The sequence below is a fragment of the Erinaceus europaeus genome, chromosome 4 (genome assembly GCF_950295315.1).
Source record: "Erinaceus europaeus chromosome 4, mEriEur2.1, whole genome shotgun sequence".
NCBI lineage: Eukaryota > Metazoa > Chordata > Mammalia > Eulipotyphla > Erinaceidae > Erinaceus > Erinaceus europaeus.
The window spans coordinates 21605087-21740369 of NC_080165.1; the positions used below are offsets into that span (position 1 = coordinate 21605087).

The 135283-nt window shown below is 51.7% G+C and overlaps 4 protein-coding genes and 1 long non-coding RNA gene across 11 annotated transcripts; 1 reads left to right on the plus strand and 4 right to left on the minus strand.

Annotated features, from left to right (window-relative positions):
* Positions 1-19377: 19377 nt before the first annotated feature.
* On the plus strand, positions 19378-33990 carry PICK1 (protein interacting with PRKCA 1). Of its 3 annotated transcripts, none has more exons than XM_007519326.3 (13): positions 19378-19752; positions 19901-19998; positions 21433-21544; positions 23451-23579; positions 25429-25495; positions 26687-26776; positions 28694-28747; positions 29494-29556; positions 30262-30395; positions 30976-31068; positions 31893-31943; positions 32770-32914; positions 33191-33990. In XM_007519326.3, exons 2-13 carry the CDS (start codon positions 19958-19960, stop codon positions 33460-33462), a joined length of 1251 nt encoding a protein of 416 aa, XP_007519388.1. In that variant the 5' UTR covers positions 19378-19752; positions 19901-19957; the 3' UTR covers positions 33463-33990. The 3 variants fall into 3 exon arrangements, with proteins under 3 accessions (XP_007519388.1, XP_060044932.1, XP_016042021.1); XM_060188949.1 differs by having other exon boundaries at positions 19378-19604; XM_016186535.2 differs by having other exon boundaries at positions 19379-19654.
* LOC132538003 (uncharacterized) lies at positions 22437-26766 on the minus strand. The gene is made up of 2 exons (XR_009549404.1): positions 26629-26766; positions 22437-22689 (listed from the first exon to the last, which is right to left on the minus strand). It is a non-coding gene; the product is annotated as an uncharacterized LOC132538003 (long non-coding RNA).
* A 305-nt stretch (positions 33991-34295) lies between the features above and the next one.
* On the minus strand, positions 34296-40192 carry SLC16A8 (solute carrier family 16 member 8). Of its 3 annotated transcripts, none has more exons than XM_060188955.1 (4): positions 39583-40190; positions 38759-38902; positions 37902-38555; positions 34296-36038 (listed from the first exon to the last, which is right to left on the minus strand). In XM_060188955.1, the coding sequence occupies exons 1-4, from the start codon at positions 39794-39796 to the stop codon at positions 35722-35724; spliced, it is 1329 nt and encodes a 442-aa protein (XP_060044938.1). In that variant the 5' UTR covers positions 39797-40190; the 3' UTR covers positions 34296-35721. The 3 variants fall into 3 exon arrangements, with proteins under 3 accessions (XP_060044938.1, XP_007519457.2, XP_060044939.1); XM_007519395.2 differs by having other exon boundaries at positions 37802-38581; positions 39583-40184; XM_060188956.1 differs by having other exon boundaries at positions 35878-36038; positions 37902-38581; positions 39583-40192.
* Positions 40193-42472: 2280 nt separating this feature from the next.
* On the minus strand, positions 42473-69319 carry BAIAP2L2 (BAR/IMD domain containing adaptor protein 2 like 2). Its single transcript, XM_007519325.3, has 14 exons — positions 68695-69319; positions 67643-67718; positions 66859-66945; positions 66386-66447; positions 54603-54674; positions 54360-54476; positions 52627-52773; positions 47722-47874; positions 47291-47429; positions 46809-47025; positions 43892-44050; positions 43419-43644; positions 43048-43091; positions 42473-42931 (listed from the first exon to the last, which is right to left on the minus strand). The coding sequence occupies exons 1-14, from the start codon at positions 68743-68745 to the stop codon at positions 42856-42858; spliced, it is 1626 nt and encodes a 541-aa protein (XP_007519387.2). The 5' UTR covers positions 68746-69319; the 3' UTR covers positions 42473-42855.
* Positions 69320-70555: 1236 nt separating this feature from the next.
* PLA2G6 (phospholipase A2 group VI) lies at positions 70556-116969 on the minus strand. 3 transcript variants are annotated; one of them, XM_016186532.2, is made up of 17 exons: positions 116835-116969; positions 107931-108256; positions 95473-95688; positions 94749-94932; positions 92414-92604; positions 89109-89205; positions 87115-87297; positions 83312-83420; positions 81892-82056; positions 80250-80328; positions 78308-78471; positions 76835-76985; positions 73989-74125; positions 73165-73319; positions 71842-72009; positions 71371-71444; positions 70556-71263 (listed from the first exon to the last, which is right to left on the minus strand). In XM_016186532.2, exons 2-17 carry the CDS (start codon positions 108137-108139, stop codon positions 71119-71121), a joined length of 2427 nt encoding a protein of 808 aa, XP_016042018.2. In that variant the 5' UTR covers positions 108140-108256; positions 116835-116969; the 3' UTR covers positions 70556-71118. The 3 variants fall into 3 exon arrangements, with proteins under 3 accessions (XP_016042018.2, XP_007519386.2, XP_060044933.1); XM_007519324.3 differs by lacking the exon at positions 81892-82056; XM_060188950.1 differs by lacking the exons at positions 92414-92604; positions 95473-95688; positions 107931-108256; positions 116835-116969 and having other exon boundaries at positions 94749-94867.
* Positions 116970-135283: the final 18314 nt, after the last annotated feature.

Genomic DNA, 135283 nt, shown 5'->3' on the forward strand with positions numbered 1-135283 from the left:
GAGGGCTGGGAGGTCTCCACCTCTCACCCTTGACCTAACGCTTATTCCTCACACAGCAGCTAGTAAGTCCGTGCTGAGACAGGACTCAGGCATACCACACACTGCTCCAAGCACCTGTGGAGCCCCCCACCCCACCCCGCCCTGCCCCCAGCCCCCTCTGACTCCTGTTCCCTCGGCCCCTTTGTCCCCTCTGGCCTCCTGGGTGTCTCTGAACTCCCTCACACATTCCCCCTCAGGGCCTTTGCATGTGCTGCTCCCTTTTGGAATGTTCTCTCCAAGAGTCTTCTTCTTCTTCTTCTTCTTCTTCTTCTTTTTTTAAAAATTTTTTTTCTATTTATTTATGTTCCCTTTTGTTGCCTTTGTTACCAAGAGTCTTCTCTTCGCTCGGATCTCTGTCAGGTATTAAGCCCTGACCATCCCTGACCACTGGGCCTAATGCCGCCCTCTCTCGCCATCACCCTGCTTGACTGTTCATGACTGTGTGTCTCTGTGTCTGTGAGGATGCCAGCTCTGGGCAGTAGGAGCCATCTGCCCTGCCCAGCATCGCAGCCTAAGAGCCAGAACGGGGCTGTATACACGGCCAGCACTGGCTGGCATTTGCGGAAGGGAGATGGCGGGCAGGAAGAATGGGAGATCGGGTGGAAGGACAGAGGGAAGAAGAAAGCAAGAATGGGAGGAGCAGAGGAAACGTGAGCACGCTGCAGGACCAGGAGTGGCTCAGCCAGCAAAATGCACACACATTACCCTGTATGAGGTCCTGGGTTCGAGCCCCTGGGAACACCATGCAAAGGGGAAACTTTATGAGCCATGGAACAGTGTTGTCTATCTCCCCTTCTCTCTCTCCTCCTCCTGTCTTTACCTGGAGGAGAAAAAAGAGTGAGTCTGCCTGCCCGGAGCAGTGGTATCGGGCAGGCATGAAGCCCCTGTGAAGGGCTGGTGGCAAAATAATTGGAGAAACAGAGCAACGGGCTGGATTAGCTTTGTTCCTGGAACACCCTCTCTGATGCGACCCTCTCTGATGCGACCCTCTCTGATGCGACCCTCTCTGATGCAACCCTCTCTGATGTGGGGTTTTGTGAGCCTGAGTCTCAGCGGTGGGCGCTGACTCACACCCTTCGGGCTGGCCCCGAGGTAGATAGTCATTGTGCAGATGGTGTGACGTCCGTCCAGCACAGAGCCTTCTTTTAACATCCTTTGCTTTGTTATCTGATGTGGTCTTCAGGAGGCTGAGAATCAGGGCTGGTGGGCAGCGCGTGGGGTGGTGGGGTGGTGGGAAGCTGGAGTGAGGATGAAAGGGATTAACCACATTTTAGGACACTCTTCCAACAAGCAAATCTGTGCAACACAGGAAGGATTTCCTCCAGAGGAAATACACCGCCTTTCAGCAAATGGAGGACTGTGGAAGCTGGGCATCCCAGGGCAGCCCAGGACCTGTAGCCAGAAGATGAAAGACTTATGTTTTACAAAGATCAAACAGAGACCTGGGAGATAGCACAGTGGTGATGCAGGAGACTTTCATGCCTGAGACTCTGAGGACCAGGTTCAATCCTCAGCACCACCATAAATCAGAGCTGAGAAGTGCTCTGGAAAACAAAAACATAAAACCAAACCAACAAACAAACAAAACAGGAGGTTGAGTGGTGGCATACCCAGTAGAGGGCACATGCTACCATGAGCAAGGCCCTGGGTTAAAGTCTCTGGTCCCTACCTGCAGGGAGGACGCTTTATTAGCAGTGAAGCATTGTTGCAGGGATCTCACTTTCTCCTTCTCTATCTCCTCTTTCCCTCTCAATTTCGGTCTCTCTATTAAAAAAAGAATAAAATAAAATAAAATGGCCTGGGTGTCCAGGTTCTGGGGCTTGGGGCAGGCAGGGCCATAGATACGTGACCAAGCCCCTGGAGGCAGAGCCATGGCTTCAGATCCTGGGTCCACAGGTTGCGAGGTCTTAGTCAAGCGGCCATGTTGGGTGTCTGTTCCAGACAATCACAGACTGGGTCTGGGAGACAGGAAATTTCCCTGCTCAGGGCCAGAAAGGCCCTAAAGTGTGCGCTTCCTCCCTCCTCGCCTCCCATGGTGCCTCGGGCCCTTGCGCCCTGCGCCCATGGGGTTAAATCTCTCCCTGTCTCTCTCTGCTCCAAGTTGTTTTCCAAATGAGGCAGAGAATGGTTCTCTTGTTACCAACATGGCTTCTGGGCATTGGGTAATGCGCTCCCTCTTCTCCCTACCTCGCTCCACAAAGGGACCTTTTGTTCCTCTCCCTGTCCCTCTCTCTGGCTCTTCCCCGGCCCCCCACCCACCCCATTCCCTCCTCCCTGCACCTCCCGCCCCACACTGCACCCCAGGGCTGTGAAGAGTGACCGTGGCCAGGCCTGGCCGTGGCGCCCTCCTCTCTTCCTTGGCCCTGGGAGGAGAAGGGCCTTATGGCCACGGCGGCCATTTTGAGAGCAGCCCTTCCCATCAGCACCCTGGCTGCTGTGAGACCCAGAGGACCAGGGAGGCCATAATGGGTGTGAGTGGGGTACATCTCCCAGCTTTCAGAAACAGGCATGGGGGCCCTTCTCCCTGCTAGTCCCTCCTCAGGCGACCTCCATGCACTGAGACACCTTCCTCTCCACCGTGTTTCTTGATCAGCATAGCAACCTCTGAGGCAGGAGAGAGGGAGTTGGAGACCAACTCTCGGCAGGTAAGTGTCCCAACCAGGTGCCCAGTGAGCAGGTGCTGCATGTGCGCCAAGACCCTCCGAATCTGTCCAGAAAGAACTCGAAAGTGTGCTCTCACCCCTGGAGAACCCCAAGCAGAAAATCCAAGCCAAACGCAACAAAACTGAAGGAGAGAAAGAGAGAGGCAGAAGGTGTCTGAGATCAGTGTCAGGAAGCCAGCGGATACTGAGGTGTCTGCACCACTGCTGCTCCCCAACCTTTCGCTGCACCCATGCAAGTCAGGAGGAGGAAACCAAGACACAGAGAAGACCCCGGCCAGGACCTGGCACTCACCCAGCTGGCTCCAGCAGTGCGTGTCTTTTTCTGAGGCTGCTGCCCAGGGGCCTGGGGCTTGGGGAGGTGGGCTCAGGAAGACCCCAGTGCCTGGTCTGGAGTCACAGAGGCCAGAGCAGGAGGAGGGGTGATCAGGTAGTCAAACAGCACAATCCTCCCGCCCTGCTGTGCCCTGGATTTACAAAAACATAAATGCTCAGGTCTGCTCACTCAACACATCACAGTGCCAGCTGTGTGCGCTCACCTGTGACTGCCGTGCGCATAAGAAAGGGTACAGTCTTAGCAGTGGATGGGGTGAGGGTTAGCAGACACGGGAGATTTGTTAAGCATCAAGTTAGACACAGAGCTGCCCTCAAAGAAACCACGGTTCAAATCACAAAGATCAGTGTGCTGCAAGGCAGGGGACCTGGGAGCTCATTCCCCAGCTGGGAGGAAGAAATGGAGGGCTTCCTGGAGGAGGTGATGATGAGTGGACAGCCAGAAATTCAGAGGGAAGGGGGTGATAGGAAGAGAGACAGAGAAAGAGATACCTGCAGCCCTGCTTCACCATTTGCAAAGCTTTCCCCTTACAGGTGGGGACCAGGGGCTCGATCCTGTGTCCTTGAGCACTGTAACATGTGCACTCAACCAGGTGCGTCACCACCCAGCCCCTCTTTCAATTTTTTTCTATTGCCACCAAGGTTATCACTGGAGCTTAGTGCCGTTACTAGGAATCCACTGTTCCTAGCAGCCATTTTCCACTTTTTCTTTCATTCTTTTTTTTTTAATTTATTTTCCCTTTTGTTGCCCTTGTTGTTTTTCATTGTTGTTGTAGTTATTATTGTTGTTGTCGTTGTTAGATAGGACAGAGAGAAGTGGAGAGAGGAGGGGAAGACAGAGTGGGAGAGAAAGACAGACACCTGCAGACCTGCTTCACCACTTGTGAAGCGACTCCCCTGCAGATGGGGAGCCGGGGTCTTCACGCCATGTGTGCTTAACCCACTGCTCTACCACCTGACACCCTTCTTCCGTTCATTCATTATTATTTTTTTTTCTGTATTTCTTCCTTTCTTTCTTCTTATTAGCTAGGACAGAGAAGATTGAGGGGAGGGAGAGGATAGAAAAGGAGAGAGACGCCTGAAGACCTGTATCGCAGCTTATTATGTGGGCTTGAGTTTGCCACCTCCCCACCTGCCTGCTTGTCTTCCTTTACCTGCTTGCTTATTTATGCTTTTATTTTCACAGAGACAGGCAGAGAGGCAGAGAGAGAGAGAGAGAGAGAGAGTGAAAGAGACCACAGCCCTGAAGCTTCCTTCAATGCAGGGCTAGAGGAGTCCTGCAATAAGCCCCCGGCTTCCCCACTGTAAGGGAGGCTCCCAGGAAAATGCGCACCTGGCTGGGGCACACTGCCCCGCAGTGAGAGCCAAGTAGCAGCGGGGCTGTGAGATCCAGACGGTGGACGTGGTCACAGGGAAAGAGCTTGATGACCCCAGGTTTGGAAATGCGTGTGAACCTAAGGGCTGGACTTCAGAGTCTGTGAACAGATACCAGTGGGTGCTGACAGGAGCAAGCAGGGGTCCTCTCAGAGCTGGGGCTTAAAGCCAGGGAGTGAACAACACAGCAGAGGCGGTGAGGGGCACAGGACAGAGCTGGATGCCGGAAGGAGTTCAGGGAGTCAGGAGGAAGACAACTGACTGAAAAGGCAAGAGGGGCTGGACAGATCTAACAGGGTAGGGGGTAGGAGCTGCAGCCTCCAGTGCATGGTAGGTGTGGCCAAGAGAGGAAGCAGGCAAAGGGGGGTGGAGGTACAGGTGGAGCCAGAGACCAGGAGGGAGGGATCTGGAGCCCAGAAGGGGAGGACTCTGGCCTGAACTGGGATCTGGGAGCATAGAGGAGCTGGTTCAAGCATGTCCCCTCTGGGGGGAGTGGACACTCCTAGCTGGGTTCAGTGGTGGCCAGGGGTGGGGTGGGGGCCTGGCTGGGAGGGTGTTAGAGAGGGAGAGTACTGACACAGGGAGTGACCAGCAAAGCACCCTGGGGGCCATTAGGAGGAGTGGGGTGGGGCATCTTTGGGGTCATCTGTAGAGCAGTGTACCCAAGGGGGTACACTGGGGAACACTGGGAGGGTGCTAGTGTAGACAGCAAGTGCAGACCATTCTTTGGGGGGGGGGGTTGAGGAGCTACAGAGCCAGGGCTGGATGACTGTACCCACAATTCCCTCCACCCACACACCTCACGCGGGCCTGGGGCCGTGTTAGCCTACCTGCTTGTACGCTCTGCTCGAAACCCCAAGCACCCCCATTTATGAGCCCAAACTGCCACCAGCACTCTTATCAAAGGGATGCCTTCTGGGCCTCTTAGGACCCAGTCATTCTTCTAGACACTGTCTGACATCTGGGTGCTTTGAATTTCTGGGTCAGAGCCAAGCAAACCAAGGCAGGTACAGGAGAGGACGGAGGGTACATAAGCAGGAGAAACAGCTGCTCAAACTTGTAACTTTGCTAAATGGATCTATTAAAAAAAATTTACATGGTCTGGGAGGTGGCACAGTGGATAAAGCATTGGACTCTCAAGCATGAGGTCCTGAGTTCAATCCCCAGCAGCATATGTACCAGAGTGATGTCTGGTTCTTTCTCTTGCTCCTTCTATCTTTCTCATAAATAAACAAGATCCTAAAAAAGGGGGCTGGGTGGTGGTGCACCTGGTTGAGTGCACATGTCACTATGAGCAGGGACCAGGTTTGAGCCCCCAGTCCTCACCTGCAGGGGAAAGCTTCACAAGCAGTGAAACAGTGTTGCACCTTTCTCTCTCTCTCTCTCTCTCTCTCTCTCTCTCTCTCTCTATTTCCTCCATCCTCTCAATTTCTGACTGTCTTTATCCAACAAATAAATAAAAATAATAAAAAAATTTAAAATAAAATAAAATCTTTAAAAAATTACTAGTTTAGTGGTCTGGGAGGTGGTACAGTGGATAAAGCATTGAACTCTCAAGCATGAGGTCCTGAGTTCAATCCCTGGCAGCACATGTAGCAAAGTGATGTCTGGTTCTTTCTCTCTGTCCTCCTTTCTTATTAATAAATAATATATATATATATATAAATTTATAAAAAATTACTAGTTTAGACAACTAAAATTCACCACCAGCTATACATTTTTTTTAGATTTTATTTATTTATTAATAGACATCACTCTGGTACATGTGCTGCCAGGGATTGAACTTGGGACCTCATGCTTGAGAATCCATTGCTTTATCCACCGTGCCACCTCCCGGAGTACTACATTTGTTTTTTGGATGACCCAGCAGAGAATGGCCAGTGTGGCTTTACTAGCCACCTCCCTTTCCCTCACCAGGAGGGGTGAGAGGTGTGAAGTATTCTGGTTACAAAGGAAACCCACAGAGAACCCTGGCTGCCCCTGACTTTACTGAGAACATTTGCAGACTGTTTTCAAGGACATGGAGCTGCTCTAGCTGCTTAACCTCCACCTGTGGCTTCACTTTCCCAGGTCTTAGCCACCCAGTCAGCCACTATCCAGAAATATCACCAATCATAAGATATCCTGAGAGTGAAAGAGAGCCCACATCCCTGCAAGTACCATTACACTATGTCACTACAATGGCCTATTTGATGACTCTTACTGTGCTTGCGAGATTAAGCTCTCTCCCAGGTTTGTCTAAAGGAGACACACAGTGTACACAGGATCTGGTGCTCTCTGCCCCTTCAGGAATCCACTGAGGGTCTTGCGATGAACCCCTGGAGGATAAAGGAGAGCACTGTAGAAAGGACACCCTGGTTCTGGGCACTGCCAGGAGGCTGTTTGTGAAAGACCACGATGCCGCCTGGATCAGCTGGTGTTGTGAGGATACGGCTCCAAGAGAGCGCCTGCTTTGCCTGACTGTTAAAGCAAACTGGGTGGAGTGAAGAGGCATTCCCACTGCTGTCTGCTGCAGTGAGCAGTGCGTAAGTGGCCAGCAGCTGGGCCTGGCGAGATGAGTCATAGCAAGTTCCATTGATAAAGGATGACTGGCCACTCAGCGCGATGCTTGAGAAGAGTTTCAATTCAAACTCAGGAAATTCTTTTGTTGTGATCTCAAACAACCAGCATGTAAAATGATACGTATATGTGTTGTCTATATATGTAACTTCAGTAAACAGCAAAACCTCAGAACTATGTGATTGTAAGCCCAAGTTCACCAGGCACCTAACTCTATTAGTCTTAGTTTTGTCTGGGTGGTGGGACTTGGTTGGAGTCATTTTTCACTTCTCATTTTCCTTCATCCCATTTTCTCTCTCTCTTTTTAAATTGCCACCAGGATTATCACTGGTGCGTGGTGGCCATTTATTCCTCTTATGTTTATTATTTAGTGATCTGTATTACATTGTGTTTCAAATTTCTATGATAAACACAAGTGTTAAAAGTTCTTTGAGGGAGTCGGGCTGTAGCGCAGCGGGTTAAGCGCAGGTGGCGTGAAGCACAAGGACCGGCGTAAGGATCCCGGGTTCGAGCCCCCGGCTCCCCACCTGCAGGGAGGTCGCTTCACAGGCGGTGAAGCAGGTCTGCAGGTGTCTGTGTCTGTCTTTCTCTCCCCCTCTCTGTCTTCTCCTCCTCTCTCCATTTCTCTCTGTCCTATCCAACAATGACAACAATAATAACTACAACAATAAAACAACAAGGGCAACAAAGGGAATAAATAAATAAAATAAATATTAAAATAAATAAATAAATTAAAAAAAAGTTCTTTGAAGGGCCAGGCAGTGGCACACACACCTGGTAGAGCGTACACATTACAATGCACAAGGACCCAGGTTCAAGCCCCAGTCTCCACCTGCAGGGGAAAAAGTTTATGACCCGTGAAGCAATGCTGCAGGTGTCTGATCTACCTATCATCTATCTATCTATCTATCTATCTATCTATCTATCTATCTATATCCTCTATCTACCTATCTATCTCACCATTCTTTCTCAATTTATCTCTGTCTTTATCTTAAAGGTGGGGGGGGGGGGAGAAAGGAAAAAATTGTTACCAGGAACAGTAGATTCATTGTGCAGACATCAACCTCCAACAATAACCCTGGTGGCAACAACAAGCACATAAATAAATAAATAAATAAATAAATGTGTGTAAATGTGTGTTATTTGAAATCATGACAAGGAATCTACCCCGTGTTTAGGAGAGAGTCTGTGAAACTACAGGTGTCCGTGTAAGCCGTGGGCATGTGTTGATGTGTCTTGCAGTCTGAGGTGTGGAGGCTCAGGCTCTGAAGAAAGCTTCTGGATTACAAATGGCAGAAAAGCCAATCACTGGGAGAGGGTGGGGGACCAGCCTTGGAAGGAGAGGTCCGGGTTGGGCTGCAGACATTTACTGTGAAACTCCTTCTCTTCCAAGTTTCTTCTATCCCTCCCCCCACCGTGTCCTCTTCCAGCATCCTGGGACTGTTGTCAGCTTATGCACTCAATGCCCATTGTCCTCTGCACCCACACACCTACCCACCCCTGCACCCAGTCCTGTAACGGGAAGGGTCTGACAAGAGATTGTCAGTGAGATGTCTGTGTGCACTCAGTTGTGATCTTCAGACCTCCAGGTAGGGGCTGCTGGTAGGTTCCACTGCTCCTCAGTAAGCTGGGTGAAAGGAGTCTACGTGGATGGATGGAGGCAGGACTGGAAGCCAGGTCTCGGTTCTTGCCCCACTGGAAGGACGAGTGCCAAGTCTAAACCCTGCATGTAGCATGCATGGCCCTGACAACCTACTTAGTCTCCTCTCTGGGCACTGAACTGCTGTGGCTCACACTCTCCCTTTCTCACTTGGCGCCTCTTCCTCTTCCCCCTCCCCCGAGCTCCTATCTCTGTTCCTTTTGGGTTCAGCACAGGCTTCGCCTCCAAGCCTCCCTTCCCTCTTGTCTGGAGTTGGGGCTGCTCTTCTGGCATCCAGCATGTTCCATGCTTCCCGAGTCCCCTCTTCACCTGCACCACAGTCTGGGAACACGCCCTCCCTCCACCCCCCAGAGGAGTGCCTGGGAGTCCTCTCAGCACATGATGACTCCAGCTGGCTGTGTGAGCAGGACCTCCTGCTGCAGCTCCTTCCTGCACCTGAGGAGAAAGTGCCCTGACCCTGTCACACTCCTGTGGGTCCTCCCCAGCTCCTCTCTGGGGTGTGGACTGTTCACAGGGCAGGAGTGGCTTAAGTGGGACAGTCTGTGTCAGGGGCCTGAGACAGCATGGGGCAAGGCCCTCAGCCACATCCCTGTCAAAGACACCTGCATGCCTGGCGGTCAGGGAGGGGGTGATGTGGGACAGAGATGGAGGACTGCCTACTGAGGTCCTGCAGAATTACTGACCTAGCACCCTCACAGCAGGGAGGTGGCCCCCAGTAGTCACCCAAAGCCAGCAGGAACCCCTCCCTCAAACAGTGTTGGGAGGGAGGGGGAGGAGGGCCTCCCTGGGGCTGCTCAGGCTCTGCCACTGTCACTGACAAGCTGGACCATCCGTCAGCCCTGGGCACAATGGGGTCATTAACCCCTGACCCCAGCCTCTTTTACAACCACTTCCTCTGGGGGCATGATTTCTGCTAAGCTTCCCTCTTCAGTGGGGGGCCCAGGGATGATGCCTCTCAGCCTGTTCAGAGCTCTTCTAAAGCTCCAGGCCCCACATACTGCCTCTGCTTTGGGGTCTGGTGGTTCCTCTCAGCCTCGGCCCCCATGGAAGCTCCCCTCAAGTCAAAGATGTGTGTGTGTGGGGGGCTGGGGCTGAGGGAGGGACAGAAAGGGTCCTGAGACCAGAGATGGCCCTTCCACGTGCACAGTCCACTCAAAGGAACCTTGCAAACAAGTTTGACACATGAACACAAGGGCACCAGATTTGAACTAAATGTTGGCAAAATAAATCCAACGGGCTGAGGAGGCAACAGCCACCACTGCAGCACTGGGTTCATCTCAGAAAGGCAGCAGTGGCCCCACCTGCAGGGGAGGCTTCACGAGCGGTGAGGCAGGGCTGCAGGTGTCTTTGTCTCTTTTCCTCTCTATGTCCCCTCCCCTTTCAGTTTCTCTCTGTCTCTATCCAATAAGAAAAATGAATAAAAATATTTTAAAAAGAAGAAAGGCAGCGGTGGTTTTCACATTTAGAAATCTATGAATATCATTTACCAACATCATTAAGGGGGAAAAAGTCATATGATCATCTTGGCTCTGGCCACACATTTCAACATCTCCTTATGGTAAAACAGCTTTAGAGCACTTGCGTAGAAAGGAACTTCCTTGAACTGATAAAGATTATCTGCAAAATCCAGCACAAACATAGCTCTTAAAGGAACCTAACAGGTTCCATAAAGCCAAGGAGGAGTCTTCCCACTTGCTCGTATCTGTTCAGTGCCGTATAAGTGAGTCCTTGACAGGAGCCATGGACGCGGCAAAGGAACATGAAGTATGAGGATTAAAGTGAGGAAGCAGGGCCAGCAAGACAGCTCACCTGGGAGGAGGCCCGTTTTGCACACATCTCAGGTTCTAACCTGTCCCCACCATGCTTGGGGAAGTCTTGGTGCAGTGGTAGCTTCCCTTGTTTCCCTCTGTTTCTTTGCCCCTCTTTATTTCTTTTTTTATTTAATTTTTTATATATAAAAAGGAAACTGACGAAACCATAGGATGAGAGGGATACAACTTTACACAATTCCCACCACCAGAACTCTGTAACCCACCCCCTCCCCTGATAGCTTTCCTATTCTTTAACCCTCTGGGAGCATGGACCCAGGGTCGTTGTGGGTGCAGAAGGTAGAAGGTCTGGCTTCTGTAATTGCTTCCCCGCTGAACATGGGCGTTGACTGGTCGGTCCATACTCCCAGTCTGCCTCTCTCTTTCCCTAGTTTTCTTTTTCTTTTTCCTTTTTTTTTTTTTACATTTATTTATTTTCTCTTTTGTTGCCTTTGTATCTTTATTGTTGTTGTAGTTATTATCATTGTTATTGATGTCGTCGTTGTTGGATAGGACAGAGAGAAATGGAGAGAGGAGGGGAAGACAGAGAGGGGGAGAGAAAGACAGACACCTGAAGACCTGCTTCACTGCCTGTGAAGCGACCCTCCTCCAGGTGGGGAGACAGGGGCTAGAACTGGGATCCTTATGCCGGTCCTTGTGCTTTGCACCACGTGCGCTTAACCCGCTGTGCTACCGCCCGATTCCCTTTCCCTAGTTTTCTATCTGAAAAAAGTCAACATGGAGTGGTTAAGCCCTAGCAATGATGGGGGGGTGTGGGCTGGACATTTGCAGATGACATGATTGCTCACATAGGAACCTCCAAACAATATGCAGGCAAATTAACAGAATCATGAAAAAGTTAGCAGAGATATAGGATATTCCAAAATAAGAATCTAGTTGTGGGTCCAGGTGGTGGCACATCTAGTTAAACACATACATTACAGTGTGCAAGGACCTGGGTTCAAGCCCCTGGTCCCGACCTGTAGGGGGGAAGCTTCATGAGTGGAGAAGCAGCCCTGCAGGTGTCTCTGTCTCTCTCTCCCCCCGTCTTTCCCTTTCCTCTTGATTTCTCTCTGTGTCTATCCAAAATAAACAAATAAAATAACAATATTTAAAAAACCAACTAACTAGGGTGGAGGAGATAGTATGGTTATGCAAAAAGACTCTCAGGCCTGAGGGTCTGAGATCCCAGGTTCAATCCCTCATACACCATAAACCAGAGTTGAGCAGTGGTCTGGTAAATAAATGATTATAATAATAATTACAGCTTAGTGTGAATGAACCTTGAAAACACAAAGTGAGAGATGTGTCACGAAAGGTCAGTATTTCATGGTTCCATTTCTATGAAACCTCTACAATATTTCCAGACAGATCTCTAGAGACAGAAAGTGGATTAATGGTCCCCAGGGCTTGTGGAGGTAGGTGGGGGAAGGGGAGCAGTTATTAATAGATAAAAGTTTCTTTCAGTTGTGATAAAATGTTCTGGAATTACATAGTAATCATGGTAATTTAACCTTGTGTATGAATATACTAAAAACCACTGCTGGGGGAACCCCACTGAACTGACACTTTGAAGTGATGAATTGTATGGTGTGTATTAGCATAATAAAAAGTCGCTGCACTTACAAACATCAAAGCAAATGAAATATATATATATATTTAATTATCTTCATTTATTGGATAGAGACAGCCAGAAATCGAGAGGGAAGAGGGTGATAGAGAGGGAGAGAGACAGAAAGATACCTTCAGCACTGCTTCACCACTCACCCGGGGCTCAAACCTGGGTCCTTGCACACTGTAACATGTGTACTCAGCCGCGTGTGCCACCACCTGGCCCCTCAAAGTATATATTTTTAATTTTATTTATTTATTTATTTATTTATTTATTTATTTATTTATTTTTTTAACCAGAGCACTGCTCAACTCTGGCTTATGGCAGTATGGGGGATTGAACCTGGGACTTGAGAGCCTCAGGCATGAAAGTCTCTTTGCATAACCATTATGCTATACCCCCCACCCATCAAAGTATATATTTTTTAAACTGCTTGTTTTGCAATCATTGCAACAATTAAGAAGTTCCAAAGATAAGCATGACGTCTTACTGAGTTGCTGTCCATTTGGTAGTCTCAAAGTACTAAACACCCTCTAACCATATTTCTGGGCACTCCCTGTAAAAAGACAAAACTCATATGTCTATAAAGATGTACAGATGTGTGAAATGGTAGTTTTTGATAATAGTAAAAAATCGTAAGCAAGCTACATACCCCTCAATGAGTAGGATGCTATGACATAAGAGTAGGGGGACAGCATAATGGTTCTGCAAAAAACTTTCATGCCTGTGGTTCTGAAGTCCCCAGTTCAATCCTCATACCACCATGAGCAAGAAAGAAAGAAATGAAGAGAGAGAAAGAGGAAAAAAAGGAATATTATGACAGAAATATTACATAAGCATATGGAATTACAGAAGGGAACTGACCATCACTGTGAGCAAGGTACTGGATGGAGTATGAGGGAATTGTGTTAAATGAAACCTATCTGGAAGGTTCCAGGCTATGTGGTTCATTGACCTTTTCAGGATGGCAAAGCCACAGAGCGGAAAATAGACGAATGGCTGAAGGGGACGGGGTGAAGACAAGTTTTACTACTTCTCATGAGCGGCACAAGGCCTCTTTAAGGTGGCGGACCAGTTCTGGGCCTTGACTGAATTCACACAGGTGATGAAATTGTGTAAACCAATGTGTACACACACACACACACACACACACACACACACACACACGTAAAACTTACTGAATAAGGACTATGGATGGTCTAAAGGCCAGTCTCCTGGTTTTGGTAAACCACTATGGTTATGAAATAAGTCTCCTTTTCTCTCTTTAAAAAAAACAAACAAACTAGGGTGAAGGAGATAGTATGGTTATGCAAAAAGGCTCTCAGGCCTGAGGCTCTGAGATCCCAGGTTCAATCCCCCACACCACCATAAGCCAGAGCTGAGCAGGGAGGGGACAAAGGGTGCCTGAGCTTCTGCAACTTCCTGTCTCTCTATTAATTATTCAAGAAGTTAAAAGAAACACACACACACACACACCATTGGGACTGATGATGAAATTCAGCAGGAGAGTACAGGGTTCACATGTATGAGGTCCTGGGTTCAGTCTCCAGCACCAGATAAATAAATGAGTAAGAAAGCAAAAAAACTGCTGGGAGGCCTTACAGATCCTGGAGACTTTATGCTGACATCTAGCACACAGGGGCTGGGACAGACATGGCCCAAGATGACATGCCTTGACAGTTAATTGCTGAAGCTTGGTCCTGAGTAGTAAAACAAGCTTTACTATTCTCTTCTAACTTTATATGCCTGAAAATTCCTTTAATTAAAAAGTAAGAGAAATAGGCTTAACGGAATGTGGAGACACAGCCATGAGCTTGCACAGGGAGACTTCAACATGATGGAAATGTCAGTTTTCCCAAATTGATTCTAGATTTAATTTAGTTCCAGTGACTCCCTCGCCACCATCCCCGCCTCCCCCCTGCCCCACACCCTCCTAGGCCAAAAAGAGCACCATATTGAGAAAAAAATTGTACCTCCCTTAAAAAATAAGATTGGGGCATTTGTCTTAACAAGTAGCAAGAGTTCTGATAAAGCAACCAGACCACTGTGAAATTGATTTATTTGTGCAGAGATGGGCAGTGAGACCAATAGGACACGACAGAGAGACGGATGCAGACCAGACGCGGGTATTAACTTGGGGGCGTGGCAGGTCAATGGTGTGTGTGGGGAGAGGCACAGCTTTCCGGGCTCTGGGCACCTCAGACCCCATTTCACACTCAGTGGGGGCTTGGTGGGCAGCAGGGCTCCAGCCTTCTGCCTCTGGCCCTGGACTCTTCAGGGGGCTGGCTTTCCGACTCTGTGTGAACCCTGGCCCCGTAGCTCTGGGGGCATCCTGGTGCCTGTAGTTACCACCGTCTCACTTGAGTTTGAGAAGCCTGACTTAGAGAAAGAGAGAGGGGAGGGGGAGAGAAAGAGAAAGCACTGCCAGGGCTCGGGGAACAATCAGGCACTGTCCCTCTCTTATGCCCCTAGGCTCCCACTGCCTTTCATCACTGACCTAAGCCAGGGAGCAAGACAGGAGGAGGGAGGGTCAGAGGTCAGCCCATTACGTTCTGAGCAGCGCCAGGAATAGAGCCATTTGGAGGGGGTGGGAGTGTTGGGGGACTTGAGGCCCACATCCCACCTCTAGCCAGAAGCAACAGACTGAAGAAGGCATCTGGGAAGAGAAGAGGGTTGCTTTGTGCCCCAAGGGGAAGGCAGTCCAGGACCCCATCAAAGCCAGGGCTTCTGAAAGGGTGCAAATGCCTCTGAGCCATGCTTCTTATTCCTAGGCCTCTGCACTAGCCAAGTGGGAGAGGCTTTCCCCTGCCCTAGAGGAAATCACCTCTGGGGCTCCAGCCACCGCGTGTATCTGGCTGCCTGGTTTCTCCCTTGTGTTATCCAGCCACCCCGACCTGGCCAGACAGAGTCTGGGGTTCTGATTCTTAAAATTGAGGCTTCTGCTACCTCTGGCCACTACCTAGTCCTTGGGCTCCCTGCTTTCATTCATTCAACAGGTATGTATTGGCTATCTTTAAGTGCTGGGCATTGGGTCAGGTGGGGCCCACAGAGGTGTGACCCCAAAAGCCAGGGTTCTGCCCTCTGGGAACCTGTAGTCTCATGGGAATCACACAGGAAGTGGCGTGTCAGAATAGACACCTACCTGCACCATGTGCTCTGATGTGTGTGTGTGTGTGTGTGTGTGTGTGTGTGTGTGTGTGTGTGTGTGTGTTCGAAAAGAAAGTGGCCCAGGGTTGCCCTTTTGCTGGAGCTCATGGAGGGTTTCCTTTTTTGAATATGAGAGCAAGGCCCCAGTGAAGCAGCAAGAGTGAGCACAACTGGAGAAAGAATGTTCCAGACAGAGGGAACTGCAAGTCAAGGCCCTGAGGTGAAACATTCCAGCATGTTCCAGCAACTGCAGGAGACCAGAGGCCCCGAGATGAATGTGAGTGGGGTGCGGATCTTGCGCTGGAGGCGCGGCTGGGCTCAGCGTCTAGGCTGTGGCCTGGAGTGTGCTGAGTGGTGGGACGGCATCACTGAAACACAGGTTTCAACTGAAACTCAACATTGGGTGCTCACAACACACATTTTATCCATGGAGATCAAGGCTCAGAGAGGTCAGGTGACGAGCTTGGGCCACACAGTTGGTGAGGGCAGGCTGCTGCTGCTGCTGAGCCAGTGCTTTACCCAGCCAACCCATAAGCCCACCCTTTCCTGTGAGACCCCTGCTTTGATCTGAGAAGAGGCTCAAGGCTCCGCAGCTGAGACTGAGTTCTGAGAGGCCGCCTGATCAGGGGCCCACAGCCACAAGTTGGAGATACCCCTAGATTTGAACTCAATCCTCTCCCTGATGACCGGGGGGAGGTCATACCTTTCCAAGCTTCCATGTCCTACCTAGAAATGGGGGGTAGTGATGGCACATGGTTTGACCCCTACGACCTCACTGTCAGATTCTGATGCTGCTCCCTCCAGCCCCTGAGGCCTTTCTGCTTCTCCAACGGGTCACCTCACACTTGCCTCTGGAGCTCCACCAGCCAGAGTCCTCAAGTGTGTCTCTGGCCACTTCCTCAGACACCCTTCTCCCCACCTTATCTAGGGTCTTCTTGCTCCACCACCTCTGCCACCCACTTGTTCCCACGACACCTGCACCAAGTTGGAACAAACTAGTGTCTGGTTCTTAGCTTCATAACCTGCCTCTCCCACTCATGTGAGCTCTGTCAAGGTAGGAGAGACCCTGCCTCTCTTGTCTCCCACTGTGTCCTTGTCCCTGGACATAGGAGGGATTCTGCACCTTTCTCGAATGAGTGACTGAATAAATGAATGAGCAAGTGCCACCCCGGGGGGCTGTGGTGTGTGAGAAAATGAATGGAAATTGCTTGACACAGGGCTTGGTCCAGAGCACATGTTCAAGAAGTTCTGGCTACTTGTATTACTATTGTTACTGGTTTGGCTTTCAAACCTGTGCTCTGAGTCTCTAAGCTGTGATGCATTAAGCCAAAACCCACCCATCCTCTGGGCTTTATGATGCCAGTGGTGAGTCAGTGAGGAGTCAGGCTTTGTGCTGAGGGAGGACATGACACAGTCATGGAAACTCATGGCCCATAGCCCTTGATCCAGCACCTCCCAGTCAGCCTTGAGCTGAGTGGGCAGTGACAATGACTAGGGTGGAAAAGTTGGGGCCAAGACAGCTGAGTCTCAGGAGACATTCCTCTTCATGGCCACTGGATGGCAGCATGCCCCCAAGAGTATTGGGTGTATGGTGGGGTACCAGCCAAGTGTCCTTTAGGAAGGTCCTCCCAGCTGTCACTGCTCTCCTGTCTGCTTCCCACATCACACCAGGACTTACTGAGGACCAGGGCTGTGCCTTGTACCCCATTGCCAGTTGTGCCCTCTGCCTCTGACCCCTTGCTCTTTGCCACTTCCTCCAGGAAGCCTTACCAGGACTCAGAGCCCATAGACCCTGCCTGCTGGAGAGGGTCCCAGGGCAGGTCCTGTTGGTGGATCTGAACAGGTGAACCCCAACTATGTACCCTAACACTTGGCGCCTCCAACACAGTGATTCTCACCACAGAGCTTTGTGAGGATACAGCCTCCAGCATCCTTCCTTTCCCAGAGACTCAAATCCACTAGGTCTGAAATGGTCTAGGAATCTACAGGTAAGACACTTGCCAGATTAGTCTGAGCATCCTAGGACCCTCTATGTGCCCTCAACTCTGCCCACTGAAGTAGTTGGGCAAAATAATAATAATGAGGAAAGATAAAAAAAAAAAAAAACAACCCTGATAACTGTACTGAAAAAATCACTCACAAGGTCCTTTTGCCTATTTCTCCTTTTCTTTCTTTTTAAAAAATATATTTTAAAATACCTTATTTATTGGATAGACATAGAACAAGAGACAGAGAGGGAAGGGGGAGATATAGAGAAAGAAAGAGTGACATCTGCAACACCATTTATGAAGCTTCTCCCTCCCCTGCAGGTCGGGACAGAGATTTGAATCTGGGTCCTTGAACACTGTAAGATGTCTGCTGTACCAAGTATACCAGCACCTCGCATTTCTCCTTTTCTTTCTTTCTCTTTTGCATTTCTCCTTTTCATCTTCATTTCTATAGCTACTACCTTGGGAGGGATCATCAGCCCTATTCTACAGATGCCAAGACACAGGGACAAAAATCATTAATTGTCAGATCAGTCCTGTGAGAAAATGCTAAAGGGACTGATGGAGGAAAACCCTGGATGCTCTCATGGGATACATAAAGAAACAAAACAAGGAAACGAGTAAAATCAAGCAAAGACAAACCTTTTTATTAGGACTACAGAACTGAGATTAGCAAAGGGAGCAGGGGTAGGTTGCCGGGGTGGACAGAGTCTAGTGGACTTTGGTGGAGGCACTGGCACTTTGGTGGTGAGTGTGGTGTAGTTACTTTGAATATGTGTGGAATTATACTTCCAAAAATATATAGCCTTGTAAAAACAATGTTACCTCAAAACCAAAATAGGTTGAAAACAAAATTCTTGCCTGAAAATTGGGCTAGGAGGACTCAGTCCTAGCTCTGCTTAATGGCCACCCGTGACACAAGGAGACACAGTATTTGGAGCCTCAGCTTTCTTGCCCAGACAACATGGCTGGCAACACTTGTTCTCCTCTCATGGAGTCACAGTGAAGTCTGAAGTCCCATGAAAGTGATCTGAACTGCAGAGCAGTGGGTATCCAGGAAGTCTGTTGCTACAGTGATATTCTGCACATCTGCTGAGATTCAGATGAGCTCTCTGGGGGTTACTGTTGCTGTTGGAGCTCCCATAGGGCCAGGGGATATGTGAGTGATCATTTTTATGCATCTCTCTTTCCCCTGTAGCCCTTGGGGGCATCAGGGAAGGAAGCTGGACAGCTCTGGGTCTCTGCTACCCAGTTGAGTAGATGCCTGTGGCTTGAGGCTGTAGCAGTACCACCCCTTTCTGAGGAATTCACTTTACATGGTAGCAGTGGCAACAGATATTGGCTGGAAAACAAGACTGAGACTCCTTCGCTGGAAGGCACTAATGGCATTTCCTGGGCCTCAGGTATGTCATCTCAGGTTGTGACCCTCAGTGGGATTCTAGGGAAGCTGTTCCTCAGAACGAAGGGAGGAGAGTAAGATTTAAGAAGCCCTTTGCTAAATACCACAGGAAACATCTGTGTCAATGTTCCTAGTTTATATAGGTGGAAAGGAGGTATGTAAAGAGAAGGTAACATGTCCAATCTGTTGTTAGTAGCCAAATACTGGATACAGGATTAGGTATTAAAAAGGGCAATGGAGGGGGCAGGAGTGTAGCTCAGTAGTAGAGCATATGCTTCAATATATGAGTCCCTACATTAGATTTTGGAAACTCCTGAAAAAGAAGGGGGGGCACACTGGATCAGGTGGCAGGTGTCTCAGGGTCAAAACTGTGTGTGTGGTTCTGGATAAAAACCTTCACCGCCCCCAGCACTTGGTTTCCTGATCTTCAAAACTGGAATGAAACTGGCACTATGAAGGGTCTTTCCAGATGACAGTTATTGTACCTTTTTCCTTTTTGGTGCTGGGGATCAAACCTAGAACCTTGTATATGTGAAGCTTGCACTCCACCACTGAGCTACATACCCAGTCAACATTGTTAGTTTAGTAGAGGGGTCATAGCACCATAGGACGGGGAACTGCAAATGTCAGAAAGGAACGGTCACAGGATTTGTAGTCCACTGAACCTCACTGGCGTTCACCCAGTCCAATGATGCTTTCGTTGCCACGGCAACCTCCCGCAGCGTGGTCCTCGCGTCCCGCTGTGGAAGCTGGGAGGAGCCCGACCTTCTCAAGATGGCGGTAGCCTTGGGGCAAGGGGCGGGGGGAGCCCCCCGGCGGGTCTGCGCCTTTCCTCTGTTTCCGCTTTTCCACGCTAACGGAGAGCTTCCGTCAACACTTACTCTCTTTCCTGGTTTTGGGACTCCCAGGAGGCGGTGGGAAGGAGAGCCTGTCTGCAGGGATTAGGGCAAAGCCTCAGAGGGTGAAGGCGGGACTTCCGCAGGAAGTGACGCGACAGTCGCGGCCGCGGACAGGTGGAACGGCAGGTGGGTTCAGGTGCCAGCCTGGCGTGGACCGGCTGAGGCCGACGCTTCCGGTGAGCGACAGCGGCAGCTCCCAAGGGCCCAGAGACCCTTGGGGTGGGCTCTGGGATCTGAGCTCAGCACCCTGGCCTGGAGGTCCCCCTTTTACTTAGTAAGCACCACCTGCCAGCCCCCCCCCCCCACTCCCCGCACCATCCAGAGGGGAAGCGAAGGGCCCCCTCGGCCACCACCGTGGTTGGCACCAGCCCCTAGGCGCTTTGGGTTCCTAACTCCTACGCACCTTTCTCTCCTGGTTCCAGTGCCCCATCCCCTTGTCGAGCTGGACCATTAGCCCGTCCGCCTCAACTCTCGGAACCATGTTTTCAGACTTGGACTATGACATCGAGGAGGATAAACTGTGAGTATTTTGCTTCTCCAAGTCCTGGGAGTGCGGGAGGGAGCTCCAGGGCGCACAAAGCCCCTGACTCAACAGGCCCACAGCACCCTGGCTTCTCTGCAGCCGACTGGGTGCTGCCCAGCAGCAGAAGCGGACCCTGCTTCTCCAGGAGCTCCCCTTCCGGAGGGGCCTGTGGATGCAAGAAGAGACAGCACAGTTCTGGGCCATCAGGGCGCCGGCGGAGAATGGCCTGGCCTGGCCTCAGGGAGAGGGAAGCATGTGGCGTTGCCTGTGGTCGGCTGTTCCGGGTGGGCTCCACCGAGGGTCTGGCAGTTCGGATTTTTGCAAGTGGAGTAGAGATATCACAAACATATCTTCCTTCTCAGTTGTAGGTTATTAAGCCCCTTTCTCCATTGGAGTATATTCTTCCTAGAGTTAGGACTAGGTCCTGAGCACTCGGTAGATCTTATTTATTTTGGATAGGAAAAGAGAGAAGTTAAGAGAAGAGGAAGATAGGGAGAGAAAGAGAGATACCTGCTTCACAAGTTGTGAAACCTCCCACAGCCCCCACAGGTAGGGACCAGAGGTTCAAGCTGGGGTCCGTATGCATTGGAGCATGTGCTCTCTCTACTAGATGCTTCACCACCTGACCCACTTAGTAGGTCCTGACAGCTGCGGGCCATTAATAAACATGTTTTGGATGAAAAATAAATAAGAATATTTGCCATGAAATGTAAATGCGACTTTTGTCGTGAAACCAGAGGCAACTGATTAGATTAAATGAGTGATAAGTGATGGCTTAGCATAAGGCTCCCCAGAGGAGTGGCCATAGTGGACTCCATGTACCTGAGAAGGTGACAAGACAGTCTGACTAAAACCTTAGAGGTGGGATGAGGGGAAGTGGGGGAGAGGCTGTTTTTAGGTGCCTTGCTGTGGGCTGGCATAAGTGCCTTGCAAGTATTTCTGTAGAAGAACTTTGGTAAACTTCCTGCTTTACCCCCTCCTGTACCTCCTGTACCAGAGCACTCGCCGCTCAGCTCTGGTTTATGCTGGTGCTGAGGATTGGACCTGGGACCTTGAAACTTCAGTCACAAAAGTGTTTTTTGCATAACCACTGTGCTGTCTCTTCCGCTAAAGTTGCTGTTTTTGTCCGTACCATCTTGTGGATGAGGAAACTGCTATGTAGAGAAGGTGACTTACTCACGTCCTGTAGCTAACAAATGACAAAGCTGCAGTTCGAACCCACACCTGTACGGCTGCAGAAGCTGTGCGTGCCCCATCACAAAATCCGGTCTCAGGTTTTAGTTGATTTACTTTATGGGCAGGGGGCAGGATTCAGCGAGAATGTGAAGAGGCATTTGAGGCCTCTAAGGGATTTTGAAGGAGCTGTCCTCTTCCTGCCATTCTACTCGTCCTTCTTCCAGGAGACTCAGCCTCATGTGCTTCTCTTTGCAGTGGAATCCCCACTGTGCCTGGGAAAGTGACCCTGCAGAAGGATGCCCAGAACCTCATCGGGATCAGCATTGGAGGAGGGGCCCAGTACTGCCCTTGCCTCTATATAGTCCAGGTAGGGGGCGCTGTGGTGTGGGTGATGTCCTGGAAGAGGGGAGTCCCTTGGGCAAGAGGAAGGCAGATTTATTTTCTGCTGTGTGGGGTTGACTCCTTCTCAGTCTTGCGGTGTGAGCTCCTTCGACAGGCCTTCCTAATCCCTCACTCTGTTTGTCCTGCCCGTGTCTGTACTACAGCCTATCTTTCCCTTCTCAGCTCTTAACACCGTCTGTACTTGTGGGTTTGTTAGTTACTTGTTCTATCCCTGTCATTCTCATGACCTCTCCCTCCACTGGAAGTTACAGTAGTTCTCCCAAGGTCACAGATATGGGTTGTCCACTATTTCTTTAACTATCTGTCTATATTTACATGTATTTGCCCATTTTTTCCATGGTCCCATCTTCTCTTCCTTCCTAAGTCACACCTACATCTACTGCTGTTTCCAAATGTCGTTGCTTTTTTTCCTCTTCTCTCTCTGGATTCCAATGGAGTTGATGTTCAGAGCCCTCTGTTCACCCCCCCCCCCCCCATCATTTCTCCCCTACTGAGAGTATGGATCAAAATTCTTTTTGGAGTGCAGAAGGTAGGTTTAACTTCGGTAATTGCTGGCCATAGGTGTTGCCAAGTCGATCTGTAGCCCCAGCCTAAATGACACTTTCTTCATTGCAGTGGAGGCTGGGCTTGCACCTGGGTCATGCCCATGGCAAAACAATACACTGTCCAATTAAGCTATTTTGCCAGCCCAGCAAAAATATGTATTGATTGATTGATTTACAGAAAATAGCGTTTAACTCTGGCTTATGGTAGCAAGCAGGATGGAGTCTAAGACTTTGGAGTCTCAGAAATGAAAGTCTTTTTGCATAGCGATTATGCTTTCACCCTTACACTTAGTGATCTTTTGTGTTTTCCTGGTTTGTTTGGTTTGTTTTTCCAGCAGATGTCCACTTCCGGATCTTTTGGCAGTTTCCAACAAAGATGACATCTCTCTCATCAACTCTCTGCAGACTCTTGGGTTCCCACTGCTCCATCTCCCAAAGACAGACATCTCTCATTATTGCAGTCTTTGCCACTTAGTGTGATTCTGGAGGGTAGCAAGAAACAGATACTTCCATTATTTCATCTCTGAAACTGTTCTTTCTTCATGTTCTTTATAGAAAGTGTAAGCTAGAAGTGAAGGGAAAGCAGTATCAGATAATGCCTGCTATGATTCCATGTTGCCATTTGCACGTGATCTTGTATCCCCTGTCCTTCTGCGTGTGCACACCTGCAGCCTACTTGCCGCCCTGGCCCTAAAGATCACTTACATCTGACCTTTGAGGGGCACAGCCAGTGTGGGCTCCCTCTGGCCCTTATTCTTTGGGGATTGTAGTGCAGTGCTGACGAGAGTTGCTTTGGGGTCTGAATCAGCTCAGAGTCACACTGTTGGACAGCTCTGCTTAAGGGGGGCCAGGCAGTAGTGCGCCTGGTTAAGCGCACACACCACAGTGTGCAAGGACCCGGGTTCAAGCCCCACTGGTCCCTACCTGCAGGGGGAAAGCTTCACAAGTGGTGAAGTAGAGTTGCAGGTGTCTCTCTGTCTCTCTTCCTCTGTCTCCCCCTCCCTTCTTGATTTCTGTCTCTATCCAACAATAAATAAATAAGTCTTTTAAAAATGAAATGCCTTTAGAGGAGCAGTGCTCAAGTGGTGTGGAGGGTTGGTGTGTCTGATATGACAGTTAGACTCTCCTTTCTTTCCTCCTTCCTCTCCCCAGTCCCCTGGACTAGGAGCCTTCTTCCTTCTGTCTGTCCCCGTGCTCTCTGCCCTTGCTTTTCTCCAGCACCATCTGAAAGGCAAGAGCTCAGGACAGAGCAGGGTATTGGCTGGGGTGGAGGCCTGATCGTCTCCCTCTAGGTTTCCTCCTCACAAGCCTCTTGTGTGGCCACAGGTATTTGACAACACCCCGGCAGCCCTGGACGGCACGGTGGCAGCTGGCGATGAGATCACCGGCGTCAATGGCAGGTCAATCAAAGGAAAAACGAAGGTGGAGGTGGCTAAGATGATCCAGGAGGTGAAGGTACGGCCTTCTGCGGGAGGCGGCAAAGGCAGCTACACCGCCCGCGAAAAGCTGCCGCCGAGGGCCAGAAAGGGGGTTGGCCCTTACAGCTCCCCTCCTCGGCACATTGGGGCCTGAGTCCCACCGTGGCCCACCTTGGTTCCTTCTGCATTTGTTCCACCAGTACTCGCTGCACTCCAGGACTTGGGCTGGGTGCCCTTGGCAAGCATGCTAGCACCACAGTGGGACGGGTCCTGTTCCTTCAGCTCCTGGGAGCTGGGAGGAGGGGGGAGCTGTATGCTCTATGCAGTAGCCGCAGGGGGGATCCAGGGCACCCCCTAGTCAGGTCAGAAGTGCATCTGGAAGTCCAGTGAACCCACCTTGTCAGTAAACACCCAGTAGAGGTCATCTGGGTCATACTCAGGCCGGGAGGGAAAGCTGAGGGGGAAAGCTGAGCCGTCTTGCCCGCCCGCCCGCACACACAGCTGGGGTCCCAGCTGCTCCAGGCCCTGGCCTACCCGAGGACTCCCCACTCCCTGGGTGGCAGCAGGCAGCCCAGCCTCTCACAGAAGCAGGCACAGAGCCCCTTTGCCACTCAGTTCCCATGCAGAACCACACGCTGATTTAAAGCCTTGGAGACAGGAGTCCTCACTGCACATTGAGCAGGGCCCAGTGTTTCAAGCCCCCTACCCTCGCCCCCACCCTCTGTCTGTCCCGTGTCTCAAGGACCCAGTGCTGATGACCTGCACTCTTCTACTTCCTGACTCAGGGCCAGGGCTTTTCAAAGTGCCTTCCCTTTATTCCTGTTTGTGCTCCTTTACCCTTGAGGAGCATCTAGTCTCCCCTTTTCTCCTGCCCAGCCCATTAGCTAAGAGCCTGAATGCCACTGTCCTGGCTTTCCCTGCGGGGCAGAGGAGCACTTCACAGGGAGCAGGTGGATGGCGTTTCATTCTGCTTCAGAATGGTTGTGAAAGCCTTGTCTCCATCTCTTCCCTCATACCCCTCACTGTCTGCTTCAGAGCCTCCCACCCTACCCCCGTGGCCTGGAGTGTGCCAGCCCGGCATGTGATCTTGAGGGTAGGTTGTGCTCCGCCTGGAACTGCACACAGGCTCCTCCCCAGCTGCTGATGTCATGTCCGGATGTCAGCTGGAATGATTTCCCAGGCCTGGACAGACTTCCCACACAGTGTTGCTCAGCAGCTCTCTCTCTGGAGGCCCCCACACTCTGCGTTACATTCTGGGGAGCCTCTCACATCCAGCCCTGACTGGCTGCACAGGCCACTTGGGTATCCCATCAGTACTTGATTTTGAAATACTGTCTTGTGTTTGAATGAATTTGGATCCACATTCAAGGCTCTGAGGATTGTAAGGGTGAGAGTGGCCTGGTGTGGTCAAGGAGGGCTCCTCTTCCCATCACTCCCGTGTGATTTGTGAGAGTCTCTGCTTCGCATCAGCCTCTTGCTGACGAGGTGGGTCCTGCACTTGCTCCTCGGCCTCCAGCACCAGGTTCAGAGAAGGTGCTTAGACGTGCTTGCTGAGTGAGTGGGCCAGGGTTGGTTTCAAGCACAGAAGATATTCCGTGTGAGAAAATGACAGCAGAGGCTTAGGATGTGTGGTTGAGGCAGACAGGGCCCCTGACCTGTCTGGAACACAGGACATCAGAGACCACTTGGCTGTGAGCTCTGCAAACAGTGACCCTTGTCCCTGTTTCTTCCCCAGAACCTGGCACCAGAAGGTTGAATTAGTGACTCTGCCCCTTTCTGGACCCAGAACTCCCTAGTGATCACAGATTCTGGGGCACACAGGCCTTCTCAGGGGAGGGGCTTGGGGCCAGGTGACTCTGTCTGAGCTCTGCTGGTCTTGCTTCTAGGGGGAGGTGACGATCCACTACAACAAGCTGCAGGCAGACCCCAAGCAGGGCATGTCCCTGGACATTGGTAAGCTGGCTCAGGGCAGTGGTCTCCAGTGACCCCAGCCTGTTCTGCCTCTTTAGGACAAAGTCCAGGTAGTCACATGGCTGTGGCCTCTGACTCCTCTGACCAAACTGGTTTAAAGGGTCTGGGAGGACCGAGGGTGCTTTGCCTTTTCCCTGGTCTCACCACCCCAGGCTGTATACACACATGGAATCACCTCTTTTAGGACCTTGTTGTCTGGGGGCCTCGCTCTTCCATGCCCTGAGATGGGTTGCTCTCTGCCAGAGGGGCTGGGCTTGGTTCTGTAGAAACTGAGAACTAGATAGTAGGTTTGAGGTCCTCTAAAGCAGTTGTGTCTTACAGACCAGGTAGGCAGCAGAAGGGGCGCTGTGTCCCTAGGTGGATGCTCCAGATCTCTGGGCCTTGCAGCCAGGACATGTTCTCACACTCCCGGGCCAGGCCCGCCTCCTGGGCTTTCAGAAATGAGGCAGAGAGTGGACAGAGTCTGCTGGAAGTTCCTCTCAGACTCTTTGGCCCCTTCCCAGCTCCTATTTATTTATTTGTTTGTTTATTGGGTAGGGACGAGGTAAGTCAAGAGGAAAGGGGAGCTAGAGAGGGAGAGAGAATGGGGTACACCTGCAGCCCTGCTTCACTAATGAAGCTTCCCCCAGCAGCTAGGGAGCCAGGGCTTGAGCCTGGATCCTTGCGGATTGTAGTGTGTGCTCTCTACCAGGTGTGCCACCCCCTGGCATCCCTAGCTCCCTTCTAAAGACTCAGCAATCACATCTTAATGCCTGAGTCTGACAGTGATGTGCTTCTGCCCCCACCTGGAACCCCTTAGCCCACATGTGGAACCGAGAAAGGGAGAGGCTCTGGCACACAGCCAGGCAGCCAGTGTGGCGCTGGTCTCTTGGTAACAACCACTGGCTCACATTGTGGGTGGGCCCTTGGCCAGGAACTTTCCATACTGACCCCTGCCCCCAACAAGGCCACCGCGCTCTCCCTGAAGTAGAGGCCAGGGCAGTAGACCCAGCGTCTACCACTGAGACATGCCCCGCTGCATTGGGGCCCCATACCAACCCCCAGTTCAGCCCCTCTGGCCCTGCTGGCTGAGCCCTGCAAGTCCTGATGAGGTTGGGGTAGGGTGGGGTACCTACCCCATGTCCTGGGGGCCCTGCCATGAACGCCACCTCACCAGTTCTTTTCCTGGCCCAGTGCTGAAAAAGGTGAAGCATCGGCTGGTGGAGAACATGAGTTCGGGGACTGCAGACGCCCTGGGCCTGAGCCGGGCCATCCTCTGCAATGGTAAGTGTGGCTGCCTCCCCTGGGCCGAGCCCATGTAGGTCCCTCTGGTCCAGCTCTGGCCTCCTGGGCTTCCCCAGGCTCCCAGTGGGGTGGTGCCTTCGGTGCCTCCCTGAGCCCATGTCCCGGTCCCGTCGCCAGCCAGGCTCAGCCTCAGCCTCGGCCCCATCCTACCCTCCCCTCTCACTGCTTCAGCACCACCCACCTCCCTCCCTGCCTTCCCCCAAGAGGTGGCCCTGGCCCTGGTCCTGTCCCCACAACTCCTCTCAGGGCCGAGGCCACGCAGTCCATGCCCCTATACAGGCGTGTACACACGTGCGTGCTGCCCGGGCACGGGCAGCACTCAGCCTCGCTCCTCTCGGTATAAATAGCAGCAGTGTGGCGAATGTGTGGGGAGATATAAATACCGATGGAAGCTGTGGGCTCAGCTGGGCACACGGGCTGTACTGGCTGGAGCGCGGGGGTGGGGCCTGAGCCCGCTCCAAACCGCACACCAAAGTGGCGGCTGCTATTTCCAGCCACTCGGAGTCTATAAATCCCTGTTACTGTAGTTACCGTGTGTGGAGATGAAATTAGAACTGGCTGTTGTGTTTCTGTCCCCACCCCCAACCTTGTCATTTCCCCAGCCTTAAATAGGGCTGCTAAAATTGAAGCTGTCATGATGTCCCATGACCCAGCTAAAAACAGCAGCATGGCGCTTATGGCTGCTTCCCTGCCAGGCTGGTCAGGTGCCAGGGCATGGGGGGGGGGCAGCTTTCTGAAGACCTTCCTGAAGGGACCCCCTTCCTGCCCCCACAGCCCGAGACACCACCCCCATCTGCTGTCCCCTACATGGGTGACTGCCTTCCCTGCCTGCCAGCCTCTGCTACTCCCTTCTCCTCTCCCACTCCAAAAACCCAGGTTCAGGTCAACACAGGAAACGGGACAGAGAGCACCCTGCATGCTGAAGCATCGCCAGCATGCCTTTGGGTGTGCTGCCATCTCTCCCTGGTCGTCAGTTTGCTCTGTAAACTGAGGGCAGCAGCCTCCGCCCCTGAGGCTCAGGTGGGGCAAGGACCAGGCTGTGGAGAAGCTTGAGCTGTCCTGCAGCCTGGCACAGAGGCTCATTAAGGCTGTGGGAGAAGTAGCATCAAGGGGGCCACACACACAGGCTTGCCACTGCCCTGCAGTTGCTGCTGGTACCTCCGCTGGGAGGGAACTTCATCTCCATGGGCTGGAGCGAGCCCTGCCCTGCCCTGCCCTGCCCTTCACTGGTCTCCCTAGTTCCTGGCCCTATCTACCTCATCCCTGCTAATCCGCTGGCTCCTGTTTTGAGGCTGTGAGATGAGGTCCCTGCCTTGACCAGTTACCTCCAGCCCTTGCCATTACACTGTCAGTCACTTCCTGGCCCTCTGCTCAGATCCCCTCTCCCACACGGCGCCTGTGCATAGTAGGTGCCTACACAGGCTGCTGCACACAGTCCTCAGCAGACCCCCACTGCACAAACACATAAGGTCCCCAGACCCTGTCTGACTGGGCTCTTCCTCAGAGCCGTTGCAGGATTTCTCTTTGTCCTCCATAATTGTTCTTCCTCCTGAGCCTTCCCTGGGGCAGGGCCCACACAGCACTCCTGTCAGAGTGTCCTCTTTACTTGTGGTCTCTCCTGGGCTTGCTTCCTGCTCAGCTGTGGGATTCTTGACAGGAAGGGATTCTTGACAGCTAGGCCTGGCTGAGGAGAGCCATCCTTAGGTTTGGCCTCAGAATCCCTTTGTTTGTTTGTTTGTTTTGAAAAGCAGCCCAGTCGTTTTTCTCTTGGGACTTTCAGAAGCACTTGTGTGACCGTACTCAGCTGTCCCTTGGGCTGCCCCATGCCCCTCCCTGCAGTGCTGTTCAGAGCTGGGGTTTCTGAGACCAGCCTCCCTCTCCTTCTGCTCCCCACAGATGGGCTTGTCAAGAGACTGGAGGAGCTGGAGCGGACTGCGGAGCTGTATAAAGGTGGGCAGGCGCTTCCCTGGCTGCAGCCACGGGCGGGTGGGTGGGGGTGTCCCAGAGCAGGAATGCTCGAGGTAGCACATCAGCACCCCACTCATGATGGTGGCAGTGTGGGGCAGGAGTGCCACATTCCAGGAAGTGTGACCGCTAAGATTCTTAAGTAAAGGATGAAGGAGGTGACACAGTGATAGGATTCCGACACTCAGACATGAGGCCCCAAGTTTGATCCCCTGCATCACATATGCCGGAGTGAAGCTCTTGTGTTCTGTCTGCGCGTCTTCTCCTTCCCTCTCATTTCTTTGTCTCTCTCCAATAAGAGAAGAAGAGAGAGACAGAGACACACCTACGGCCCTGCTTCGTCACTTCATGAAGTTTCCCCCTGCAGGTGGGGACCAGGGGCTTGAACCTGGGTCCTGGTGCATTGTAACATATGCACTCAGACAGGTGTGCCAGCACGGCTGGGGCCCCAAACACTCTTTCTGATTATGAAGGCCTCCAGAAAAACTCAAATAATAGTGTTTGCTAACTGAGCAGAATGCCCCAGCACTGCAGCCCCCCCCCCCCAAGCTGAGGCCCCAGGTGGCCCTGTGCACCTCTGCCTGTGTAATGGGGGTTCCTATGATGGGGAGTGGGGGCGTGAGCCCAGTGAACCCAGGGATAGTGAGGGGTAATGGGTAGGAAGCCCTGTCCTGAGCCCGTGCGGTTCCTGCCACGAGTGCCCACTCCTCTCACTGCGGTCTCTCACCCAGGGATGACTGAGCACACAAAGAACCTCCTCCGGGCTTTTTATGAGCTGTCACAGACACACCGGGGTAAGTGTGCCCTGAGCTGTGTCCCCTTCAGCCCCCATACAGTGAGGGTAAGGGCCCCTCTCACCTGCTCTCAGGAGACACCACCACACTCAGCTGGGCTGGGCATCCTCTAGGGGCTGGGTGTAGTGAGACCTGGGACAGTGGGGAATCTTTCACCTCCCAGTGACTTTTCTGGGGGGCATAGTCAGGTGGCCGTGCACCTGGGCCCCAGCCTGTCTACCTGCTCACACAGTTCCGTCTCTCACAATCCCTTTGACCAGGCAAGGCAGCTATAGCTTAACTCCATTTTACACTGGGAGGACTGAAGCCCATACAGTTTTGTGTAGTCCCCGGGGGCGGGCAGAGCTGGAGTGAGGACCTAGGCGTCCAGGCTCTCAGACCAACCCTCTGCCTTCTGATAATGCCACCCTCTCCAGCCTTGGCCTAGCTGGCGTGTCATTCTGGAGATTGAGGGATCAGGCCCTTGGGTGTAGACCTAGCTCCTTCTACAGAAGGGGGAGGTGTAGTAGCTTCCCCCAGTGTGGACTCAGCCCCTGAAGATACTGACTCGATTTCTGTGGGGTGTGGACCCACCTGTGTAGGGCCCATGCAGACCCTGGCCTCCGGCCTCTCGCACCCCCTACCCTGTTCTTCCTCAACACACCCCGGGCTTCTCCATTTTGGGGTCAAGTGAGGGCAAGCCTTCAGGGCAGACTTGTCATGCAGCCTTTGGGGACGTGTTCTCTGTGATTGGGGTGCGGGAGCCGCAGCCGGCTGCGAGCGAGGCCTTTGTGAAGTTCGCCGATGCCCACCGCAGCATTGAGAAGTTTGGCATCCGGCTGCTGAAAACCATCAAGCCGGTAGGTCGTGTGGAGCACACGTGTGTCAGCGTGTGAGGGCAGAGGGCGGCATGGTGTGCCGGTAGGTCGTGTGGAGCACACGTGTGTCATCGTGTGAGGGCAGAGGGTGGCATGGTGTGCCGGTAGGTCGTGTGGAGCACACGTGTGTCAGCGTGTGAGGGCAGAGGGCGTCATGGTGTGCCGGTAGGTCGTGTGGAGCACACGTGTGTCAGCGTGTGAGGGCAGAGGGCGGCATGGTGTGCAGAGAAGGGCCTGAGCTGCAGTGGGGCCACCAGGTACAGGCCTGGCCCTCACAAGACTGAGCCTGGCTAAGTCACTCCACCTTGGGGCTCCAGCAGTGAACCTCCACCTGCACCAGGCTGGCTTTGACCTCCCCCCACCTCCAGCTGGACATCAGCTTGCCCTTGACCCAGCCTGTCTTCTCGTCCTCCACATGCGCACAGCCGGCAGGGCATGCCCTCTGGCTCTGACGTCTTGAGTCCTCTAGAAGGAGTGACACGTAGTACTGCTGCTTGTCACCCCGGTCAGCCTGTCCCTTCGTCCCTGGGGACCTAAGCAACCCCCCTCGGTCCCCTTCCAGATGCTGACAGACCTGAACACGTACCTCAACAAAGCCATCCCAGACACTCGCCTCACCATCAAGAAGTACCTGGACGTGAAATTTGAGTACCTGGTGAGTGAACACCGGCCTCTGGGAGGTTGGGACTGGCACACAGTTGGCCAAGGGATCAAGTGGGGCCTGGCAATGGGTCAGGCTGCAGCCTGGGCTCTGACGGAGGCTCAGAGGCACCCTTAGTGGGTGGACTGAGGGCCTGACATGGGCACAGCACCTGTCACCTTGCCACTCTGAACCTATGGAGTAAGTTGGTTACCTTTGTTTTTGCTTTAAGTGTTTTATGTTAACGAGAGACATACATAAAGATACCGAACTGGCTTGTGGTGGTGCCCAGGATTGAACCTGGGACCTCAGTTCCTCATTCATGAGAATCTTTTGCAGAACTACTCTGCTCTTTCCCTAGCCTACGTGAGTTAGACCAAGTCAGTGATTATAAAGTGGGCACTGAGAGAGGCCACTGCATTTGTCATGTTTAACTAGTCACTCAGTGGTCAGAGAACAAAAAACTCCAGAGGCGAGCCTTGGCCAGGGCACCCAGCTCCTTCAGGCCCAGTGGTTCAGGGTCTTCGGGACCATGCTGAGAACCCGTGACCGTGACGCCCTTTTCCCCAGAGCAGCTCCAGGACTTGTGTTTGGTCCATGCTGGCGACCTCACAGGCTTCCTTCCCCTCTAGACGAGTGCCTTCTCCTGCCTGTGCCCCCCACCCTGAGCAAGGTGCCCCCTCTCCCAGGGCAGTTTCAGTGTGAGGGGCTTCATGAGGAGGCTTGTGGGTGTCTTCTCTAGGTGGTAGCTCAAGGGTGGTGGTGGCAGGGTGGGGGGACTTCCGGGCATGAGGCTGGGTGGCCACAGCCCTCTGACCACGTGCCTCACTGTCCCACAGTCCTACTGCCTGAAGGTGAAGGAGATGGATGATGAGGAGTACAGCTGCATTGTGAGTATCAGCCACTCTGGGTGCAGACACCTGGCCACCTTACAGAGTCCTGCGAATGTCCTGGGGCTGCCAGGGGTACGGCGGGTGTCAGACCAAGCCTCACAGTGCTAGATGCTTGTTGAGTGAACCATTACCCAATCTCAGACTAGCTGCCCCCATTGGTGAGCCTCGGGAAGAAACCATAGGACTTTCCTCTCTCCCCTAAAAAGGCACTTGACCTTTTATCTACTTACTTACTTTGGCAATTCATTTGTTTCTGTGCCAGACCACTGAATGCTCTGGCATATGGGGGTGTTGCTGGGGGTTGAACTTGGGACCTTGGAGCCTTAGGCATGAGAGTCTGTTTGCATAACCATAGTTATTTCTCCAGCCTGCTACTTGTCAATATTTATTATTTTTTAATATGAGAGACCCCAGAGCACTGCTCAGCTCTGATTTATGATGAATCTGGGACCTTGAGGTCTCAAGCATGAAGGTCTTTTGCAGAACCATTATGCTAGCTCCCCAACCCCAGTATTTATCATTTATTTATTTTACAAGAGAAAGAAACAGCATCACTGTGGCTCCTGCGATGCTGGGGATCAAATTCAGGACGTCATGCTTGACAGTCCGATGCTTTGTCCACCCAGGCTACCTTCCTCATCACTCAGCATCCACTTATTTAATGTGGCGAGGGTTTTTTCTTTTTTCATCACTGTTGTCCTCTTTCTCAGAGAGCTATTACTCTGCTCCTAGCAGTTGTGGGCGCCTCAAGAATGAGGACCCTGGGTAGCTCTGACAAGTGCCATGGGACGCAGGCTCCCTCAAGTGTCCCTCTCCAACCCAGGCTCTCGGGGAGCCCCTCTACCGCGTGAGCACTGGCAACTACGAGTACCGCCTCATCTTGCGCTGCCGCCAGGAGGCTCGCACCCGCTTCTCCCAGATGCGCAAGGACGTGCTGGAGAAGATGGAGCTGCTGGACCAGAAGCATGGTGAGGGGCCCACCCCCGGCCCTGCCCCCGCCTCAAAGCTGGGAACACTGGGCCCAGAGGAGCAAGGGCCTTCCTGCGGCCTCAGCACCAGGCTGACTGGGCTCTAGGTCACAGCTGGGGTGGGAAGCCCGCCCCAGACCCACCCTCTGTGACAGGCCATCTGTGGCCCCAGCCTCATGCTTCCACATGGGGGCCCCACAGGGAGCAGGAAGGGGTGTCCAAGGAGGGGAGGGCCTGGAGGGTCTTCCCTACCACCCACTGGTCCCGCCTCCACAGTCCAGGACATCGTGTTCCAGCTGCAACGCTTCGTGTCCACCATGTCCAAGTACTACAACGACTGCTACGCGGTGCTGCGGGACGCCGACGTCTTCCCCATTGAGGTAGACCTGGCACACACCACGCTGGCCTATGGCCTCAGCCAGGAGGAGTTCACCGACGGGGAGGAGGAGGAAGAGGAGGAGGAGGACACGGCTGCCAGAGAGCCACCCAGGGATGCTCGGGGGGCAGCCGGGCCCCTGGACAAGGGTGGAAGCTGGAGTGATTCCTGAGTGCCCCCGTGGGGTGCGGATCTGGGGGGTAGGGTGCGTGGGAGGAAAGGAGCGCGGGAATGGGGCTGTGGCGCATAAAGGCCTGCTGGCTTGGGGCGCCTGCCTGCCTGCTCCTCTGTCCTAGCACAGCAAACCCGGCTTCTGCCCGAGACAGGCGGTGGCTGTGGCCTGGACCTGGACGCTGACCTCCCACCGCCCTCCCAACCTCCCTGTCAGATGGAGAGCCTGAACTTTGGATCTGCCTTAGGAAGGTGTGAGGGCAGAAAGGAAGAGGGGCTGGAGGCGGCGGGAAATCCAGGGCCTGTTCCTCACCACTTTCCCACTGGCGTAGGGGAGGGCCAGGGACAGACAGCCGAGGCCGGGGCCAGCGTCTCATGTCCATCCTGCCTCGTCCCAGGCCGGCCCCACCCGGCCACATTCCCACCTCTGTGGCCTTTATTTATTTATTTTCCTCTCCTGGCTCAGCCACTTCTGGGGTGAAGGGCTTGGGTGCTGGGCCTGTACTGAATAAACACAAACCTGGATGGAGCCAGGCTCTTTGCGGTGGCCTCAGACCCTCCCCTGCCGAGCCCAGGGCTGGATGGGCTGTGGGGAGGCTTATGGGTGTCCCCTCTGAGCCATGGCTAGCTGAGAGCCGCCGACACTCAGCAAAGAGTTTCCCTCAAGGCCACGCCGTGTACAGGATCGTATGTGGGGTCAGATAGGGAACTGAAGTCAAATCTGTTGAGTCCATGTGGCTTGGCTTCTCCACCTGCCTCCAACACTTGCCACTTTGTAGGGCCTCTTCCCTCCCTCCTCCTCTTCCCTCATATGCAACCTCCAGCACTTGTGGCCACACACAGAAAGAAGCCTTTATTTAGCCATGGACAGGACAGACTCTGGGGCAGGAGGGCCTGAGACCTCAAGGGAGAGCTGCCGCAGCCAGCCAGGGTGGAAGCAATGGCACAGAGTGCTGGGACTCTGCCTCTGCAAGGAGGGCAGCCCGGGACACATGCTCCAGGACAGTGGTTCCCGCCCGGTGTCCCTTCTCACTCAGTGGGTGAATCACGTGCTCATCCTGAGAACAGGAGAGGATGTGAGGAATGCACTGACTGCGGGATTGGGCAGCGGGTTTTTGTGTGAAGATTTAGGTTGGTCCTGGACAAAAACCCCAATTTTTAAAAACCAGAGCACTGCTCAGCTCTGGTTTATGGTGGTGGTAAGGTTTGAACCTGGGACCTGGGAGCCCCAGGCATGGAAGTCTTTTTGCATAATCATGCTGTTTCCCCAACTCCAGACTTTAAGGCAGGACTAGGAGCATAGAGGGAGGCACAGGCGGTCCACAGGAGTCCTCATGGGTTTCCTAGCTGCCAGGCCACACCACCTCTCTGAGGGGCTGCCAGCAAAGGGGCCAAGGGACAGACGGGGACTGACTGCTGGGCCCCAGTCACAGCTGCAGCTGCAGTGACCCTCAGGCTCCCTAAGCAAGGCTGGTAACTGTCCCCCCCTCACTGAGTTGTCGGGACTAGAGATCACACTACAGAGCTTGGAATGGCAGCTACAGGTGTTTGTTAAAATGTAGTTGCTCTTAGTGGGGTCTCCAGGGGATGCAGACAGTACAGTGGGCAGGCACTTGCTACACACTCCCACTTCCTCTGGGGCCCAAAGGGGATGACACGGATGGGGAGGGGGCTGCTCCGTGGGGCCGTCTCCCCCTCTTCTAGCTTTGGGTTTGTAGAAAGTTGACAAAAAAAAAAGTCAAATTTGAAGAAGAGAACGAATACACAGTGGGGATAGATAGCTGGATTTTCCTGGCTGGGTGAGGGTCCTCGCACTTGAATCAGTACAAAGGGGAAGTTTCTCCTGGGGCCCTAGCTGGGGGGCAGAGGGTAGGCTCAGTGGGTGATAATCACGGTGATGTCCCTAGGTACCTACTGTCCAGGTGAGGCCTCAGGATGTTTGTCTGAGGGAGAGAGCTAAGGGAGGAGCCCCAGAGCTGGGCTGGGAGAGGGTCAGGGAGCCTCCGCTGCTGGTGTGCTCTTCCCCGTTGCAGACATTTTCTCTCAGGCTGCAGCGTGAGCAGAGCTGGGACCCCATTCTCTGAGGGGCTGACTCCTTCCTAGACGGCTGGAGCTGAGTCTCAGGAGAATCTCACACAGGCCCAGACCAAAGAGCAGCTTTGTGGAGTGGGCTGGGCCTGGGTGGCCAGCTGGGAGTATGTGTAAGAGGCCCCCAGACACTGGAGGAATCAATCAGCTGGGGCTCTGAGGAGCGCCCGAACTATACAGACTCGGTGGCCGGCCCTGACTCTGCCTCCACGCCAGGCTCCCCGGCCCCGGCCCCCAGGCTCAGCACCTGCAGGGTCTCCAGGCTGCCGTGCTGCCCCACACGGGCGGGCAGGGGCCCGGCTTCCCCTGCTACGTCAGCATTCTCAGTGCCACTGGCTTTGCCCTCTGAGCCCGGGCTGGGTGGGGGGTCCTGAGAGCGGCGCAGGCAGCAGTGGATGGCGACAGCCATGAAGATCCCAGCCAGGGCAACCTCGGAGCCGGCCAGGTAGAAGATGATCTCATAGTTCTTCAGTGAGTCCACCAGGCGGCCTGAGGGTGGGGAGCAGGGAGGTCAGTGCCCACGGGGGAGCCCACTCCACGCTCAGGTGAAGGATGCCACCCGCTCTGGGTAGAGCTCACGGGTGACAGTCTGCCTGTCTAGTTCTCCTTTTACAGGGCCCGCATGACTTCTGCCACTTGAAACTGAAAAATGTCATTTTGCCTTCCTGGACAAGCCCTCTCTCTCTCCCTTCCTTTGACACAGAAATGCAGGGGATTACAGAGAGACACCTGTAACACTGCTTCGTTCATGAAGCTTCCCCCCTGCAGGTGGGGACAGGTCAGGGAAGGGGGTGGTGGTGGCTTGAACCCTGGCCCTTGAGCGTGCACTGTACCAGGTGCACCACCTCCCAGCCCTTGCACCTCACTTTCTTAGGTTAGGCGACACTGTACAAGGACCCTTGTACAGTGGACCCTTGAGCCTGCTTCTGTCCCATGACTTGCTCAGAGAGTGACTTTAGGAACGGGATCCTCACATGCTTGCACCTTCCACTGACCCTGAAGGACAAGGCTCCCTCTCCCATTGCACCTGCAGTCAGTCTCCGGCTCCTCTTGTCCACCTCAGTGCCCCAGACCAAACTGGCAGCAGCACTGCTGGCTGGGAGCAGGACTTGAGACCGATTCCTATTTCCTGCTCTGTTTTCCAAGTTTTCTATTATAGGAATGTATTACTTCTGTACTTGGGCGGGGGGGAAGTCTTCATTGCAAGTATCTCCCCGGCAGAAGGATTCTTTCCTGTCTCTGGAGCACCCTGTGGCTGTCCACACTAGTCTGTGAGCCCTGACCTGTACCTCTAGCCCTGGGCAGCTTCCCTGGTGCCCGAGCCCCTCTGAGCAGTACTCCCCCCACCTTGCCTTCTGGTCCCTGTGCGACCAGTCCTGACCCTGTCCCAACTGCACAAAGCCCTGTGGTGTCTGTTCTCATCCCACAGGCGACAAGAGGGAGGCAGACCCGAGCCACTGGGAGAGCTGTTTTTGTGGTCCTGAGTGGTGGGTTTGGGAGCTGCCCTTCCCTCGGGGTGGCGGGACAAGTGTTGGAGCACCAGGGCCCTGGAGAGATGCCACTCATGCCCCTGCAGCTGCAGCCTGAGGCCCAGCAGAGAGGACTCCCCCTCCCCCAGTTACTGCCCCGCCCAGCGCCAGGCCTCTGCTCTCCTGCTAATGCAAAGACCTAGTGGGCTGTAAGGACAGACCCCAGTGCTCCCACTTATCCTATCCATTCCTGCCTCATCTGCGCAGGAAGTTGTGCCCCAAACACACCCAACTCTGAGCTCTCTCTGTGGGGCCCAACCTGCCTCCACTGCCCCCCCCCCATGGCAGTCCTCCAGTCCATCATGGTGACAGCCTCTGGAGAGATGACTGTGCCCAGCACCTCTCCTTGCTGGGGGACACTAAGCACTCCTCCTCTGCTCCTGGGGGACACCCCCAGAGCCGCCACCTCTACCCCAGCTACCTGCAAGCTGAGGAGACTAGAGCGCGGCTACAGGAGGACACTGGGCAGGGCGCCGCTCTAATTCTAGGAACGCGGCCTCAGTTTCCCCAGGCAGCAGCCAGCGGTGCTGGGGTCTCCTGACACCTTTCCTGGCATTTCTGTCCCCACCCAAAGCGATGGAGCTCCTGGGAGGAGGGGCGAGTGGGAAACTCGCAACCCAGCACCCCGCCCCAGGCCGTCTCCCCACCTCTGGGCCCCGTCCCGTGTGGCTGAGCCGGGGAGGGGCCGCGGGGAGGGAGGGACCCTCCCGCTGTGGGGCGCACCGGCCGTGGGCGGTCCGATGAGCACAGCCACGGCCTCGACGAGCAGCACCAGGCCGAGCGCGCTGGGGAAGCGCTGCGCGCCCACGGCCGCCATGAGCACCTCGAACTGCAGCGCGCCCACCATGCCGTAGGAGAGGCCGAAGGCCACGCAGAAGGCCACCAGGGCGCCGTAGGTGCGCGCGTGTGCGCTGCTCAGGTCGGTGAGCCCGTTGGCCAGCAGCGCCAGGCTGAAGAGGTAGGCGACGCGCGGGCGCAGGAGCCGCAGGCCCGCCAGGGCGCCGCACGCCGGCCGCGCCACGATGTCCACGAAGCCCACGACGGACAGCAGGAAGGCGGCGTCGGCGTCCGGCACGCCCGCGTCCTTGGCGTAGTTGACCAGCAGGATGGCGGGCACGAAGAGCCCGAGGGCCATCAGGAACTTGGTGACGGCGTACACGGCGAAGGCGCGCTGCGCGCACACGCGCACGTCCAGCAGGCGCCGGCGGGGGCGGCCGCCAGGGGGCGCGGTGTGCGGAGCCGCCTCCCCGCCGCGCCGCCCGGGCCCCGGGGGCGGCCGCATAACGGCGCCGCACGCGCAGCAGTGCAGCAGGAGGCCGCCGAGCAGCAGGAAGCCGCCGCGCCAGCCGAAGTGCTCCAGCAGCTGCTGGCCGAGCGGCGACAGCGCCGACAGGAACACCGGGCTGCCCGCCGCCGCCAGCCCGTTGGCCAGGGGCCGGCGCCGCTCGAAGTACAGCCCCAGCATGATGAGCGACGGCTGGAAATTGAGGGCCAGGCCCAGGCCTGCGGGCGAGGCGGCGCTGTGCCCAGGGCATCCCCAGGGCACCCCCACCCAAGCCCGTTTAAGGGGGAGGCTCGGTCCGGGCGTGTCCACTGGGTGGAAGTGAGCCTAGGGAAACTAAGGCCTGGGGCGGTTGCAGCAAGGTCACCCCCACCCCACCCCCAGCTGCAGGCTCCTACCTGTGAGCACCCCGGCCGTCAGGTAGAGCTCCAGGAGGCGCGTGGCGAAGGAGGCCAGGACCATGCCCGCAGAGGCCAGCAGCCCGCCCACCAGCATCACAGGCCGACAGCCAAAGCGGGTCACGAGCATGCTGGACACCGGGCCTGTGGGCAGGCAGGGTCACCGGTTCCTTCCAGCCTGCCCTTCCCGGCTCTGGAGGAGGGCTCCCAAGGAGGATAAGGCCGGTTCAGAGGCAGGGCCCCTGACGGGCATTGTGGTCTGGCCACAGACCAAGGAGATGGCACCTTGTGGGGGTCATGGGGCAAGCCCTGTCCTGGCTCAGAGTCCCCAACTCCTGGGCAGAGCAGAAGGGTGGACCTCACTCCCTTTGGATCTTCACAGCCTGGAATCCCAGTTGGAGCCACCCTCCTCCCCAGGTCCCCTCACCCCCAGACTGTTGGGCTGGGGTAACCTAGGGCCTCTCCGTCCCCCACTCGGAAGCTCTGAGGAGCAGGACTCCCGTGGAAACTCGTTTTCCTTCTCTAAGGAGAAGGTGTGGGGCTGTGTGGGGGCGGGGAGAGGCCGCACCAGCCAGCCATCACTAGGAAGTTGCATGTGCTCTTATGTCTGATGCAGGGGCTGTGAGGCCTGTGCTCTGCTGCGTCCTGGCCCAGAAGCAGCTCCTGGGCAGCAGCAGGGGCGCCTGACCTGCTGCCCAGCCAGCTGCACCACAGGCTACCCGCTCCCTTCCCACCTCCCCCCCTGCTCTCAGCTGCCAGCCTTTCGGTAAAGGAGGGAAGGGGTCCCCCAGGCGAACCCTAGCCCGGCGGGGGAGGGCACTGGCCTGTGCCATAGAGCATGGCGAGCATGATGGAGGACACCCAGGCGGTATCGCTGTAACCAGCACCGAAGTCGCGCATGAGCTCGCGGAAGAAGACGCTCACGGCTTTAGGGAAGCCGTAGGCGAATCCCGTGATGACGAAGCAGGCACCCAGCACCGCCCAGCCCCAGCCGCCGTCTGGGGGACCCGCTCCCCGCTGGGGGCCACCGGCACCCATCACAGCTGCCTCTGTTGAAGGAGGGGAACAAGAAGGAGTGGAGAGGGTCTGCAGCAGGGCCAGGCTGTGGCACACCCAGTCAAGCACGAATGTTATACTGTGCAAGGACTGGGGTTCAAGCTCCCAGTCCCCACTTGCAGGGTAAGATTCACAAGCAGGTCTGCAGGTGTCTCTCCCTAACCCTGTTTGTCCCCCCCTTCCCTCTTAATTTCTGTCTCCAATAAATTAATAAAAAGAGAGGGGAGGTCTGTAGCCCAGAGAAAGAAAGGGGACAGAGGAGGACCGGGCATTAGCGCAGTGGGTTCAATGCAGGTGGCGCCAAGCACAACCGACTTAAGGATCCCGGTTGGAGCTCCCGGCTCCCCACCTGCAGGGGAGTCACTTCACAGGCGGTGAGGCAGGTCTGCAGGTGTCTGTCTTTCTCTCCCCCCCTCTGTCTTCCCCTCCTCTCTCCATTTCTCTCTGTCCTATCCAACAACAACAGCAATAAGAATAATAATACGGGCAACAAAAATGGGGAAAATGGCCTCTAGGAGCAGTGGATTCATAATGCAGGCATTGAACCCCAGTGACAACCCTGGAGATTAAAAAAAAAATTGAGGTCAGGTGGTAGCGCAGTGGGTTAAGTGCATATGGCACAAAGCATAAGGACCGGCTTAAGAATCCCGGTTCAAGCCCCCGGCTCCCCACGTGTAGGGGGGGCACTTCACAAATGGTGAAGCAGATCTGTAGGTGTCTTGTCTTTCTCTCCCCCTCTGTCTTCCTCTCTTGGTTTCTCTCTGTCCTGTCCAATAACAATACAGTAACAACAAGGGCAAAAAATGAGAAAAATGGCCTCCAGGAGCAGTGGATTCCTAGTGTAGGCACCAGCCCCAGCAATAACCCTGGAAGCAAAAAAAAAAAAAAATCAAGGGGGGCCGGGTGGTGGTACATTGTGTTAAGCACATAGTATGAGACAGAAGGACCTGCGCAAGGATCCCAGTTCAAGCCCCTAACTCTCCCACCTGCAGGGGAGATCACTTCACAAGAGGGGAAGTAGGTCTGCAGGTGTCTTTCTCTCTCCCTATCTCCCCCACCCCTCTCAATTTCTGTCTGTCGTATCCAAAAAATCGGGGTGGGGGGAAGTGGCCACAGGAGCAGTGGATTCATAGTGCAGGCACTGAGCCTCAGCGATAACCCTGGAGGCAGTAAACAAACAAGAAATGTTGAGGGAGGGGAGGAGGGAAAAAGACAGGTACCAAATACAAAATAGTTTATTCTTCTCCTTGGCCCGGCAGTGTGTTCATAAGAGTCAGTATTGTCCTAAGATTACTTGGGGGGAGGGGAGAGCCAAAGCATGTTATAGCGACAGTAGTCGCGTCTCAGACTGAGTCCTAGTTTGTCCCAGCTCTGTCCTGTGGTTTGGAGACATCTCCTTTCCCAGCTTCCCACCTGTACCACTACTGGTCTGAACACCCCAGCCCAGCCAGGAACGGGGGGTGGGGGCTGGCGGGTGGTGGTGGCTCAGATCACTGGCTCCCACTGGACAGATGGAACCTTTGAGAGGACACTGGGAAGAAGAGCTTCTCCCAAACCTAGCAGCCCCCCCAGTCCCTCCCCACACTGAAAGCAGCCCCCAAGCCTTTTCCACTCTTGGAACTCCACACAGTGGGTCTTCTAGCAGCCCCATTAACAGATAAGGGGGCCTCAGAGACAGGCATGACCGGCCCAGAACTGGAATAGGACCTGGAGCCTCCCTCCAAAACCACCCTCAGTACCTAGGGTCTCCCTCCTGGCACAGGGCAGTGCCTAGGATGCCGTGGGTTCTGGGGGCTCTACACTACCCCCCGGACTGGGCACTGGCCTTCCCTGCCAGTGTTCCATCCTCAGGGGTCAGTCATCTGAGGACCAGGACATAGCAGGGCCCGACAGTCTTCCCATACTCACCTGAGCTGCTCCCAGGTTTGTGCACCCAGACTCACATCTCCCAGGTCTGCAGGAAGGAGCACCCCAAATGCTCCTGGGTGATGCCAAGCTGGATAGGGTGCCAGCTGAGCCTCCCAGGCTGGCCTTTCGATCAACCTCCAACTCACTCCCCCAGGCTTGGGCTTAGAGTGCTCCCACACACACCCCTCCTAAGAGGCTTTAGCTGAGGGAGGGGAGACAGGCCAGCCTGGGCCTCATGCTGCGGGGGTCCAATCCTAAACCCCCCTTTCCCCAAGCTAGAGAGGCTCCAGCTTAGAGAACACAGACGTGCACTGGAGTGGGGGTGTTCTAGTCTGGTGCTGGGGGCACAGCCAGTCCTTGAAAGACCCTCCACCCTTAATAGCAGGAGGTCCTGGCCTCCCCACACCCCAACCACATTCCAGGAGAGGCTCTGAGGCTTTTCCCTGGATAAGGATAATCCAGGGGGAAGCCTGGAAATGAGGGGGTGGTGAGGGGCCCAAACAAAGGGTGCTGTGTCCCCGGCTGCCCAGACCTCAACGCTGCCACCCTCCCTGAGCTGGAGAGGCTGCTGCTTCCAGAGGAACCCACCAGCAGCAATGAGACTGGGCGGGCGGGGTAGGCTGAGGGGCGGGGGTAGGGGGAGGATTCCGAGGGTAGTGGACTTCAGGGCCACCCAGACTCCATTCTCTAGTGGGAGGTCCCCACCCTCACCCCTACCCCACTCTGTCCCCCAGATCAGACACCAACTGGTCCTGCTGCCCTGGCCACTTGCTTTATTTCTCACTGGTTACAAAAATTAAACATGGGCTTGAGGAGGCGGGCAGAGGAGTGTGTGTAGGCTCCCCCCAGTTGGAGCAGGGGAGGAGGGAAGAAGTTGGGAGGCTGGAGGTGGGCCCCTCAAGGAGAGTCCTGGGACCCCTGAGAGGGAGGAAATGGTTCTGTCCCCCAGTTCCCCTGCTTTATTCTGAAGGCCCCGGGGCCCAGGCCAGTGCCTTTGGAGCTGCTCAGGCTGGTGGCAGGGGCCAGTTTGGGAAAGACAGCCGCTCCTCTCCCCTAGTACAGGACCCCAGATTCCTGGAGCTGCTGTTGCTGCCACTGCAGATGGCCTCTGACCCCGATGGAGATGGGGTGTCTCAGCGAATGAGGGGTGCAGAGCGGTCATTGGTGACGGTGGGCCGCAGCTTCACGGTTGCGAAGGGATTTGTGCCCCTGTGTGGGGGGTTGGAACCCAGAGCTTTAGCTGGCTGTGGGTCTAGGGACGGGTGTACCTCCCCCCTCCCTCCCCCACCCACACAGCCCCCTGGGCTCCCTGCAGAGGGACTCACTTAGGAAAGAGCTCAGGGGGGTTCTGCTCCCAGGACATGAACTTCTGCAGGGCATGGAGAGAAGATGGGGTGGGGGGGGCAGGGGCACACAAGCCCAGCCCCCATTGCTCTCCCCCTCCCAAAAAGCAGAGGTCTGAACAGGGCCTCTGAAACCCAGAGTCCTGTGGACATCAGACTCAGAGGTCACTAGGCCAAAGTACCATTTTCCAGGCTCACCACACAGAACCACCCCCCCAGACCTGATGGGGTGACCCCATCCTCCAGTCAGCCTCAGAAGGATACCTGGGCTCCCATCCCAGAGAGGAGTCCTTTCCCTGCACAGCTGGGCAGGACAGTGACAGGTTAGGGACAGGTCAGGGGAGGGGCCTCACCTTGATGTCGCTGGCCGCCCCCATGCTGCCCATGCTGTTTCTGCGGCTGTCAGGCAAGGGCAGAGGTGGGGGTGGGGGTGCAGGGCTGGAGGCACGACTTGGGACCCGGCTGGGGGTCCGAGAGCGGGACTGGCCATCCCAGTACTCAGAGGGTGAGGGTGCTGTGGAGTTGCCTGGTCTGTCCAGGAGGTCGTTAAGGCTGTGGCTTCCCCGGAGAGGATAGGACCTGGGGGAGGGAAGGGAGAGGTCTAGGGTCAGGCCCTGCGGCATCTGACTCCCTTACTGAGTCCCTGGGCACCCGCAGCTTCTGCCCCTGCCCCTGGGGGTGGAGGACAGTATGCAGAGGGTTGGTTGCAGTGACCTCAATACAGAGATGGCCCAGTGCCACTTCTCAGGGGCTGAGAGGGTAGGCCCTTCTAGCGGGTGGGCCACGGGCATGGGAGACCCCACCCTACCTCTGGCCACCTGGGTACCTGGATGTAAGCTCATTCACTGGGCTCATAGGGTTCACAGAAGTTGGTGGGTTCAAGGGGTTCATGGGGTTGATGGAAGTCATGGGGCTCAAGGGGGTCATGGGGTTGACGGCCGCTTCCTCCAAAGGCTTCACATAGGCTTCAGGGAACCAGCCACTCCTGCCAGACAGAAGCAGAGACAGTTCACAAAGGCCAACAGCAGAACCAGAATCACACCTTCAAGGGGAGCAACGACTGGGCACATGAGGGCTTTGCCAAGAGCTGCTCACTGAGTCCCTTGAAGGAGGTCTTTCCCTGCATTCAAGGCCACCATCCAGCCTCGTGTCCCACAGGGGCTAGGGTCTGAGAAGGGAAGCAGTGGTGGCTTTTCTCCTCATGGCCTATGCACCAGCGAGGGCGGGGCCCACAGACAGCCTGACTCCATCCTTTCCCAGAGCCTTCCTGCCTGCTGGGTGGAGTGGCAACAGATGTGCAAACAGCTGATTAGGGCAAAGACGTAGGAGATGGGGTTCAGGGTGGGGGTGGCACAGACAGCTGCTGGAGCCTGGGGGGGCGCCCAGTGCTGGGGTGAGGGGCTGGCTTTCACCCCAGTTCTTTGTCCCTCAGCCCAGAGGCTTCCATTCAGCCAGACGCCCTGGTCCCCATGCTCTCTGCTCCAGGAGTCTTCCCTTACCTGTAGGTTCACCCTGGCACCTTCAGAACAGCCAGGGTGGGGGGAGAGGCTCTCTGATAGAAACCCTGCAGACTACCCAGGGAAATTTCTTTAAAAAGTCACCTTTAACTCCCAGGTCCAATCAACAACATCCTCACCTAAAGACAACTAACTGGAGGGCCCGAGTAAGGACGTAGGTTCAAGCCCCACTCCCCACATTTGGGAAGCATGGAGGGATGCTTCACAAACGGTGAAGCAGGTCTGCAGGTATCTTTTTAAAAATTTTATTTATTTTATTATTTTTTAAATTTTTTTATTTATTAAAACAAAACATTGACAAAACCATAGGATAAGAGGGTTCAGCGGGGAAGCAATTACAGAAGCCAGACCTTCAACCTTCTGCAGGTATCTTGTTTCTTTTTCTCTCTATCTCCCTCTCCATCCTATCAAATAAAATAGAAAAAAAAAAAGGCCACCGGGAACGGTAGATTCCCTAGTGATAACCCTGGTGTCATTAAAAAATAAATAAATAAGGAGTTGAGCAGTGGTGCAGCAGGTTAAGCGCACGTGGCTCAAAGTGCAAGGACCTGTATAAGGACCCTGGTTCAAGCCCCTGGCTCCCCACCTGCAGGGGGGTACCCTTCACAGGCAGTGAAGTAGGTCTGCAGGTGTCTATCTTTCTCTCCCCTTGTCTTCTGCCCCCTCTCCATTTCTCTGTGTCCTATCTAACAAGGATGACATCAATAACAACAACAATAACTACAACAACAATAAAAAACAAGAAGGCAACAAAGGGGAAAATATAAAAAAAATAATAAATAAATAAATAAATATTCCAGCCTTTAAGCTCATGATTAGTCAACAAATTTTTTTTGGCTCTATATGTTAACACTTTTTTTCAGCCACCAGGTTCCAGATGCTAACATGATGCCAACTGGACTTCCCTGGGCAGACGACCCCGCCGATGAGTACTGGAGCCCCACTTCCCCAGAGCCCCGCCCCATTAGGGAATGACAGAGACAGGCTGGGAGTGTGGATCGACCTGCCAATGCCCATGTTCAGCGGGGAAGCAATTACAGAAGCCAGACCTTCTTCCTTCTGCGCCCCATAGTGACCCTGAGTCCACACTCCCAGAGGGATAAAGAATAGGAAAGCTATCAGGGAAGGGGATGGGATACAGAGTTCTGCTGGTGGGAATTGCGTGGAGTTGTACCCTTCTTATCCTATGGTTTTGTCAGTGTTTCCTTTTTATAAATTAAAATAAATAAATGAACGTATCTGGAAATGTTGTTAACTCAAATGGGCATAATAACACTAGCTCAGTGCATCCTGAGTTTCTTTTCACCACCTAGTGACCACTGATGGCAGTGGGTGGCCAGCACTCATCTGACCCCCAGGAAGGTGGCTGGAGGGTGCAGATGCAGAAGCTCTGATCTCCCCAGGTGGTCTTCTGCAACCTGCTGTGGGAACTTGCCAGGCGGCACCCCTCTGCCCTCTGCCAGGGGAGCGAAGCAGGTGCTTCCCCATCTCTGTACTCAGTCACCTCTGTGCCTACCCACTGGCCCACCTTCCACTCCACAGCATCACCTCCCTGCACCCACCTGCTCACACACCTCTCTGCACCTACCTGGCTCATTCTACCAGGCACCGCACTGTATTTGCTCAGCCAGCACGGACACTCACCACCCTGCACCCACCAGTTCCTTCACCACCCCTGCCCACCGGCTGCCGCCCCACCTCACTACAACTCGTTCACCTAGCATCCTTCCACGCTTGCCTCCCCTAAGTGTCCATTCACTCATATGAGTCCCTGGGTCATCCTTTCTCCCTGTAGGAGATGGCACTGACCCAAGTGTGTGCGTGTTGGTGTGCCCTGCCTGGCTCCAGCAAACCCCTTCCCCCTTTTCTCTTGCAGAGTGATATCTGCACACTCCTTGGTCTGTGCCCCCATCCTCCAGGCTTGCAGCAGCCAGTGTGCCTCCCTCAGTTTGGACGCTGACGGTGGTGAACACACTCAGCCTGCAATGTCCCAGCACGGCCCTCTGTGCCCAGCCAACCTTCTGTCCAAGGTGCTGGGGGGAATCTAAGGGCACAGGGGGGAAGCTGCCCCCTCCGTGTGGGAGCACAGTGGGTGTCAAACTCTGAACGACACCCTAACTTGAGGAGGATGGGGGGATTCCTAAAGGGAGCGGATGTTGAAGTCTCCAGGGAAGTGGGGGCTCCTCTCCTGGAGCAGGCGCAGGCCTCCCGGGGCGCCCCACTCACGAGTTGGAGCCCTCCAGCTTGCCATAGAGCCAGCCGTTCTGGGCCTGGGGCACCAGCACCTCCACGACGTCTCCGGCCGAGAAGCGCAGCAGCGTGTGGTTGGCGCCCTCCGAGTGGGACACGAGCGCTCGCACCCTCCGGGCGCCCCCGCCGCCCCCGCCCGGGCGCTCGCCGAACGAGTTGGAGCGAAAGCGCTGGGCGCCGGTGTACAGGGAGGCTGGGGGTGGGCAACGAGAGGCACTTGGGGGACTGTCCTCCCGGGCCCCGAAGCCCACCCTCCACAGCAGACAGGTGGGGATGAGTCTGTCCTAACACCCAGCCGGCGCCCACGTCCCCCACCCTCTCCTGACCCGCCCCCCACCTGCCAGCATCTCCCGGTGCCTCCCACCTCTCAGGCCCCCCGCCTCCCCCGGCCCGTGCACCAGGGGACAGTCTGCCCCGCCGCTGAGCCCCTCCCCGGGACCCTCCCTCCGGGCACTCACTGGCGGACGGCGTCCGGGGCAGGGACCGGCGGTCGGGCTCCAGCTGGGACGCCGACCTGGCCTCGCTGGGCTCGGGGCCGTAGGAGCCGGAGCCGTGCCGGCTGCGGGGGGAGCCGAACTCTCCCAGGGGCCGCTGGGGCTGCGAGGGGACACGGGCAGGGGAGGGTGGGGCGGGGAGGGGCGGGGGCGCCCTACTCCAGCCCCCACCCCCAGTCCCAGACGTCGGCGTAGGGGTTCTCGGGCCGGCGGCCCAGCCACCAGGGGGGCGCCGAGGCCGCGCCGGGGCGGAGCGGGGGCGCCGCGCAGAACGGGAGCCTGGGGGGCAGGAGGCTCCAGGCCGAGGCCCTCAGGCCCCAGGGCCCCGGCGGGCGCGGCGGGGGCGCGTACAGCGGCGGGGGCGCGAGCGGCGGCGGGGGCGCCCAGAGCCTCACCATGTCTAGGCGGGTGGGCGTCAGGCGGCCCGAGGGGTAGGGCGGCCCCAGCGCGGGGCCCAGCAGCCCCGGGGAGTGGGCGCGCGACGGGGCGCGGCTGGCTTCCGACTGCTCCTTCCACAGCACCACGCGGTTCTGGAGCACACCCCGGGCCTGGGGAGACAGAAGTCAGCCAGAGGCAGCACCCCAGAGCCCGGGGCTCAGAAGTCTCTCCCGGGGATGGGGGGGGGGGGCGGTAGCGCGCACTTGGCGCGAAGCGCAAGGACGGGCTCAAGGATCTGGAAGCCCCCCAGCTTACACGGGCGGTGAAGCAGGTCTGCAGGTGTCTGTCTTTCTCTCCCCCTTCTCTGTCTTCCCCTCCTCTCTCGATTTCATTCTGACCTATCCAATAACAATAACAAGGGCAACAAAAATAGGAAAAATGGCTTCCAGGAGCAGTGGGTTCGTGCACCGAGCCCCAGCGATAACCCTGGAGGCAAAAGAAGGAAAGGAAAAAAAAAAAAAAAAAAAAAGCTCCTGTGAGCTGGGAATGTTGACTTGCTCTGCCTGTGGCCTCCCTGCTCTTGGTCAGAGCCCCCACCCCCTCCATGTGGGTTTTCCTTTGAAGAGCTATACCTCAAACCCTTGGCCTTCCTTCCTGGTAACTGCACGCCTTTCCTCCTTAGGGTTACTTTGAGTCCTTTTTTCTAGGAGGGTGTGCAGATAAGTGTTTGTTGGTTCCATTTTCTGACATCTAATAAGCTCCTCCTTATAGTCCTCCAAGTAACAGGGCCCTTAAGCCTGCTTGAACATGTTTAGGGCAGGAACCTGACCATTAATCCATACCAACTTGAGGTTGGACTGGAGCTTTGAATCTGGGACCTGCTGTGTGTACTCATAATTTCTCCTACATTTTTATGATTTGACATTCAAATCCTGGAGAGACTGCCCCTGCCCTGAGTGTGGTAAACAGTGTGCGTGCCACAGCACACTAACCAGCTGATCCGAGACCTATGCCCCCAAGCACATGTTCTACTCAATGTACACAACAACCAATAATATTTCCCCTGCTCCCAAATCACCCCAGAACCAGGTCCCAGACAGCTGGGGACTATAGACAGCTCAGAGTTCAAAGCATCCTTTCCTTAACTCACCTCAACTGGCCCACCTGACTTGGCCTGCTCCCTACCTTAGAACCAGCCTTCTCACCAGCGTCCTGCCTCCCCCACTGCCCGGTGCCAGGGCACACCCTTTTCCTCTTGAGAGCTGTGATGTGTAATAAAACTTCTCTCAAAGGCACTGGCCTCTTGGTGTTGTCACTCAAGTGACCTCTATAAATTATTTCCCAGGTACAATCAAGACACTATGTTCTCGGGTTATAAAGGTCTCTCCTTTTGAGATTCAAAAGGATTCATCCCTTCTCCCCAGGCCGCACTCAGAGCAGGAACTCGGCTGAGAGTTTAAAATGCCATGCCAGGCCCAGTGTCAAAGTCTTGCCCTGCAAGATTTGATTCAGTTCTCTGAATAGCCCTGGGAGGTAGATGTGATTACTATCTCTTATTTTATTTCTTTACTATGTATTATTTGCCAGGAGAGAACAGCATCACTCTGGACTTCACACTTGCAAGTCCTGTGTGCCACTTCTCCAGCTGCAATTATTATCTTGATTACAGAGAGGACGATGTGGAGGGTCAGAGCAGTTAATGGCAGACTGACTGACGCCATGTCTTGCAGCCAGTGAGTATTATTGATAGTTGGGGCCATGTTAACGTCCTGAGTACAAACCTTTCCGGACTTCTCCTTCAGTCCTGCCGAGCAGTTGAAAACCTCATAGTGAGTTCAGGCAACAAAACAGACAAGCCCCAGACAGTCTCCAACTGGGTAGACACACTCGCTTGGTCTCCCAAGCACGGTTGATTAATAAACCAGCACCAAGGCAACACTCAGAGGCCTCTGGACACTTGTTTCAGAGGCAGTTAGCAGAGTGGTCTTCTGCACACTGGCTACAGACTATACACTGAGGTGAGTGGGAGGTTGTCTAATCAGAGAGCAGCCAGGAGGACCTACAGGGTGTTAGGGTGGGGTGCGGGGTCTGAAAACAGAGGCCACACACAGAGTCCCAGCCTGGACCATACCCTACCACCAACTGTCCTCTGTCCTACCCCCAGGTAATTTAGCCAGTGACTGGAGAGAAACTTAAAGGAGACTAGGAGATGATTTAAAATAATAATAATAATAATAATGGTGATGATGAAGATGAAGATGGAATAGAGGGGGTTGGGTTGTAGTGCACTGGATTAAGTGCACATAGTATGAAGTGCAAGGACCGGCTCAAGGATCCCAGTTCAAGCCCCTGGTTCCCCAATTGCAGGAGGGTTGCTTCACAAGTAGTGAAGCACGTCTTCAGGTATCTATCTTTCTCTCTCCCTCTCTATCTTCCCCTCCTTTCTCAATTTCTCTCTGTCCTGTCCAAAAAAATTGAAAAAAATGGCCACAGGAGCAGTGGATTCTTAGTGCAGGCACTGAGCCCCAGCAATAACCCTGGAGGCAAAAATAAAATAAAATAAAATAATGAAGGAGTGTTTTATGGGGGCAGACATAGAGAGCATAATGATTATGCAAAGAGGCTCTCATGCCTGAGGCTCCAATGTCCTAGGTTCCATGCCCTGTACTACCATAAGCCAGAGCAGATCAGTGCTCTGGTAAAAGAAAAGAAAAAAAAAAAAAAGGAGAAGAAGAAAGAGAGAGAGACAGACAGTGTTTATGTAAATTTAAACCCCATTGACTAGAAAAGGCTGATGAATTTGACTAAAACATGTTTTTAACACGGCAGACTTCACTGTAAACAAACTTGGTGTGAAGTGACAAACTAGGAAGACGTTCAGAAGCTGTCACTAGGAGAGGTCTGGATTAGTAATGTACGCATCAAATGGCAAGTGAATGTCAGCTCAATCAGACTGTTCACAAGAAGAAAAAGTTCCTCAGGAAGGCTGAGCTCTGAGACTGGGGCTGGGGCAGGGTGGCAGCTGAGCCAGTCACCAGAAGCAGTCAGCCATGTGTCTGTCCCTCCTCTGTTCAACACCAGAGGCACCCTGAGTCCAGAGACTCAGGGAGGACTTGGGGTATGGAGGCTCAGTCACGGCCAGATGTAGGGGCAGCTGACTACATGCTGACAGGCTTCCTGAATTCCTGCCTTTGTCTTCATCTTTGGAGAAGGGAGACCAGGGGCAGGAGAACCCAATCCCCAGGGAGGGGGCGGCTGCTCCCAAAGGCCCCTCACTACATGCACATGGTAAAGTGGGAATTAGTTCCAGCCTTCTCCTGAGATCACAGAGGAATGAAGCCACTTGCTGGGAGTTGCAGCCAGGGCACAGTGGTTTGGACAATAAATAAGAACACCAACAAAGAGAAAGTACTAGTAAGAGCCATGGGGCTGTTTGTGGCATCAGGAAACAGAGGTTGACTACACCGGCTCATTCTTAAATAAAAAAATGGAGGCAGGGCCTGCTGTGTATCTGGGCTCTAGATACTTGTTGAATAAATGAAGGAGCAAATTAATCGCAATGTGGAAATACAAAGACAAAGCCATCAGTTCATTAGCAGATGGTGGAATTTGTAGCTCAGTGTCCCTGGGCCCTCTCCTGTGGTTGCCCTTTGCAGAGGATCTCCAGCTAGACTGGACTGAGCAGACAGGCAGGCCCATATGCTAGGGGCTGAAGGTGAGGCAGTGGTCCCTTGTCAGGCCTTTACAGGAGAAAGCAGATCTGTCAGGGGCCAGAACACTATGGGCTGTGCAGACATCAGGGCAGCGCGGCACTGAGTTCCTCCCAGGACTGGCCAGGAGGTGCTGCCACTGGCTTTCCTGACTTGCAGAAACCCAGCGAAATGGGCTGCTGCTAGTTTATGAGGTGCCTCTTTTTCATTTCAGACACATGTCCTCTCCTGGTCACATGAACCCAGAGGACACATTTAAATAAGAAGATAAGTTCTAGGGGGCCGGGTGGTGGCGCACCTGGTTGAGCGTGCATGTTACAGTGCACAAGAACCCGGGTTCAAGCCCCCAGTCCCCACCTGCAGGGGGAAAGCTTCACAAGGGGTGAAACAGTGCTGCAGGTGTCTCTCTGTCTCCTCTGTCTCCCCCTTCCTCTCAATTTCTGGCTGTCTCTATCAAATAAATAAAGATTTAAAAAAAATAAAAGAAGGTAAGTTCTTTAAGAACCTTAAGATCATTACTGAATAAACCTATGCAAGTTCACCTAAATGAATAGTGAATATATTCATGAAGGAGTGAAAAGTAAATGGTTCATGTGTGAATAAAACAACAACAACAACAACACATGAACCAGGGGCTGGGCAGTAGCATACCTTGTAGAGCACATATGCTACCATGCACAAGGGCCCAGGTTCAAGCCCCCAGTCCCCAGCTGCAGGGGGGTCTGGCAGTTTTATGAGCTATGAAGCAGTGCCATTGGTGGTGTCTCTCTCAATCCCACTCTTATCTCCATTTTTCCTCTCATATCAAATTAAAAAATAAAGGAATGAAGGAAGGGAGGGATTTAGGGAAGAAGGAAAGAAGGAAAGATGGAAAAATGGCTCTTGGGAGTGGTGGATTTATTGTGGAGGTACCAAGCTCCAGTGTTGATCATGGTGATAAAAAGAAGAGAAGAGAAAAGAAATGAAAAGCAAGGGAGGGGGGTGAATCATGAACTAGTTGATGAGTGCGAGAATATGCAAAATTATTAGTGAATTAGTGAGCTACAAATAGGCAGTGAAATGAAAGAACTAACTAAGAGATCAAATAAAGAAGCTACAGAGTGCAAGGGAAGGAAGGAAGGGGGTGGGCAGGAAGGAAGTCCCTGTGCTGTGGAAAGCGTGGCCCTGGAGGGGCTATCAAGCTGTCACCCCCGGGCCCCCGCCCCAGCTCACCCGGCCAAAAAACTGCAGGAAAGTGTTGGAGAGCAGCAGGTGCTTCTCAGCCAGGAAGCGGTAGCGCCGCTTCTCTTCCAGTTCAGCAGCGCGCTGGCTCTCGGACACAAAGGCTTGCATCTGAGCATGCAGCCGATTCACGCTCTCCTGCAGGGAAGGGGGTTCTGGCTGGAGGTGGCGGGAGGGGGGGTTGCCAAAGCCCCTTCCTGGTGCAGCGCCTCCCCTTGGAGGCCTTCCCCCCGCCCGCCCTAGCTCCTGGGCCGGCCATCTGGTGGACAGCCTCGTGGACAGCCTATGGGAGCCCTTAGTGGGTTGTCTCTCCCCTGGCCCAGGGTCCTGAGCAGTCCCTCTGACCACAGCACCCAGCACAGGAGTGGGCAAGAGAAGCTGGTTTCTTGAAAATGGCCCTGTGTGTGTGTGTGGGGGGGGGCAGGGAGGCTGGGGAAAGTACACACTTCACATGTGCAGGTTCCCAGGTCCCAGCCCCCCTCACCCAGTCCCCCCTCCCCACTACCTGGGGGTACCATGCACAGCACCCAGAGAGGGTTCTTGAGTGGTCAAGTGGTGTAATGTCTCTCCTTCCCTGTCTCTCTTTCCCACTCTGCTTCTATCCAAAGTTAAGAGGAGAGAAAAAACGGAAGAGTCTGCTGGGAGTGGTGGAACCACACAGGTGTGAAGCTCCAGTGCCAGAGTTAATATTAACAGGAGTTACTCCCTCCTCAGAAAGGAAGCATCTGAACAGGGGAGAGCTGAGCTTACTGAAGAGAAGGCAGAAGAGGCGGAGAAGAGGCAGCCAGCTGACCCAAGCGATGGGGTCTTGGAGGTGGAGGCCAGGGGTGGACGCTGAACATGGGAGGAGGGACTGGCCTTTGCCAGTGGCAGGTGCCCACGCAGGCAGGCAGGGGAGGCGGTGGGCAGCCAGTGGATAGCGCCTGCGCCACTGTGCTTGGAGCAGCATGGCTGGACGCAGCAGGTTTTCTCGGTGGGTCTAACGGGGACACCTGGAAACTTGGGGATGCCAGCAGGGCCAGGGCTGCAATGCTGGCAGCACCCCCCTCGACAGCCACAGAGGCCCCCTAGGGGCTGGTTGACCTCTCTAGCTGTGTTCACCCAGGGTGGGGCCAAGACACCCTCCTGGAGTGGGGCCAGCGCTGGGTGTGGGAGCTTAGAAAGAGTCCTTCCAAAGCCTGGGCTTTTATTTTTTACTTTAGAACCCAGGCTTCATGTGTGCATGATTTCACTGCTGCAGGCCACTTTTACACTCAGTAGAAAGAGAGAGGGGGCCACGTGGTGGTGCACCTGGCTAAATGTAAATATTACTGTGCACAAGGCTCTGGGTTCAAGCCCTCACTCCCCACTGCAGTGGGGATGCTTCATAAATGGTGAAGCAGGTCTGCAGGTGTCTCTCTCTCTCTCTTTTATCTCCTCCTCCTCTCTTAATTTCTCTCTGGGAAAGAATAAAAAAAATACAAAGAAAATAAAAAGGCCACCAGGAACGATGGATTCAGAGTGCTGGCACTGAGCCCCAGCGATAACCCTAGCCACAATTAAATAAATAAACTAACAAACAGAAAGGGAGAGACAGCATTGCAGCCAAGCTTCCTGTGTTGCCTGAGCACCTCCACGTGTGGCCAGGGCACTCACCCAGGCTGTATGCCTGGCAGTGCAGGCTCCCTACCCAGTGAGCTAGCTCCCTGGCCCCCAGAGCCTGGCCTTGCTCCTAGCCCTGGCACCTTCATTTCCCGGGCGTTCTTGTCCCTCTTGCGCTCCATGCGCCACAGCTCAGACATGCACTTGTCCAGGTTGGCTGCTCGGTGGCGGTACTCCATCTCGTAGTGCTGGCGGCTGTCCTTGAGTGGGTTGCAGAGAAGCAGGGTCCAGCAGGAGGCCAGCTTGCCCCAGCGCCTCCCTCCCCACTTGGGCTGCCTGAGGGGATGAGGGGGGCTGCGGGTGGGGGGCCAGGCAGGGCCACTCACTTTGATGAACTGCATGTCCAGCTTGGTGTTCTTCTCCATGTGCTGCAGCAGGTCTCCGTGGAATATCTGCACCTGTGCAGAGAGCAGAAGGGTGCAGGGGGTACCCCTGTCCTCCCTGGCCTCACATTCCCCCCTGCCAGTGCCTGCTACAACACACTGTGCTCGTGCTCGCAACAGCCAGGTGGAACAAGAGCCCCGGGCTATTACACACTGAATGCCGCCTTATGCAGAAGCAGCCGCTGCAGCTCAGGACCCTTGCGACTCCCAGCCCCAGTTCTAGCGGCCTGACCCCACCAGAAGCCCTTCCTGACTTCCTGGAAGAATCCTTGCTATCTCTCTCCCTCTCACTTGGCTTCTAGGAAGTGACTTTTTTCAGCAGCAGGGCAGAATGCCTGGCCGGGCCCTGGTCATCATCTTTTTGAGTGAGAGGGTGGTTGTGGATGTGACCCAGTCTGACCCATCTCTCTTCTCCTGATGCTGTGGGCCTCAGCTGGGGTGGAGGGGAGGCTCTGTGCCAGGCAGGGAGGTGTAGCCAGCCCCAAGGTTGACTGGGAAGCTGGGAAACTTACCATTTGGTTTTTGTCACCAAGGTTGTCACTAGGATTCTGCACCTGCACAATTTCACTGCTCCCAGTGGACTTTTTTTTTAAGACACAGAGTAAGAGACAGAGATATGTATAGAGGGAGAGAGACACCATAGAGAGAGGAGACACCACAGCACACAGCACAGCTTTCCCCCATGAAGCTGCTCCCATGTGGTGGCCAGGGACTTGAACTTGGGAACATGGTAAAGTGCTCAGTTTCAGGGGAGCTATTCGGTGTGGTTCTGCCACCAATGGAAACATTCCCGCTCCTCCATGGCTCTCACCTCCTCCAAACGTAACAGCATTTGTAACCGCTAGGCACTCTCTGTGGTTCAGCCGGGGAGCTGCAATTCTGGGGAGCATGGAGGCCACCCGGTCCCTGGCACAGTCCCCATCCATGCTCCCTGAGTTACTCTGTTGCTGGGGTGCCAGTCTTGTGCCTCCACCCCCTGCTGTTTGCATTGCCCTGGGCTCAGGAGCATGGGGCACAGAGGAGAGTCTCTCCCTTCCTGCCCCCTGGCCCTGAACCCCCACCTGCCTTCTCTGTATGCACACCTCCCCTTGGTAGGCAGCTGCCCTCCCCTAGAGCCCTCAGTGCATCCTGGGATCTTCTCGCTGGGTGAAGGGGCACTGACACTCCCCATCAGCAGGACCAGCCCTAGTACAGGATGCCACCTCCCACACTGCTGCCACATCTTCTGAGATCACTGCTCTGTCAGGAAGCCTGGTGGGCACTGCAGGACAGGCACAAAGCGAATCCCTGGTCTGTGAGAGTGAGGGCAGCTGATGATACGAATCCTTTTCCTCTGCCCATGGGGGCCCTATGCCACTAGGTCCTAGCTATAAGGAAGCCAGTCCCCTACCTGGCCCGCAGACCTCACAGGAGGGCACTCTGCTGGCTGTCCCCAGTATTCCTGTCCCAGGGTCCTGCTCACACACAGAGGGCGCGCTGCCCTCCAGGCTCCCGCACCCTGCAAAACCATCCACCCGGAACTGCGGGGCCTGTGGGAGATCTGAGAAGGGGTGCGTCAGACCCTCCAAACTCAGGTGGCTCCAATGGGCATAGTGAACAGCGCTTGAGTGAAGACACAGCAAAGATGACAGCTATTGTACTCTTCACCAACAAGACTGCTTTGGTCAAAGCTAAAACTGATGAATCCTGCGGTCACTTCTCAGGACTCCTCTGATTTGACTCCTCTCCCTCATCCCATACTAGTGTTACTCCCCATAAACATGGTCTCCCAGCTTTCCCTGCTGGGCTGCTTCTCCCCCATCAGCTCCCTGACCCCTAAGGCTGGGGTGTCTTGCTCAGCCCTGAGGTCCCTTCCCTTCTCTATCTACACACACTCCCTTGGTGAGCACATAGAGGCCTCCTGCAGGAGCTCCCAGCAGAGTAGCCCAGGTCAGACCTCCCCCAAGCCCAGATTCTTGCACACAACTTCCATGTATAAAACTCTCATGTCGAAAGCAGATATTTCTCCCTCTCTTCCTCTCTCTCTCTCTCCTTCTCTCTTTCGCCCACCAAAATGACTCCACACTCAACTTTCTTACCTCAGTTAAGGAGCTAGAGAGGGAAAGAGAGAGAGAGAGAGAGAGAGAGATCTATAGCACTACTTCACTGCTCAAGAAGCTTCCCTCTGCAGGTGGGGACTAGGGGCTTGAACCAGGGTCCTTGCACACTGTGACATGTGCACTCAACCAAGTGCCCCACCACTTGGCCCTAACAAAAAAACATGTTAGGAGAAACAGGTAGAGAGACATAACACACTCACAGAGTGGAAGACTCAGTGTAGTTAAGATGAACATTGTGTAATAAATTAGTATAATATCTATCAAAACTTCAACACAGTTTCTTGAAGAAATTGACAAGCCGATTCTACAATGAAAAGGTTAAAAATATTTTAGTTATTTATTGTTGTTATTTTATTGGATAGAGACAGAGTTGTGTATTGGATAGAGAAAAGGAGAACTGAGAAGTAAAGGGAGAGAGAGGGAGAAAGACTTGCAGCCCTGCTTCACCACTCATGAAGCTTCCCTCCAGCAGATGCGGGGCTGGGGGCTTGAGCCTGGGCCCTTTCATATTGCAACACAAGCACTCAATCAGGTGAGCCCCCACTCAGCCTGCAATTCTGTAATTAAAATATACGTTTCATTTGTTCTTTAATATGAGAGAAAGATACAGAGATAGCAAGGGAGAGGCGAGAGCACTGCTTATAGTGGTGCTGGGGATTGAACCTGGGACTTTTGCAGAACCATCATGCTACTTCTCAGCCCAGATTCTGTCATTTCTATGGGAATACCAAATATTTTGAGTGGGCAACGTAATTTTGAAAAAGTAGAATACATGATTTGAAGACAGTTTGAAGCTACAGTGATTAGTAGGAAGAACAAATATGTCAATGAAACAGAAGAGAGAATCAGAAACAGACTCACACATATATGACAAATCAAGATTTGACTAACACACCAAATCAATTCAGGGACAAGGACAGTTTTTATTTTTATTTTTTTAATTTTTTACACCAGAGCACTGCGTAGCTCTGACTTATGGTGGTGTGGGGGATTGAACCTGGGACACCGGAGCCTCAGGCATGAGAATCTCTGCATAAGCATTATGCTATCTACCCCTGCCTGGAAAGTTTTTTTTTTTTAAGTGGTACTTAACAACTGGATATCCTGTGAAAGGAATACAAACTATTACATGTACATTTATTTTGTACTTTGAATTATTTCACTTCACACACAAAAATAAATTTGAGAGGGGTCATAGAATTAAGTGTGAAACTCAGAACACAGAGCTTGTATAAGAAAACTTGGGGGATTGCTCTTATCATGGAATTAGTCAGAATTCCTTGGTTAGGACACAATTCCAAACCATTTTTCACACTACCAGATTGGGTTTTATTAAAATGTAAAATGTCTGCTCATCAGAAACACTGCGAAGATGAATGTACACGCTGTAGATTGGAAAAATACATATAGCTAACAAAGGACTCCTATCTAGACCATACAAAGAAAACTCCTATAGTCAATAAGAAGTATAAACCCATAAAATGAGTGATCTATTAAACAAACACCTTATGGAAGAAGATAGATAACTGTCCAATAAACCCATTAGTCATTGGGCTATGCAAAATGAAGCCATACTGAAGTACCATCCCATCGGATAGTTAAAATAAGCAAGACAGACATTGGCAAGGACACGGAGCAACAGAACGCAGAGAGCCCAGGAACTTTGGCAAACTCTGGCAGTGTCGTACAAGCCTAACTATATGACCCATAAATCCTGCTCCTAGGTTTTGCTTAAGAGAATTCAAAACATATATTCACAGATGACTTGTACAAGAATGTTTACAGCAGCCCTGTTCGTGATAGCCCCCAAGCTAGAGAGCACTCACAGGACCATCAGCAGAAAAGTACATAAACACATTGTGATCTGCTCAAACAGTGGAGCACAAAGCTGTCCAAAAGAATAAAGCAGCAATATAGGCAACAACATGAATTCATCTTGCAGGCATCATGCGGAGTGCAAAAGACAGGGCCCAGAGGAATAAGTACCGTGCAACTCCATTCAAAGAAAGTTTCAGAAAAGGCACAGTTAACCTCTAGAGCTAGAAATAAGAGTGTGTCTGGGTAGGGGCTGGGTTGTCTGGTGAGGGGCATAAGGGAACGTTCTAGGAAGATAAAAATATTCTAACTCTTGTCTAGCTTGGGGGTGACACTGTGTCAATAGCTTGTCAAAGCCATCAGTGCAACTCTTCAGAAGCGGGTTTTTCTTTATTGCATGTAAATTCTACCTTGATAAAAATTAACCACATAGAACTAAGAAACTAGAGCCCTTTGAAGTATGATCCAACAGAAAGTCATCATGGCAGATGCACTTCCTGGCCACTCTCCCTTTCTTGAGAGTGGACAACCCTTCTCTAATAAACTTCCTCTGAATATGCTTGGGGAGAGTGTGTGAGGACAGCGAAGATGAGGAAGAGGTCATGAGAGCACACCAGAAAGGCAGTCCTAGGAGAAACCCCACCTGCAGTTCAGGACTCAGCTAAACGACCATATGAAAGGATATCAGGCAGGAACGGAAGGAACGTGGGCATGGATTTCTAAAAGATGAATATGAGGTGATGATCCAGGAGAAAATCAGAAATTTAGAAAGAAAAAAATTACTAAGAAGGCAATATTACAAGGAACATAAGAGTAAAAACACAACCAATAATGCCTTCAGTGAAATATACAAAGGGAAACATTCACATGAAAAAAGAAACAGGATTAGGGAGTTGATGAAAAGATTCTAAAATTAGTGGGAATTGTTTCAACATTCTGCTGAAATCTTTATTTCAATTATTTAATTCTGCAAAGATGGGCCTGGACTGCTTTTGGTTCAGGCAGAGCGGAGAGAGAAAGAGAGAGAAATAGAGAGATCATAACACCAGAGCTTCCTCTGTGCCATAGTATCTCCCATGTGGTGCAAGGGTTTAAAACTGGGCCTTGTCCCAGGTTCAGTCCGCCGCACCACCATAAGCCAGAGCTGAACAGTGCTCTGGTTAAAACAAACAAACAAACAAACAAACAAACAAACAAACAAACAAACACCACTGGGCCTTATCATGACATGTTAGTGGCCTTACTTGGTAAGCTAATTCTTTTGGTTATTTATCTATATAAATTTTTTAATTTGCTTTATTTAAATATCTTTTAAAAATATTTATTCCCTTTTGTTGCCCGTTGTTTTATTGTTGTAGCTATTATTGTTGTTGTTGATGAAGTCATCGTTGTTGGATAGGACAGAGAGCAATGGAGACAGGAGGGGAAGACAGAGATGGGGAGAGAAAGATAGACACCTGCAGACCTGCTTCACCGCCTGTGAAGAGACTCCCCTGCAGGTGGGGAGCCAGGGGCTCAAACGGGGATCCTTAAGCCAGTCCTTGCGCTTTGCGTCATGTGCGCTTAACCCACTGTGCTACAGCTCAAATCCCTTTAATTTGCTTTTTTCCCTTTTTGTTGCCCTTGTTTTTATCGCTGTTGTAGTTATTATTGTTGTTGTTATTGATGTCATTGTTGTTGGATAGGACAGAAAGAAGTGGGGAGAGGAGGGGAAGACAGAGGGGAGAGAGAAGGACCGATACCTGCAGACCTGCTTCACCTTCACCGCCTGTGAAGCGACTCCCCTGCAGGTGGGGAGCTGGGGGCTCAAACCGAGATCTTTACTCCGGTCCTTGTGCTTTGTGCCATGTGCGCTTAACCCACTGCGCTACCACCCGACCCCCTATTTATCTATTTTTAAAGATTCATTTTACTGGTTCTAGGAGATAGCTCACCTGGTAAAAGCACACATGTTACTACAAGGGTTCGAGCCCCCCTCTTCTGCTCCAGACCACACAGCACCCCAGGAAGCAACAGTGGGGTGGTGCTATCATGTCTCTCCCTCTTTGTCTCTATTTGAAATTAAAAGGGGAGGGGAGCCAGTCAGCTGGGAATGGTGGAACCGTGCAGGTATAAAACGCTGGCACAATATATATGTATATTTTAGGTGAAATAATGTTACACGAGAGAGAAAAGCCAAAGCACCGTCCTGGTCTGTGCTATGTCAGGGACACTTGCAGCCCTGCCTCACCATTCACAAAGCTCTCTCCTGCAGGTGGGGACCAGGGGCTCAAATCCAGGCCCTGTGCACTGTAACATGTGTGCTCAATCAGCTTCACCACCTAGTTCTTTCATTCTCTGTATCCTTGTGAGTCAAGATTGTTGACGCAGAAGCTGATGCTAGGGTAACATAGAAGGGGTTAAGTAAAAATGGTCTTTACTTCCTGTGATACAGAAGGAAAGTTACTTCATACAAGATAAGAAATATCTCACAGCAGTTTCCCAGGAGAGGGAGTGAATGAAAAACCATGTTGCAAGCAGTGCTGGGGGTGAGCTGGGAGCTTCAGTCCCACACTCTTCCAGCTGAGCTAATCCCTTCATTGCAAGCACTCTCATGCTGAATCTAACTTGAAAGTAACTGCAAGAACATACGAGTTGGGTGGTAGTGCAGCAGGTTAACTACAGGTGGCACAAAGCGCAAGAACTGGCGTAAGGATCCTGGTTCGAGCCCCCGGCTCCCCACCTGCAAGGGAGTCCCTTCACAGGCAGTGAAGCAGGTCTGCAGGTGTCTTTTCTCTCCCCCTCTCTGTCTTCCCTTCCTCTCTACATTTCTCTCTGTCCTATCCAACAATGACGACATCAATAACAATAACAGTAATAACTATAACAATAAAACAAGGGCAACAAAAGGGAATAAAATAAATATTTAAAAAACATATTATGCATGTACAAACTATTGTATTTACTGTTGAATGTAAAACATTAATTCCCCAATAAAGAAATAAAAAAACATATGAAGCACTATATCTTTCAGTATATATTATCATGCATAAACATAGGACACATATAAACTATGTATTGTATCCACCATAATGTGAACAGGCATGTATTGTGTATGTGCACAGAGCACTGACCACTGGATAAGTCTAGAGACAGCGGTCAGCACAGAAGCAGAGAACCTCTTCTCTAGCTCTCTCCCCAACATACACACTGCTCAGATCAGAGTCTTGGAATATCACTTTCTAGCAACTACAAAATATAAAGCCAGAACTTCATAGAGAGAGAGTGTTGTGAAAGCACCAGACAGCAAAGAAAGGATTCAGGAGGAAGAGGCTTCCACTGGCCAAAGGGGGGTATTTTCTACTCCACTAAGGAGAGTGATTACAAAGTGCTGAGTAAATGCATCGAATATGTTTAAACAGCTTTACACTCCCAACAGCTGGCTCATAAAGGAATAGGAACCCTGCCTTTCACTTAGGGAAAGCGCCGCCAGGCACCAGTGCCCGGGAAGGAGAAACCTCCCTCCTTCCCTATTATCTATCTATCTATCTATCTATCTATCTATCTATCTATCTCTTGATAAGACAGAGAGAAATTGAGAAGGGTGGGGGGAGAAGAGACACCCGCAGCCCTGCTTCACTGCTTGTGAGGCTTCCTGGGGAGGGAACATCTTTATGGAGGTATTACCAAGAACGAAAGAGTGTCAGCTAGCAATCGTGGCAACAGCAGGGTATACATGAGTCCAGACACATGGACTCACTGCTGATGAGAGACCCCGGGACCCCTCTAGCTTTCTAAAGGTCTGGAAGCTGAGTCTGAGCCCCTCTGGACCCACAGCATAGAGGACCAACCAAACTGCACTAAGAGTGTGCAACCAGCAACCTCTAAATGGTGGGCAAACTACCCAGACAGAAGCCTCCCACTCCCCAGCTTTTGACGAGCAGAGGTGCAAGAAAAAGAAAGGGAGGGGATCCAGTAGGTTAAGAAATGCAAAGATGGGGCCAGGTGGTAGCATACTGGGTTAAGTGCACATAGTACAAAGTACCAGAAGTGGCTCAAGGATCCTGGTTCGAGCCCCCGGCTCCCCACCTGCAGGGGAGTCGCTTCACAGGCGGTGAAGCAGGTCTGCAGGTGTCTATCTTTCTCTCCTCCTCTCTGTCTTCCCCTCCTCTCTCAATTGCTTTCTTTCCTATCCAACAACAACAAAAGTGGAAAAGATGGCCTCTAGGAGCAGTGAATTTGTGGTGCAGGCACCGAGCCCCGGTGATAACCCTGTTGGCAAGTAAAAAGAAAAAAGAAAGAAAGGAAAAGAAAAAGAAATGCAAAACCTTTTTTTCCTTTTCTTTTTTGAAGAGCAAAACCGAAGCCTAATGTCTAGGGAATTTGAGGGGCATCACAAGCAGGAAGACAGGAGTGTCACACCAGCAGTGGCTGTTGGAGAAGGGGGTAGGGCTGTGATTTTGATGGCGGCAGTTGGTGGGGTCCTGGGGAAGCCGGCAAAAACTGGGTGGTAGTTTCAAGTCCTCGAGATGGGGAACTACCTGGGTCAAGGATTTTTGTCAGCCTCCTCCCCAGAAAGCTTCATTATGCTCTAGTTTGTTTTGTGAAACTTCCAGTGTCTGTGTTTCCATCCACAATTAGAAGGTTTCGGGGGAGTGGTGAGATAGCTCTCCTAGGAGGGTGCCTGCCTTGCCCTGCTTGCAAGCTGGGTTGGAGTCCCTGGCACCACATGCAGTCAGTCCCACAGCACCCGGGGAAGCTTCAGTACCGTCTCTATTTGGAAAGGCTGGCTCAGAGCAATGGATAGTGCAAATGTACAAAGTCCTGGAGATCCAAGTAAGTAAGTAAGTAAATGAATGCCTTCGAGGGGAAGAGTGTGGTGGTGAGCACACAGGGTTTGCACGTGAGAGACCCAGGTTCTAGCCCTAGCACCACCAGCAGCCAGAGCTGAGTGATGCTGAAGTCAAATTAAAAATCAAGCAACACATTGTACCAAATAAGGAAATGAAACCCTGAAAACAAAGGGTTTTTTTAGTCTTTAAAAAAACATTTTATTTATTTATTACTTATTGTACAGAACTAGAAAGACATGGAGAGGGAAGAGGATATAGAGAGGGAGACACCTGCAGCACTGCATCACCACTTGTGAAGCCTCCCCCCTGCGGGTGGGGATGGGGGCTTGAACCTGGGTCCTTGTGCATTATAACATGTGCACTCAGGGAGATGCACCACTACCCAGCCCCTTGGTCGTTGTTTTAGATCCTGTCGTCCTTGGCGCGATGCCCCGTCAGAGCCCCTCTAACTGGCCCCTGCTGACTACTGGCCCCTCTGCATTCCTGCTGCCATGCCAGCACTGCAGTCCCTGTCTCCCCCATCATGCTTCCTGATGTCCCCTCTGCCCAGGGGTCCTGCTTTCTCAGCAAGAGTTCCTGGCTCCCCTCCCTCTGTTGAGGCTCTTCACAGAGCTGGTTTCCTGACCAGCTGATAGAGCTGCACCTCTCTGCACCCTTCCCTCCTCCTGCTCTTCTCCCAGAACACTTGCCTCTAGCCTGTCACCTGTACTCACTGGCTTTGCTTGTCTGTCGTCTGGCTGTCCTCTTGTGAGGGCACAGTGCCTGGCACATGCCAGTGAACAGCTGCTGAATGAATGAGCTCGGGTGGGGGCAGGGAAGATGGTCTGTGGTGCGCTCAGCCTGGCAAGGCCCTGGCTAAGGGCCCTGCCCATTTGTCACAGCCAAGATACCAGGGTGTGGAGAGGCAGCTCCCCTTACAGAGTGGGCCTGGGTGACATTTGTCCCTACATAGCCCGAGTGTGCCAAGCAACATGGAGAGGCATCACACATGAGGATGCGAAGTCACATCCTGCCAGCTCCCTGCCCCAGGAAGCCTCAGGACAAGCCTCACATTGTCTCAGAGATGGTCCCAGGTGTCTTTTCGTTACATGCACTTCTGCAGAACCATTCTGACATGGTAACTATGAGGAGAGTACTTTTAATTTAATTCCTTCCTTTCTTTTTTTTTTTTTTAAATGTTTTTAAGTTTTTTTATATTTATTTATTTTTCCTTTTGTTGCCCTTGTTGTTTTAACATCGTTGTGATTATTATTATTGTTGCTATTGTTGTCATTGTTGTTGGACAGGACAGAGAGAAATGGAGAGAGGAAGGGAAGACAGAGGGGAGAGAAAGATAGACACCTGCAGACCTGCCTCACCGCCTGTGAAGCGACCCCCTTGCTGGTGAGGAGCCGGGGGCTCAAACCGGGAATCTTCCGCCCGTCCTTGCGCTTTGCGCCATGTGCGTTTAACCCGCTGCGCTACCGCCTGACTCCCTCTTCTTTTTTTAAAAAGGTATTTTAGAGAGCAGTGGTGCATCCAGTTAAGCACACATAGTACTAAGCACAAAGAACTATGCAAAGACCCTGGCTCCCCACCTGCAGCAAGGACACTTCACCAGTGGTGAAGCAGGTCTGCAGGTGTCTATCTTTATCTCTCCCTTTCTGTCTCCCTCTCCTCTCTCAATTTTTCTCCGTCCTATTAAATGAAAAAATGGGGGGAAAGATGTTTTATTTACTTATTGGGTAGAGACAGGGAAATCAAGAGGGAAAGGAGGTAGAGAGAGGGAGAGACAGAGAAACCTGTGGCACTGCTTCACTGCGCATGAAGTTTCCCCTGCAGGTGAGGACTGGGGACTTAATCCCAGCTTCTTGCATGTTGTAACATGTGCGCTCAACCTGAGAGATACCCTCTTCGCCCCACTGAAGAGCACTTTATGGTGTCCTCCCCAAAGCAGTCTGACACTGACTCCACACTCACGCTGAAATGTCCTCCTCAGCCTCCAAGGTCTGTCACTGCCAGATCTGTCCCTCTGTCTCTCTGGGCCCACTTCTGCTCAAATCCATGTTCACACACCTGCTCAGTCCACAGCAGCCTCTGCCAGCCCCTCCTTTTGCCTTCCGTTTTGGCCAAGCCCCCCTTTAATTTCCAAGCTCATTCTTTCCTTCTTGGGCTTGATGTCAGGCCCCATTCCAGGTCCTGGCACCACTGAAAGCAGACACATCCCAGGCCTTAAAGGAACCGAGGTCACAGTAGGGACATAGATGGGGGGGGGGCAGTCAGTTCTGTCAATCATGGTGAGCTTTGGACATCCGAACAAACATTCCTCCTCCTTAATCCATTAAACCCTCATGAGACCCCTGCACAGTGGCAGTTATGGTTGGGTCACAGAGCTGAGCCAAGTTAGAACAGGCTAACTAGCTTGTCCAAGGTCACCAAACCAGTAAGCAGGGGACTGGACCTAGGATTCCTGTCATGACTGCCACCTGCTAAGAACTGACAGAAGCATCTGCTGAAAGGAGGGTGACTGAACTGACCCAGGCAGGGGTCAGGGTAGGCTTCGCAGAGGAGGGATAGCTATGATGGGTAGCAGGGGCTGGAAGCAGTTCTGTGGGGCATGGAAGGCCTTCACTCCTGGGGTGATGAGGCCAGACCACTGGCTGCTCCCTGGGACAATGGACTAAGGGGGTGGGGTGCTGGGATGCAGGGTGCCAGGGGCTGGGACTAGGGTACCCAGTAAGGGTCTGTGCTCAACTAGCTCCTGCTCACTGTGGAATCTGGTGACTAGATTCTGAGACTTGGTTTCCTCTTCTGTAAAATGGAGCTATAAATGGTGCCTGCCCTCCCGGGGTCCAGGTGAACATGCCCACAGGACCCACCACTGGCGGGTCACTCAAGGCCCCTAGAAGTCCTCCCTGAGAAGAGATGTGTGTCCTCCCCCTCCATAGAAAGCGGACCACCCTCCTGCACAGTCCTTGGGGCCCCAGGGTGCAATACTCACCACCACCTCCAGGTCAGAGTTCAAGTGCCGCTGGGTGTCTGACATTTGCACCAAGATCTCCCCTGTCAGCATAGGGCACAGGGGTTTCAGTGGGGAGCTGCCCCACCCAGCCTCCTCACCACATGCTGCCAGAGGGGCTTGTTCAAGGCAGGATTTGGGGACCAAAGTCCAGGAGTTTCCCAGCTGCTCTGGGCTCTGGCAGATTGTCCCAGGTGTGCAGGGAGTGGCGGGGAGGGGCTGGGTCTAGAATAAGGGTTGGGGCTCTGGGTCTGGACTGCAAGGCCCCCAGGGGGTGAGGGGGAGGAGAACTTCCTGGAAGGCAAGGCCACAGAAGGCAAGGCTCTGGGGCCCTAGGAGAGTGGGCCGTACTGACCTGGGGTCTGTGGGGGTACATGAGAGAAGGGCGCGAGGCCTGGGGGGGCGGTGTTCTCCAGGCCCAAGAAAGCGAGGTGCTGTAGAACAAGGAGCCTCACCCAGGATTTGCGAGGTGGAGCTCTGCAGGGCCTGCTCCCCTATCTTCTGAATGGCAGTAAAGTAGACCTCGGCAGCCTCAGAGAGGGCTGTGTGGGGAGAACAGACGGTCTGGCCCCAGCCTGCACCTCACAGGCCCACCCTTCCAGGGGCCCTCCCTTCCTTCAGGAAGCCATGTGGAGGGGACCTCTGTGAGGCAGGGGTGCCCAGGTGTGTGTGTGCAGAGGAGGTATAGGACCCCTGAGGGCACTGGGCCTGGCACTGAGCACAGCTGTGGTACTTTGAAGGGTGAGGTGCAGACACCTGCATGGAGCCATGGGAAGGTGTAGGCAGGTGCTATGAGGTGCAGGTGTGACAGTGGTGGGGGCTGGGCTCCGACACTGGAGTCCTAGAGGTAGAGAGATGGGGGCCCACACCCGGCTCTTGCTGAGCTGGCACTCTTCTGTTCATTTGCACTGCTGGAGGGGGCGCTGCTGAGCCTGGGCATGAGAGCTGCTGCAGGGCCTCTGTGTGACATGGAGTTTGGTCACTAGATGTGGGTGGGCACAGACAGAGAGGCGCTGTGCAAGGCTGGGACGCAGAGAGGGGCTCAGCAGGCATCTGAGGTGACAAGGGTGTGATTCTCTGGTCCTGTGTGGGACCCAGAGCCTGGTGCTGCATATCTGGGAGACCCAGGGAGGGAGTAAGCTCTGGAGGGTGGAGGTGCAGGTCCCTGGCTGTGGGGTGGCAGCAGAGGGGCAAGCAGAGATCCAGGTGGGTGCAGTCTGTGTGGGGTTGCTCACCCACCATGGAAGGCCCGCAGGTAGTTGTTCCCCAGGTAGACCAGGTTCTCCAGTGCGGGGTTGAACTGCTCCATGATGCTCTGGAACCCAGGGCCGGGGAGGGAAGGTGAAGGTGGGCCAAGGAAGAAGGAAGTGGGTGACAGCAAGTCAGAGCGTCTCGGGAATGGAGTGCCCCCAGTCCCAGGGAACAGTCTGCTGACTTTGGGGGTTCCCTATAAGCCGGGATTTCCCAGAAGCCTGTTCCCTGATGCAGGGCCCTCAGCAGCCATCTCAGTCCCATTCCAGCCCCCTACCAGCTCCTGTTCTCACAGCTGCCCTGGGAAACCTAGCTTCTGGGACGCGTGCCTGGAAAGCTCTCCCACAGGGCACAAGTCTGTGGCAGCCCCTAGCTTCTCTCGTGGGTGCCCAGGCTTGCTGGAAGCACAGGCAGACCCCACTGGCTCAGAGAGGAGCCGCTGGGAGCACAAGTGGTGGTGGTACTACTCAGCCAACCCAGGCCATGGTAGCTGGAAGTGCCTGGCCAGTGGAGATGGCCCTGGGTGGGGACTCCCAGCTGGGTCTTGGGTCAGATCCCAACAGCCCCACTTCCTCTCTTTAACTTCTCTAGCCTCAGTGTCCTCATCTGTCACATGGGCTGGTAACTTTCTCCCCCACATGCTCAGTAGCCATCTAGGGCCTACGGCAACGCCTCTAGAGTGAAGTACGAAGTCTGAGTGAGAGGCTCAGGAACAAGAGAGAAGCAGACAGAGACAGAGAGACAGTAAGACTGAGATCGAAAGAGGCTCCCCACTCTTGGGTCAGTTACAGCCCCCAGGAGCCCTGCCCTGTCTAGCCCAGTGGTGGCTTCTGGGGGCTCCTGTAGGGAGCTGTCCCTGCAAGCCTGTCATTTTCTGGGGGACTGGGCAAACCCCTGCCTGGAGGTGTGGGGACCAGCAGCCCCTGGGGGTCCCCAGCCCATATCCACAGCTCAGCCCAGCTGGCCAAGACTCTCCCTCTCTGATACAGGGGTGGCCAACCTTGTGCCCCCAGGGCAGCTGGGCCAGCCCATGTGCTCACCTTGTAGATGGCCATGGTTGACCTGTAGAACTGGTCCATCTCGGGGGCCATGAAGTGGGCTGCACCCCGACACTGAGGAGGAGGAGGCAGGTGGCACTGGTAGGATAAGGGACACTGGGGTTCAATGCCCTCTGGTGCCCACTGCTCGGCAGGCAGAGGAGGAAGCTGTGATGGAAGCTGGAGGGCCAGAGGGGAGGAGGAGGCAGCAGCTTAATTATTCACCAGCTGGGGATGTCAGAAGGCGATCTGGGGTGTAACCAGACCCAGGGGATGGCATCCTGTGACGCGGGCAGGTTCGTGTGACCTGCCCTTCAATTATTTACCCTGTGGAGCTTTGGGCTGGTGGGCATCTGGACGGGCCACTGTCTGGGTCACCCCTTCCTCAAGGATGAGGCTTCAACAGGAGCCCTAGCCCTGGGAGGGGGACCCCGGCCTATTCTGGACATTGTCACCCTTTGCAGGGAGAGCTACAGGAAGCCCCTGCCAGAGCCAGGACCCAGTGCACACGGGCATTATTGTGATCAGTGACCACTCACGTGCACCCACAGGGTTGTGCCCAGGCCATGTGGCTCCCACACATCAGGCCACCCCTGTCCCCCACCCCACCTTGGCCCAGCTCACTCTATGTGTGACCGTGCTCCAGTACCCTCCCCACTGTTTCTCCCTCCCGCCCCCAACATGAGGCTGGTCTGAACACCCTCCCAGGTCTGATTTGGGAGAAACCAAGAGGACAGAAAGGTGGTGCAGCCCCAGGAAGCCTGGGACAGCTTCAGGCCAGCGGGTGCCAGCAGATGACAGTTAAGGTAGAAGGTCGGGGCCCTCCAGGTGGTGCACTGAGTTGAGTGCACATGTTGCCATGTGCAAGGCCCCATGTTCAGGTCCCAGTCTCCACCTGCAGGAGCTTCAGAAGTGGGAAAGCAGGGCTACAGGTGTCTCTCTGTCTCTCTTATTGAAGCTTCCTTCAATTTCTCTCTGCCTTGCAAATAAAACATAAATCTTAAAAAATAAAAAGAAGTCAGTGCATGTGGCACAAAGCGCAAGGACCAGCGTAAGGATCCCGGTTCAAGCCCGTGGCTCCCCACCTGCAGTGGGTCCTTTCACAGGCGGTGAAGCAGGTCTGCCGGTGTCTGTCTTTCCTTCCCCCTCTCTGTCTTCCCCTCCTCTCTCCATTTCCCTCTGTCCTATCCAACAATGACGACATCAATAACAACATCAATAATAATAACTACAACAGTTAAAAACAAGGGCAACAAAAGGGAATAAATAAATAAACATTTTTTAAAAAGCCAGGTGGTGGTGCACCTCATTAAGTGCTCACATTATAGTGCACAAGGACCCGGGTTCAAGCCCCTGGACCCCACCTGCAGGAGGAGAGCTTCACAAGTGGTGAAGCAGGGCTGCAGGTGTCTCTCTTTCTCTTTCCTTCTCTATCTCCCCCTTCCTCTCAATTTCTCTGTCTCTAGCCAATAATAAATACATTTAAAAATAAATAAAAGAAACGAGAGGGCCAGCTGATGGCGCACTCAGTCAGGTATACACATGGCCATGTGCACAGACCTGGGCTAGAGCCTCTGCTCCCCATCTGCAGGAGAGATGCTTCATAAGCAGGGAAGTAGGTCTGCAAGTGTCTCTCTTTCTCTCTTCCTCTCTACTCACCCCCCACACTAATTTCTCTATGCCATATCCAATTAAAAGGAAAAAATGGAGCAGTGGATTCAGTGTCAGCACTGAGTCCCAGTAATAACTGTTACAGGAGAAAAAAAGAAGAAAGAAAGAAAGAGAGAGAGAAAAAAAAAAGAAAAGAGAAAGGTCGAAGATTAAGGTTGGGAGAGCGAGTGGGAGGAGGCACGCAACACAGGGAAACCAGAATCCCACTTTATTTCACAGTTTGAGGCAGTTCCTGGACCCATCCTCACCATACCCCAGCCTGTCCGGAAAAAATAAGTTAAGTCATCGTAATCATCTTTGACATGAAGAAGAGCTATAGGGTGGGGTGGCTTGGGGAGGCGGTGCAGAAGGCTGGGTGTGTGTCGAGGGGCAAAGTCAAATGGGGCACCTACTCTGGGCTTCTACTCTGATGGGCAGGGTGATGCCAGTCCCTCCAGGGAAGAGTGCAGAAGGGAGGGCTGATTAAGACATGGGGACTTCCTTTTTAGAGCCCAGGGCCCTCCTGAGAAGCAGAGGCAGCCTGGCACCTTAGTGTTTACACTGTTGGCCATCAGGGCAAAGGCGCAAGTGAGGCTCTAGGCCCTGAGTGACAAACCCTGCTGGGGATGGGGACAGAGGGATGGGGCCTCCAGGACCAGCCGCGGGCAGGAACCCCATCCATAGGCACTGCTACCAGCCAACTCTACCCAGCATCCCTGGCTGGCTCTCACACAGCCTCCCCAGGGGTGAGGGGTGAGGGGTGAGTGCCCGGGGGCTTTAGGGTGACAGCAGCAGTTGGATAAGCTTCTGGAACTCGTCCCGGTGCTCATGGATGTAGACCTCAGTCTCCCAGAGGGCGTTGACCAGCACGCTGTTGCTGACCTCGTCCAGCATGATGTCCACCCCCAGCTGAGGGTTCAGTCTGTATGAGTCAGGGGGGATAGAGGGGTCACCCAGGGACACTCAGCCTGGGGTGGTGGCAGAGCAGGGGTGGGGGGGGTTTGCTGGGTGCACGGTTAGATTCCTCACCTGAAGTACTGGATGTCCACCATCTCACACCAGGCCCGGGCCCGGTCCACAGCCCGTCCATCGGGGTCTGTGCACTGTGAGAAGCAGCCTATGTGAGTCTCAGCCACCCTGTGGCCCAGCTTCCACCTTGGCTCAGCCCCCCACTGACAGACTCTGCAGTTCCTGCCTGGGTATAGCCACCTTTCCAGCTTTGGCTTAGGGGGCACGGGCTGTGGTTTGCTCAACCAGCAGACCGGCCTCCTTGGCCCTACCATGCAGCTTCTGGGTACTGAATACTCAGGGATCCATCCAGGGCAGAGGGAGAAGCCACAGCTGAAGACCCCCAGGGTGAACCCCCAGGGCAGGTAGTAACTGAGGGCACAGACACTGGCTTAGGATGACCTCCCCTATGGTGTCCCCAGCCCCCAGGGTCCCATGGAGAATGAAGGTATCACCCCGGGCTCAGCCCCAAGGGATGCAGGTCTGACTCACACAGTCCACCACCATTTTGCCCAGCTCCTTGGCTCCAAAAACAGTCTTGGCCAGTTCCCAGGGGTTGCTGGGGCGGAAGACGTCCACACAGGTCACTGGCACCTGTGGGGACCTCCCTGTCCCCAGAGAGACGACAATGGAGAGCTTCTTCACCTTGTTGCCCTGACCCTGTGGAGAACAGACACAGGACAGAGCAAGGAGGCCCTCCCCTAGTGACCTTTCTTGGGTGGGGTGGGGGGGCCTGTGGCTGGGGTCCAGGTTGCAGCCTTCACTCCAAAACAAACCATTGCATATTTCCTGGGCCTCTTGACAAGTTATGCCTCCTCTCCCACCACCCACAAAAGGAGACACATGGCTGATGATGAGCGGGACCCCTCCCTACCCATAGCCCCTCACTGAGCCCCTCCTTCCCAGAAGTGGCCTGCCCCACCTGGCCCCTAGAAGGCGCTGATCCCAAGGCAGAGAGAACCCCAGCCTGCAGCCATACAAGGGCAGCTTGAGCTTCCTGGTGGCTTCAGTGAAAACCACAGACAAGAGCTGGGGGATAGCAAAGTGATTCTGCAAAAAGACTTTTATGCCTGAGGCTATGAGGTCTCAGGTTCAATCCCCAGCACTACAATAAGCCAGAGCTGAACAATGCTCTGGTTTAAAAAAAAAAAAAAGAAAGAAAGAAAGAAAAGAAAAAAAAGAAACTACCACAACCAGGCGCTACAATGTACAAAGATCCAACTTCAAGTCCCCAGTCCCTACCTGAAGGAGGGTGGGGGGAGCTTCACAAGCTCTTCTCTCTATTTTCCCCTCCCCCTCAATTTCTGACTCCATCTACAATACGTAAACAAATATTAAACACACACACCCTACAGATAAAGCAGCCTTAGGGGTAGGCCCTGTTCTAAACACTTTAGACTCAGTGGCGCATGAACATCTGGTGGCAGTTTCTAGCACCTGCCACTAACACCCCCATTCAGTGGCTGAATGAAGCCCAATAACAGCCAGACTCCCAGGACCTGACCTCTCCCCACCGCCCCTCACTGCCTCTCCCAGCAGGTGTGAACTTCACCCACCCCAGCACTAACCTCTGGATCACTGACTTTATACTTCTCTGTCCCCAAAGGCCTTGGGGTGGGGATCCCTTCCTCTGGGATCCTTCCCAAGCCCACAGGTCTCTCAACAGAGATGATTCTCTGTCAGTTCCCCGCCCCCATCAGTCCTCAGTCATAGCGCCAGGAATGCCCGTTGCCAGCCTGTCTGCCCTGGGTTGGAGCTCCTCCAAGAAGGGCTGCTGGAACCCCTGGCTGCTGCTCCTCCCTGGACAGTCCTCACCTTGCGGATCAGGTCCTGGTTGTATTCATGAATCTCAGTCATGGCGTCCAGCGTGGGGTTGTTGGCCAGTAGTCCACCGTCCAGGAAGCGTCCATTGGGCCGGAAGTAGGTGGGGGCTGCGCCGCTGCTCCGGGCTGCCCGCCACACCAGCTGGTCTGTGAGGAGTGAGGGGGAGCACCCAATGACCCCAGGGACAGGGTAGGACCTGCACACTCCAATCTGTGTGGGCAGGTGAGGTGGCAGGAAGAGGGAGAGAGAGGCCTGGGCTCTTGAGAGTAGGACAGTGAAGGCCCCCAGAAGGCCACCTTGTCTGGTCCCACTGTCAAGGTGGGATGTAGTGTGTGGCTGAGGGGCCCCTCAACTTTGCCTGGCAGCCCCCAATCCCTGCTTGTCTCTTCTGTGAGATGACTTGAGAGGGAATGGGCAGTGCATACCTAATAGAGTGTACATGTTATAGTGTGGAAGGAGTCAGGTTCAAGCCTCTAGTTCCTACTTTCAGAGGTGAAACTTGATGAATGGTAAAGCAGTACTGCAGATCTCTCTCTCTCTCTCTCTCTGTGTGTGTGTGTCTCTGTCTCTCCCTGCCCTCCTATTTTCTCTTTGGCTCTATCAATAGAAGAAAAAGAGAGCGTGAGAGAGAGAGAGAGGGAGAGAGAGAGAAAAAAAAAAAGAAAGAAAAAGAAGAGAAAGACTCAGGAGGCCCCAGGACAGCAGGTGGGTTGACAGTGGCCTAGGGGTTCCCAGGGATGATCCCCCAACTCCCACCCCCTCAGCAGTCCCCTGGGCCAGCTGTTCCCCACAGAGGCACCACAGGTGGTTCTGACCTGAGGGTTGAGTTGGAGGCTTCAGGTTAATATTCTGGCTGAAGCGAGGTTCCCGGATCATCTCAGGAGCCTCGTAGTTCCGGAACAGGTGGAGCTCAGCTGGCTGCCTGTCAGACAGCGTCCCCGTCAGCATCACCCTGGGGATAAATGGGAGTGGGGCAGCTGTGGGCACCTACCCATGCACCTTTGGCAGCCCACATGCTGGTGTTGGCTTATCCTCAGACCCCGAAGCCCTCTGTGACTCTGGGAAGTTGTCCTAAGAAGCACTTGTGCGTGGATACTGGGCGCAGGCAGGGTAATAGCATTGGCATTAGATGTTGACGTGAAACAGAAACAAATGAAATGCCAGCCAGTGGGCACTTCATCACTTTTGCCCACCCCACAGGGGCCACCAACGGGCAGTGAGTACCCACAGTGAGGGTGAACTGGGAAAAGCAAGGTCCGGGAATGGGTGGGTGGCTAGCCCCCATTCCACCTAGTTTTTCCTTAACTTAAAAAATGTTTATTCATGAGGAGGGAGAGAAAGACTCAGAACATCACGGAAGCCAGGAATCAGTTCACTCAAACTGGACACTGGTGCTCTGCCCATTGCACCACCGCCCAGGTCACACCACCAGTGATGTTTGTTCACCAGAGCCCTGATCAGCTCTGGCTTATGGTGGTGCTGGCGACTGAACCTGGTACCACAGGGTCTAGGGCATGAAAGCAATTTTGCACGATCATTATGCTGTCACCCTAGACCTCTTATAACTCTTTTAAAGATATTTATTTAGTTATTTATTTGTGAATGCATAATACAGAAAGAAAGATAACAGAGGAGAGAGAGCACAACCAGAGCACTTCTCAGCTCTAGCTTTTATGGTGGTGCTGGGGATTGAACCTGGGACATCAGAGCCTCAGGCATGAAAGTCTTTTGCAGAGCCATTATGCCCCAGCCCCAATCAGTTTTTTTTAATTTTTTAAAAATAATCTTATATATATATTGGATAGATGTATATTATGTATATATTGGATAGAGACAGACAGAAACGGAGAGAGAGAAAGAGAGAGAGAGAGAGAGGCACCTGCAACTCTGCTTCACCACTCACAAAGCTTTCCTCTCTACAGGTGGGGAGCATGGGCTCAAACCCAGGTCCTTGCACATTGTGACATGTGTACTCAACCAGGTGTGCCAACACCCGGCCCCCCAATTAGTTTTCAAAAACCCTAAGTACCCCCTTGCTTCCAGAGGGTGATGCTGGAAGACCCCCTTGGCAGGAGTGACTTTGGGATAGGGGCTGCTTGATGGCTGCAGCTCCTGGACAGAGGTGGGAGGCGACTTGTCACCACTTCATTGCTGATGCCTGTTCAGACTATCATGTGAGCCTGACACTGCTGAAAGGCTCTCTGGTCTGGAGAGAAGCAAATATCTTGCACCCCATGGGAGTGAGCCTGACACGGCCCTTGAGAGCACTTATGTATTAGGAGCCCCACCAATGAGCCAGCTTCTTGCTCTAGGAATTCCATTTTGGGAAATCTATCCTAAAGAATAATTTTAGCTCCAGCGAAGGTTTCCTTTGTAAGACTATTCACCGCACTGTAATTTATTAGAGTGGAAAATGAACTGCTTGAAATTAGTAATAGAAAAGCATAAATGGTGGAATGTTTGAAGAGACATGGAGCTCAACATTATGCTTGCAAGGAGAGAGAGAAATAGAGATAGACACAGACACAGACACAGACACGCACACACACAAACATACACAGAGAGAGAAAAAGAGAGAGAGAGAGAGGGAGAGAGAGAGAGAGAGAGAGACTGACTTCCCAGGTGGTGCTGGGGCTCAAACCTGGGCTCAGGCTTGGCAGTGAAGGCACCCTACCCAATGAACTATTTTTCCTGTAGAAATATATTTGCTATATTGCAATGAAAGATACAAAGGAAAGGGGAGAATTACCTGGGGAAATTTATCATTTCATTTCTGGGAATACTGTAGAAAGGTTATTTGAACACTAAGCAAAAAAAAAAATAGGGGGAAATATTAAGTCTTCTTAATAGCACAGAAAACCAGAGAAGCTAGAAGAGGAACACTGAAAGTAAGGGCTCGACTGGTTTTGGCTAGGTTAGGATCCACCAAATGCCAGGGGCTGGGGGCCAGGAGACAGCTCACCTGGTTAAGCTTCCCATGCATGAGGAGCTGGGCTCAAGCTCCTGGCACATGGGAGCGCCATGCTAAGTACTGGGAGAAGTGTCACGAGTGGTGAGTGGTGGCATGGTGTCTCTCCTTCTCTCTCTTTGCACCCCCATCTGTATCTTCCTCTCTATCTGAAATTAAAGGGGGGGGGGAGTCTACTAGAACAGTGAAACTGCACAGGTGCAAATCTCTACAGCAAAACAAAGATAGGAAGGAAGGAAGGAAGGAAGGAAGGAAGGAAGGAAGGAAGGGAGGAAGGAAGGAGAGTTAAGGCTTCCCTGGGAGACATCCGCACACTGTACTGTATAAGCATTATGCAGACCTCAAAGAGCTACCTTCTGAGAATTAGGGTGAACCAGAAGTAAGCCAGCCCTTTCCCAACCTGAGGCTGTGAGAGAAGTGGAAGTGGCCTTGGCACTGGGCAAAGGAGGAAAAAAAACCCTGAAACAAATAACCTACAGTAGCTTTCATGCAGCTGTGCAGCTGTGCGAGCAGCACCTGGTCTGCCTGAGTGGGGTGGCGGGGAGGGCATACGCGGAGCCCCCAGGATGGGTAAACACGGTGGACACAGGTAGGGGTGCACCGCCTGTTTACCACAGCAGCCCCACCCCCTCCCACCAGACCTGGGAGCAGCCGAGGGTGCACAGCCCCCACCCCCACCTGGAAGATGCTTACTTGGGCTTTTTCACGTCAGTCATCTTGGTGTGCTCCCCAAACTCCCGCTTCAGGAACTCCTCCAGGGGCCCCGACTCGTAGGGCCTCGAGCCCCGGAACACCTCGTCCTTCATGCGGAAGTAGACGCCGCGCATGTAGGCCATAGACTTGCCTGGGAAGGGGCCGGGGGAGATGGGGCTGCAGCCCGACGGGAGGGCCTGAGCTCAGGCCAGTTCTGAGGAGGTGGGGCAGTGGACATGGGGAGGATCGACCCCACTGGAGGCCGTAGGCCCCCTAACTTCCCACGCTGCAGAGACCTCTTTAGCAGCCCAGAGCTCTGTACTTAGTCCTGCGTCCACAGAGAGACCCCTGGAGCATTAACTTGTGGGTCTGGATCCACCCACCAGGACCAGGAGAGCACCCCTCTCTACACAGCCAGCCAGGACAAGCCAGGTGGGAGGACGTAGGCAACTCACAGGGTGGGTGCCACCACCAGCCTGCCTCCAGGGCTGAGCTAGGCTTCCCTCAGACTCTTGTCTACTCAGGAGTCCAGCATCCCCTGGAAATGGAAGTGCCCTTTCTAGAGGACCAGCCAGGACCTCTGCCCACCCTGGCCCTTGCCCACCAGGTGTGGGGCTCTGTGGGCAGGCAAGAAAGTGGGCTCAGGGATGCAGACCAGTCCCTGACTCTGCCCTGCATGACTGAATGTCTTACTCCAGCCTCAGTTTTCCTGCCTGTAGCCTCATATGTTATGGTGAGGATCATCAAGTCGAGACGAAAAACTGAGTAAGCAGCCACTGGTTGGCCCTGACAACATCCTAGCAACCTCCCGCGTCACGTCACACTCCTTCACGCCCCGGATGCTGCTCCTGCCCTGTCTCGGTGTCTACACAGCAAGCACCCCAGTGCCGTGCCTGCTGCACCGATTCAGCCCCGCACCCCTAGTGACATACATGGTGGGGTCACCAGTCAGAGACACCATGGTCAAGGACAAGCCCTGCCCCACTCCACCCCAGTCCTGTGAGGACCCCTGAAGAACAGGACCGCCCTGCTCAGGCAGCCCCGAAAGGAGACACCAGCAGCAGTAAGAGCAGCTTCTGGTCACCTGGGTGCAGTGACAGTGGAGGCGGGTAACATGGGGGTCCATGACTTTGGGGAATGCTGGCTGACAGTCTGGGAGATACCCTAGTCCCATCATGGTTGGAGTGAGGGATTCTGGTCACCCCCCCCCCATGCTGAATCAGGAGCTTGGTGTCCCTAAGGCCACCCCCAGAATGGTTCCCTCGTTTCCAGCAGGTGAGGTCGAGTAGTAGGGGTTGAGGGAAGGCAACCACTATGAAGATTTTTTTCTGCACTGGGAGCAGGTCACCTCTGTTGCTGGGTGTGAGGCTGGGCCTGGGCCCCAGGCCATCAGCCAACATGGACTCCCGGCACCCTCAGTTGCCACTCACAGGCTTGCCTACCCCCTTCCCGCCACCCAGGGGCCACTCTTACTGTGCAGAATGGCCAGGGCCAGGATACCCCCTGTGCTGGTCCCTGCCACCCAATCGAAGAGGTCCTTGGTAGCAACGCCTGAGGCCTTCTCGATGGCGATGAGGAGCTGGATGATGATGAGGCCTTTCACACCCCCACCATCCAGGCACAGCAGGTGGTCATGGCTGGTGGGGACACAGAGGAGAAGCAGCTCCCGTGACTCCAGTTCACCCCTGGTTCTGAGCATCCATGCAGCCGCAGCCCCGGGAGCATGGAAGGACCAAGCCCAGGGAGCCCTGTGCTTGTGGGGTAGAGCATGTGGGGGGTGGAACATGACAGTCAGAGAGACAGAGGGAGATAAGGGGCAGCAAGGGGCAGAAATGGTTTCACTGGTAGCTGCCGCTCAGGCAAGAGTCCTGACTCTGTCCCTTCAGTCCAGATGGGGAACTACAGAGTCTGGGTCAGGTGGAGACCCCAGGCCTGATCCTAAGCAGGCCAGTAAGGCTTTAGGGAAGGGCTAGTATCCTACAGCCTGCAGAAATGGATATCTGAGGGGGGCCAGGGCCTGCCACCCCCCGGAGTAATGGGGAGATGAAACAGAAAAGGAAGAAAGGAGCTGGAAGGGCCTTTCACCAACAGATGCTTATCTAATGCCCAGCCTGTTACCGCTATGCCTACCTGAGGAGGGAGGTTCAGAGGTGGGCTCTGGCCAGAACCATGTATATGTGTGTGTGTGCGTGTGCGTGTGCGTGTGCGTGTCTGCCTGCTGGATCTAGGGCCAAAGAAACAGACTCCTGAGTCACATGCTCTGACACACTCTGACACATGCGCTCAGTGTCACTACACCCAGCTCTCCTCCCCTTCACGTTGGGGCAATCCTCCACCATCTGTGCTTAGACCCAGAGCCTTCCCCAGGCCCCTGGCATCTCCCCCTGAGTAGAGCGAAGCTGTCCTACAGCACCAGCTCCTGTCTACTGGCACTGCCCATGGGCTAGGAATCCAGAGAGAGCATGCAGGAGACCTCCAAGGATGTAGAGGGAGTGGGGGGCAGCCAGAAGGAGCAGGGCTGAGTCAGGTGTCCCACGGCCCACCGTGAGCACCCAGTGTGCCCTGAGTCTAACATCACCCCACTTCAGGGAGGACACTCGAGCTCATGTAGATTCCCTGGTCCTGAGGACAGTCTGTCCTCCCCAGTCCCTGACAGATGTGTGCATGAGGAACAGTGTGTGTGTGTGTGTGTGTGTGTGTGTGTGCGCGCGCGCACATGTGATGGGAGGGGAGGGAAGGGGCAGCACAAACGGCCCCGGTGCGTCCCAGGGCACATGCTTTGCTCTGGAGCTGCAGCAAACAGGTGGGAATTGACCCATAGGCGAGAGGGCAGGGCCACACAGTGTGGATGCAACCCTGGGCCCTGCCGGGCAGAGCGCTTTCCTCCCAGCTGCCCTGGGGAGAGCAGGAGAGCCTGCAGCAGCAGGGAGGAAGGACGGCAAAGACCCAGCACCAGATCCCCGACCCTGCTCCCTCTGTGTAGCCTAGAGCAGGCCACCACCCCTCCCTGCATTTACAAAGCTATTACTGACACCGGAAAGAAAGTATGGAACCTGGGGTATCAACATAACTAGAAGACTCAGGGAGTAGGGGAGATGGCAGCTGGCTGCAAATGCATTTGTCCTGGTGCTGCTTCTTGGCTCCAGGCTCTCACCTCAGGGACAGGACTGGGTCTCCTCTCTCTGTCTGTTGCCCAGGCTACAGGGTACTCGGGATAGCAGCCCCCTGCCTACCCCCACAAGTTCTGGTATGGAGCTGGCAGCTTCTGAGCATTCTCACCGGAGTAGAGCAGGCTGCCAGCCCACTCCTTGATCCCCACCGCCGCACAGAGAAAGAGAGAGATGGGTCTCTCCCCTGCCACAGGACAAACCCACTGAGGGCACCCAGCAGGAGTGCCCTGGCCCCCTCCACTTACGTCCGGTTCTCATCCCTCATGGAGCTCAGGATGAAGGCTGGCTTCCGGGCCCGGGAGATGTGCACGATGTCCTGCAGCTCTGTGGACACAGGGCAGGGTGGGCCAGGGCCAGCTAGGCATGGGGGCCCCTGCACCCCAGGATCCCAAGGCCAAGTCTGGAGTGGTGCCCTCACCCACTGCCCCCTGGAAAAGGCTATATCCCTGGGAGCAGTGGAGCCTGAGGAGGAATGGACTGGAAGGCAAAGGAAAGCCCACTGTCAGCTCTGGAATTCTCTTCCATGTCTTTTCCCAAAGCCAGATGTGCAGGCAGCCTGGTGGCCCTGTGCAGCTGGCAGTGATGCATCTTACGACATCACTAGGGTCCTCGGCCCCCGTTGGCAGATGAGACTCAAAGAGGGTTTTTTAACCCAAAGTGCGGAAGGAGCAGGAGGTTTGCTGGGAGGTAACTCCAGGAAGAGAGGGCATCATCCTCACGTTCTGATGCCAGCTCTGGAAACCTTGGCTGCCCTTCCACTCTGCTGTGGTCAGCCACTGCACCTCTATCCTCCCCTGTGCCCAGAGCTCCACACAGCACCCACTCTGCCCAACCTCCTGGCCACCGGGCATGAAGTTAGAAGCAGCAGTGGAGATGGCAGACTGTGAGGCAGTGGCAGAAAGCAGGCAAGGGAAGCAGGAGACTGGCCGAGACAGACCACAAGCAGAGCACCAGGGAGAGGGTGGGGAGGAGGGGTGCAAGCATGTGGGCACACAGCTGAGGAAGAGGAGAAGAGAGTGTCAGTGCCACGGTTAGCTTGGGGCACAGCTGAGCTCTGTGGCCTCTCCAGGTCCAGGGCATTACCCATATACCGCTGTGCCCCAGGCCTACCATCCAGCCTGAGCCAGGTGACCACCTGCTTGTAAAATTGAGAGATAAAGTTAGGAGGCAGTTCCTGGTGGGGTTGGAGTGGGAGGAGATGGGGGGAACCAGAAGAGCTAGAGAAGGCTGGTGGCTCTGCCTGCCCTGTTCTCCAGACGTGGGGGTGGGGTGCGATCCTGGCTGAAGAAACTGCTAGCTGCTTCCTCAGTGGCTTAAAAAGTAAAAATAAATGGCCTGTTTACCAACCACTGCATCCTCACGGGCCTGTTCAGGGAACCCGCATGCCCATTCTAGAGCTCTAGGTGGGCCAGCCCACAGAAAGCCCAGGGGAGGGTCCCCATTCTCAGGGCACCACAGATGCTCTGGGGGCAGGCATCTGGTCAGGCCCAAAGCCTGCAGGTGTCTGAAGGGGGCAGCAGAGAGCAACTAACCCAGCCAGCTGGATCCTTGATGATATCAGGAAACCAGAGGCTCTACGTCCCTGAAGCCCAACCCACTGCCACCCTAAGCTCTGTGGGCAAAAGAGAGGCAAGGAGAATGCCTACCTAAGGGTGCCACAGGGATGTCCAGACCTGATAGCCATGTCCAGGCCCTCTTTCGAGAATGGACTGGGCACCCCTGCTGGCTCTGAGTTCATACGCTGCGGGCTACCTCAGAGGCCAACGAACCCTGTGCCCTACTCCCTGCAATGGCCTCCCCCGAGGCTGTCTCCTTCCAGAGATAGGTGAGAGCTGAGCGCCTGGGAACTGGCTGCAGAGGAGGGGATGGAGGAGGGCAGAGGCCTACCTAGGTTGTTCAAGCTGATCGGTAGGGGCCGGGGAGGCCTTTCCTGGGAGAAGGGGTGATGAACTGTGTCAGAGCCCTGATCCTGGGGTAGCCCTTGGGTGGGCAGAAAGTTGTAGTCGGCCCCCACGGTTTTCAGCAGCATTAAGAGCGTCTTCCTGGTGACCACTTGTCATGGTTTCAGTAAAGGGAGACAGCAGGGGCTCAGCCATGGTCTCCACATGCAGGAGACCAGCTTCCCACACACGACCCCTCTCCCATCCGCAGGTGACCTGGGCGTGTGGGGTGCTGGGGGGACTCTGAAAGCAGCTCTCTGGGGCACAAGAAGTTGTGGGGCAGGGAAGGCGCTTGGGGTGACTGTGGGGTCTGGAAGTGGGGGTGCTGCTGCAGAGCACTTTGAGGCCGAGCGCTGGGGAGGTGGCTGGGCTGGGAAGGGGGCAGAAAAGACCAGCACAACTTCATGGATGGTGGCATGGTGCTCTAGTCTCTCTCTCTCACAAAAATTAAAATAAAAACGGGGCTGAGAGGTGGCTCCGTGGTAGAGCTCACACCTCATCTGTGTGAGGCCCTGGTTCCAATCCCAGCACTACATAAAAAACCAAAATGAGGGTCCAGGTGGTGGCACACCTAGTAAGTGCACATGTTACAATGTTCAAGGACCCAGGTTCAAGCCCCTGGTCCCCACCTGCAAGGGGGAAGCTTCATGAGCAGTGAAGTACTGCAGGTGTCTCTCTCCCTCCCTTTTCCCCTCTCAATTCTTTCTGTGTTTACCCAAAATAAAAAAATAAAATATTCTTAAAAAGCAAATAATAAAAAGAAGCAGAACTCACCACTTCCATGTTCAGCGATCCTTAGGACTGCTGAGTGGAGGGTCCCCTTCACTAATCAAGGGGCCTGACCCCATAACCAGTGCTGGTGGGCACGGAGCCCCATAACCAGAAAGGAAGCCACCAGAAGTAGCACATGGCCACAGCAAGCCCCTCGGCTCCCTGGACTTCCACACAGGAGGTTCTGGACTCAGGGAGGAGGAACCTCTTTTTTTCCAGCTCCAAAGCCAAGGCTGAGCAACTGAGGGTGCAGTGTGCCAGTGTGGGGACTGTGGCACCCCAGCGCATGGCTGCTCTCCCCTAAAGCTGCTGCCATTACTGATCTGCACCCCACCACCCAGCATCTTGGTACTGAGGTGGGTGGCGGATGAATGGAGGACACTGGCCTGGCTGCCCTGGGGTGGGGCGCCCTCTAGTGCTCAGGACCTCTGTCCTGGGGCAAAGGGAGCTTCCCCTCCGGCGTCCCAGGGGCTCTTGGCCCTTCTGTGCAGGGAGCAAACAGGTCGCCAGATGGCTGGGCCTTCTCATCTCCCCCATCCCTGCAGCCCCACACCTATCACCCCTGGCCCACTCTCGCCTGAGTACAGAGTACATACGTTTGCTGATCTTGGAAGCTATTAACACAGGTGTTTCCCCATAGTCATTTGGTGTGTCCACTTCTGCTCCAAACACTATGAGGGCCTTGACCATTTCCACGTTGTCTTTCTGTTGGGAGAGGTGGTGGGGTGGGAGGGAAACAGGCAGCAGCTCAGTATGCGAAGACAGAAAGGCCCTAGGCCTCTCCGAACAGCTCCACAAGCCTCAGGGTAGTGTGCAGAGAGATACTTGGACCAAGATCCCCAACCCCAGACCATCTAGAATTCCAAAGTCTGCAAGTTCAAGGCCTATGCCATGATAAACAGGCTTAAAAGCAGCCAAGAGAACAGCCTGACCCAGTACAGCATATGCATTACCATGCATGAGGACCCTGGTTCAATCCCCTGGTCCCCACCGGAAGAAGGGGGAAAGGAAGCTTCATGGGTGGAGGATCAGTAATCTGGGTGTCTTGTTCTCTTCTCCTCCTCCTCTCTGTCAGGCAATATTTAAATCAGTAAGATTTAAAAAAGTAGCAGAGGAAATGGCCACCAGGAATGGTAGAGCTGTGTAGGCACTGAGCCTCAGCGATACACAATGGGAAACATATAATCATAAGAACAGCATTCCTAGTGCATCCAGAGTGAGGCATTCTAGAGGGCTCGCTAAGCATTAGTTAGCATCGACAGGGGTCTAGATGTGAGTGCCTTAAACACTAGTGACATGTCTTTTACTTTCACTTATGTCACTAGATTCCCATCTGTGGGAGTGACGCAATTCCTTCTAAATAACCTTCAGTAAGTTAATAAGTCAGCCACCTTAAAGAAATGCAGGCACACGTAGCTGTGACTGGGTTGTGGACACACTGGGGTCTGTGACAATGGTGCACACGTTAATGAACTTGCATAGGGAATTACATTTTCATTCTGCCCCACTCTCTCAAACACACACACACACACACACACACACACACACACACACACACACACACACACACACACACACACCGATGGTACATGAAGTGTGCAGGCAAAATAGCTCACTTGGGCAGTGCAGTGCTTTGTCATGTATGCATGCAATCCAGCCAGGTTCAAGCCTGACCCTGACGGCACTGAAGGAGACTCTGGTGCCATGGCCTCTTTCTCTCTGTCTCTTTGTCTTCTCTGTCTCTATCTTATAAAATAAAAAAGAGAAGGTCAGGCTGTGGTGCCTCTGGCTGAGTACACGTCATCATGCACAAAGACCAGGGTTCAAATCTTCTGGTTCCTACCTGTAGTGGGGGAGTCATGAGTGGTAAAACGGAGCTGAAGGTGTCCCTCTTTGACTCTCCTTCTCTATCCCACCCTCAATTTCTCTATCATGTTAATCAAATAATAAAAAAAGAAGAAAGATAAAAAGGTACATAAAAATGCTGGTGACTGGGGGTTGAGCTGTAGCGCAGCTGGTTAAGCACACATTGTGCGAAACTCGAGGACTAGCGTAAGGATCCCGGTTCAAGCCCCCGGCTCCCTACCCGCAGGGGAGTCACTTCACAAGCAGTGAAGCAGGTCTGCAGGTGTCTATCTTTCTCTCCCCATCTCTGTCTTGCCCTCCTTTCTCCATTCCTCTCTGTCCTATCTGGCAACAATATAAATAACAATAATAATAATAACCACAACAATGATAAAAACAAGGGCAACAAAAAAGGGAAAATAAATATATTTAAAAATTTTTTTTCAGTGTTGTGATGTACTCTCTCTCTCTCTCAGTTACACACACACACCCTCTGTCTCTGTTAAAATGAAACTAAAATCAGCAAGGATACAATGTAATACAGTCCCATAAGTTTAAAAAAAAAAAGGTAGTGACTTAGCACTAAGCAAGGCAATGGTACCAAAATAATAACTAGCACAGTTTTCTTCTTTGCCACACTGACGGTAATAAGTAAATAACCAGACAAATTCACTTCACTTCAGAACTGCGCTTAATGAAGCAGTGAAAAAGAAATGCTGACTTTGTAACGGGGCAGTGGCTCAGCACTGATATGCTAGGTGGCGCTCTGGTTCTCTCTCACTCTAATAAATAAGTAGATCATATCTATATTAAAGTCTCTTCTGAATGTTGACTTTGAGAGCCCGGGTGGTGGTGTAGCTGGTTGAGTGCGTATCTTACAGTGCACAATGACCTGAGTCCCTGGTCCCCACCTGCAGGGGAAAAACTTTGTGAGTGGTGAAGCAGTGCTGCAGGTGTCTCTCTGTCTCTCTCTCTCCCCCTCTTTTTTTTATATTTATTTTATTTATTTATTCCCTTTTGTTGCCCTTGTTGCTTTATTGTTGTAGTTATTATTGTTGTTGTCATTGTTGGATAGGACAGAGAGAAATGGAGAGAGGAGGGGAAGACAGAGAGGAGGAGAGAAAGATAGACACCTGCAGACCTGCTTCACCGCCTGTGAAGCGACTCCCCTGCAGGTGGGGAGCTGGGGTTCGAACCGGGATCCTTATGCCGGTCCTTGTGCTTTGCGCCACCTGCGCTTAACCCGCTGCGCTACAGCCCGACTCCCTCTCTCTCCCCCTCTTTTCTCTCTCTCTCACCCGCTTCACTATCAATTTCTGGCTGTCTCTATTCAATAAGTAAGTAAATAAATAAATAAAGATAATACTAAAAAAAACCCTGAAAACTATTTAAAAAGAACTCTGGCACTTACGTATTGAGTGGCAGACAGGGAGAGCATGCTGCTTCTTTATGAAATACCTTTTGTGTGTGTGTGATAACTGACAGGTAAAGTACATCGTTCAAGTGCAGGTAGGAGATGTTTCATCAGAAAATGAATACGGTGGGGAGGGGGTGGGGAGAGGTGGCTAGCAGTATTTTGTGCCAATAACAAAATCCAAATTTCCAAACAAAAATTGGGATTCCAGAAAACTTGCACTAACCACAATGGGTTAGAACAAGCCAATGACAGTGACCAGTACCGTGGGCGCCTTCCAGGTACTGAAGTACCCAGAAGCGCCTTCCAGGACTTGAGAGTCTCCCACGGAGAGAAGAGGCATGCAGACAATGAAGGGAAGGACGGCCGACACCTTTGTGGTACTCACGCAGTAGCAGGCCTAACACATCATTTAGGCTTCCTCACAGAGTTTGAAAGTGTCTCCTCTGGGGGGGGGGGTGCCAGGTGGTGACGCACCTGGGTGAGTGCACACAGTACCATGTGCAAGCCCCCCCCAGTTCCCTCCTGCAGGGGGCAAGCCTCATGAGTGGTGAAGCAGTGCTGCAGGAGTCTCTCTTTCTTCTTCCTTTTTTTTTTCTTTTTGCCAGAGCACTGCTCAGCTCTGGCTTATGATAATGTAAGGAATTGAACCTGGGACTTGGGAGACTCAGGCACGACAGACTATTTGCATAACCATTATTGTGTCTCCCCACCTCCACCCTGTCCCTTTTCTCCCTCTCTACCTTCCCTTTCCCCTCACAGTTTCCATCCAATAAATAAATAATTATAAATAATATCTCTTTAAGTGTCTCCTCTCAAAAGCTCTGACAGGTTGGGTGTCAACACCTCCATTTCCCTGGTGAGGACATCAAGGACGACAGAGGGGCGGTGACTTGAGGTCAGTCAGTAGCCAGAGCTGGACTTTGTCCTCTCACTCATGCAAGAAGGCTCCAAAGTTCAGGCCAGAGAGAAGCTCCTTTGGGCTGGGACGAGGATGAGACTTCCTCAGGGGACGGGCAGGTTCTGGACTGAGTTGTGGGAGGGAAGGACACTCTGGGTGTTGTGGGCAGGGAGCGAGGGGTGGGCACCCATGGCATGGGCTTCGGGACGGGGCTGGCTGGGAGCGGGGTCAGAGCTCACCGACATGGCCAGGTGCAGGGGGGTGTTGCCATTCTCCCCTCGGGCATCAGCGTTGGCCCCGTGGGTCAGCAGCATCATGACGCATTCAAAGCGGTTGCGCATCACTGCCACGTGCAGGGCTGTGTTCCCTGCGGCGCTGGTGCTGTTCACGTCGCAGCCCCGCTTCAGCAGCAGACGGGCCATCTGTGGAGACAGGGCCCACACCTGTGTCAAGGCCACCCAGGGCGGCTTTGGCATCTGGTGGCCTTGGGCTATTGCCACTGCCTCTCTTGGTGACCTTCAAGTATCGAAATTCTGGAAAATTCCAGCCATGTAAGGAGCCCCGGTGGCAGCTGGTGGCTCCTGACCTTCATTCTACACCCCTGAACTAAAGGCTGGAGATGTGTGGTTATTTTAAGATTCCCCCAAGTCTTCTTGAGTTCGCGAGGCCCCACCTCTCCCTGCAAAGGTTGTCTCCTTTGTCCCAGAACTGTCCCTCTCCCTGATGCTGTGGCAAATTTAAAACATGACTTTGCAAGGCTGATGGAATATGGCAGTTCCAAAGCTGAGCCAGAAAAACAAACAAAAAGCCATAAAACCTCAGCCCGTAGACTCTGGCTTAAGACATTAGAAAGTGAACAGGACTGACTCTGACTGCCAGCCATGTTGCTTATGGATGCCGACAGAGAAGCTTACTGCCCTTACCCAGGAAGCAAGACACACTTCTGCCTCCACCCCGAGTAACTGAATAAAACAGGGAGTTACCCCCAGTGGAGACAAACTCCTGCCTCTCCTTACCCAAAAGATCCCATAATAAATAGTATATAGGGGCCAGGTGGTAGTGCGTCCTATTAAGTGCACACACCGCCACGTGCAAAGACCCCACTCCCTAGGGGCTTATCCTCATTAGTATAATGGTGAGTATCCCTGCCTGTCAAAGACCCCACTCCCCACCTGCAGGGGGGACACTTCACGTGCAGTGAAGCAGGTCTGCAGGTGTCTCTCTCTCTCCCCCTCTATCTCCCCCTCCCCCTCTCAAGTTCTCTCTGTCCTATAAAATAAAAATGGGAAAAAAGGTGAGGGGATGGCAGCTGGGAACTGAGGACTTGTAGTGCAGGCACCAAGCCCTGGCAATAACTTTGGTGGTAAATGTAAATATATTGAACTTATTCCTAATAGGGAGCAGTAAGTCTTCTCTTTGTCAGTTTGTCCCCTTGCCTCCCCAACCCCCCCCCCCACCCCATGCTGTGGGCTCGGTTTTAGCACTTGGTCCTTTACTTCTCTACACATCTACTCTAATAAGCTTTGGCATTTGCTGCATGTTGACTTAACCTCTTGTGCTCTCCGCACACTGGCGGCCGAGTTCTGCAGAATGTGTCTTCACCTCAGACCTTCTCTACAAAGGCATGAACCTTCCAGGGTCCTGGGCAGCTTACCCTGTAACTCCTGGGATCCAGGGGCTGTGGGAAGGAGCCTCTGTTTTACAGCTTAGCCATCCCAAGCCTGAGCTCAGCCCCAGTTCCTCCTGCTGTCTGAGTGTGTACGGGTCCCTGCAGCAGCTTTCTCTGCTGTGAGAAAACAACTTCCTCCCTCAGGTGGTGACAGTGACCCATGTGTGCACAAACAGGCCTGGCTCAGAACCTGGCACCTGGCGTGCAGCCCCACAGAGGTGGCCATCCCCCACCTCACCACAGACTGTTATGTGCAGCAGCATGATCACTGGGGGCACCCCACGCATCACCCCGATGTGCTGCCTGGAGGCCAGAGACCAGCCCCCATCCGGGTTCCCAGGGGGCTTGGCTTCAGGAGATGCCCCAGAAGAGTCACCCATGGCTTCTCTAAAGACACAGCCAAGCGCCTGCAGCAGTGTCACTGTCACCTTCTAGCTGGGGGCACTGGACAGCTTGGCAAGGATTTTTCATGCACTACCTTGCTGACTGCACAGCGCCACAAGGCCCTAGGGACCCCAACAAGAATACAAAGCAAAGGGAGGGGACCTTAGGCCCCGGCCCTACCTCACCGGTCTTGGCCCAGTGGAGCGGGCTGGCTCCGTAGCGTGGGTCCTTGCTGTGGATCTGGTTGCTGTCCATGCTGATGATCATCTCAGCACAGCTGTGGAGAGACGAGGTGGGCGGTGGGGAGAGCCTGGCACCCAAAGACTTGGGGCTTCCTCTACAGAGGAATGAGTTTCTACAAAAGATTCCTGCAAGTCGTAACACATGCCAGCAACAAGAAGTCCATGGGGCTGCGCGGTGGTGCACCCAGTTGAGTGCACACATTACCATGTGTAAGGACCCAGGTTCAAGCCCCCGCTCCCCACCTGTAGCAGAGAAGCTTCACAAGTGGTGAAGCAGGTCTGCAGGTGTCTACCTTCCTCCCCCTTCCCCTCTCAATTTCTCCCTGTCTTATCAAATAAAACGGAAAAAGGGGGGGTTGGGCAGTAGCGCAGCGGGTTAAGTGCATGTGGAACAAAGCACAAGGACTGGCGTAAGGATCCCGGTTCAACCCCGGCTCCCCACCTGCAGAAGAGTCGCTTCACAGGCAATGAAGCAGGTCTGCAGGTGTCTGTCTTTCTCTCCCCCTCTGTCTTCCCCTCCTCTCTCTATTTCTCTCTGTCCTATCCAACAATGAATAACATCAACAACAACAATAATAAACACAACAAGGCTACAACAACAAGGGCAACAAAAGGGAGTCCTCCAGGAGCAGTGGATTCATGGTGCAAGCACTGAGCCCCAGCAATAACCCTGGAGGCAAAAAAAAAAAAATGGAAAAGGGGGCAGAAGAAAGGAATCCAACTAGCATGTGTGGCATGGCACATCAGGGATATACTGAGTCCCTCAGGGCACTGCTCAAGACCTCTCCTCAGGCTTCTTCTTCCTGGGAGCCTTCCCCGATAACTTCAATGAGTGAAGATCACTTTATGGGCCCTTATGACTTTAGAGCTGACCAGGCCTGAGGTCAAGCCCCAGCTTCCTCCTGGTGACCTCCAGGAAGTGGCTGAGCCCATCTGCAATACGGTGACAGTCAGAACTGGACTGCCTAGGAATGCTCAGAGACACAGAACACTTCACCTGCTGGTTTCCTGCCTGGGATGGAGTTTCCCTGGGCCCCCTGGCCCCATCCCCACTGCTGACACCTCACTGGTGCTGGGGATTGAACCTGGGACCTCAGAGTCTCAGGCATGAAAGTCTTTTTGCATAACCATTCTGCTGTCTCCCTGGCACCTCACTGGTGACCTGTATCCCACAGCAAATAGGAGGCAGGGTGGCTTAGAGTGCAGGTGCTGTCTCCTCCTAGGTCTGTAACCATGGGGACAAAGACAGGAGCTTGAGGAGTCATCTGCCCACGTGCACAGAGCACTGCCACAGAGCCAAAGGGCAGCAGGGAGCCGAGTTCATGAACAGGTGACGAGATAAGCAGAACATGGCGAGTGCCCACACGGAGCGTTCTCTGGCTTGAAAGGGCACTTTTTAATTTATTTAATTTTAGTGAGAGACGCAGAGAAAGACACAGAGAGATCAGAGCACTGCTCAGTTCTGGTTTATGGTGGTGCAGGGGACTGAACCTGGGGCTTTGGAGCCTGAGACTCGAACGTCAGTTGGCACGAGTTTGGGCAAGTCCTGCTGAGAACTCCCATTCATCTCCAGTACGCTGGAGAGAATCAGGGAAAGGAGAGCAGATCTTGCAGGAGCCTCGTCCCCAGACAGAGAAGCCCCCTTGTGGGGGGCACAGGGTCTGTTCCCTCAACTGAGCACAGCCCTCTCTGCCCTCCTACCCACTTGTACACAAACCCAGTGAGAAGGTACCGAGACTGCTCTCCTTTTTTTAAAAAAAATTTTTAAAGTTTTTTAAAAAATTATTTATTTATTCCCTTTTGTTGCCCTTGCTGTTTTTATTGTTGTAGTTATTATTGTTGTTGTTATTAATGTTGTTGTTGTTAGGACAGAGAGAAATGGAGAGAGGAGGGGAAGACAGAGATGGGGAGAGAAAGATAGACACCTGCAGACCTGCTTCACCACCTGTGAAGCGACTCTTCTGCAGGTAGGGAGCCGGGGGCTTGAACCGCGATCCTTACTCCGGTTCTTGTACTTTGCGCCACCTGTGCTTAACCCGCCTGACTGCCGAGATTGCTCTCTCATCTCCTGTCCCAGCACTGCTGTTGTCCAGCCCTGTCTGCTGTGCCATCTCCGTGGCCACTCAGCCATGACTGTAGAGCCAGAGTCTAGCATACTGCCCAGGACTGAGGGTCCGCCAGACTCGTCCATTTAGTCACTCAATCACTCCTGAGAGGAGTATATTCCTGCTGAGCTGGGCAATTTTCTGAGCTGTTCATCATACATACAGAGAAGAAAATTACTGAGACCAGGGTTTCCAGGTTGAGAAGAAGACCAGAGATGAGAGAGTGACAGGTGCTCCCCAGGACACAGACCACCCCTCTATGCTACCAGCGCTGCGAAGGAAGGACACATTTAGGAGGATGGGTCTCAGCTCAGCAAGGGAGGGATGGCCAGGTGAGGGTGACAGCTTGGGCAGAAGGTGGCCCAGGTCAAGGGCCCTCACACTGTGAGCTCACATGAGGTCCTAGCACTAAAGCAATTCCTGGGGAGCTGGGATGGGGGGATGCCAAGGTAAACTGATTGCTTTTCTCCAGTTTGGCAGAAGAAGGCTTATGGGAATTAAGGTCCATGGGGGCCAGGCAGTGGCACACCTGGTTGAGCACGCCTATTGCCATGCCCAAGGACCCAGGTTCAAACGCCTGGTCCCCATCTGTATGGCCTCACAAGTAGTGGGAGAGGGCCTCAGGTCTATCTGTCTCTCTCTCTCTCCCACACCCTCCCAATTTCTGTCTCTATCCAAAATAAGCAAATTGAAAAAGTGAACTCTTTTTTAAAAGGTGGGGGGGGGGCAGTTTGGGGCTCATAGTAGAACAGTTTGTAAAGCTTCCATTTGGGGCTGGAGAGACAGCTCGTCAGGAAGGGCACATGCCTTGCCACATGCGTGGCCCAGGTCCAGGCTCGGGACCATATGGCAGGTGCTATGACACTGTAGGATGATCCTCTGTGTTACGCCATCTCGCCCTTTCTGTGTCTTTGTAAAGTATTTCTCTGTCGCTATAGCTGAAGGGAGAGTGGTCCTGAGCAGTGAAACCACTCGTGCAACAAGGCCAAGCTCTGCAAAATAAATAAATATAAAAGGACTTCTGTTTTCTGCCTGGACACTCTGTACACATTCACTGGCACCTTCTTTGGGTCAGGCCAGTGCTGGGGGCAGCCTCAGGCACATGTGGTGAGCTGGCGGGCGGGGACCACGGTCTTACCCCTTCTGGGAGTACTTCATGGCTGTGTGGATGGGGTAGCCACCAGGCCCCATGATGTTGCAGCGGGCATTGCACAGCAGCAGCACACGGACCATCTCCTGCTTCCCCATCTGGCAGGCCAGGTGCAGCGGCGTCTGGCCCTGGTTGTTCACCTGGTTCAGGCCGGCCGACGACGCGTTCTTCCCTAGGAGCTGACAGTGGTGGCATCGGGTGAGCCACCCTGCGGGTCCCTCCCCTCACACCCCCTGGGCAGCTTCCCAGACATTCATGGGGGGGGGTGTGTCTTGCTAAGGCAACACAACAGAGAGGAGCCTTTGGAGGGGTCTGAGTCAAGAAACTTCAAAGGAGGCTGTGTCTCGGATGGGCACTGGGGGGCCTGGGTGGGCATGAGACTTATTTTTCATTACAGGCCCTTCTGTCCTGCTTGACTTCTCATATTTTACTCCACTCCTATCACACATGATTTAACTATAAGAACAGATTTTAATTTTTTAGAAAGTATTTATTTTTCTCTTAATGAGAGAGAAAGAGAGAGGGGGGGAGAGAACACCGCTCAAGCACTGGCTTCTGTTGTTCCAGGGACTGAACATGGTCTTGAGCACAGCATGAAAGTCTAGTGCATGACTACTCTGCTGTCTCCCCTACCCCTTGTTTGATCTGATTCCTTTTTATTTTTTTCTGTTTTAGGTACTTTGTTATTTCAATTTAAAAAAGAGTCCACAGGCTTTGAAGATCCTTGTGGATAAATATGTCTCCATGTGACTTTCTCACCAACTCTGGGTGTCCCAGGTGCCCAGGCTTGGTCTGCGGACAGCCTGGAGACACGGCAGGGAAGGTGGGTGCTGACACTGGGGCCTGGATCAAGACGGAACACTGCCACCCACGTTTCTGTGGCTTCCCCATTTTCTTTACATCATTGAACCTCAGTTTCTTTGGTAAGGAGGGGAAGATAATGGCCACTGCCCACAGAAAACTGGAGAATCCACCAGAAGACATGCAACACTTAGTACAGGGCCAAGCACAAGGTGTGGGGTGACAAAGGATGGCTGCAGATGGTGGCCCTTAATGACAGCACGCACATGGGGCCGACTTTACAGCTGGGTTGCAGGGCCGTGCTGGGTCCTTAAGAGAGCTCTCAGTGACGGTGAGTTCAACGGTGTGTGGAGAATTCCCTTCCTGACAGTGTTACATAATCACGATACAAATCCACACTTTCTGGAATACATTCTGATGCCAAGACAGAGAGAAATGTCCTCTGATGCTAAGCAATAAAGTATTAAATACCTTTTGCTTTTTTTAATCTTCAAAATATTTTATTAGTAAGTTAATAGTGATTTACAAGATTAAAGATCACTAGGGATTAGTGGGCCATGTAGTAACACATCTGGTGGAGCATACACGGTACCATGTGCAAGGACCCAGGTTCAAGTCCCCATATGCAGAAGTGGGGGGACCTTCACGAGTGCTAGAGCAGCGCTGCAGGTATCTCTATTTCTCCCTCTCTTCGTCTTTATCGCTCACTATTTTCTCTCTGTTTCTATCAAAAAAGAAAAGCATGACCAATGGGCACTGAGTTCCAGAGACAACCCTGGTGAAAACCAGAGAGAATACTTTACCAATATTCTATCTTTCTAATGTAATCTATAAAGTCTTCTTTTAATAATATCACAGCACCTAGTTACCCACATTTAGTTTTTGAGTTGGGGCCTCATCCATGTGGACACAGACAGGGGAGAGAGACACCACAGCACCAGCACTTCAGTTGAAGCTGTGAACCTCCTGAGTGGGGCTGGACTAGAGCCTCAGCCACACACATGGCAGGGCAGGTGCCCCTAGGCGAGCTCACTCCCTGTGCTCACAATGTGCATGTCTGTATTTCTGCCCATGTGCCACACACCTAACAAAAGGAGTGCCTTGTGCAGCTGCCTACAGGAGCGGGGTACAGCTCGTCCTGGTTTCCTGTAAGAGCATGTAAATCATGGAGCAGGGTTCAAGCAGAACATGGTTCCATCCAGGAAGGGGCTGAAGTCAATTCTCCCAGTGGACTGCTGAGCCCAAATAAGGTTGATCTGGGCTGGTGGGCAGGGTGGGGCCTTGCATGTGTGCTGGCTTGAAGGGCTTTCCTGGGGATGTGGGGGCAGAGCGATCAGAGGTGCATCACCTTGACAAGCGATAGGAGGGACAGTGGGGACGACATGGGCACACTCACACTCAGGAGCTCAGGGTGCAGTGGGGTGGGCCTAGAGTGGGGAGGTGGGAGCAGTGAGAGGCTGAGTGCCACCTGAGCAGAATGGCCCTGAGAGAGTGGTGAGCACGCTGAGGGGTCCCCACTCACCTGCAGCACCTGGGCGTTGTCCCCCTGCACGGCATAGTGGAAGGCGGTCTCTCCATTGTTGTCGGTGACGTCCATCTGGGCGTGGCAGTAGTGCACCAGCTCCACCAGGATCTCCCCATCACCCTTTCGGCAGGCCAGGTGCAGGGGTGTGCAGCCCTCCTCGCTCTCCGTGCTGTTGGCACAGCTGTGGGAGCAGAGCAGGAGGTGAGCACCAGGCGAGGGAGAGGAGTGGGCACTGAGAAGGCCAGGTGCAAAAGCGGGAAGCAGGGCAGCAAGCCCAGTGCATCTGTGCCCTGCTCAGGCCGCCGCCAGTCCTGTCTTAGGGCTGATTCAGTCTACCTGGTGACCTAACTATGGGCTCTGTCCATGTTTACACCGTGGAGCAGTTGCTTAGAACACATGCGATCGCGGTGCCCAAAGCCACTGCAGGGGCCATAGGTTGGCACAGAATGGGCAGAGATCTCGATCGACTGAGGTTATTACCCTCTCTGGCTGTCAACATGAGTGACCCTGCACAGGGTGCACGGCCTGTCTCTGGGCTGCTGGGACTTCATGGGGGTGTCAGAAGGATTCGAGATCGTGGTGCTCCAGAAACGCTCCACTCGGATCCCTATTCTCTAACACAGAGGCGAGACTGCACCTTCTGAGCCAAACTATCCAAAAGGAAATCTTTGTGTTTGCAGAGGGAAACTGAGGCAGGGCTGAGAGACTTCGAGCCGCCCACCTGATGATGCGGCTGTGATGGAAGCACTCTCGGATACCCAGCTCCACCGCCAGGTGGGCCACCGACCAGCTGGGGTGGCTGCGGATGAGGTCGGTGAGGCTCTGCAGGATCTCAATGTGCAGCACGTGGGCAGAGCTCTCGTAGAAAGGCGGCAGCTGGGAAGAAAACTGCTGGAAGTTCACCAGCGCTTCAGCCTCCGTCTCCAGCTGGAAGAGCCTATGGGGCCAGGACACAGGGAGACGTGGGAGTCGGCCCAGCGGGACCCAAGGCCCACACAACCCAATTATAATCAGGGGCTTCGGGACCCCAAGAATAGTCACTGCCCATAGCTGACACACCCACTCCAACAAGAGTCTCATCATCACACATATGGGGGGGGGGGCGGAAAATATAAAAAAGAAACGTGGGGCCAAGTGGTGGCGCACCTGGTTCAGCACACATTACAGTGCGCAGGAGCTGTGTTTGAGCCCCCCGTCCCCACCTGCAGGGGGAAAGCTTTACCACTTGGTAAAGCAGTGCTGCAAGTGTCTCTGTCTCTCTCTCTCTCCCCCCATTCCCTTTCAATTTCTGGCTGTCTCTATCCAATAAATAAATAAAGATAATAAAAATAATTTTAAAAGTGACACATGCACAAAATAATAAAATAGCCAAAAAAGATACACAAACATACAAAATAATAGTTAAGAAAGAAGGGGAAAGGTGGTGGTGCACCTGGCTGAGTGTATAGGATACTCTGCACAAGGACGGGGGTCGAGCTTCTGGTCCCCACCCAAAGGGGTGAAGCTTCTAGAGTGGAGAAGTAGTGCTGAAGACAACTCTCTTTCCACCTCTCTACCTCCCCAACTCCTCCTGATTCTCTCTGCTTCTATTCAATGAATCAGTAATTTTTTTAAAGATTAAAAAAAAATATTTATGTATTCCCTTTTGTTGTCCTTATTGTTTTATTGTTGTAATTATTATTATAGTTGTCACTGATGTCATTGCTATTGAATAGGACAGAGAGAAATGGAGAGAGGAGGGGAAGACAGAGAGGAGGAGAGAAAGACAGACACCTGCAGACCTGCTTCACCGCTTGTGAAGCGACCTGCAGGGCAGGTGGGGAGCCGGAAATCGAACCGGGATCCTTATTCCAGTCCTTGTGCTTTGCGCCACCTGTGCTTAACCTGCTGTGTTACTGCCCAACTCCCAGAATCAGTAATTATTAAGAAGCACAAAGCTTGACACATGTAGACTAACACTGAAATAATAAAAATACACAGCTAGGCCAAGCTACAGTTTTGTTTTCACTTGAAGAGACCCCTTTTTGTCTTAGCGTACTTTATTTTACCACAGCCCTGCTGTACCCAGCTTCTTTTCTTTTTCTTTATTTTTTTTGACCAGAGCCCTGCTCAGCTCTGGTTTATGGTGGTGCAGGGGATTGAACCTGGGACTCTGGAGCCTCAGGCATGAGAGTCTCTTCGCATCACCATCATGCTGTCTGCCCTGCTGTACCCAGTTTCTTATCTGACCATCAGGAATGAGAGACTCGGGTCAGTTCCCTGACTCCTCACACATACCGAAAGTAAAAAATTATTGTTTGTGGTCCAGGAGGTGGCGCAGTGGATAAAGCATAGGACTCTCAAGCATGAGGTCCCAATTGTGGTCCCCGGCAGCACATGTACCAGAGTGATGTCTGCTTCTTTCCCTCTCTCCTCCTACCTTTCTCATTAATAAATAAAATCTTTTTTTAATAAAAAAGATTGCTTAGCTTAAACATCCAGAAGTAAACTATCAGAAGTCGCTGTCTACCTATGGAATGAACTATTACCTAGACATTAGAATGAGGCACAGAGAGAACCGGGAGGGCCAGCAGGACAGTTTACCTGGCAGGGCACGGGCTTTGCCACGGGTGCAACCCAGTTTCAAGTCAGGCCACCACACTGAGGGAAGTTTCAGTGGCGTCTCTTCCTCTCTCTCTGCCTCTCTCTGTCTGAAATAGTCAGCCTAGAGTGGTGAAGCCCTACCAATGACAAAGAACAAACAAGCAAACCAGGGAAACATTTATTTTTTGTTGTTGAGTAAAAAAGTAAGCTACACATTTCACATGATTTATGTAGCCCACACAGTGTAAACAATAAATAAAAGAATGGAAATGTCAACATGTACATGACAACATCATGACTCAAATGTTCTTCTTCATTATAAAATGCTCTCTTTGGGAGTCGGGCAGTAGCTCAGCGGGTTAAGCGCAGGTGGCACAAAGCACAAGGACCGGTGTAAGGATCCCAGTTTGAGCCCCCGGCTCCCCATCTGCAGGGGAGTCGCTTCACAAGCGGTGAAGCAGGTCTGCAGGTGTCTCTTTTTCTCTCTCCCTGTTTGTCTTCCCCTCCTCTCTCCGTTTCTCTCTGTCCTATCTAACAATGACATCAATAACAACAGTAATAACAGTAAAACAAGGGCAACAAAAGGGAATAAATAAATAAATAAATACTCAAAAGATTTTTAAAATAACAAAAAAATTTTTTAAATGCACTCTTTCTCCCTTTTTATCTCCCCTTTCCATTTTGATTTCTGTCTGTCTCTATCCAATAAATAAAAATTAAAAAAAGAAAAAGAAACAAACCATTTCAGATAGCGTTTCTAAGTAGCTCTGCAGAACAGGTGGGCAAACCCAGGTAGCCGACAGGGAATGAGCAATCAGGCATCTGCAGCTGGTGGCGGTCCTGTAGACCTACACTTGTACCTCTGGCAGACTAGGTGACGTGAGCCACACTGCCTGCTGCCAGACAACAGAACTGCAGGACAAACTAGAAAAAGCAGCTGCTTGAAGGCGCTGGATTCCTGGTCAGACAGAGCTGCGCTGCCAGGCTACAAAGCAGGATGGAAGCCAAGAGCAGAGCCTAGTGTTTGGGGCTATGGGCACCTGGAAGGCTGAATAAACAGGAGCCTTAACCACCTTGTGGCTTAGGGACTAGAAATCAGAGATATGCCAAAGGGAAGGCATCGAAAGCTACTTCTTCCTCTGCATGGGGAATCTGAAGGACTACCCCCAGGAATCACATGGACCACAAAGGCACAGACCCTCACAGGGACTGCAGCTTGAGCCTCAGATAATTACGCTTCCAGAAACTGGGATGAAATTTTCCTGACTGAACATATTCCCAACTACCTGGGAGAAGAAAATACAAGGAGAAGTCAAGCTAGGCTTCAAATAATTTCTAGAGGCATTTTTGTAAATCCAGGGCCTCATGTATAATCACAGCTCAGCAGGGACACAAGAAAAAAAAAGCAGCATGAAAGAAAACACGAAGGAACAAGACACAACAAAAACAAATCTGCAAGTCTGCAAACAAACAGCTATTTGATACAGACTTTAAGAGAACTGTAATGATATATCAGAGGGTGAAATAGATTTACAACTTGGAGGGGAAAAAAACATTAAACTACACATATAAAGAACCAAGTGGAAATTATAGAATTAAAAAAAATAGAATTGCAAAAACTAAGAAATATATGAACAAAACTGAAAGAGAAAACTAAAGAACAGGAAGGCAGGTGAGAAAACAATCAACAGAATAAAGCATGGGGGGGTGAGTCAGCACTGTGCATACTTTCACAGGCACGGGGCCGGGGGTAAAGCCCCTAGCAACGCCTCCTCCCTCTCTCTCTCTCTCTCTTCCTCTCTGTGGTCACTTCATAAACAGTGAAGCAGGTCTTCAGATATCTAGCTTTCTCTTCCCCATCTCTCTCAATTTCTCTCCATCCTATCCAATAAAATGGGGGGAAAAATGGCCTTCAGGAGCAGTGGATTATATTGTAGGCACCAAGACCCAGCAATAACCCTGGAGGCAAAAATAAATAAGTAAAACAATAATAAGAGAGATAGAGAGAGAGGACAGATAAGAGAGTCTACCAAGGGCTCTGGAATAGCATGCAGCCCCAGTGGGAGTGGGAGGAACCCTAGCAGGGAACCAAAAGCAAGGAAGCAAACAGGCACAAGAACCAGCGTGTACTCCGTCAGGATCTCGGCAAAAAGGTTCTGAGAGCCATTTATTGTTCTGGAAGAGACTAACGTGCCAATGACACTTCAGTAAGGCCAAGGATGTATGTTACAATTGCAAGGGTTCTGGAAAGAACTGTTAAGGGTTTCTGATTTTACCCTACCTGCAGACTGAAAAATTAGCCTGACACAGTTTCATGAATGCTGGCAGAAGACACGAGACTCCTGGACCCAAGACAAAGGGCAATTTATTCCTCACAGCAACTGCTGGAGCCAGAGAATCTTCCTCTGTGCCAATTCCCTGGGATCCAGTCCCCATGGGGTGGCACGAAGAGGGTCAGGTGACAGCCACTCATGTTGCTTTAGAAGAGAAACCTTGAACTTAAAGAACTTGGATCCTAGGGCCTGGTGGTGGTGTATCTGGTTAAGTGCTCACACTATAATGCAAAAGGACCCAGGTTCAAGTCCCTGGTCCCCCACCTTCAGGGGAAAACCTTCGCAAGTGGTGAAGTAGGGCTACAAGAGTCTCTCTGTCTCTTTCCCTCTCTCTCCTCCCCTCTCAATTTCCTCTCTGTCTCTAATAATACAGTAAATAAAAATATTTTTAAAATGAAAAAAAGAGCTAGGATGTTTTGCAATTGTCAATAAGCAAACCTAGTTTCTTCTCTAGAGGAAGATAACATCTTTATTACATGGAAGCAGGCAGACTTACCTCAGTTCTAGGGAAAGATCGTATTTCTGTCTTCCAAGGTTGTTTGCTATACAAACACCTTAAAAAGATAGCCTGGAACAAAGGTAGTCGGTATCTCTGTTCACAAGATGTACAGAAACACAAGAGACCATGAAGAACTGTCTTTCAATAGCTACCACTAAGAGACAGTAACGGAGCATCCGTGTCTAAGCAGATGTAGGGAGCAGAATACAAAGAAAACATTCAAGAAAATACTCAGTCATATGTTGCAAAAGCTTTAAGATGATTTAAAAAAAAAAAAAACTAGAAGGAAAAAAAGTCAGACTCCTAAGACCAGCTGTTGCCCAGCTGAACAGCAAGATTGTAGAGACGGCAGACTGGCTGCGATGGGAGCAGAGGATTCACCTCAAGGGAACACGGAGGAAATGTGGCCTGAGTCAACGTAATAATCCCAACCCAACTCTCAAGAGCAAAGGGCTTTTTTTTCTTTTTTCTTTTTAATTTACTGGGGGATTAATGGTTTACCGTTGACAGTAAAATACAATCGTTTGTACATGTGTAACATTTTTCAGTTTTCCACATAACAATTCAGCCCCTACTGGGTCCCTCTCTGCCATCCTGTTCCAGGACCTGAACCCTCCCCCGACTCCAGAGTCTTTTACTTTAGTGAAATACACTGACTCCAGTCCAGGTAAGGGGCTTTATTTTTTGCCTGGCTGCTTGCTTGCTTACAAAGATACAGGACCAAGCACACAGCTCAGTAACAAAGCACATGGTTTGCGGGCACCCAGCCTCTACACACAAAGCAAAAAGATAAAGTAGTAAACCTGTTCTATCAGACAGCAAGATTAGTTAGAAAACTAAATTAGAGGAACTAGGTGGTGGTGCACTTGGTTCACATATTACACACATGTTACAATGCACAAGGACCCGGGTTCGAGTCTCCAGTCCCTACCTGCAGGGGGAAAGCTTCACAAGAGGTGAAGCAGGGCTACAGGTGTCTTCCTGTCTCTTTCCTTCTCTATCTCCCCCTTCCTCTCAATTTCTGGCTGTTTCTTTCCAATAAATAAATAAATATTTAAAAAAGAAACAAAGAAAAGAAAGTTACATTAGACAGTTTACAAAAAAACACAAACAAACCTGGTACCTCTCATGCCTCAGGCATGAAAGTCTTTTGCAGAACCATTATGCTATCTCCCCTGTCCATAGACAACTTAAAAAAAAAAAATCATTAAACGGAAATACCTTATGATCCAGCAATTCTACTCTTGGGCATTTATCCACAGGACATGAAAACACAAACTAAAAGGGACATATGCCCCCATGTTCACAGCTGCATTATTCACAGTGGAATCTAAAGAACTAAAACTCATAAACTTTCGAAACAAACCCAGAATAAGCAAATTCTCTCTCAGACTAGTGAGAACTGTGGCGGCTGTCACTGGGAGGGTGGGGAGCACAGAGCTTCAGTGGCAGAACTTTGGTGGTGTGTGCTGTGTGGAGTTATGCTCTGAAATGTAGGTTTATTTATTTAATTTTCCTTTTTTAATACTCATATTATCATCTATTATTGGATAGAGACAGAGAGAAATTGAGAGGGGAGGGGAAGATAGAGAGAAAAAGACAGAAACATCTGCAGCCCTGCTTCACCACTTGTGAAGCTTTCCCCCTGCAGGTGGGGACCAGGAGCCAGAGCTGAGCTGGGCTCTGCTAGAAGGAAAAAGTCACCAGTAAAAAGGTCTCAGGGCACTGTATCCCCCCACTGAAAAAAAAACTGAGTTCCATTTCACATCATACCCTGAAGCCAAGCACAGGTAGATTATCAACCTAGTTATAAAGATAAATAGTTATAAAAAATAAATAAATAATAAGGAATTAGAAAAAGACAGTTCACCTGGCAGAGTGCACAGCTTACCATGCATAATGGCCCGTATTCATGGCACCACATGGGAAGTCCACAGATAGTGGAGCAGTGCTATGGGACCTCTCTCTCTCTGTCTGTCTGAAATTAGAAAAAAGAGAGAAAAAGAAAGGAAGAAAGGAAGTTTAGCCCAGAAGTAGTAGAATCATGCACATGCGAGGCCCCCAAGACTGAAAATAAAGCAAAATAATAAAGTCACTAGAAGATGATTCAGAATGTCCTTGTATCCTCACGGTAGTGAAGGATTTCTTGAATTGTAACTAACGGCATAGAGTAAGGAGGAAGACCTGTAAATATGACTTCATGAAGAAAGACTGAGACAAGCACTCTTTTCATCAGCAGATTCTATAGAAAACGTGCTTGGATTGCAGGCACACAAAATAAGCCTCCTAGAACACTACCAGAAGAGAACGTTATGTTTGAAATGGCTGAGAAAACCAAGCAAATATTCACTAAAGAGGATAAATGAAAGCCACAATAACACACCCAACCAAAAGATGAAAGGCTTGAAAACTGGCCTGATCAAGTGTAACATGACGTGGAACAACAAGAAATCACCTACTGCTGGGAGAAAAAGAGAAGGCACTACCCTCCATATCACTGAAGATATGCCTGGCCTTGACCCAGTGACTCCTCGACAGAGGCTTAACAGAAGCACAGATATGCACATGCACCAAGAAGCCTAGAAACAACCCTGATTCTTCATTGCACCAGCACTGAAATGAAGCCGAGATGACAAGTTAGTTACTCAATGGAATGTTGCTGCAGGGGGACGAGTGAGTCAGACGACTACACTGCTTCACTGCTTGTGAAGAGGGGCAGGTAGGGCTTGAACCTCGGTCCCTGTGCAGCGTTATGTGTGCCCTTAACCAGATACGCCACTGCCTGGCCCCAGAAAAGAATTATTTATTATGAGACAGAGGAGAGAGGACCACAGCATTGGTCAGCTCTGGCATAAAGGAGTGCCAGGGACTGGACCTGTGTCCTCTGGGGTCTCAGGCAGGCAGGTTGGTGCTCTGAAAGTCTGAGCTGTCACCCAGCCCTACCAGTCACCTTCTGTAGGAACTGCTTTTGTGTCTGGCTTCTTTGCTCAGTAATTTTTTTTTCCTTCCAGGATTATTGCTGGGGCTTGGTGCCTGCACTACGAATTAAGCACTCCTGCGGCCATTTTTTCAATATTTTTAGATAGGACAGAGATGAATTGAGAGGGGGAGGGAAGATAAAGAGGGAAAGAGACAGAGAGACACCTGCAGCCCTGCTTCACTGCCTGCGAAGCGACATCCTCCCCTCCCCCGCCGCAGGTGGGGAACCCAGGACTTGAACCAGGATCTTTGCACGGGTCTTGTGCTTCATACTTTGTACACTTAACCCAGTGCACCATGGCCCAGCCACCCTCAGTATTTTTGTTTGTAGCGTTTTTATTTTTTGTTTTTTGCAAGTATCTGTGTCTCTCCCTCTTTATGTTCCCCTCCCCTCTCAATTTTTCTGTCTTCATCCAATAAGTAAAAAAATTTTAAAAATCTAAAAAAAACCCTCTTTTTTTTTTTAAAGATTAATGGCAACTTTCCCTTGGAGGTGAAGAAAGTGTGTGTGTGTGTGTGTGTGTGTGTGTGTATGTGTGGTGGTGGTAGTAGTGCTGGCCCCTAAGAAAGGCATTTTAAACATGAAAAAAAAATCTATAAAGCAGCAGCAGAGGAGAAACTGTGTAAGAGGACAGGATGCTGGGAACTCTATCCTGAAGCAGATGAGAGGGGACAAGGACCTCGAGGGGAATGACCTCAGCTAGGGGTATGGGTGGCGCCACCAGAGGACAACAGGGTGGGTGAGGGCCTGGGTGTGGATGGGGGAAGATGGGGGTGCTCGTCATGGCTCTCTCTCCTGGCTCTTCTGTTCCCTTGGTGAAACAGAACAGCTGACATTAGGCAAGGAGTGAAGTGCTGGGGATAGAGCCAGGCAGGTCACCCAGAGGAGCGCTGCCTTACAGGGTGTGTGTGTGTGGGGGGGGGGGGGGCAAAGCTCTCGCTGTGCTGTGACTGTAAGACCGGCCAGCACAGGAGCATGCCTGCAGTCACGGCGCAAAACTGGAACTAGCAAGTGTCAGGATGATTTGGTCTTTGCCATCGCCGGGGCTTCACCACTCAGGCTTTTTCAGATAGAAAAATAGACACAGAGAGAGGGAGTAACTCAACCCTGGGTTTAAACTTTAGGAGCTCTGCTGTCTATAAGGGAGACAGATGTGCAGACACACAGCAACTGAAGGCGACAGGGGCCTACTAGTGTGGACAGGGCCAGGGGAGAGGCAGGCTCCCTCCGCAGGAGCAGGAAAGGGAGTTCTCATAGGAGGGCAGAGCAAGAGCAAGGAGCAGGCTGTTGGGGGGTCAGTGGGGTTGTTTGGAGAATATGAGTTTCACACATTTATCCCCCCGGGTTGACCTGCACCTGAGCTCTGAGGGCAGAGGTTTGGGTCGCCCACCCTGCTAGGTAAGGACAGGCAGAAGTGGCAAGTGAACAGGCCACAGAGAGCATGGTCAGGACACAGGCCATGGGCTTTGTTGAGGTTTCCTGATAAGCAGCTTCGTGGAGAAACCCCTTGCATGGGGCCTCTCTTGTCCCCTTTCAGAAAGCAGAGACCCTGTCACAAACACTTTGATGGTCCCACCCAGGATCCCTGGGAAGGGCGTCCCTGTCTCTGCTGAGATGCCTCTGACAGGCAGGTGGGTCTCATCAAATACTGCAAAGGTCAGCTGTGAATGATTAATCTGGACCGGAACCTGGAATAAGGATGCCATCATAATGTACACGGCAGGCCCCAAGGGGCCACCCCTGGCCTCACTCCAGAAGAGCCAGGGCCTTGGAGCACATAGCAGAGCTCCAACCAGCCTGCCACACACAGGGTGGGTTCTTCTGGACAGAGAGGAGGAGGGTCCTGAGGCCAAAGTGCCCAGTTCCACTACTAATCAGCCAGGTGACCTCAGGCAAGTTACTCAGAGCTGTTTCCTCTTCTATGACAATGAGAGCCATCAACAAAATGGAAAGCAACAGGACAGGACAGGGAAAAGGTCATCTGGAAAATGTGCTGCTTTGTCATAAGCATGACCCAGGTTCAAGCCTGGCCCCTACTGCACTAAAAATTTCAGTGTTGTGGTTTCTCTTCTCTTCTCTCCTCTCCTCTCCTCTCCTCTCCTCTCCTCTCCTCTCCTCTCCTCTCCTCTCCTCTTTTCTTCCCTTCCCTTCCTTCCCCTTCCCTCTCTTCTCTCTCTCCTTTTCTCCCTCCCTCCCTCCCTCCCTCCCTCCCTCCCTCCCTCTATATATCAAAGGGGAAAAAGAGAGAGAGAAGAAAAAAAAAAAAACAGAAAGAAAAGCAGAAGCCAGATGGTGGTACACTCAGTTGAGTGCACACATTACCATACACAAGGACCCGGGTTCAAGCCCCAGTTCCCACCTGTAGGGAGTTCGGGGGGGGGGGCTTCCTGAGTGGTGAAGCAGTGCTGCCTGTGTCTTTCTCTATCCCTTTCAATCTTCCCTCCCCTCATCTCAATTTCTTTCTGTCCTGTCAAGTAAAATAAACAAAATCTTAAATTATTTTAGAAAGAGAGAGAGAAAGAGAGAGAGGGAGAAAAGAGAGAGAGAAGCAAAGCACCAGGGCCTCTGCTTTTGACCTGGCACATAGCAGAGCACAGACCACATACCCCCCGGCCTCCCTTCTGCCAGCTGTGCCCATGTGGCTGAGTTCTGGACAATGGGGTCTATGTGGAAAGTATGCATGTCCCTCTGCAGGGGCTGAGGTTATAATTTTAATTTACTCTCTGCTTAATTTCACGAGGGAGGGAGAGACACAGACTGAGATCAAAGCACCATATCACTCTGGAATATGCAGTGCCAGGAATCAAACCCAGAGCCTTACGAATCTAAGTCCCAGATTCTACCTCTGAGCTCTTCCTGGGCTGTGAGGTTCTGACTTTGAAAAGCCTCCTCCTTTACTTGCCTGGCCAACTCTGAACTGTCCCCAAAAGTCCTCAGGGTGCTAAAGGGGGACGTTAGGACCCCACTACCAGACGCAGGGACCAGGGAGTGCTGCTGCTTGGGGTCTGTAGCTCCAGGGGGGAGTCAGGACCTTCTGAGACCCCTGACATGTGTCAGCCAAAGGCATGTGTCCACAGCATGCCTCGTGGGTGAGGGGCTGAGCCCTGGCTAGTCTAAGCACTAGTGTAGTAAGAAGCCTATGTCCCAGGGGGCCAGGTGATGGTGCACCTGGTTAAGTGTATATAGTACTGAGCACAAGGACCCATGCAAGGATCTGGGATCGAGCCCCCCAATCCCCACCTGCACAGTGGATACTTCATAAGCAGTGAAGCAGGTCTACAGGTATCTGTCTTTCTCCCAGTCTACCTCCTCTCCCCTCTCAATTTCTGTCTTATCAAATAAAAATGGGAGAGGAAAAAAAAAAAAGGCTGCTAAGAGCAGTGGATGTATAGTGCCAGCATTAAGCTCCAGAAATAACTCTGGAGGCAAAAACAAAAACAAAAACAAAACCTATGTCCCTGCAGCCTCACAGCAGACCCAGTAGGTGATGGTATGACTGAGTCTCACATAGGAAGAAGCAGCCTGCAGGAGCCTGCCCAGGGCCATCAGCACCCTGAGCTCTCACTTGATGGGCCTGGTACCATGCCAGCTCTTCTCTGAGTGGTTGGAGCCTGATCCTGATTCACACACACACACACACACACACACACACACACACACACACACACACACACACCCTAGCCACTTTCTGAGACTTCTCCATCAGAAAGCTCCCCAGAGACCCCTGTGGTCTTGCATGTCATCAGAGCCCTGGAGGCCCCAGCATGTGTCTGGAGCCATCTGCCCAGGGGTGGGGATGAGCTCAGCCAGGTGGAACAGCAGCCAGAATCCTTCAGGTGCAGAGTCTCCCACCTGGAAGGCATCGCCTCCTGGAGCCCATTGTTCTGTGGCCCTGTGATCCTCAAGGGGGTTGCAGTGCCAGGTTGCTGGAGGTCTCCCTGGGGATACTCAGTCCTACTGTGCCATCCTGCAGCACCCATGCAGCCTGCACAACAGGTGGGTGCTGGAGCAGCTGGGAGGATGGATGGACGGGGAAAGGCCATCAGAGACATGGGTCTGCCAAGCTCTTCTGAGCCTGTGTTCTGGACCTGGATGGCTCCTCTCCCTTTTCCCAACCAGCCCTGCAGCTAGCTCGGTCCCCCACTTGTCCTGACTTCCTATTCTTTGCTTCTGTCCCTGGGAGACCTGCACCTTAGAGCTTCCCCTATAGAAGCCTCGTCAGCCTCTATAAGAACAGCCATTCCCTCAAAAAGCCAGAACAGGGCTAGGGAGGTGGCTTCACTGTGAGCCATATGCTTTGTGTGGGTGAGGTCCTGAGTTCAATTCCCAGCATTGAATAAAAACAAGAGACAGACTAAACAGGATATATGATGCAGTGGTACTCTGGTATCTCTCTCTCTCTCTCTCTCTCTCTCACACACACACACACACACACACACACACACACACACACACACACAGGTAGGAAAAAAAGGGAGACAAGAAGCAGACAGAAAGATCCAGGGTTGTAAGTGACCTCTGGGTGTGACCTGATTTGTTCTTTCTCAGCCTCACTGCCCTTCCTCCTTCCCTCCATTTTCAGGGGGCAAATAGCATGGGCTGTTTACTCCCTGGCCCTATCTCCAGACTGCCTCCATGGCTTCATCCTGCCACTGGAACTCTAGTCTGTCAGAGTAGAATCTAAAAAGCACCCCCACCCCCACCCACATCAGACTCAAGGGCCCTGCAGCCTGAACCCCTGGAGGAGGGAAAGGAGAGTGTGTGTCACAGAGGATGCCACCTACCGGAAGCCGCTCTGCGAGTTCCTGGGGTTGACAAGAACACAGTCCCAGGTACGACTAGGCATGTTCTGAAACAGAATCAGCTGCCCTTCCTCTCGGACACGCACGTTGGTGGTGTAGTCAGACAGTGTTACCTCCTTCACCCGGAATGGGCTGGAGAACAGGGTGGAGACGCTGCTGAGCGTGTTGACCAGGCGGCCAAAGAACTGCATCTTCTGCGGGGTAGACAGGGGCCTGCTGCCACCCCCTCGGTCTGGAAGAAAACCGAGCCTCTGGGCAGCTGGGCCCACTGTACCAGCACCTGGACACAACTCTGGGCCTGGAGGGACCTGGAACAAAAGAGAAGGTGGTGGTGTAGAGCACACACATTCGCACACAAAAGGACGCAGGTTTAAGTCCCCTGTCCCCGCCTGCCAGGGGGGAAGCTACACAAGTGCTGAAGCAGTGCTGCAAGGATCTCTCTTTCTCCCTCCCTCTCTCCCTCTTTCTTCTATTTTTCTATAGAGAAAGAAAGCAAGAAATAAGAAGGAAGGAAGGAAGGAAGGAAGGAAGGAAGGAAGGAAGGAAGGGAGTAAATGGCCATCAGGAGTGGTAGAGTCATCATGAAGGCACCGAATCTCAGAGATAGCCCTGGTGGCAAAAAGAGAAAAAAAATGCAAGAGAAATGGTGCTGCGTGGGCAGTGAGTAGTCCTATGGGAAGTCAGGGCACAGAGATGGGCCAGGCCGGGGAGCCAGCAGGCTCACCTCCTGTGCAGTCATCATGCACACGGGACTGGACAGGCCTCCTCGCTGACTCTGCCACCACCACAGACCCAGTGTCCTCCCCCAGCATGTGAGGCTGTCTTAGTGGAAAAGAGAGCAGAGGCCCATGTCTGTCATGAATGTATATGGCGGGGTCCTTGCTACAAAGGTACAAACCAATGCTCTGGTACTCAGAGACCCTGAAAGGCCAGAGAGATGAGTCTGTAGGCAGAGGCACTTGAGTGCTGGAGGCCCTGGGTTCAACCCTCCAAACCTGCACACTACAAAATGGTGCTTTGTTCTCTCCTGACTTCTCTCATAAAATAGGAATATCTTACAAAAGAAAAAAAGAAAGAGGGAGTCAGGTGGTAGCGCACTGAGTTAAGCGCACATGGCGCAAAGCACAAGGACTGTGTAAGGATCCCGGTTCAAGCCCCCGGCTCCCCACCTGCAGGCGGTGAAGCAGGTGTACAAGTGTCTCTTTCTCTCCCCCTCTCTGTCTTCCCCTCCTCTCTCTATTTCTCTCTGTCCTATCTAACAACAATGACATAAATAACAACAATAATAACTACAACAATAAAACAGCAAGGGCAATAAATAAATAAAATATTTTTAAAAAATGGAAGAAAGAGAAAAAAAGGCCATTCAATCCCATAAAAGAAGTAAATCTTACAGGGGATAGAGAGGAGTCATTCAATACTACAGGCAAAACCAGTGTCACCTGTCAGACATGGCAAGGGATCCAGGACCATCTCGTGCTCCACCGTTCCAGGGAGCTACAGCGTCTGTCTAAAGCCTTTGGGAACCTGCGAACAAGGAGCTCTGGGCAAATACAAAGCCCCCGACATCAACAGGACTCTGAGCACACACGGCTCTTTTTACAGTAGGACTTTCTTTGTGTGTTTATGGGGTCACCACTTCTGCCATGGGAAATGTCCCCAGTTTGGATGATGTGACTTGGATGTCTCGTCATTTCCTAGGTTCCCGGAAAGCACACTGTCTTCCTTAGGTCATGCCACCTCTACCTCTGTACCCAGATGTCACCTGCCTAGAACAGGGGTTTCAGACTGAGGACAGAGGGTGAGAACAAGAAACACTGGTCTGCCAGAGGTGTGGAATCTAGAAAGCACGCTCGCCCCCGCCCACGTCAGACTCAAGGGGCCCTTGGTCTGTGTGATGAGCTGAGAATCAACTTTAGGGACCAAAGGAAAAATACGAGGCCTACCCAGAATCCTCCCTGTGAGCCCGAGAGATGTCTCACTGGGTAGGGTTCAGGCTTTGCCATGTGCATGGCCCAGGTTCAAGCCCGAGCAACCCATGGGAGGTGCTGTGGCAGCAGAGGAAGCTCGGGTGCTACGGTGTCTCTCCCTTTCTCCCTCTTTCTATCTATCTAAATGAAAGAATAGCCCCAAGCAGTGAGACATGAAGGTTCCAGGGCCTGGTAACACACTACACACACAAACACACACATACACACATCTCTGAAGAGGGCCAATCGTCACACTCACATCAGATGTTTCCTGAGCAGCTACGAGGCAGCAGATCTGAGTCAGTACTGCCTGGCTGTCCAATGGGGCTGCAGCACAGGGCTCAGAGTGCAGCTCTGGAGCCAAACAAGAGTTCACATTCGCAGCTTCCCTGTCTAACAGCGATGTGGCCAGGAGAATGTTACTTTCTGTCCCCCTCCATTTCCTCCTCTGTAACACGGGACCATCCAAGCGTCCAGCGGGCAACAAGAGCTCAGCAGGCACTGTTCGCACTGCTTCCATCTCCCCCTCACAGCTGAGGGAAGGAGGCTCTGAGCTCTGTGCTGTCCCCTGTTCCTTTGTTTGCAGGTCCCTCCACCCCTCCACCCCCACTGACATCAATCAGACTCTTGGCTTACACCAGTCCCTGGAGCCGGCACCTACTGGAGGAAGCCAAGTGCAGGGAATAGGCCCCCTCCACCAGGCTGTACCTCCAATACCTGCATGAGACCCACCCCACCCCCCAACGCTCCTCCCCACTTTCTTTTTTTTTTTTTATTTATTTATTGCCTTTTGTTGCCCTTGTTGTTTTATTGTTGTAGTTATTAGTGTTGTTGTCGTCGTTGTTGGATAGGACAGAGAGAAATGGAGAGAGGAGGGGAAGACAGAGAGGAGGAGAGAAAGATAGACACCTGTAGACCTGCTTCACCGGCTGTGAAGCAACTCCCCTGCAGGTGGGGAGCCGGGGTTCGAACCGGGATCCTTATGCCAGTCCTTGTGCTTTGCGCCACCTGCGCTTAACTCACTGCGCTACAGCCCGACTCCCTCCTCCCCACTTTCTTCACCTGCATCAGAGTGCATCAAGAAAGGGTTGTCAGACAGATACACCCCTGTGCATCCTTCAAGGCCCCTCCTCTGAGAATGGCATCTTCTGCCTCTCCTTCTGTCAGTCCCAGAACCACCACCCCACTGCCCAACCAAGCACACACTCCCCATTGGTGTGCCCCCTTGAGGATGATGGCATGTCTTTGGATGGCCTCCTCCCTTTTACTTGTTTGCCCATGCAGCCAGCCTGTTGTCCCTGACTCCAGACAGGGAGTCCATACACAGGCTGTGTGTGAATGAGAATAAGGGCTGGAGAGACAGCATAATGGTTATGCAAATAGACTTTCATGCCTGAGGCTCTGAGGTCCCAAATTCAATCCCCTGAACCACCATAAGCCAGAGCTGAGCACTGCTCCCATAAAAAGGAAAAAATAGGGGGTCAGGTGGTAGCGCAGCGGGTTAAGCACATGTGGATTCTGGTTCAAGCCCCGGGTCCCCACCTGCAGGGGAGTTGCTTCACAGGTGGTGAAGCAGGTCTGCAGGTGTCTGTCTTTCTCTCCCCCTCTCTGTCTTTCTCTCCCCCTCTGTCTTTCTCTCCCCCTGTCTTTCTCTCCCCATCTGTCTTCCCCTCCTCTCTCCATTTCTCTCTGTCCTATCCAACAACGAACGAAATCAACAACAACAACAATAACCACAACAAGGCTACAACAACAAGGGCAACAAAAGGGGGGGGAATAGGCCTCCAGGAGAAGTGGATTCATGCTGTAGGCACCGAGCCCAGCAGTAACCCTAGAGGCAAAAAAAAAAAAAAAAGGAAAAAAATAAAATAAGTAAGAAGGGGCCAGGCAGTGATAGTGCAGCACGTTAAGCACACATGGCACGAAGCACAAGGACTGGCATAAGGATCAGAGTTTGAGCCCCTGGCTCTGCACTTGCAGGGGGGGTCGCTCTACAAGTGGTGAAGCAGGTCTGCTGGTGTCTATCTTTCTCTCCCCTTCTCTGTCTTCCTCGCCTCTCTTGATTTTTCTCTGTCCTATCAACAACAGTAACAATAATAACAACAAAGGCAACAAAAATGGGAAAAATGGCCTCCAGGAGCAGTGGATTCATAGTGCAGGCAACAAGCCCAGTGAGCCCTGGAAGCAAAAAAAAAAAAAAAAAGTAAATAAAAGAACAAAGGGGTGACCTGGGGGGAAACCCCTATGTTTGAGCACCTTGTCCCCTTACTGAAAGGGGTGACAGGCCACACACCCTACGTCCCACTCACTACAAGCTGCCTGGCTTGTCACCACAAAGGACATGCTCATTCCTTTAGGCACCTGCTGGGCTTCAGGGGTGACCCTGCCACCAGGCTGGAGTGATCAGCTCCACAGATGGCAGCTAGCCTGAAGCTGGGCTCATTCATACTTCACACAGGGGACTTCTGCAAGTCCTCTGTTCCCTTGACAAAGGCTGGCTCAAAGGACAGGACAGTGGGAAAGATAGCTTGCCAGGCAGGGTGCCTGCATTGCCATGTACATGGCCCAGGTTCAAGTCCCTGACACCACATGGGGGATGTTACAGCACCAGGGGAAGCTCCAGTATTGTGGTATCTTTCCCTCTCTCTGACTCTGTCTCCCTCTCAGCATGAAAAAAGTCAGAGAGGTAATATTGCTCATGCATGAGGTCTCTCCACCAAAAGGGGAAAAAAGGGGGTGGGGGTGGGTACAGGGGACAGAATAGCGACCTGGAAGGCAGCAGGGCAGGAAGCTAAGCTCACAGGACTGGCCACATGGGGACTCTGGGAGCACATGCACAACAGATGATTGTGGAACTCAGGCTTCTCATGCCCGGGCTGCTTGTGACAGGATGTCCTGTGACTGGAGCAGCTGGCACAACGACATCCTCCTATGTCTTCCCCTCCCCTGGCAGGAACACAGGTCAGATGAGACTACCACCCCGCCCAGGACACTCTGCTGCCCAGGCCTGTGGCCTCTCATAATGTCACCAAGCAAAGTGTGTCACCCTGAGAGCCACAATGCAGCTCTCCAAGTGCCTGTGGCAGAGGGCAGGGTCAGCAGATACCCCGGAGTGGTGCGCAAAGAAGCGCAGGTCCAAGAGGGAGTGCTGTCCTCCTGGGCTTCCTCAACAGCACTAGGCAGAGGGCCTGCACCTGTGGGTGCTCAGCTAGTGCCTGAGGAAAGAGCGCATGAAAGCTGAGGTCAAGCCGAATGTCTCCTCCACCTCCCACCGTCTCTAGTCCTCCCAGGTGGCTGGCCATACAAAATGAGCCTCCAGGTATTCACTCCCATCCCAAGCTCCTTCCAAGTGGGTGAGGAACAGGGAGCGTGGCTGCCATCACCTTTCACCCCAATGTCACTACTGCCTTCATCTAGCACCCACTGGCACCGGGCACCTTGCCAAATGCTTCCAGTGGGCCATTATATATAATTCTCCAAACACTCACACTCTTGTATCACAGACAGAAAATGGGGCGCCCAGGCAGGGGAGCAGGAAGGTTTGGGCAGAAGTACCCCTCGAGAGGGCATCTCTTTTATCCTGGCTGTGCATGTCTAGCCTTTAGCATCCTCTGTAATAAATTAGTGACCTTGTAGGTTAAGGGGAAACACACACACACACACACACACACACATACACAAAACTGAGCCACAGGTTATGTAACTAGCCAAGATTTGAATGTGGTTAACTTGAATCCTTGGTGCACCTGAAGGAGAAAACCTGGATACTCTCAATAAATGCGGCTGAATTTGCAGTCTCCTGTGCTCCAGAGAGCCGGGGGCTCAATGTAAAAATGTAATGTTGGAGGTAGGCAGCTATTGAGTGCACATGTTACCATGAGCAATGACCCATGTTCAAGCCCCTGATCCCACCTGCAGGGGGAAAGCTTTACAAGTGGTGAAGCAGGTCTGCAGGTGTCTCTCTTCCTATTTCCTCACTTCCTTTCAATTTATATCTGTCCTATTGAATATAAGAAAATAAAATGAAAATAAAGCATTTAAGTTTTAAAAAGTAAAAAATAAATAAAATAGGGAGTCAGGCGGTAGCACAGTGGGTTAAGTGCACGTGGTGCAAAGCGCAAGGTCCAGAGTCAGAATCCCGGTTTGAGCCCCAGGCTCCCCACCTGCAGGGGAGTTGCTTCACAAGCAGTAAAGCAGGTCTGCAGGTGTCTATCTCTCTCTCCCCATCTCTGTCTTCCCCTCCTCTCTCCATTTCTCTCTGCCCTATTCAACAATGACAACATTAATAACAACAATAATAACTATAACAATAAAACAAGGGCAATAAAAGGGGAAATAAATAAATTTAAATAAATAAATTAAATTAAATTAAAAAGTAAAGATGCGGGGGTCGGGTGGTGGCGCAGTGGGTTAAGCGCATGTGGCGCAAAGCACAGGGACTGGCGTGAGGATCCCGGTTCGAGCCCCCGGCTCCCCACCTGCAGGGGAGTCACTTCACAGGCGGTGAAGCAGGTCTGCAGGTGTCTGTCTTTCTCTCCTCCTCTCTGTCTTCCCCTCCTCTCTCCATTTCTCTCTGTCCTATCCAACAACGAATTGCGTCAAGGGCAATAATAATAACCACAACGAAGCTACAACAAGGGCAACAAAAGGGGGAAAAAAAATGGCCTCCAGGAGCGGTGGATTCATGGTGCAGGCACCGAGCCCAGCAATAGCCCTGGAGGAGGGAAAAAAAAAAAAAAAAGTAAAGATGCAATGCCGTTTGAAGCTAGAGAGAAATACCCTTCCAGAAAAGAAAAGGTGTCTCATTCATTCTCCTTAGGGGGTATGGCTGGAATCAAATAAGCAAGGCCACTCGAGAACAGAAAATGAAGCCCCTTAACTTCAGAGATCTTGGGGCTACTGGCATGGTGTGGGGGGGGCTCCCTTTTATGGTTTACTTAACAACTGCTGATTCAGGACCTACTTGTGGTAGGTATTACTCAACTGCTGAGAATAACACCAGTGAACAGGACAGACAAGACCACTCCCCCCCCACCCCAAAACTTTAATACTTTAGAGAGAGCTATAGGATGACCTCACTCTCAGGCAGAAGTTGAAAAAGAAGATCAGAAAAGAAAACACAAGTAGAACCCGAACTGGAATTGGTGTATTGCACCAAAGTAAAAGACTCTGGGTGGGTGGGTGGGGAGAATACAGGTCCAAGAAGGTTGACAGAGGACCTAGTGGGGGTTGTATTGTTATATGGGAAACTGAGAAATGTTATGCATGTACAAACTATTGTATTTACTGTCGAATGTAAAACATTAATTCCCCAATAAAGAAATAAAAAAAAATGTTTTCCCAGGGAGCCTCCCTCTATAAAGTGATGCTCATGAGACTTCCCCTTTATAAGAGTCCTTCCTTGCATGCCCCCATGCATGCATGTGTACACACACACACCATCCACATTCCTCTTTCCTCTGTCACTTGGTGGTATCACTCTGCTGAGTAACAAGGACACTTCCTTTTGAGAACAGTGTCATCTAACAAGAAAGTAACCCATGAAGGGAGGGGGAAAATGTCCCAATTACTGAGAAAGTCATAAAGCCCTTCCACAACAGGACAATCACACAGGCTCCAAGTATTAGATAAACTGAATCTAGATTTTTAGCTCTAACCTCATCAATCAGTGTGACATAAGGTAATTCATTTGCCCTCTCCTTTTATCAAAAGGGAATAAATAACGCTGGCAGCCCATGAATGCTTGTTAAACGCAGAATTAGTGATGTAGATGATCAATAAATGTTGTCACTGATACATGAAAGACAATGTGCCCTCTATTTGCCTTTCTCTTCCTGTTTTTTTTTTCCCTTGGTACCTTTCCCTTTCCTGACTCTGACACAATTACAAAAACATGCATTTGTACTGATTATAAAGCTTTGTCTTCTACTTTCCCTCCCCCAGTTTTGAACTTCATGACATCTTTACGAGGGCAGGAAACACAACCCCCCATGGTTACAGATGAGGAATCAGACCTGGACAGAAAAAATAGAATCCAAACTCCAGGAACATTTAAAGGAAGAGACAGTAACAAAAACACTGCATTCAGCCCAAGGGTGGAGTGCCAAACCAAACCTGCCTAACATCCTGTTGAGCTGGTAAGAGGGCAGGGGAAGGAAAGCAGCTTAAGGGAGGGGAAAGTATTTGGGGTCCTGAGAGTAACTCATTAACGGGGGGGGGGGGGGGGGGGGGGATCAGATCCCTGTTTCCTCCCTGTGCCACAATGGTCACATGTTGCCTGTCACCAGGTTCCAGGTCATTTGTGGAAGCATAAGGTGGACAAAGGGATTGGGGGGGTGGGAGGCTATGGGGAAAGGAAGCTTGGGAAAAGCTGGGAGCATGGTGGGGATGCAATCTGGGAAGTACACAAAAAGAAATAAGCAGAATCATAAAAGGGGACAGTAAGAGGGACTCATGAATGAAGGAAAGCATAAGAGAGATAGGTAAAATGGGCAATCAGGTAGAAATACACAGATGCAGAAAAACTGGGAGCTGTTAAAAAGGTTGGATACAACGGGGGCGGATGTTAAAAGTGGGGTTTACTGAAAGGAACTGAGTTGGGGCAGAAGAGCTGAATCAGGAATTGAGGGCTTGAGGGAGGACACACAGTGAAGACAGCTTGGTACCAGTCGAAGCTGGAGTCCTGCAGTGGAGACAGTGGAAATAAGACAAAAGCGGTCACCGGATGGGAGTTGGTGACGCTGGGGATCAAAGGGCGGAAGCCGGGACACCCAGGGGTAACATAAAGACCAATGCCTCAATCGGGGGTCTCTAGAGAGATCTGAAGGGGGATCCAACTGGAGATAACGGGATCTCGGGTGCTGAAGAGGTTTGGGAAGGGCTCCCCAGGGCCCGCCTGCCCTGCACAATGACTCACCTCAGACTTACTCAGCACTTCTACTTCCGCAAACAAAAGCGCCGTGGGTCACGTGACGGGCAGCTGCTCGCTCCTAGCCAATCAGCAAAGCCCGTGGTTAAAGCCGCTGCTGTGGTTCCGCCCCCTCACCCCAAAGGTGAGCACGAGGAAAGGGGGGTGACATATGGCCGCCGCCATATTTTTGTAACTGCCCAATAGAAGGGCTTTTCGTCGACCAGGGAGGTTGGATTTTGGGCAGGAACCAATCAATGGAGGCGGGTTGCGGCCATATCTGTGCGGGGCAGAAAGTCCACTTGATGCCATGTGGGCAGACATGTTGTTGAGGGGCAGGGGTCTTCTCAGTCTCAGGATCTACGACTGAGCCGCTGAACTGGGGGGCGGGTAAGGCAGCGCTAGAAATTATGGGATGTATACTCGAAAAAAAAAAAAAGACAAGAATGCCTTTTGGGACAAAAGGAGTAGAATTGGAGGTGATAGTGCTTAGCAAAATAAAAGATGTCTAATGCCTAGGTTTCAAAGCCCCAGGTTCAGTTCCTGTACCTCCATAAGCCAGAGCTGAACAAGTACTCTGGTAAAAAAATAAAAATAAAATAAAATAATAAAAGATTTAAAGAGAGAGAGAGATGCAAGACAACTACTGGATGGTTTCATTCATATGTGCATCTAGAGAACTGATGTGTGTAGACTCAAAAAAAAAGCAGACTGCTTCTAAAACTTGGAAGAACTATGGTGGGAGGCTGGGGATACAGAACTGTGGTGGTGGGTGTGGTGTGGAACTATATACCCTGTAAGCTTACAATCTTGTAACCCACTGATAATCACAAACAATCAATGAAAAACAAAAAGTAGATAAAGCCAGCAAAAAGATGAAGGGCATGCTGAGAAGGCCTGCTTTGACTTTTGCTCAGGTATCCCAAGCTAGAGTTGCCAAATTCAGCAAATAAAAATAAAGGAAGCCCAGCAAAATTTGAACTTTAACCAAACAACTAGTAACTTTTTAGCAAAAGTGAAGAATACTAAATATAGTTATACTAGTAAGTGACTGCTATCTAAAACTTATACCCCTAGTCAATCTCAGGAACACTTTTACCACTTTACCACTGAAGTGTATCAAAAAGTTGTATCAAAAGTTACAGAGGGGTTGGAAGATAGCTCACTTTACCATGAGCCAAGATCCTTTAACACCACAAGGGAGCTCTGTATGACAGGTATTGTGGTGTCTTCCTCTTTCTCTCTCTATCTTAAATTTAAAACGAAGGAAGGCTTAGAACCAGTAGAGTTTTGCATGTTTAAAAAGCTGGGGGGTGCTCATGCTCACACACACACAAAGATGAATAGGAAAGAGAGAGTGGGGTGGGGAGCGGGGTTATTGACTAGAGAACAAATTGGGGAGTGGAGAAGTATATCTACCCAGTATAGGCTACAAAAAAGGTTTCAGAAGTGGGGAGGGGAGCTGTTTATATATTTTTGCTGAGTAGAATGAGGGTTCCCAAAAGTAGTCTATATGTATTTGAGAATTTTCGAGGAAAACTCGTGTATATTTATGAGGGGAAAGGGCATGCATGCTTGAGCAAAATGTAGTGAATACATGTTGCATGTACAGAAAATGTCAGAGAAATATCATCAGGGTCATGCTTTTGTTTGTTTCGGTTTTCGGTATGGAAATGAGAAAGGTGACTATATGCAGGAATGGAGTCCACTGAGCAACCTTCATGGACCATTCTGTCCAGCCAGGGGCCTGGGACATTATCATTACAAAGATATTTGGTCCCCATCCCCACCCCTAGGTCTCATGAATACACAATTTCACTGCCCCTGAACCAACTTTTTTTTTCAGGTAGAGAGAGATAATGAGAGAGGGAGAGACATCACAGCACAGGAACTTCCCCCAACACCATACCACTCCCATGTGGTGCTGGAGCTAAAGCCCAGTCATGCATGGCAAGACACACGCCAGTCCTTTCTCCTGATACAAAATTGTTTGTCAGGCTCTAGCTTCCTCTGATCAAAAACAAAAGACCCAGGGAGGGGCCATCACATTCTCCAGACTAGCAGCCTCATCAAGTGTGTATCCATGTCCCTGTGTGTGTATTTATTTTGCTTCCTTGATCTCAGAGAATCTGAATTTGACAAGAATGAAAGGAGACAGAGTTGCACAAGGTTTGGATTATTTGGTGGTTACAGTAAAAATTTGGACATGGCTTGGGCTGTTGTGTACAAAGCACCCAAGAAAAGTCACATTAGTACAGTTGGGGGGGGGGGGTTGTGACAACTAGAGATAAACTAGTCACCATGCCTGCACCTAGTGAGATTTCAATGTGATTGTGATTGTTATGATTATTCATGCTGAGAGTTGTTATGATGACTGATGCTGAGAATGAGGCTTATTGAGAGGTGAGGAGGCGGTTTTTGACACAGATCTGCTTCTCACTGAGTAGGCCCTCTCCAACCCACTGGCGTTAGTTTCGTAACTTCCCTTAATGATTCCCCAACCTTAGGTCTAGATGAATACGTTAAACTGCATTTTCTATCTGCATGAAGAGTGTAGCTGTTATCATTCCTGAGAAAAGAACTGTGTTTTCTACCTTAGTCTGTCTCACAGTGTTAGTGCTCAGGCTAGGGGCAGTCAATATATCCATAACAAGGCTTAGTTTAAGGATCTAGATGTATTAAAGGCCTGGGAAATAGCATACTAGTTTTTGCAAGAGAATTTCTTGCCTGAGACTCAAATGTCCCGGGTTTAGTCCCCATCATCATCATAAGCCAGAGCTGAGCAGTGCTCTGGTAGGAAAGAACAACAGAAGAGAGAGAGAGAGAGAGGAGAGGGAGGGGAGGGGAGGGGAGGGGAGGGGAGGGGAGGGGAGGGGAGGGGAGGGGAGGGGAGGGGAGGGGAGGGGAGGAGAGGAGAGGAGAGGAGAGGAGAGGAGAGGAGAGGAGAGGAGAGGAGAGGAGAGGAGAGGAGAGGAGAAAAAGGCAGGGAGCCAGGTGGTGGTGAAGCTGGTTAAGTGCACATAGTACAAAGTGCAAGGATTTGGGTTCCATCCCCTGGGTCCCCACCTGCAGGGGGGTTGCTTCACAAGCAGCAAAGCAGGTCTGCAGGTGTCTCTCTGCCTCTCTCCCTCCCTGTCTTCCTCTTCCCTCTAAATTTGTCTCTGTCCCATCAAACAAAATAAAGCTAAAAATAAATGACAGATTTTAATTTTTTAATTATCTTAATTTATTTATTGGATAGAGACAGCCAGAAATCAAGAGGAATGGGGAGACAGGGAGAAAGAGAGACACACACCTGCAACCCTGCTTCACCACTTGTGAAGCTTCCCCCCTGCTGGTGGGGACCAGGGGCTTGTACTCAGGTGCTCATGCACTGTAAAATGTGTACTCAACTAGGTACGCTATCACCCAGCCCTAAAAGCAAAATAAATGAAGAAGGAGGAGAGGAGGAAGGGGGAGGGGAGGGGAGGGGAGAGGAGGAGAACGACAGGGGAAAGAAAGAATCTAGACCCGTTAATAAAAGTAGCCATAGTCGCTAACATTTGTGCAGAGCTTTGCCAGTTATAAAGTAACTTGAGTTCAAACATACCATCTCAGAATTGTAGTTACTTCGAAATAAATTGTACAGGTGAGGAAACTATTCCCCTTGAAAATACAAATTTTGTTCAGGAGTTTCAGGTAGGAACTAAGACAGTATAGTGAAGATTAAGAATTCTCAATGAACTGGAGTTGTTGACTTGCACCAAAGTAAAAGACTCTGGGTGCTGCAGAGGCTTCAGGTCCTGGAACATGATGGCAGAGGAGGACCTAGTGGTGACTGAATTGTTATGTGGAAAACTGAAAAACGTTACACGTGTATTTTACTGTCAACTGTAAACCATTACTCCCCTAATAAATAGAATAAAATAATAATAAAAAAAAGAATTCTCAATGAAGGGGCGGGGGAGATAGCATAATGGTTATGCAAACAGACTCTCATACCTGAGGTTCCTAAGTCCCAGGTTCAATCCCCTGCCCCACCATAAGCCATAGCTTATATATATTCTTTATATATATATATATGTTATTCAAGGTCAAGGCAAGTTTAACAACAAAATCATACAACTGGTAGAAATGTAGAAAAGGCCAAAGAAGGCTGGACCAATCATTAGAAACACTTAAAATATCCGTAGAGAAAATTCACTGGTTAGACTCTCAGAATGAAATGGAGTGAAATGGAGGACCCCTCCCCTAGATATATCTGGTGAAAACTGTTAAGTGAGTGGAAGAAAGCTAGAGATGAAGTACCAGGGATTGGAGACAGCTTACCCAGTAGAGTGCACACATTGCTATACTCAAGGTCCTTGATTCAAGCACCAGCATCACATGGGGGCACCAGGAGGAGATGAAAGGTTAAGTGATGCTCACCCCTCTCTGTCTGTCTCTCTCCAGCTATCCAGCTGAAATAAAAGAGAATGAAAATGTCGGCTATGGAGAGGCCTCCAACACCACACACACAATGAGAAGAAGCAGCCTGGAAGGTGGTGCAGTAGATGAAGCCTTAGTCTCTTAATGATGGCTTCCAAGTTTGATCTCAACATCACCAGTGCCAGAGATCATGCTCTGGTTCTCTCCTCTCTCTCTCTCTCTCTCTTCCTCTCTTTCTCTTTCTATCTTGATAAACAAATAAAAATAAATATTAAAAAAGAAAAAATGGGGAGCCAGGTGGTGGTGCACTGGTTTAAACAGTACGAAACAAAAGAACCTGCACAAGGATCTGGGTTCGAGCCCCTGGCTTCCTACCTGAAGAGGGATCACTTCACAAGCAGTGAAGCAAGTCTGCAGGTTGTCTATCTCTCTCTCTCCCTATCTTCCTCTTCCCTCTCAATTTCTCTCTGTCCTATCAAAAAAAAAAAAAAAAAAAGGCCACAGGAGCAGTAGATTCATAGTGTAGGCACTGAACCCCAGTGATAACCCTGGAGGCAAAATAATAATAATAATAATAATGGTGGCCAGAGAGGTGGGCCTATTTAGTTCTTCTTCTTCTAGCGTTTGCCCTTCTTCCGTAGCCAGTCAACAGCGTCAGGTTGAGCCTGATGTAAAGTTTCCAGACCTCCTTTGAATCTGGAGAGGTGGCAGTCGTTGACTATGTGGGTCATAGTCTGTCTGGAGCCGCAGGGGCAGTTCGGGTCGTCTCTGGCTCCCCAGTGATGGAACATAGCGGCGCACCGGCCATGGCCTGTTCGATAGTGATTGAGGAGGGCCCAATCATAACGAGCTAGGTCAAAGCCGGGTTGACGCTTGCTTGTTGCTGCTTGTTGCTGGCTTTGAAAGTGACTGGGATCCATGTGGATTCAGTCGGCTAGGAAGGATCGTCAGTTTCCCCAATGAATGGGTACTCACGGGATGCACCACGGGAAGGTCGATCCAATGCATCCCGTGAGTAAAAAACAAGATTTCTATGAATGAGGTTGTGTATTCAATCCTCAGCACCACATATGCCAGAGTGGTGCTCTGGTCTCTCATTAAATAAACAAATAAGTAAATCAATCTATAAATATGTAATAAAATATGGACCAGAAAGATGGCACAGCAGGATTACACATGGGAATGTTTCTAGGTTTGTTTTTCATCATTACTGAAGGGAAAAAAAGACAAGGAGGTAGAGGGAGGGAAGAGCTGGTTCTGGAAAGGAAGAGATATACAATAGAGACCTCATGAAGGAACAAGAGCAAAGGCACTGAGGCAGGACCCTCCTCTGACTTGTTTGAGGAAAAGCAAAACTGTTGCCGCTGAGTGGAGCTTGACAGGACAGGGCACAGGGAAGCTGAGTGGACAGGACACAGCAGAACATTCCAAGACCATTTGATTTTCACTCCTCAGGGAATGGGGAGCCATGGGAAGTTTATGGTCAGAGGAGTGGCCAGCTGAACTTACATTCTTTCTTAAATGTATTTCTGTATTTGTGTGATGCAGCAGAGACCAGGACACTACTGTCTGTCTATAGGCAGTACTTGAGGCTGAAGCCAGGGCCTCATACGTGCAAGGTATGTGTTCTGCCACTGAGCGACCTGCCCAGACATGATTAGCCTCCCACTTTAATAAATCATGTCTCTTCTGTGAGAACAGATTAGAAGGGGACCAGGCAATGGCACACTCAGTAGATTGCACATGTTATGACGTACAAGGAATGTACAAGGACCTGCGTTCAAGTCCCTGGTCCCCACCTTCAGTTAGAAAGCTTCACAAGTGGTGAAATAGAGCTCTTTCTCTCTCTCTCCCTCTCTACCTTGCCTTACCCTCTCAATTACTTTGTTTCTATCCAATAATTAATTAATTAATTAATTAATTAAATTAATGAAAAAACTTAAAGAGAGAGAGGGAGGGACAGAGAGAGAGAGATACCTGCAGCATTGCTTCACTGCTTCTGAAGCTTTCTCCTGAAGGTGGGGTTTGGGGGCTTGAACCTACACATTGTAATGTGTTCTTAACTAGATGCACCAGCTCTCAGCATCTCAAAACTTTTTTGTTTTTTTGCCAAACCCTATTTCTTAGTGGGGTTTCAAAGTTTTAAATAGTTCACCTGCTAGATTCAGAAAGTCAGAACCTTCCCGGAAGAAAGAGCCGTATGAACAAAGGCCAGCATCATGCTAGTTTGTGGACTGTCTGGGGAGAATTGCTGTGGTCTAGTGAGAAGGTTATTGAGCAGGTGGAGTGGAGAGGCCCAGGGAGTTGTGAGCCTCACGCTGAGGATAGAAACTCTAGCCCACAGGACATGGGAGCCCCAGAGGGATTTTAACTCAGTGGTGATGTGAAAAAAATCTCTGTGTAGCTGTGGGAGAGGTGACAGGAGGGTGCAGAGGCCACAGGGCAACTGTGTAATGATTATACTAACTATGTGACTTCTGGCTTCAGGGCGGGGGCACTGGGACTGGTCCCTCCTCAGTGAGGAAACAGCATGGGTGACCTTGAACTGGGAGGCAGCGGCAGTGTGGTTCCCATATGAACATAAAGCCAGTTCAGGCCAGCAAGGGCAAGATTCCACCACTCTGTGGCTTGGGGGTGGGAGGACAGCTGGTTCTCAGTTCTGGGGGCCAGGGCAGTGGTATCTAGACATTCAGGCTCCACATGGATTCTGGGGGACGGTGAAGACTTGAGGGGGCTGAGTGGGGGGCATCTGGCCTGTGTGATGTAGGTGCCTGGGCTTTTCTGGCTGTGGGTCCAGTATAGGGTTTGGGGGTCAAAGTGTGCATCCTGTCACTCCTTCCTTCTTTCTCCCGCATGTCTCAGCCTCCTGTGGCTTCTTCAGCCAGAGATTACAAACTGGCTCCTGAGTGTGTGGGCTTGTCCTTGCTGGGGTAGGACCATGAACACTCAGATTACCAGTCCTGGAGCGAGTGCACAGTGCCCCCCAAAGGCTGTGGGTTATGAGGACGCTGGCATGTGAGGCCACTGTGTTCCTCCTGAGAAGCTATAAAGCCTGCAGCTGGACTCTTCCAGGAGACTGGGCCAGGGGAAACTGCACAAGCACATGTCTGTGTTTCCTTGTGCTCAAAGGGAAGAGGGCTGGGGGCTCAGGAACTTGGATCCCCCCCCCCCACATGGCCTTCCAGGACCTGGCTCTCAAAACCTCAGATCCCTAGAGGCAGGTGACAGAGTGCTCACAGTTCCATGGTGGGAGCAGGTCATATGGCCATGGCCCATTGCCAGAGAGACGGGGACTGTCCTCTCTCACGAGCAGAAGAAGGGGAAGCAGCAGAGTGGTGGTGACCATCCCAAATGATTGCTGGGTTGGTTGGAAGGCAGCTATGCTCACCACTATCCCACCAATGCCTGCTAGTTGTCATGGCAACCAACAAGGCCGTCTTGTATGTGATGACAGAAACCTCCTGCTTCATCAGGTACAGATCGTGAGAGATACTGGGCTGTCAGAGAAGTCATAGCATTATTTTCCTATGCAAAAATGTGTCATGACTTTTCCTACAGTTCAACATGTGAATGGGTGTGGCAGTCATGTTTCTAGAGAGTCCAGGAAGAGGGAACTGAGTGAGAGAGGCAATCCTGCAGACTCAGGAAGAAAGGGATCACAGTGAGTGTGGGTGCTCCTGATTATAAGTGACAGAAATGCAACATGAAGTAGCATAGGGCAACTAACTACACGACTGGAAAGTAACCAGAGAAGCTTCTAGAATCCAAGAAAGATCTGAGTAGCCACAGGTGAGAGGCCTGGGGTAAAACCGAGCCAGGCCTCCTTGACCTCTGTCTCCCAGCACACCAGTCTCCTCTTCCTTGAGGTCCTTGCTCAGGAGTGAGGAATGCACCCCCATATGGCCCACCGCTCGAGCCATCTGAGACAGAGCTCCTTCTTCCCTTACTGCCTGGAAGGAACACTCACTGGGCCAGGAGGGCTGTGTGCCCACTCTCAGGTCAGTGAGCTCAGACCAGGAGCGGGGAGCTGTGGCTGGCTGGCTAAGTCCCCAGCACAACCAGCCCTAGCACCCCAACTGTAGCTGGGCATGGGCAATTACCAGGACAAGGATGGCCACTGTCACATAGGTGTACTCACAACCCAGAGGAGACCCACCAGAGGATCCAAGAGTTGAAGGCCTTGAGCAAGAGCAGGAGGCAAATCAGGGATCGAGGCAGCTGAAGGAGAGGGGTCGGGAGAGACACAGAAGTTGTACACCAGACTTGTGTGTCTGAGGCTCTGAGGTTCCAGGCTCAACCTCCAGCGTCACCAAATGCCAGAGCTGAGCAGTGCCCTGGCCTCTGGTCCCTCCTCCTTCTCTTCTGCCTCCTCCTTCTCCTCCTCCCTACTTCCTCTTCTTCCCCCTCTCCTCTTCTTCCTCTTCCTCCTACTTCTGCTCTCTCTCTTTCTCTCTCAAACCAATGAATCTTTAAAAACAAAATTGGGTGGTGAAGATAGCATAATAGTTATGCCACAGACACCTGTGCCTGAGAGTCTAAGGTCCCAGGTTCAATCCCCTACACCACCATAAACCAGATATGAACAGTGCTCTGGAAAAAAAAACATATAAAAACAAATAAAAATAAATTTAAAATATTTCCTAAGGAGAGGAAGAGGAGGCAAAGGTCAAAGTTCTTAATGCTACCAATCACTAAGGATCAAGGTGAAGCAGGACTGGCGAGAAAGAGAGAGAGAGAGAGGGAGAGAAGGTAGAGAGAAACACAAAACTTAGAAGCCAAGGGTCGGGGTTGAGCACTCCATAAAGTTCATGTATCACCATGCCTGAGAACCCAAGTTTAAGTCCCTGGTCCCCACCTACAGTGGAGAAACTTCATGAGTATTGAAGCAGTGCTGCAGGGGTCTCTCTTTCTGCCTCTCTATCCCCTCTTCCCTCTCCATTTATCTCTGCCACTGTCCGTAAAATGAAATAAAATAAACCAGTGGGAATGGTAGATTCTTTGTGTAGGCACTAGGCCCCAGCAATAACCCTGGTGGGGGAAAAAAAATCATCCAAGACCTAGAAGATGCTTCAAGGAGGAGACGGAAATCCTGAAGGGAGAGTGCCAGGGAGAGGAAGAGGTGAAAGAACAAGGCAGATTGGGACTGAAAAAGGGACCCTGAATTAGCATAAAGAGGTTGATGTGAGGTTTTTGTTTGTTTGTTTGTTTGTTTGCATCCAGGGTTATTGCTGGGACTTGGTACCTGCACCACAAATCCACTGTTCCTGAAGGCTACTTTTTTCCCTTTTTGTTGCCCTTGTTTTTTTGTTTTGTTTTTTCTTTAATCGTTGTTATGGTTGATATTATTGTTATTGATGTCATTGTTGTTGGATAGGACAGAGAGAAATGGAGAGAGGGGAGGGAGAAAGAGAGGGGGAGAGAAAGATAGAAACCTGCAGACCTGCTTCACTGCCTGTAAAGTGACTTCCTGTGAAGCAGGTGGGGAGCCGAGGGCTCAAACCAGGAAACTTACTCTGGTCTTTGAGCTTTGTGCTACTTGTGCGTAACCCGCTGCGCTACCGCCCAATTCCCGGTTGATATGAGTTTGGCAAGAGTCCCTGCTGAGGACTGTGGGGTCAGGAGCCAGAGCACAGGACTGGGAGGTGAGGGCAGAGAGAGCTGGGAGGCAGTGAGTGGCGGGGAAGAAAATGTGAAGGTGGCCTCAGGGTGAGGTAGTGCTCAGAGAGAGTGGCCACGGAGCAAGGGGACAGGGAACAGGATGGAGGACTTGAAGAATCAGGAAAGAGGAAAAGAAGTTTGTGGGCAGGAGGAACATCTCCTGAAGGGAAGGGGGGTATTAAAGAGCCCCCACATGGACATGGAGGTGAGGCCAGGGTTATGGCTGGGACACAGAAGGAACCATGCAAGGCAGATTTCCCCGAGACTCTGAGTGCCCTTGGTTGTGACTAGAGAAAGACCTAGCAGTGACCCCGACTGCTGTTGCTATCGGAGATATGCTCAGGGACACCATTTCTTTCCAGAAGCCCAGAGCAGCTGGGGCACAGGGCAGCAGCAATGGACCAGAGGTACCCCTGTGAATGGTTCCACAGATCAGCACAAAGAAAAGACTCGGACCGGGAGCAGCAGACTTCCAAGTGCACAGCAATGGGGGTGCAGGTGTTTGCTTGATTATGGTAAGAGAAGTCTAGGATTTACATTTAGTCTAGCCCTGAGCTACAGCCCAAACCTGGGGAATATTTTTAGAATGAAAAGGTGGTGGGGAAGAGGAATGGGTAAAAAATGAGAACATGTGCAGTTTGCAAAGAAAAATAAATCAGCTAAAATTGAATATGTAAACAAAGTTGATGAGAGAAAAATCTCAACTGGTTGTGGGGTGTGGTGTGTGTGTCACCGTGTGCATTCTAATACTGTGATGGCACGAGAACTTTGGTCGTGGGTGATCTAAGACTTACACATATACAGAGGAGTGACATTGGACTCCTGACATGTTATAGTATGATAAACTGATTGCAGATCAATTTAAAACATTTCAAGATGTATTTTTAAAGGTTAATTTATTTAGGAACTGGGTGGTGGCACAATGGGCGGAGAGGATATGTCACCCTGCACAAAGACCGCAGATCAAGACCTTGGTCCCCCACATGAAGGGGAGACTTTCATGAGTGGTGGAGCAGTGCTGCAGGGGTGACATCTTTCTTTCTCTTCTCTCTCCTTACAGCTCTGTCTCTATCAGAAAAGAGAAGGAAAGGAAAGAAAAGAGATTTTAAAAAAATGGCCACAGGGCAACAAAAGGGAATAAATAAATAAAATTAATATTTAAAAAAAATTTTTAAAAAAGGCCACTAGGAGTGGTGGAGTCTTTGTTCAGGTACTGAGCTCCAGCGATAACCTTAGTAGCAACACACACACACACACACACACACACACACACACACACACACTAATTCTTAATGAGAGAGAAAGAACCATAGCATCCCTTTCAGATAGATAGAAAACTGCTCTGTTTCTATCTGAAATTAAAAGGAAAAAAAAGTCTGCAGGGAGCAATAAACAATACAGCATTCATGAGACCCTGGCAGAAAATGAAGTAAATAAAGCACACTCCAAGCTGGGAAGGTGGCAAATAAACGCTCTTGTTCACACAGGGTTGGAGAAAGCTTTTATTCAAATGGCATTACTCTTCTGAGCCTACTTTCCTCCTCTGTAAAGTAGAGGTGACAAAGACACTCACCTCATAAAATTGTGTGAGTATGAATACCTCTAGTTTCATCTGCTGTATTCTTACTTTTGGGTTCCTGTTTATTAAACAATTTGTCCTGCTTAATATGTTACCGTCTTTCAGCCGCCAAGTTACAGACGCTGCCAAGATATCATCCTGACTTCCCTGGGCAGGAGACCTCACTAATGTGTCCTGGAACCTCACCTCTCCAGAGCTCTGCCCCACTACGGGAAGATAGAAACAGGCTGGGAGTGTGGAGTGACCTGCCAATATCCATGTTTAGCAGAGAAGCAATTACAGAAGTCAGACCCTCCTCTTTCTACACCCCATAAAGAATTTTGGTTCACACTTCTAGAGAGGGATAAAGAGTAGGGAAACTTCCAATGGAGGGGATGGGACATGGTACTCTGGTGCTGGGAACTGTATGGAATTGTAACCCTGTTATCTTACAGTCTTGTTAATCATTAGTCAAATCACTAGTAAAAATTGAATGAATAAATAAATAAAATCGTGTGAGTTAGCACAGAAACAGGCTCACAAAGGAAGTGTCACAGGAGCAGTAATGTCACGGCTACTCTGACTGGGTTTGTGCACACATGGCTTTCTCCCCACTGAGCAGTCCATTCAGCTGGTGTCCACCACAGAATGCTCTGCCAGCCCCTCCCCACTTTGCCTTAGGGTTTTGAAATGGAAAACAAGAGGGAGCTGGGAAGTGTATGAGGCCCTGGGTTCAAGCCCCAGAAAACTCCTCCCTCCAAAATAGATAAATAGGGGAAAGAAAGAGGGGACAAGGGCCAGGATTCCTCTGCAGGAAAAGTCACCCACATGGAACCACTTCTCCTTCACAGAGAGCCCGGGGGTTTGCCTGAGAAAGACAGAGTGAGGACTTGCCCTTGAAACCACTGGTCTGCGTTCAAGCCCTGCTCTGCTGGGATTGGTTGTATGATGTTGAGCAACTTTGTGCACCTCTCAGAGTCTCGATTTCCTCACCTGTAGTAGGCTGGTGGGAGAGGATTAAGGCCAGTCAGTTATACCACACCCAGAACCAGGGGTGCTCCCTGGGCAGCGGGTAAACCCAGACATCAGCCCAATACTCAACTTTAAGATGGACTGATCACTAGTACACCTGTTACTGGAGTGGACTTTTTGGGAGTCGGGAAAGTGGAGAGTAGGAAGACATTAGATGTGATGGATGGACAGATCTCTCCTGGGTGGCTTAGCAGGGGAAAGAACTGGGGAAATGTACTCAATGCAAACAGCTCTTAGGTACTTAGACCATTTCCAGGCCCTAAGCAAGCACCTCATGGACATCATGAGAAGAGTAACGAGCAACACACAGTTAAAAGAGCTTGTAAAAGCTGCCCCACTGAGGAGGGCAGCTGGGATGGAGGACTCCGAAATATGCACTCAAGGAAGGAGAGGTCTCCAGAGAGCACTGTGCTCTCATGCTACAGGCAGGGAAACCAAGGCAGGGTGAGACATCGCTCACACTGGGCAACCAGAGGCGTGATCTCACTGTCATGCTGTCACTAGGTACTGCTACCACACACCTAGTACTAGGCACGGCACCCACTGTGGGCCAGGGTCCCAAAGGGTTGAGTTCAAGCTATTGTGTGGTGTTTTCCAGCCTTCCCCCAAACACCAAGGCAGGTGACCAAGAGACCTGCTGGGCCAGTTTGAGTTATTCTGGATTGTGCTGGCAGATAGCCACTCCCTTCCTAGAAACAAGACCTCGCCCAGGTGGCAGGAGGTGGGGTATCTGGAAGATGAGGTCACTGCTGGCTTTGTGTCACTCGCCTGGAGAAGAAGCAGGTCTCTCAGAAGCAGTGTGCTGGGGGACTTCAGAGGATTCAGCTCTGTCTATGAAAGAGACTCAGTCCTCACTGATCTTATTCCATGTTAGGCACAATACTTGTAAGTGTGAGAACATCAGGCAGTTTCATAATATGTGAAATTGGGACGATTACCAAGCCCAACTTACCAAGGCGGGGACACGTGGCATTACTCACCAGAGGAGGTCTGAGGCCAGGGCTAAGCCTACAGGCTAACCTGAGCACTTACTTAACAAACATCCTACTTGGAAACAAATAAAATCCAACCATATATATATATATTGCCCCACCCTCTGCAGAGAGGAGCCGGGGCTTGAACTTTGGTCCTTGATCACTGTATTGTGTGTGCTCAACCAGGTGTGCCACCACTTGGCCCAAATCCCACTTTTCTTATTTTTTTTAAGTACTTTATTTATTCATGAGAAAGATAGGAAGAGAGAAAGAGCCAGACATCACTCTGGTACATACATGTGCTGCCAGGGATTGAACTCAGGTCTTTATGCTTGAGAGTCAGTGCTATATCCACTGCACCACCTCCTGGACCACAAATCCCACTTTTCTATTCAAGCAAACATTATATAAAGAACGGATAACTTCTCAAGGAGTTTTAATTAATTCAATTATTATTATTATTTTAACCAGAGCACTGCTCAGTTCTGGCTTATGGTGGTGCTAGGGATTGAACCTGGGACCTTAAAGCCTCAGGTATGACAATCTTTTTGTATAATTATTATGCTATCTCCCCCACCCAAAGAGTTTTATTTATATATTCATTTTTATGAGAGAGCCCAAAGCACATACAACTCAGCTCTGACATCTGGTGATGCTGAAGATTGAACCTGGGGCCTCAGTTCTCTAATGCTGAACTATCTCCCTGGTCCAAATTGATCTAATCACCAGTAAAGGATTTCTATATGTTCTTCATTCAGATTCCCTGATTATTACTATGTTGTTGTATTTGCTTTATAATCATCATTTACCTATTTTTTTTTTTACAAATTATCTATATTTATTAGATAGAGACAGCCTGAGAAGGAAGGGGGAGATAGAGAGGGAAAGAAACAGAGAGATACCTGCAGCCCTGCTTCACCACTCGCAAAGCTTTCCCCCTGCAGGTGGGGACTGGGGGCTTGAACTCGAGTCCCTGTGCACTGTAATGTGCACTCAACCAGGTGTGCCACTGCTCAGCCCCCTATCTACCTGTTTTTGAACCATTAAGAATAAACTGCAAAAAGAAAAAAAAAGAATAAACTGTATTGGTGTATTGCACCAAAGTAAATAACTCTGGGGTGAGGGGAGGGGGGAGAGTTCAGGTCCTGTAACATGATGGCAGAGGAGGACCTAGTGGGGATTGTATTGTTATGTGGAAATGTTATGCATGTACAAACTATTGTATTTTGCTGTCAACTGTAAACCACTAGCTTCCCGATAAAAATATTTAAAAAGAAAGAAACTGCATGTAAATGTCCCTTTACCCTTAAACACTCCACTGTGCACTTTCTAAAAGCAAGAACATTATCTTACATGACCACAGGACAATGATTAAAATCAGGACATTAACATGGATATAGCATCATTATCTGATCTAGAAGCCTTACTTAGCTGTTACCAGTTACCTTAATTACCCTCTTCATGCATAGCAAAAGAAACTAGGTTCATAGGTCATAGTTAGTTGTCATGCCTTGTCCGATTCCTCTGATCTGGAACTGCCCCCAGATTTCCTTCGTCTTTAATGATCTTGCCATTCATTTATTTTGTAGACTTCTCTCACTTTCTGTTCGCCCTACATTTTCTCATGAGTGGATTCATTGGATGACTTCTTGGCAGGATGACCATAGGAATGATGCCTCATCTTCTCTGGAAACATTTCGAGCCACATCACATGTAGTGATGCTAACTTTAATCACTTAGTGAAGGTGCTGGCAGCTCTCTATTTGGTAGATACTGTTTTTCCATTTGTAACTGCCTGTGCAGCAACCTTGGAAACTATGTTAATATACTTATCATCATATTTTCATCTCAATTAATGAATGGTTCTATTAATGGAGTCACTACTATGATTGTTGGCTAATGATAATTTTCTAACTCCATCATTCCTTCTGTCAAAAGACACGTTTCCATTTGTGCATTATGTATTGATTATTTCATACTAGTATGAAGTCATAGGTTCTTCTGGCTATAATTCTTCATTATCATTATGTATTCCGATGCTCAAATTGTCCCAGATTTTGGCCAGTAGAAACCTGCAATGAGCCAGACAGAGCTCACACTTTAAATATGACCTTGCAGCATCTCTTGGTCTTGACCAGAAAGAAAGCCATGCTTGCAGGGAACACTCTGTAATGAGGACAGACTGGGGGTGGTAGCAAACAATGCAGGCAGCACAGGGGCTAGAGAGTTAGGGTGTGTGTGTCTTGCCCTATGTGCCATCTAGGTTTGAGTCCTGGCACCACATGGGAGATACTGTGACACCAGAGAAAGTGCCCAGGGTGTGGTGTCTCTCCTTCTCTGTTAGTTTGAATTTAAAAAGCAGTTGAGAGTAGTTAAATCAAGCATGCACAAATTCTTGACCCCAGAGAAAACAAACAAACAAATAAAACACTCTAGGGGGCCAGGTGGTGGTGCACCTGGTTGAGCACACACACTGTGAACACAGGTCACATTCCATATGAATCCCAAGGCCTCTGTGATGGAAGAGGTGCCCCTCTGGGGGACCAAGGCCCAGAGGCATCAAAGCATGACAAGGACTCTGAAATAAAAAAATATACCTTATCAAGGGATAGGGGAACCTTGCTGGTGACCACAAAATGATGTCCCAATTGGGGAAGTCTACTCCCTTGCAGTAAGATGAGGTAGTGCTGCGCTGTGTGTTTCCCAGAAGAGATGGCTGTGGATGACACCTGGCACTTCAGGCACTTCAGGCAATGGAACAACGCGAGCAAAGAAAGGACAGGAGAACAGACTGTACTGCTCTCCCATTCTGTACCTAAAACACCTCTCTGGGGTGGGGCTTCAGGCATTGAACCATCCCTCACAGTTATGCCAACCCCTGCGTAGTTAGGAGCAGACCCAGACCTCATGAACTGCTCAGATGTGGACTAAAATTCCAGCTCTTAGATTCCTAGCTAGGGGACTCTAGAAGGTCATGTTTTCTCTCTAAGATTCTTCTCCTTTATTCCAATAGCATGTATTTATTGAGGGCATAGCATGGACCAAGTACTGCTCCAGACACTGGGCATGCAGAGGAAATCATGACAGACAGGATTCTCATCTTCTGAAATTTACATTCTAGTTGGGAAAGACAGACACTAAATAGTAATACAATACATGATGAGATTACACACACACACACACACACACACACACACACACACACTTAATGAGAGGAGAAAGATAACCAGAACATCACATATGAAATGTTAGGGATAGAGCTTGAGACCATGCAAGTCTTATGTTCTACTACCAAGCCACCTCCCCAGCTGCAGCCTTGAAAATATTATGGTGATATAAAAGCAAATTTTGGAGTTCGGGAGACAGCATAATGATTATGCAAAAAGATTTCCATGTGATCTGGGAGGTGGCACAGTGGATAAAGCATTGGACTCTCAAGTACGAGGTCCTGAGTTCAATTCCTAGCAGCACATGTACCAGAGTGATGTCTGGTTCTTTCCTTGTCTCCTTCTATCTTTCTTATTAATAAATACATAAAAATCTAAAAAAAAAAAAAAAAAAAAGACTTTAAGCCTGAGGCAACAAAGGTCCCAGGTTCAGCGCCCAGCATCACCTTAAGCCAGAACTGAGCAGTGCTCTAGTCTCTCCTCTGTCTCACTCGCTTTCTCTCTGTATCTCTTGAACTAAAAAAAAAAAAAAGAAAGAAAGAAAAAAAAAAAGAAAGAAGGAAAGCAAATCTCAGAAATGGGGGCTTTTTAATCTCTTACTTTATTGGAGGGTTGATGGTTTACAAGTATAGTTGTTGTCACCAGAAATGGGACTTCTTACCAGGCAGTCAGGAAAGACTTTTCCTACAGTCACAGCTGAGCTCACAAACCTGTAAAATGAGAATGAGTCAGGCAGAGAATGGCAGAGGAAACAGCAAGTGCAAAGGACCTGTGGTGGGAATGAACTTGGTGTGTGTGAGGAACCTATAAAAAGGGCTGTAGAATACTTTAGTGATGGCTCTCTTGGTTACTGCCAGGCCACCCCATCATCTAGGGCCCTAGTCAGGGAATCCTGGGATTCCCACATAGATATGATCGGCCTAGACGTCTAACAGATCACACTCTCCACCACTGCTGGTCATCTCCATCAGAAACAGCATCATGGACTCACTTGTGGGCCTCTATAGGACCTTGCCTTCAATGTAGAACAACAATGGTGGGGACTGTCCCACTCTCTGGAGGGAGGCTGGGTCAACATACTCTGCTACTTAGGAGACAGGTCCTGAAATGAGTGCAGGCTAGAATTTCCCTTGCTGTGACCTCGGAATGAGAGCTCAGACCTACAGAGATGCAGAGGTTACACAGGCTCCTGTGCTGAATATGGACCCCAGATCAGATCGATGGGGTTTACAGTTAATGGTATTTATAAACTTTTCCCATATTTGGGAGCTACTCTCTGCCTTGATCCAACTTTCTAGTCTTATTTCCAGCTCTGACACCATCTCCCTAGGTAATACCTTTAGCCCACCTGCATGTTAGCTATTGGGCTCAGGCAAAAAATTAGTCAAGTCATGGGCCCCTTGAAATAGACCTTCCTTGCTTTTTTCCAAAACGGAGACCCCAAATATTATCTGTTCTATTCTTACCTTTAGGTTTCTGCTTATTAAACAATTTGTTCTGCTTTGTACCTTAGTGCTTTTCAACCACCAACTTGCAGATGTCACCATGATACCAACGTGACTTCCCTGGACAGACAACTTCACCAACATGTTCTGGAATCCCACCTCCCCAGAGCCCTACCCCACTAGGGAAAGATAGAAACAGTCTGGGGGTATAATTCGA

Excerpts from the sequence above, each read along its gene's own strand:
- PLA2G6 (XM_016186532.2), bottom strand. The coding sequence starts at position 108,139 with ATGCAGTTCTTTGGCCGCCTGGTCAACACGCTCAGCAGCGTCTCCACC. Across the intron at positions 80,329-81,891 it reads GATCAGCTTGAACAACCTAG|AGCTGCAGGACATCGTGCAC; the intron begins GTAGGCCTCTGC and ends CTGTGTCCACAG. Across the intron at positions 74,126-76,834 it reads ACTGACGTGAAAAAGCCCAA|GGTGATGCTGACGGGGACGC; the intron begins GTAAGCATCTTC and ends ATTTATCCCCAG.
- SLC16A8 (XM_007519395.2), bottom strand. The coding sequence starts at position 39,796 with ATGGGTGCCGGTGGCCCCCAGCGGGGAGCGGGTCCCCCAGACGGCGGC. Across the intron at positions 38,903-39,582 it reads CGCCATGCTCTATGGCACAG|GCCCGGTGTCCAGCATGCTC; the intron begins GCCAGTGCCCTC and ends GCCTGCCCACAG. Across the intron at positions 36,039-37,801 it reads CATCGGACCGCCCACGGCCG|GCCGCCTGGTGGACTCACTG; the intron begins GTGCGCCCCACA and ends CCCCACCCTCAG.
- PICK1 (XM_007519326.3), top strand. The coding sequence starts at position 19,958 with ATGTTTTCAGACTTGGACTATGACATCGAGGAGGATAAACT. Across the intron at positions 19,999-21,432 it reads GACATCGAGGAGGATAAACT|TGGAATCCCCACTGTGCCTG; the intron begins GTGAGTATTTTG and ends TTCTCTTTGCAG. Across the intron at positions 30,396-30,975 it reads TGCTGAAAACCATCAAGCCG|ATGCTGACAGACCTGAACAC; the intron begins GTAGGTCGTGTG and ends GTCCCCTTCCAG.
- BAIAP2L2 (XM_007519325.3), bottom strand. The coding sequence starts at position 68,745 with ATGGCCCCCGAGATGGACCAGTTCTACAGGTCAACCATGGCCATCTAC. Across the intron at positions 67,719-68,694 it reads CAACCATGGCCATCTACAAG|AGCATCATGGAGCAGTTCAA; the intron begins GTGAGCACATGG and ends CCTGGGTTCCAG. Across the intron at positions 42,932-43,047 it reads CCCCCTGAGCTCTTTCCTAA|GGGCACAAATCCCTTCGCAA; the intron begins GTGAGTCCCTCT and ends CCCCCCACACAG.